Here is a 139,124-nt window from a genome sequence, read left to right on the forward strand (position 1 = left end):
GCTGTAACCTTGAAATCATGTTGGTAAAAACTGTTAGGAATAGAAAAACAGCTCTGTAAGGTTTGACAGACACTTAAACCTCTGTCAATACATTTTCACCCTAACAGGATCACTTTGTGAATGCACAAAATTCTCCAGAGTCATCACTTCATAACTAGCTGACACATCCAATAAGCATGTCCACCAACTTATAACCCTTTGTGCTCCAGCAACTCGGAGGCTGTACCGTTTAATATGAGTGTGGCCAATGAGAGCATCTCACGGGAGTTCATTCTCTTAGGGTTTTCAGATCGGCCATGGCTGGAGCTGCCGCTCTTTGTGGTGTTTCTAGTGTCCTATATTCTGACCATCTTTGGAAATATGATGATCATTCTTGTGTCCCGCCTGGATTCCAAACTCCACACCCCCATGTACTTTTTCCTCACTAACCTGTCCTTGCTGGACCTGTGCTACACCACAAGCACGGTCCCACAGATGCTCATCAACATCTGCAGCACCCGGAAGGTGATCAGCTATGGTGGCTGTGTGGCCCAGCTTTTCATTTTCCTGGCCTTGGGTTCCACAGAATGCTTTCTGCTGGGCGTCATGTCCTTTGACAGGTTTGTAGCCATCTGTCGGCCTCTCCACTACTCAGTCATCATGCACCAGAGGCGCTGCCTCCAGTTGGCGGCTGCATGTTGGATCAGTGGCTTCAGCAACTCAGTATTACAGTCTACGTGGACCCTTCAGATGCCACTGTGTGGACACAAGGAAGTGGACCATTTCTTTTGCGAAGTCCCTGCCCTGCTCAAGTTGTCCTGTGTGGATACGACAGCTAATGAAGCAGAGCTGTTCTTCATCAGTGTGCTGTTTCTTTTAATACCCGTGACCCTCATCCTCATATCATATGCTTTTATTGTCCAGGCAGTGTTGAGAATAAGATCAGCTGAAGGTCGGCGAAAGGCATTTGGGACATGTGGCTCCCACCTCATCGTGGTGGTCCTTTTCTATGGCACTGCCATCTACATGTATCTGCAGCCACCATCCCCTACTTCCAAGGACCGGGGGAAAATGGTGTCTCTCTTTTATGGGATCATCACACCCATGCTGAACCCCCTCATCTACACACTCAGGAACAAAGAGGTAAAGGGAGCGTTCAAGAGGTTGGTGACAAGGATCATCCTGAGTAGAAAATAAGGGATGCCTGAGTAATAGCCCTATTAGCATAAGTTTTTACAGCCTGATACATTATATCGTTTCCTTCTATACTGAATTATTGTGATGCTTTCCATCAAATAAAGTCTTGTTGATAGAGGACTATATAGTGTTGTCCTGCCTGGACATATTCATTTGCAAGCCCTGAGAAGTGACTCTATGATTTTCCCAGTCTGCTATCCCTACAAGCTGCATATTTTCAAGTTTTATACCATTTGTGTGCTTAGTGAGGATTCCTAGACATCTCCAGGTCTAAAGTAAAAATCTGAGAATCCTTTCTACAAAAACACTGCATTTAATATACATGCAGATACACTGTCATGTACATAAACATGCATCCTGCCCTTTAAACATGCCCAGAAGCTCTAACAGAGGTCTGTAGTGCTAGCTCTAGACTCATCTTCTTGAGCCCTGGGTGAAAATTTAGCATTATCTCCACACCAACACAATTTAAAATCCACAGAGAACTGACCTCAATAGTTTATTTTAAAATTTCCATAATTTTCTTTCTATAGTCTCTACCTCTATTAAATTGAGGATACATCCCATTTTAATAAAGCAATACTTTAACCTTGAGTCAAAGCTCTTCTTGACATTTTAAATGATATCTCCTATATACATACCATCTCTTCTTGTTAGCCTCTAAATAATCCATAGTTTGATTCACTTTAAAAAGCAGTCCACCATGATGTCCACTCCTGTTCACTGTACTTTTCTTCTTTAAAATTTTTTATTTCATGTGTATTGCATGTGTCTCTGTGTGAAGGTGTTGGATCCCCTGGAACTGGAATTAGAGACAGTTGTGAGAGGCCATGTGGGTACTGAGAACTGAACTGAGGTCCTCTCAAAGAACAGTGTGTGCTCTTAACCACAGAGCATCTCTCCAGCCCCACCGTACTTTTCGTATGCAAGAACATTGTTTTCTATCCGTTGATTGCCTTGAGTCAGCAAGTCTGGAACGAACACTTCTCTCATATTGCTTTCACAATTCAACAGTGCTGAAGAAAACAGTTGCACACTAAAGGCCATAACTGATCATGTATATCATATGTTAAACTGTCATTAATTGCTTCGATTCCTTTTCAACCAAACTTATCTTAAAACCAAAAAATGCAGGAAACATTTACACTGTGTCCTACAATGCTCAGTGTTTCTAGCACGGTAGGTCTGATGTGGGGCTGAGAATTTGTCTTTTTACAAATCCGAAGAAAAGTGTTGATGTTCCCTCGCTGGGATCAGACATTAAGAACTGTTCTACTAACAGTTAAAGAAAATAGCAGTTATACTGAGCATCTATTCTTTATTTCTATTAATGGGAATTAAAAAGAAAAATGGGAGAGAACATTGAAAGTGTATTTTGAAAAATGAGAGGACATTTTCTAAGGAAAGCGCATTCTTATTTTAAAGTCCAAGCAAAGGAAAGATCAAGTTTCCAGAGACAATTTTTTTTTGTATCATTTCCATGTCAGTATCAGTGCCTTTTAGAGATCTGTGAGGAGCTGGGTGTTGTGGCTTTCACGGGCAGGATGCCAAGGAGAAAGCCACTGAACACCACGCTCCATCCTGGCCTTTGGAGCTATTACTGGTGTTTCCTAGGGATCATCTGGGTTCAGATTCAGCTTTCAGAACTAGGGTGAGGCCAGTAGAGGCTGGATACTGGCATCTTGATCAAAGCTGGGGGTGGCATTGGAGGGATTAGCAGAAGGGAGAAAAAAAATGAGTAATTTAATTGATTCAGCACACTGTACACTGGTAAATTTTTAAAGGGATTTTTATTTAAATTCTATAAATATTTTCCTATTAGTTAATGTGTATATATATGTACATATGATAAGTGTTTCATGATCTCTGCTGGCCCCTCTCATTAAACTTTTGTACAATGTGGAGCAACAGTGACTGAGGGGGTAGAATAATTCTATGTGCTCCTAACTGTGTTAAATCACCCCGCCCCGATAAAAACTGACTAGTAAAATGCTACTACTTTAGAAAGAATTCACTATTGCTATAGGATTTAAATGTTTCGCTATACTAATTGACAATTGTCAATCAAAAGCCTGTCTGAATTAAAAAAAAATGAAAGGAGTGATAACTTTAAGAGGATGGGTGAGGTAGGAAAACTAGTTCTGAAGATGTGAGAAATATGATTTAAGATAAAATCAACAAATAAGTGGCAGGTATTTAACATAATTCAGTATATATATGTCAACTTCATTTTCTACTACATTTCTAAAAGTTTTAAAAATATGATTGGCAATACATTCCATATAATCCTTACCTGGGAGAATGTACTAATAAGCTATTGGTTGTAGCTCTGGGACTTGCACTTTAATCAATCTATTTTGCAACTAAAATGCCTTCATAGAATAGGGAGTAAGTGAAGAATTGAGTAATCAGAATACAAAACCTCTTGAAGACTTTTTATGGAAAGCATGAATTCGTTCAGCATTGAGTAGGACGCACTTTGTCCTGATGTCATTGACATCGGTACTGGAAAAGTGCTCAGGAAATGTAGTTTCTTTCATAAAGAGCAGAATTCCTATCACTGGATAAAAATTGAGACGTTGATTTTAATACAATGAAAGAACTCATAAGAATATCAGCACTCTACAATGCTGATAGAGTTGACCGTTTGACAATCTTGAAAAATAGAAATTTATGAAGCAAGGTAAATTAAAAATCTTCTCTCACTTCTGGCTCCTTTCACATTTCTTTCTCTACATTGTGAACCTCAGTAGAATCTCACTCAACCTGTCTCATAAATATTCATGATGTGATTTGGGTGTCATTTAAATAATCTAGAGTAAGTACCTCCACTTAAGATTCGCAATCACATATTTTGCTAGTGAAGGTAATAAAAGGGATGAGGAGCGCCTGGTTACCCACTTGGTTGGCAAAGGGAGACCATCACTAAAATGCTGAGTCATCTATACTGTTCTGGATCATGTAGCCCATTGTCTCCTAAAGAAAGAAAGTTAAGTTGTTATTTTCTGGAGTCTTGATCAAATTGACAAGAATCTACTTCGATTTATTTATTTATTTATTTATTTATTTATTTATTTATTTATTTATTTTTGAGACCGTTTCTCTGTGTAACCCTTGCTGTCCTGGAACTTGCTCTGTAGTCCAGAGTTGCCTCAGACTCAGAGATCTTTTATTAACCAATCAGAGGTAACTGTTGAGCATCTTTTACACCACATTGATACAGGAGAGCCTTGAATATTTATGACAATGCCCATGTCTGGACAGTAACTAGATCTCAGGGGAACAGAAATCACATTGGAATGCACAGTACACAAGACCATGTACACATAATATAAAGTTGTGTACAAAACTCATACAAATAACACAACTTCAGGATACAGGAGGAACATCTGGGAAATAAAAGGAAAAGCTGCCATTTTTGTGTTTAATGACAGCAGAATATTTTGGCAGATACAGGAGTAGCTCTAGATGCTGCTTTTTTTGTTAGGAACTGACATTGTCAACAGAAATTTCCACTAGCAACCGCACCTCCATCAGAAACTTTCATCATCCAAGACACTGAGTGTGTGTAGCTCAGGATGCTGTGGTAGCTTCTGTCATCCAGTTACCACCAGACAGAATGGCAGTCATGGAAGCCAGGAGAAGAGACTCCAGGAATTATAAAGAGTTATATACTCCAGGAATATTATGTCAGACTTCTCCTTCTATTCTGTGTAGCAGCTGGCTACACAGAAGAAATGTTGTGACCTCCCTAACCTGATGGGGCATTCCAGGGGGTCTTATCCTAGAGCACTGAGGGGCTAATGCTGCATGGAGAGGCCAACACTTAACTGGGGTTGGCTTACAGGTTCAGAGGTTCAGTCCATTATCATCAAGGCAGGAACGTGGCAGCATCCAGGCAGGCATGGTGCAGAAGGAGCTGAGAGTTCTACATCTTCATCTGAAGGCTGCTAGCAGAATTCTGACTTCCAGGCAGCTGAGGGTCTTAAAGCCCATGCCCACAGTGACACACCTATTCTAACAAGGCCACACCTCCTAATAGTGTCACTTCCTAGCCAAGCATATTCAAATCATGTCATGGGGCCATCTTATGGCTCCCATTCAGCCTATTTCTGTTTGTGCAAGCACATTTTTACTGTCCATTGCTGCCTATACTTCAGTAAATATAATCCTAAAGAGAGGGTTCTCCCTGGGTCTTTAAATGGTCTACCTCTAAGTTCCCACAACATGTCGAAATTAGATCAAATCTATTTGTTATGGTTTTTGCTTAGTAACCTCTTTCCTTGATAGCGGTGTTATCTCCGTGCCTTAGGATCGACGGAAGAGGAATCACCTCCTTCGATGGGATTACATCAGAAAGAGCCAGCTGTGAGGACTTTAGATTAAAGGGTAGCACAATCATATCATACAGTGCTTCACTCAGGGTAGCTCATCTTGTTGCCTGGCTCATGCTTAAAGGGACTGAAGGTTAGTTAGTGAGCACTTTGTCCTGACCGATGACGAGGATAAGCAATTTAGCTCATCACATGTAAGACAAATAATGAGAATCTAGCTTTGTTGAACAAGAGGGGCACATGGCTGGAGAGATGGCACTCAAGAGATGAGTACATCCTTGATCATCTGAGTTCAGTCCTAAGATCCCAGGGGAGAAGGCAAGAATCAGCTTCCAACGGTTGTCCTATGATGTCCTATGGTGCAGGCCATGCCACATGCAGGCCATGGTACGCATGCACACACCACCACCACCACCACCACCACCACCACCAAATAGTGTAAATCTGCCAAAAAGAAAAGTAACATGTGCGTCCTAAATCCTCTGGTGGGGCAATGAGGAGACAGAAATGTTGCTTCTGAGGCCTCCACTTGGGGGTTTCTTTACCTGAGCCTCTAACTCCTTTTTACATGAGGGAAATTCCTTCTGCACAGATCTTATGATCGCAGTACTGTATGGCAGAAAACTCTTTCCTCTTTTGCAGGAGTCCTTTTTGTTCTTTGCAATAGCGATTTTGCATTAAAGTTTTTCCTAAATGTGGAGAGACCTTTTTGGACATCTTAAACATCTGGAAACCCTAAGAAACCTTCTGGGCAAAGATATCGTAACGCCATGGTCTCTCTTCCCAGCAATGTTTCCAGAGTCTCTCCTTCCTCAGTGTCTGTGGGTTTTGATTGATTAACAACATATAAATAAGAAACCCTTCATCAGGTATGCTGTGCATATTTTCTGCCTCTCTGTGGCTTGTTTTTAAATGTCTTAACAGAGCCTTTTGCTGAACAGGTTTTGCATTTTGATTCAATGCTGAATGCTCTTTCTCCTCTATGCTGAGATATCCCGATACATCAAAGACAGCAAACGATCTCCATTACTATTGTTACATTATTCCCAGAGGGCACGCTGAGATTTTCTTTGTCCACATCCAAGTCTTTCGAAGTTTGTTCTGACAACTCTTACCTCTTCTGTTAATCATCTTTGGTAACGCTCCAAGCCAAGTTTCCTGGGTCAAGCCTGGGTATGTTTATCTCCGGGTGCATTACTTAATTTAGGATTTTGAGCTTACATAGCTAAGAGGTTAGTTTGTTGGGGTTATTTTGATTGTGTGTTTTTATTTGTTTTTGTTTTTAATTTTCTTTCTCTTCCCTCTTCTCTCTATTCCTCCTTACTCACCACTGAGCTTCTCCGTCAGCTTCTGTCCCAACATATATGTGGAATCCTAAAGGTTTTTGGAAAGCATTTCGACACCCTTTCTACTTTTCCAGAAGTTTCTGTAGGGCTGCATATTTATATTCTCACCTGGGAAGGCCTGAAAGGAGGCCCCGGGCAAAACCAGATTTAGTATGCTCAAAAGAAATACCAGGTATGGCTTTTCTCACAATTTTATTTCGACATTTTATTTTTTAGATTTTCTGTTGATTAGGTTACAGCAGTCACATCTTGAATTTATTATACAAAATCATTTAACCCGAGTTCATTTTTATGTTTTTATGGAAGTCATGACTGTGCCTTTGGGGAAAAGTTATCCTTTATTGGCATTGCTAGACTCGATTTTCCTAAAGAACATTACAGAGTTACTTCTGAAAATGCAACCTTGACCTCCTAAGGCCGAATCCTCATTTCTAGCATCCGCCCCTCCGGTCTTCCGACTTCCGACCAGTAGGGAGCAGCACTGATCCGACATACCAGCGCGCGCATTGGGGTTCCTCTCTTCCCTTTCGTCTGCTCTTTTGCACCTTTCCGTTGGACTCTCTTCTCATTCCCTTAACTTTTCTTCATTGTCCTGCTCACGTTCCTTCAGGGTCCACCCAGATTCCTAAGCGATTTCTGAGAAACGCCTCCACTGAGGTGATATTCACATAATCCGTAGTGCCCTCCCCGGGTCTCAATACCCTTGATCCCCGGTACCACCCAAGTCTGTCAATCTTTCCACCTCCGAATGGAGACTTACGGTCTACTAGCTGGTGGCTTGCAAGTGCTTGGGACGCCCAGTGTTGCCGTAAATAAGGAAGAAACATTATTAATAGTTAACATTAAAAGTGTAAGATGATATTAATAACTATTTTAAAAAAGGTGATATTTTGAAATGGAATTTTCTCGTATGGGTAGTATAATTACTTGTACGATTAAAGTACAAACTACCGGAGCATTGGTGGTTCAGTGGTAGAATTCTCGCCTGCCACGCGGGAGGCCCGGGTTCGATTCCCGGCCAATGCAGGTCTCGTTTTCCTTTTTTCTAAATCATGTATTCGAAATACAATCTGTCTTAGAATCATTCGTTTTTCCTACTTAAATTTCAATTACTCGTACATAGTAATCATATTTTAAATAAAATCGTTCTTTCAAATGAAAGGGACTAGTAGGTTAGTGACAAACTATTTTCTTAAAGAAACATTGAATTTCATTTATCTATTTAAAATAAAATCCTTCGGAGCTCATTTTGCTATATGTAAATCACCAATTAAATCAGCTAATCACTACACATTGGAAAAAGCTGTCAGAAGACAGTGTTCACATCGAACTATACAAGTGTGATTTCAAAGAACACCTAGGCAGCTCTAGCAGAGTGGCGCAGCGGAAGCGTGCTGGGCCCATAACCCAGAGGTCGATGGATCGAAACCATCCTCTGCTAAGGTGCAGCTTTTTTTTTTCCTCGTCACACAAAACCAAAGTTTTATTCACTTTCTATTTGCTTGCAGAAACCGAAAGTAATAACTAATTAAAGCATGCTGCGCACAATATTTCTTCGAGATGAAGATGAAAACATCTCGAAGCGCGCTTTCAATTAGCTGAGGGATGGTAAACAGACTCGGAGGTGGTAAACCCAGGTGCAGAAGTAGCATGTCTGTGCGCCTCTAAACTGCATACTACGAATGTCCCGTTCAAAGAGACTACTTATAGCCAGCTCGGTTTAAGAGTGTCTGTGAAAGTTACATGGAGTAGCCTTTTCCACCTGCTCCGTTTTCCTCCTTGGCGCGTATCACCACCAGCTCAGTATGGTGTGTTTTATTCCTTGATTTCTTTAGAGCTCTGGAGATTTCCCAACTTGAGAATTTTTTCTATACAGGAGTATAAAGTCTGTGTGGAACAATAGTCGCTTGGTGGAGAATTGAGTGTCGTCCCTGGTGAGGTCTTGAGAAGGAAAGGCCACACGCCAGCCCTACTTCCTTTCCACAGTCAATATCTGGAAAAAAAACTGACATCTTATCCGTTATAGTCAATCTCTATCGAGCTGAGATATCCCGATACATCAAAGACAGCAAACGATCCCCATTACTATTGTTACATTATTCCCAGAGGGCACGCTGAGATTTTCTTTGTCCACATTCAAGTCTTTCGAAGTTTGTTCTGACAACTCTTACCTCTTCTGTTAATCATCTTTGGTAATGCTCCAAGCCAAGTTTCCTGGCTCAAGCCTGGGTGCATTTATCTCCCAATATCAGGCCTTGAAAGTACCAGCCCCCTGCTAAGTCCTGCAGGCAGAGATGTGGTGCATAATCAAATGAACCTACTGACACTTCTGATAAAGTATTTTACAGAGCAAAGTTCAGAGATTATAACACAACAGTAACAGTTAAAATTTTAAAGTTTTGCTTTTATATAATTCCAGTTGCTCACCAGATGGAGGGTGACTTGAACCAATAAATTGCTGGGCAACGTATAGAGACCTTCTTTCAGGGGAAAAATATAAATAAAATAAAATTTAAGCCTGGTACTGATATTTTTCCTCTTAAAATATGTGCTTCCTTCTGGAATTCAAACTGGCACACATTTCTCTTTTCTTTCTTTTCTCTTTTCTTCTTCTTCTTCTTCTTCTTCTTCTTCTTCTTCTTCTTCTTCTTCTTCTTCTTCTTCTTCTTCTTCTTCTTCATTTTCTACTTAAAAATCTTAATTGTTGAGATGTTAAAGTCAGAAGGAAACAGTGCTCTCTAATGCTCAATCATGAGTGGAGAGATAAAGAAGAGGGGCCATTGATTCGTTAGACAACCATTTTAAATGGAATTTGAGATCCTTGCTTCATCTAAAATTGACTGGAGGAGAGAGAAAGAGAAAGGAGAGGAGGGGAGATACAGAGCATAGTAGGCAGTTCATTCACCCAGGGATTTGTAGTAGGGAGGGAGGAGTCTTCAGGCTGATTGTTGTTACCTTACCCTCTTCCCTTTTATGTCTTGTAAGACAGAAGAGAAGGGAAAACCACTAAAGAAAAGGGAGGGAATTTTAGAGACAGGACTGAGAAAAACAGGTAGAAGAGATTTGTATCACAAGGCACAGGTAAACAGGTGACGCTCCCTCTATTTAATCCTCAGCCTTCTATACAGATATCAAAATATCATGCTGGACCCAACTAATGTATAAACTTCCCCTTGCCAGTTAAAAATAATGTCATTAAAAAACAAAAGAAAGGTAATCTAAGTAGAAAAGATTGCTTGTTTTGCATTTTAAACTTAGATAACTATTCAATCAACAATAAACAACGTTTGAGAGGTTAGGAAATACCAGAGGTAGTGTTTCAGAGGTAGTGTTTGCTTAGCAAATACAATGACTGACCTGAGTTCGGTTTTCAAGACTAAAACACACAAACCCAAAATAACAACAATAAACAAGGCTAAACATTTCTTACCCTTCACCCTCACCTCGCTGTTGTTAGGAGGTCAAGGCTGTTCTTTACGGCTTACTTTTTTTTGTCTTAACTAGCTTTCAAATGTCTGTTATGTGAGACCCTATACTCTGCCTAGAGGGGCCAAGCAAGGAATGTCTTCTTAGTGGAGAATCAACTGGGAAACTCTGGGCATTTGAGTCAGGCCTCGGTGGCAGGACACTTCATGAGTTTGTTGGGGTCCAGAAATTTTTGTTCATATCCAGTTTTTCAACTTTGAGATTAAAAAACAATAGCAACGTTTGTTTGTTTAGTCTGGGTCATATTCTAAATGTTTGCTAGATAACATACAAAAGATTTAGGCTATTTCATATTTAAACACATACCTTCTTCAAAACTGGAAGCCCCAGCCAGTGAAACTGTGTTGTCCAGGAACACAGTGGGCACTGCCGCTCCCCAGCTCCTGCCAGTTCCTACCGGCTTTATGGGTACCCACACTCTGATTGTTCTTATCACAGAGCTAAGAAACTATTAAAACATGTTCTGCTCCTTATTGAAAGAGGAATGCTAAGACAATGGACCTAAAAAATTAAGATTTCCTCTAGGAGGGCTGGAGAGATGGCTCGGCCATTAAACGGCTAGGCTCATAACTAAAAATATAAGATTTCCTCCAGGAATCCCAAGAAGGGGAAGGGGAAGGGGAAGGCTGACATCCTGACTCCAGCAGTTCTCACAGCAGGGCAGCCTAACTCACCTAGAACCCAATGCTTCTTTTTATGGTGTCTATAAAACTGTAACACTGCTACAGGAAAAGTAGAGAGTGCATGGGACCTCGTCTAACTGAATGAATCTACTTTACTCAGTTCTGCTTCCTAATTTCTTTCAAAATTTGGGGAAACTAGAGTGGCAGGATTAGGGGCCTAAGTGTCTCATACACTATCAAATTAAAAACAAAACAAAACAAAACAAAAAATACAAGCCAACAATGTCAGGAGGCATGGATGTCAAGAAAATTTTTAGAAATGAAAGGTGGTTTCAAATGTCCAATGACTATTGGACCCCGTGAGTAACTCACATAAACTCCGTTTTAGAAAATCTTCAGTTGTTGATTTAGCTATAATGTTAACTAAATGCAGACTTTTAAAATGAAAGAAAATGTGGAATAATAGCAGGTTGAAATAAAATATAGTGTTAAGTGTGGTGATAGATTAAATGCCCATGGTCAGCTCTTGTCCTTGGTATGACTGTATTTGGAGACAGGATCTTCACAGGCGGGAGCTGCAGGTAAGTGGCTGACCACCTTCCTAGTGACTTGCCTTCAGTCCATTTCCATTAAGAATGGTCCTAAGAGTGGGGTGCTTACCAGAGAGACACCAGACTGAAAAGGTCAAGGGCACGGACATGAAGGTAGACACCTGCCAAATCCCAGAGAGAGCCCTCAGGAGAAGCCATATCTGCTCATGCCTTGATCTTGAACTTTAAGAAAATATCTGTCTCTGTTTCATATGCAACCTTGTCATTCTAATAATATTTTAATAATATCTTTGGTTATAAATAAGCACTGGAAAATGCCAAAAAATAGGGGACAGAAATCTAAAACTAAAAAACATGTCTTTAATGTTTTCAGGTATTTTAGAATGATTTAATTTGATTTTGTGTAGTTTTTGTTTCTGACAGCTCTGACCAGACTCTCCCTCTATGTGCTCCAGTCTCGTCTGTCTTGCCTCCTCTCCTTCAGTCACACACGAATGACTCTTGAGAAGTTAATATAACTCTTTCAACGTTACTAGGAAAAAAAAATAGTAACATTACAGTAACTCACTGGTCACAGCATTTTCAGTCTGGATGAAAAACACCCAAGGCTTATGATTCTGTTTGTGGCCACAAGATGGCAGAAAAGAGCAGCACATTTCACAACACTGCAAAACTAGATTATTCTTTAGCCCTCCACCTGTCCTGCTTTAACTGCACACTGAAGTGGTTTTCATACAGAGGGACTGCGATGGTGACCTACAAAATATGATTTACAGAAGAGAGGTCACGAGGTAACGGAGAACGCTAATATCATGAAACATCAAAAATGATTTTTGAACTATCGGAATTATGGAGAGTTGCAGAACCTGGATGGTGCATGGAAGTCCCACTAATATTGGGGGGCTACCCCACGCTTTTAATTCACCTCCAACTCAGCGGTCATGCTGGGGCCCACTGGCTTTAAATGCAGTTTTGACGCTTGCAGCTGGACTTAGGACCATGGACATTCAAATCAGTCTTGAAGATGGCTTCTCTGAAGCATACTTTCTCGTGAATTTACACTCAGGTTCCATTTTCGCTTGTACGATAAATACCCACAACCACGCAGGACAACTGGCCTGTGCTTACGCAGCATACTTTTCAGTTAGGAGGAATGAAAGGTTGGTTGGTTGGGGTGTGAATACCAGTTAATGCTTAATTTAAAGCTTCAGGATACAGTGCACACTCGTAAATAAAAACTACAGGCTGCTGCGAATTATATTTCAACTGACCGGAGAGGCAAAGCCTGACTGTCCATTAACCCTTAACTTCCAAACGCAAACTGCTTACTGCATCTTTTGGCATTTTACCTTATGCCTTGTTAGGTCCAAGGCAAGAGAAGCGTCATCAATAACCACGCATGTGCAACAGCTTTTCCAGAGGAAAGTGTGGGTGGCTCTTAAAAGAGCCTTTGAGTTAGGAGTGTGAGTTAAACGAGCTCACTTGGAGCTGGTGTACTTGGTGACTGCCTTGGTGCCCTCCGACACCGCGTGCTTGGCCAGCTCCCCGGGCAGCAGCAGGCGCACGGCCGTCTGGATCTCCCGGGACGTGATGGTCGAGCGCTTGTTGTAATGCGCCAGGCGGGAAGCCTCGCTCGCGATGCGCTCGAAGATGTCGTTCACGAACGAGTTCATGATGCCCATGGCCTTGGAGGAGATGCCGGTGTCGGGGTGCACTTGCTTCAGCACCTTGTACACGTACACCGAGTAGCTCTCCTTGCGGCTGCGCTTGCGCTTCTTGCCGTCCTTCTTCTGGGCCTTGGTGACGGCCTTCTTGGAGCCCTTCTTCGGGGCGGGAGCGGACTTGGCGGGCTCAGGCATACTGAGAGGATGAAGTGAACTAAGTTGAAAAAGGATAACTAAAAGTTAATGACTGTTCTGGCTGCATTTTAAACAAACTTACGGCTATGCCGAACCTGAATCACCATACGTCATGTACTAACAGTCCAATCAAAACAAGGGATTTTCAAAACCAGGGCGCCATTGGTAACCAATGTGTAACCAATGAAATCTCTCCGTTTTCGCGTCCAGCCTTGACTATATATACTATGCGTATACCGTTTTTGCTTCTTACTGCGGTGGTTATCTACAGCTGAGTTATGTCTGGACGCGGCAAGCAGGGCGGCAAGGCTCGCGCCAAGGCCAAGACTCGCTCCTCCCGGGCCGGCCTGCAGTTCCCCGTGGGCCGCGTGCACCGGCTGCTCCGCAAGGGCAACTACTCGGAGCGCGTGGGCGCCGGCGCCCCGGTGTACCTGGCGGCCGTGCTGGAGTACCTGACGGCCGAGATCCTGGAGCTGGCGGGCAACGCGGCCCGCGACAACAAGAAGACGCGCATCATCCCGCGCCACCTGCAGCTGGCCATCCGCAACGACGAGGAGCTCAACAAGCTGCTGGGCCGCGTGACCATCGCGCAGGGCGGCGTCCTGCCCAACATCCAGGCCGTGCTGCTGCCCAAGAAGACCGAGAGCCACCACAAGGCCAAGGGGAAGTGAAACCAAACATTACGAATCACCAAAGGCTCTTTTCAGAGCCACTCACTTTCTCCAAAGAGACCTAAACACTACTGGGATAGTGCATTGTGGGAAATACGTGTATTACCTCTCCTAGTTTTCCCTGGCTTGTGGTTAGTTCAACCCCCTAACCTTAGCTAAGAGTATATTGGTTTTTGGAAGGCAGGCACCCAACCTCGGACCTAGTACATAAAACAGACACATCTTGAACTCCAGGCCAGCCTACTCTGCAGGACGAGTTCCAGGACAGACCGGACTGCACAAAGAATTGTCTTGAAATGTTCCTTTATCAGCACATATGCTGATAAACAACTAATCACTGTACAATCAATCCTCACTTGAATCCTGTTTATGTGCATGATTGACAAGTCCTGCCATTTGGCAAAGTCAAAATCAGCAAAGGATGTTAAAGCATTTGGTGGTATCACAGCTAAAAACATTTCCCCTAGACACCCTCCCCCCTACACACACACCTCGTTCGGCAAATTGAATTCCAGGGGGTCAATGTTCTTAGAGCCTCTTTTTAAAGTCACTACCTACCTTTTACACATCTTTTCATTTAATCTGAAGTAGGAAAAAGAAAGTAAGAAAAGTGCTTTTAATAAAAATTACATTGATTTAAACGAACCTGCGGCGGGATTTTCTTTTCAATGAGGAAATTGCACACTTGGTTAAACCATGTTCAGACTGCGAAAACAAAAGGACTCACCAGCCAATTAAGTTGATCTGGCAGCCATTTTGACCAATCAGAACTCGGCCGTCTGTATAAATTTTGGTGGTTGAAGCTTTCCCTCCATCACTTTGCTTTGGAAGCTCGGGTGTTACCATGGCTCGTACTAAGCAGACCGCTCGCAAGTCCACCGGCGGCAAGGCCCCGCGCAAGCAGCTGGCCACCAAGGCCGCCCGCAAGAGCGCCCCGGCCACCGGCGGCGTGAAGAAGCCTCACCGCTACCGTCCCGGCACCGTGGCGCTGCGCGAGATCCGGCGCTACCAGAAGTCGACCGAGCTGCTGATCCGCAAGCTGCCGTTCCAGCGCCTGGTGCGCGAGATCGCGCAGGACTTCAAGACCGACCTGCGCTTCCAGAGCTCGGCCGTCATGGCTCTGCAGGAGGCCTGTGAGGCCTACCTCGTGGGTCTGTTTGAGGACACCAACCTGTGCGCCATCCACGCCAAGCGTGTCACCATCATGCCCAAGGACATCCAGCTGGCCCGCCGCATCCGCGGGGAGAGGGCTTAAAGTTCGTCTTTCTGTGTTTTTCAAAGGCTCTTTTCAGAGCCACCCAAACCTACACAAAGGTGCTGTTGACTTATAGGCCAATTGGAGTTTTTTCTTGGAACGGTAGCCAGGTTCTAACAGTTTTTCTTAGCTGAGGGATGCTCTTTAGAGTGTCTTAAGTTGGTGAGTATTCTGCAAAATCCAATATACTTAAACTGAACATTACCTCTAATTTCCCCAAATGCACTTACTGTTCGGTTTCTTGAAGGATTTTTAATTATTTTGCCAGCAATATAAGGCCGGCGGAGTCAATTATAGGCACTTAAATTCATGGTTTCCTATGTCTTATACATGGAATTGCTGGAAGCATTTTAACTGCTCAGCTATCCAGTCCCAAGAGAACCTGAGTTAGTTTTGTATACCAGAAGTCCCCTGGTTAAATGGTTGGATGGGTGGAGAAACATGAAGAAAACCATAGGGAAGACGTATAGCCCAGAACAACCCAAAGTGCTACAACCAGCTTCTTGGCCTATGAGGGCTGCCTATAATTCTAACATTTCCTTTTCACCAAAGTGTTCAGCTTTTTATGGCCCAGTGACCTATGCACCATTCCTGTCACTTTGCAAGAGAAGGTCTACTCCCTAGCAATCATGTGTCTTCCTGTAACACCAACACAACAGAGGCCTAAATAGATACCAAAGACTAGTTAGCTAACTTATCCCTTGGCTCAGGTTTGGAATCGAAGACTTCAAAAGTGATGAGGCCTATGTGGACCTCTACCCACACTGCGCAACCTATATCACATTACTACACCCACGGCACAAAAAGGCAAAATAAGTTTTAGGTAGAATATCATAGTGCTTTCTATTGGAATTAGTCCCTGAAACAAAATAAAGCCCTCTTGGGAGGTGACCTTCTGAAAAGGAAGGTAGGTGAGTTGGAAAGCAAGGCCCATGTGTCTACTGCAGATGCAGAGCCTGTCTTTGCATCCAGGCTGTTGACAGTGCATCCTATTGTTCCACAGAGAAACACTAAGGTATATAGCACTAACTCCTGAAGGGCTTACACAGATTTTGTTTTGTTTTGCTTTTGTTTTTCAGGTTTGCACTGACCAATCCTCAGATTCTGTCTCACAGTTTTAGACTTTCATTTAGAATTACATGAAAACATGAAACACTTTTCCAGTCAGTAGGCAGGCATGGCTACATGTGCATGAATATTCTGTTTCTGACAACACTCCATGTGATGGGAGTGTCACAATAGTGTGGTTATCTTCTAAATACACTTTAAAAGCACACCTTATCTCCTATATAAGAACTTACCTTTATTTTAGTAACGACATATAAAAATTGCTACTTCAATGACAGATGCCACCCTCTTGGACTATCCTAGTGGGTAGGTAGTAATGCTATTTATTAAGACAAGAATCAGTAAAAAGTTGAATTGCTTAGTGATGGATTTAGAATATATACTTAGACTTTTCTTTGTTTTTACACGAAATCTGGCAGTTAAAAGAACAGTCACATAAAGGGCTAAGTCTCAGACAAGCAAAGATCTGAAATTCGGTATTATATCAAAAATATTTCAAACTAAGGGAAGGGGCTATCTCTTGTAACTTTTACCTTATTGTCAATATCAAACTTCCTACTTTGCTTTGTTCATCTTAGTTATGAATCTATACTTATAGGCATTCTGTGCTGATCCCCATACTATTCTTTAATAATTATTCCCTTTAAACTCCCAGAGCAGAAGTCTCTTTCATAGATTTTATGCTCTTAAACCACCATGCTCCCTGAAATCCATACACTTCTTCATCCTTCCTATGTTATTTGCCCACTTCTTTGTTCTCCTCACTGGATTGTTTCTTTAGCTTAGACACTATACTTATGGTGACTAAATGTGGAATTGGTTGTTTCTGAAAGAATAACTAGAATTTAAGGGGTAAAACAACAGACCTTGTGCTTGAATTTCCTGAGATAGCAAAACTGTTAGGTGCTATGAATTCCTTTCCAAAATCCAGATTTCATGAGCAACATCAAGGGGATGTTACCTTACTGTTCTCCAACGAATGGCTTTTCAGAAGAAAGTGGACTGTTTCAGACCATGGATTGTCTGCTTATTAGTATTCTTGTGATTAGGATGACAACATTCAATATCGTCATTATTACTGCGGTCTCATCTAGGGCACATCTTTGTATACATAGCCTCTTGGGGTTCTCACTGTATAGAACTGCTGGCCTGGAATTCAGAGATTTGCCTGATTCTGTGTCCTGAGCACTAGAATTAGAGATGTGGGGCACACATGCAAAATGTTAACAGCTTATGAGTCGCTAACATAACAGCAAGGTACAACAGCTAACTACAAAGATTGATAACAGGAAAATAAAGCTAACAACAATGTTTTCTAAATTTTTATTTAAGTATATACCCACATGAAACAGCAACCTATCATGGACTTTGGATTTCTCAAACTCAGCATTTCCCACAGCCTCAAACAGCAGCGATGGTATTTACAGGTATAAATTACTCTATACCTGTCTTGTGAAATTTCATTTCCGTGCTATCTACAGCCGCCCTATCATATATATGAATACTGGGTCACTACAGAAAATAGAAGTTCTGTTTCTCAGGGTTAGGGTAGCTCATCACCCTTTCCCTACTTTTTAATTCCAGCTTCACTTTATTCCCATGCTGAGTAAGAAACAGAGACAGAGTTAAGTTAAAAGTTAGGTTAAGTCAAAAACACAACTAGGCTAATATTGCTTTTAAAAAAAAATCTATTATTAGCTACATCTATTGTAAGGGTAGGGTATGCATATGAAAGTCAGAGAACAATTTGTGGGAACCAAAAATTTTCCTTTCATGGGTTCAGGCTTGAATTCACTTGTTCAGTAAACCTGTTTTAATGCCTCCGGGCTCTAAGCTAGGTCACTAGCTGAATTTTAATAAAACACCTATTGAAGACTGCAGAAAAGTTTCTTTCTTTCTTTCTTTTTTTTTCCTACAATGCTCCACAAACAAACAAACAGCAAAGTACAAAATAGTACTGAGGTCGCCTTCTGCAAGACTCAACCTTGCAGAAACTCTGGACTGGCACCACACAGAGGACTTGCAAGGCATTTATCCGTGTTCCGTTTGGCATAGCTTGTGGCCCAAGGAAAGAAAGCACTTGTCATGCAAACCTATAACCTCAGGTTGATCACTGGGCCTGGGGTGGAGCCATGAACTCCGCTTCTGACTTTAGACAAGTTCGGTAATTCTATATAAGAAAATGGAACGGCTGTATTCCTGGATGACTCACAAACCCAAGTGTCAATTCTTTTCGAGTACAAAAAGTGTCTCTAAAGAGTTATGTTTCCTAAGAACTTTCCGAAACTATGCTGTTCACTTGGCCTAGTGGTGGCTCTCGGTCTTCTTGGGCAGCAGCACGGCCTGGATGTTGGGCAGGACGCCGCCCTGCGCGATGGTCACGCGGCCCAGCAGCTTGTTGAGCTCCTCGTCGTTGCGGATGGCCAGCTGCAGGTGGCGCGGGATGATGCGCGTCTTCTTGTTGTCGCGGGCCGCGTTGCCCGCCAGCTCCAGGATCTCGGCCGTCAGGTACTCCAGCACGGCCGCCAGGTACACCGGGGCGCCGGCGCCCACGCGCTCCGAGTAGTTGCCCTTGCGGAGCAGCCGGTGCACGCGGCCCACGGGGAACTGCAGGCCGGCCCGGGAGGAGCGAGTCTTGGCCTTGGCGCGAACCTTGCCACTGCGACTGGACAAAACAAAATGCTGTGTACAATAAAAGTGCTGAGGCGGAAGAGTAGCTCACTCTTTGTTATTGACTGAATGGCGCTAAAAATGAAGACGTAGCATTGGCTAAGGGTCTAATATTTTAACCAGTAGAAACACAAATTTGAACAATATGCATTCTCATTGGATAGGTGTAATTTTAAACTAACCAATAAACATGCGACTATCTCTCGTCTCTATTTGCATAACAGCGTGTATATAGGGCGTTCACTTCGCCTCCTCTATACAGACAAATTGCAGTTTATCTGTGTTGTAACATGCCTGAGCCAACGAAGTCCGCTCCCGCCCCGAAGAAGGGCTCCAAGAAGGCCGTCACCAAGGCCCAGAAGAAGGATGGCAAGAAGCGCAAGCGCAGCCGCAAGGAGAGCTACTCGGTGTACGTGTACAAGGTGCTAAAGCAAGTGCACCCCGACACCGGCATCTCCTCCAAGGCCATGGGCATCATGAACTCGTTCGTGAACGACATCTTCGAGCGCATCGCAGGCGAGGCTTCCCGCCTGGCGCATTACAACAAGCGCTCGACCATCACGTCCCGGGAGATCCAGACGGCCGTGCGCCTGCTGCTGCCCGGGGAGCTGGCCAAGCACGCGGTGTCGGAGGGCACCAAGGCGGTCACCAAGTACACCAGCTCCAAGTGAGTTCGTCTGACTCACTCCAAACACAAAGGCTCTTTTCAGAGCCACTAAGCAGTTCTTTGAAAAGGGCTAGCACAGCACAAATCCAAGGGTTTTGTCTAGAGTACATTCCTCACTTTAAGAAAACACTAATGCAGACCATTTAATATTTATAAATCTGCCCTTCTGTTAATCTGGTTTTGATACTTGATTCCTATTTTAATCTCAAACTGGAAGGTTGCCATCACTTCAGTTAACTTTGTAAAAGTGCAGCTGAGTTTGTCCTTATGCCACATGGCACCATTCCTTTTCTGGGTCATTCTTGACTTTTTCTTGGCACCAGGTCTCTTGCAGACCAATATGGAATTACCATAACCACCCAGCCTGGCCTCAAACTGTATCTTCCTTAATTTCGGTGTCTGGGATTCCAGGCCTTTACAACCAGGTTTGACTTTCCAAGCCCCTGGTTTTTCCAACAGACTTGCCAGGTAATTCTAAATTATTTGTTGATTTTTAAAAATTGTCTTGTGTTGTACTGTTATTTGGTGTGACCTACTTTTTAACTGCACTTAATTAAGATTTTATTGGTATGGTGTTTCAAAATGGACTATAAAGGAGAAACAGCCTCAAAAAGCTTTAATGTTATTGCCCTTTTTATTATAGGTTTGGGATTCTACCTTCAAGCAGTGCCCCCCCCTCCCTCCCCCCCCTCCCTTGGGGGTTGAGGGGTAGGGGGCTCAAGACAGGGTTTCTCTGTGTAGCCCTGGCTATCCTGGAACTCACTTTGTAGACCAGGCTGGCCTCGAACTTAGAAATCTACCTGCCTCTGTCTCCAGGGTGCTGGGATTAAAGGCGTGTGCCACCATGCCCAGCTTGTTTTGTTTCTTAATCATCCTAGGTAAAGGTTCACTCAAGCATAATAGAAATGTCAAGAAAATGAAAATTATTTCTAAATCCCATCAGTAGGCTAGTACATTTACTAGATATGATAGAGTAGTAAATAGTCACATAAAGGTAGATAATTTTATTGTCCTATTTTGCGTTGTATTGCTGTTGTAAACACTATGACCATAAGCAACTTCGGGAAAGGGATCATTTGGCTTACAAGGCCTTTCTGATCCTTGAAGAAAGGGCAGGAACTCAAGCAGGAGCAGAGGCAGAAAGCAAACATCTGCTTTTCTTCCACCTGCCAGGACCACTCTACCCAGGGGTGGCAGCACTGATCCATGTAACCTTGTCTCAACCACATCGATCATTAATTAAAAAAAAAAAAAAAAAAAAAAAAAAGCCCCCACAGAATTATCCACAGGTCAATCTAATAAATGTATTTTCTCAGTTGAGGGTCCCTCTTCCACCTGATGAGTTTAGGTGTGTCAAATAAACACTAACCAGCACAAATATAAATGAAATTTTAGTACACAGATTTCAAAATGAATTTAAGCTGTTATAGAGTAAGATCTTAATATGACTTTCTAACCATTTTCTTTAATTATTATCTCTGATCTTTATAGTATCCTGTGGAACAAATTCTATTGTTTTCCCGGTTTTAAAGTGGAGGAAATTAAATAAGAATGGACTGCACTGAAGTCATAACTTATATGTCCTGTCTTGTATGAATGTAGAGACTCAGCTATGAACTATTTTCCAAAATAATTATACAAACCTTGAAAAGAAAATATGTAATACATTATAAAATGAAACATCTAAAACTCTGTCAATAAATTTGTTTTATTATTTTTACTTTCTTTTTTAAGAGTGAGAGAGTGCTTTGTACCCTGACTTGCTTGGAACTTACAAGAGTCGTCCTTCCTCAGCCTGCTGCATGCTGTCCTTGTAGGTACTCCCCACTACAGTTTTGAATGAGTCAGTTTATTAAGTATATAGGAAATCAAAAGCAAAAAGAAAACAGCAATTGAAGAAGCAGACAGACAGTAAAACTTCATCACGTAGGATCTCAGAATATCCAGCAGAGAGCAATTGAGGAAGCATCATTGAGGCAGTCAGCTGGATTTTATGGAGTCACTGGCAGAACAGTGTCTCTTCCTGGAAGACTTTAAAGTAAAAAAGACAAATAGCAACTGTGCAGGTGACACCATCAAATCAGTTGCTTACAACATGAAGCAGGAACCACCTGGGGAAGGGATAGTTAGCTGAGTTCCCTGTTGAGTTTTCCTCCGTGGCTGAGTTTCCTATAACTGGAGGACTAACATTTTTTTTCCTTTTTAAATCATGCGATAAACGAATGTCATATCTTAAAAATCATTCACCTTCTTTTTTTGTTTGCTTGGTTTTTCTTTTTTAAGATTTTAATTTATTTTATATATATGAGTACACTGTAGCTATCTTCAGACACACCAGAAGAGGGCATCAGATCCCATTACAAATGGTTGTGAGCACCATGTGGTTCCTCGGATTTGAACTCAGGACCTCTGGAAGAGCAATCAATGCTCTTAACCACTGAGCCATCTCCCTAGCACATGGTTTACCTTCTAAGGCACAATGTTTTATGCTTGGGCGATATTCTGTTCCATTCCTTCCATGCAACAGTAGGAGCGCCAGCTAATCCTTAGGGCGGGGGGGCTTGTAAGAGACTGATTCTTTGGGGGGGTATGGGGCAGGAGGTTGGGGGTGGAGGTTGGAAGGTGGAGGGTGTTCAAGACAGGGTTTCTCTGTGTAGCCCTGGTTGCCCTGGAACTCACTCCATAGACCAGGCTGGCCTGGAATTCAGAGAGTTGCCTGTCTCTGCCTCTCTAATGGTGGGATTAAAGGAGTGTGTTGCCACCAACCATCTGTAAGAGACTTTGAGACTAGCATACTTGAGACAGAACTGGTTGGGGAGTAGTGCAACCAACACTCCTGACTCTCAGAGAGAACTTTTTGGTGAACTCAGACAGCATACCTATATAGTGCACATGATCTCATTGTTCAATGATTATATCAACGACATAAGCCAACGGTAGATTAACAGGAGAAAAGCTTTATTACGTGAAGGAAAAATAAAAGTCCCAAACTTGAGAGAGATCTGGAAAGTTATGCTCGTTCTCAGTGGAGGAGGGAGGCAGGCACATTAGTGGAGGGTAAGTTAGATGCTTGCGGTGATCTCTGAGGATGCTCATGATGACACAGTTGCTTCTGGGTAGTTTGTCTTTGGTAATTGAGAAATTCAAATCAAGCACCTCCATGAATTTGTTGTTTCTGAAACACCCTCAGTTTTCAGATATTAAATATATAAAAAAGATGAGTATTTCCACTGGTGTGGGAGCAACAGTAGCACATTGATGTTATAAAGGATTTACCAATAAACTTCCTTAGGAAACACTAAGCTACCCTCTATCATGCCTCACAAGGAAGCTCTTTGGTGTAGGGAGCAAAGGAAAACCGGCAATGAGTGCAGCAAAACCTGCTCTTCTGGTCCATGTGCGGATGTTGATAGTGTGTGCTGAAAATGTCCATGCATTATTTGGCCCAGGAACATAAAAGACAGGTTAAAAAAGTTGATTATATAAGAAATTCAAGATGAGTTTGAATGGTACATTGCTCTTTTTAAATGCAGGTTAGATAAACAGGCGAGGTTAACAGTCTTAAAAGGGACCTCGAAGCGTATTGTTAACTATGGCTGTGATTTCCAACAAAAGTTCCAGTGTCTTAGGATGTAAGAGGTAGTTTCAGGATATTATGTGATCACAGAATAGAAGAGGTGGTTATTTTGTGGTTCTTTCAACAATGCAAACTCTCTGTTTGACTGCCTTTTCTAGTCTGCAACTCCCACCTGAGTCATCCTTTGCAATTTCATTGAAAATTTAGATGGGACAGAATGGGCTCGTGAAAAATAGGTAGCTTTGCTATTTAACAAAACTGAAAAATATATTAGGGTGTATTATAAAGAATTTATATGCTAAATATAGTTAAGAGTAGGAAGGGGTGGGAAATGTGATAGGGCAAAGAATGTGAATTATTGATACCATACAAATTCTGGTGTCTGCAGTCCAAAGGATTCGAAGAATTGAGGTGTGGAGTAACTAAGAAAGAAAAGGTGTTGTTAACAGGAGGTCAAAGTGTCAGGCTATGGCCTTTTAAAAATTACCTCGTATATTGTTTTTTGTTTTGTTTTGTTTTGTTTTGTTTTTTGGCTACATGTATGTCTATACACCACATGTATGCCTTTTGCCCAGATAGGCCAGAAAATAGCATCAAGTCCTTTGTGACTGCAGCTACCAACACTTGTGAACTGCCATGGGTGCTGCATGTAATAAAAACAAAGCAGGTAGGCAGAGAGACTATCCCAACAGGATGAGACTGCTTTATTGGAACAGTGATATATATATATATATGTGGGTGTTTTAGAGAACTGTGATTAATGCACATGTCTGGCTGATTACAGTTCGGATCAATCTATAGAAGAGACAGTTCGGTGGGCGGCAGCTAATCCTGAAGGAATAGGATGGGCAGTAAGAGTTTGTTCTCAGTGTGGAGAAGAGGTGCTGCTCGCTCACATTTCCGTTCTCACCTGTCAACGAAGGGAACAGATCTTTCTCACTGAATAGAAGAGATGCTTTATTCTTAGCCGAATAACTCGGCTTTTTTAGGGATTTTCTTCAAATTTAGCTAACTGTGGCACTTTCGCTTTCTGAGAACAGGAAGGAAATGGAGTTTTGGAAGCAGTCAATTAATTGCTAACCTCCTGTCCCCATCCCTGCTCCTGCACCCAGGGACTTCTGATCTATCCCAGGCCATACAAGTGAGAACACCTGATTTATGACAGAAAAAGTGTGTCGCTCTACCACACAGTCTTGAAGAGAGAATTACTGCTCTAACATCCCAGTCCCTTCTGGGAAATAAGAGGCTAGAAATACCTGTTTGTCTGATAAGAGATCATAAGACCCTGATTCGGGAGAAGCCCTGTCTTATGCCTGGAAAAAGGAAACTATACTGAGAAGCAGAAAGGAATATGTACTGAAAGTCCTGGATGGCTTTTCCCATTAGTCCACACCCATACCTTTTGTGTCTACCTCCATTACTACACAGTTGCCCATTACACAAAGTCAGAAAAGAAAAGAAAAGAAAAGAAAAGAAAAGAAAAGAAAAGAAAAGAAAAGAAAATGTTTTGCCTTAGTCTTTTGCTATGGAAGGCTGTATGTCACATAAATGTTTCATCCCAAGTCTGTTTTAAAATTGTTTTATTAATGAGATCAAGAAACTTGATCAGAAATCTTAGCTTCCCACTAACAAGCCCAGGAAAGCCAGGGCTAAGCATATTAGAAAGAAGGCCCACGTTAAACAGTGCCCTGAACATGGCAGGGCCATTGAGCAAACGAACTTTCTGTCTGCTCTGATCTATACTAAACTTGGAGTTGTGCTGTTTCAGTAGTAATGTGCTTTCCTATGAAAAGGCTGATGGGAGGTATATAAAGCAATGATTCTGTGAAAATTATTTTAAGTACACCACTGTTGATCCCTCGCCCCCACCCCTCAACAATTGTTACCTAGGGTCATCTTGCCCACAGAATTATGCTTTTTTGTGGCAGGCCAGGACTTAAAAGAGGTTGTGATTCTGCCAGGCCCCTTGAGCTGTCTCTTCGAGGCCTGTTCTTTGTTATGGAAATTACCTAATGGCTGTTGTAAATCATGGTTGTCTCTGTTGTCATGGAAGCAGCCTAAGGGACTGTCAATCCTGGTTAACAATTACCTCTTAGCATCCTAAATTTGCTTATCTCTATGTGGCCTCGGTAGTACAATACATTTCCTTGCGGTATTTGGGAGGCAAAGTTCCCTTATCTAAATTCTACGTTGGGTGACTTAACGTCTCTTAAACAAATCTATTATTAACAGATCCTTTCTAACACCACTTCTATAGCTTTGAATCTCTTCTACATCAGTATGGCAACTACAGGATCAAAAGCTCAAAGCTCCTCTCTGAGAGCCAGCGCTTAGGATGTGCATGCAGAAGAATCAGCACATGGCTACCTCAAGGACTGCTGGTGAAAGACCCACAACATGAGGACTCCCCCACGTTCTGACTCAGGAGAGGCGACACCCCAAAATCACCCACAAGAAACGGGTCTTGCTGCAAATTGCAAGAGGATTTTTATTCAAGAGCGCTCTCGGGCCCATGGTCATACACCATGCAGGGGTAGAGGACCATGGCGCCCCGAGTAGCTGGGTAAGGGGGTATTTAAAGGAAGAAACCAAAACTCAAGGAAGTGGGGAGGGCGTTGTTGGAAGATACCAAAGATACCAGTTAAGAGTCACAAGGAATACCTGGTAATTGTTAACTCTCAAGACAGCTTCTAAGAGCCCCTAACAATAGCACATTTGCATTGCAGGTTCTGGGTGACTTTCTTTAAAAGAGCACTCTTTGAACCCAGGAAGCAGGTGGATGGAGGAATGTCGCTATTTGTTTTATGATTAGCATACCTTTACAAAGGCCACATTCCCAAGCCTGGGCCTAAAGGCCTAGAATTCTGTTTTTACGTTGCTATACTTTCACTGGCAAGGTTTTTGATATTGATGATGACAATTTGTTTTGACAAACAATAAATAAGGGTATAGCCATTTTGTCTAGTAAATCCTTTCTAACATCAATTCTATTATTTCAAGCTTCTGCCTGAGCACCATCTCCACTTCTGCAGGAACTGTTAAGGGAACAATCATCAGTATTGGTCATGACCTTGAAGATGAGGGAAGATACCAACCACTACTTTCCCTCTCCATAATATAAATCTTCTCTGATTAAGTAACAAAATAATACAATACGAGTTTTAAAATGTTTAAATGATTTTAGATTTTTGAAAAAACTTAGCAGAAATCACAATGCTTAAAACATGTTTTTTTTGATGGAGTTGAAGGATGATTCTGTAAGACCCCCAACCCTCGGTCAGTGGTACTTACTTCGAGATGCCCTCTGTGAGATACCATGATGCAGATTGATGCAAAAGCAAGAGGGTTATTTTCCGTTGAGTGGGGTCAACTCTAAATTAGTCCCTCAAGGTAAGTGACTAGAAGGTGACCCTGAATGGCTATTACAAGCAGTTTTTATACTTTTTAGGGGCACAGGTTACATCAGTAAGGTTACATGTCAAACTTATTGGCTAAGCATATTGGCTAGCAAGCATGACACACATTTGAACTCTACCTGGGATGTTCCAGAGGACCAGGTGACTATCAGTCAGTAAATTGTGTTTTTTCTGAGAATTTTTTTTTTTTTAAACTCAAGAATGTTCCTGTGGGTGAAGAATGGAACTTGGCCTATCCTTGACCCCAGGCAGGAGGGAAGGAAGCCGTAGGAGGATGTGGGACTGGAAAAAGCCCTTAGGGTCCTTCAATTCAGCAAGTTAAAACACTTGTCCTTTCAGAGGACCAGGCTCAGTTCCCAGCAACCATATGTGGCCCTTACTCCAGTGTCAGGGAATCTAACACCCTCTTCTGACCTGTTTGAAATGTATAATAGATACTCAAGGTACCAAGGGAACCTGGGGCAGCATGAGCTTTAATATGCAGTCATAGGTAGCCACAGTTCCCTTCTGCCAAAGGTAAGGAAAATTACTCCTTTTGGAGCAGTGTGACAAGTTCCTGAGGAATGCTGGGTTTTTATCTAACCAATTAAAATTCTCTTATAGTTCAGGTTGAGCTCATTATTAGATATATGAACTGGCTTTTGAAACTTTAAGTAATGGATATTGTTTTTTTAAAATATACACACCAATGTATTTTTAAATGCCTTGGGTTATAATTTTCTTAGTTCTGCTACTATAAAAAAGTTCAAGAAATAACTACTTCATTGAATGTGGAATTTGGAGCAACAAAAGCTACGTTCTGGGGGCCACAGCCACTCATATGTGGCTCCATAACAAAGAATCTCTTACCGCTGTGGTAAAAAGTTGCTATTTTGGTCAACAATACCAGTTCTCACAGGTAAAGTATTTAGATTTTGGAGTATGTCAGAAAAACATACTTAATAATAGGAAAAGATTCCACTAGCATGTTTTGGTTAAATATATGAGCTTTCTTAAACTATATGCTTAAATAGTTATGATAGAATATTAAGTGTACATAATCACTTTTGATTTTTTTCTCCACACCAGTTTAAACTGTTTCACTGTAAGGTCCCTCTGCCAATAAATATCGATTAAATTAAAGAATAAAATTTTACACAATGTTACTGGTAATACTTAGCCTAGGTCTGTCAAGAAACTAAATATACATTTTAAAATCTAAGTTATAGCCGGGCGTGGTGGCGCACGCCTTTAATCCCAGCACTCGGGAGGCAGAGGCAGGCAGATTTCTGAGTTCGAGGCCAGCCTGGTCTACAGAGTGAGTTCCAGGACAGCCAGGGCTACACAGAGAAACCCTGTCTCGAAAAACCAAAAACAAAAAACAAACAAAAAAATAAATAAAATCTAAGTTATGAATAATAGGTTTTCTGCCAATGAAATATGGGCCAGATTAGATAGAATTAAAAATAAAGACAGGTTTATTAGACACTGCCCCCAAGCAGGTTCACAGAACCCAAAGAACAGGGCCAGGGAAATCATGTTCCCAGGCCAAGGCAAGGGGGTTTTATAGGTCTTAGGCGAGGGATGATGACTGACTGTCAGTTAGGGGCTGGGATTGTGCTCATATATGGTCAAAAGCTGAGCCCCTAAACAGGCACACTTGAGTAGAAAATGACATGTTAGCTATACGCTTTCTTTTTTTTGCAGGCAGGGTTGATGGAAAGAAAGCAGATGGGGTTTCCCAGCTTGTGCAGGGAACAGAAGCAGGTTTTCCAACCAAACATCCCAACCTCTTTGGTTATAGGGGCACTGATTCAGATCTGGCTACTTCCTGCAGAAGAGGGACAGCATGGGGTAGTTAGTGCTAGGAGAAAAACTAGACAGAAGATGACCCCCCGCCATGAGTGGGGCTAGCCACATGAAGAGTAAAGACTGCCAGAAAGAGTGGAACAGGGATGTGCACTGACTGCATTTCCCTCAGACAATTTGTGGAGTGACGTGATATTAGTTTCTAACAGATCATATTCATTGATAGAGTACCAGCAATCATCTCCCAAGAACATGCAGGTGCTCCACTGTCGGGAAGAGGTCTAACGCTGTCCCATTCTACATGGGCACCTGGGCCATCAAAGTGATCTAACACTGGAGGGAGACTGATGACATCATTGAGTTGCCGATGGCCCTTGGGAGACACCCCTTTGATCCCAACCACCGAATATCCCATGGTGCACACTTCTGAGAAAGAATAAGGCAGTCATTTAAGATATTTATGAAAGCCATCCATCTTTTGCCTATGTGGCCCCTTTGTCAAGGAATTTGTTTCTTTCCTCCATCTGGTAGTGAGGTTTGTAGGAGGATGTAAGGAAGAGGATGTGGCCCTTGATCTGGAGGAGCTGGAAGCCAAACCCCAGGTACCTGAGTTAGACCTGTAATTACCCAGAGCCACAGGGACTGTGGAAGTGCCCCTGGCAGTGAATTATTATGGCCACCTCTACCAGGAGTTGGAGGGCCTCTAAGAGTCGGGCTATACTGACACCAAGGCACAACAGGGGCTCCCTTGGGAGTCAGCAACCCCCTTTCCTTCCATAGGATAGAGTGGCTATGAGCTATTAGGAGGATGTACTTCAAATCAGTGTAGATGTTAGCATGTTGTCCTTTGGCAATACGGAGTGAGCTGGTTAGAGCCTATTGTGAAAACGTTCCCACTGGGAGGTAGTTTGTCGAAACCAGTTCAGCTGAGGTGACAACCACAAAAGCTGGCTGTGGGGTTGCTGAGTTATCTAAAAGGGAACTTCCATCCACAAAAAAATAGATGTGGGAAGTGGTACTGGAAGAGAATGGAACAGGCAGTATGACCAGGTTTAGAGTAGGTCTAGGGGCCAGAGTGGCTTGGCAGTTTTCCAGGAATAACAGATGAAAGGCCTGGACCCATGAGGGTCCCAGGAGAGAGAGAAGAGGGCCTCAAGGGATGGATAGGTGTTGTTGGAGTATAAAGTAACAGGCTGGAGCATGGAGACTTTGAGAGCCTCTTGGGAGAGTTCAGCACCACTGCTAGAGCCCGCAGAAATGGCTGCCACCCGCACACAGTAGGGTCCATTTGTCTACACAGAAAAGCGACAGGTGGGAGGGCATAACAGGTTGGGCCAGGACACCTGTTGCTGCCCCCAGCCTCTCATCAATAAAGAGGTAGTAGGGCCAAGAAGACTCTGAAAGAGCTATATAGCCACGTGAGTGAGAGTCCCATTGGGGGTTTCCTTGGCCACTTGGTATAGTGGCTTAGCCATAATAGTAACACTGGGGATTCAATGTCTGAAGAACCAGGTCACAAAAATGAAAGAATCTGATCACAACCATTGGGGGCTGTAGGTCCCTCAGAGGCCACACACAGTTGCAGATAAGGGTCTTAGAGCCCTGGCTAAGTTGAATCCCCAAGTATATTATGGCAGAAGAGCACAGTTGACTTTAGACACGAGATGCTGCGGTGTCTTAGGGTTTCTGCTGCTGTGACCAAAACACAAGTTGGGGGGAAGGGTGTTTATTTGGCTTACACACCCAGATCACAGTCCATCATTGGAGGAAGTCAGGACAGGAACTCAAGCAGGGCTGAGGGCAGGAGCTAATGAAGAAGCCATGGAGGGGTGCTGCTTACTGGCTTGCTTCTCATGGATTGCTAAGCCTGCCTTCTTATAGAACCCAGGACTACCAGCCCAGGGATGACACCACACAGAATGGTCTGGGCCCTCCCCAACCTATCACTAATTGAGAAAATGCCTTACAGCTCTATCCTATGGAGGCATTTTCTCAACTGAAGCCACTTCCTTTCTGATGACTCTAGCTTGTGTCAAGCTGACACACAAAAGCAACACAATTGCTCCTTGTCAACTTGACTCACAAGCACAGCACTATCAATCGTCCACTAGATGGGTCTGGTCTGCTTGCTGGCTGGCACACATTCACACTGTGTGAGAGTGAGAGTGGAGGCCTGGATGATATAAAGGTCGTGCCTCATGTTAATGACTGGCGAAGGGACCGGAACGCCTTAACACTGGCAGACCGGTTGACAGAGAAGGATCCTAGCAGTTTTTCAATCTGGGGAGGTCTTGAGGAGGAAAAGGAACATGAACTCAACAACACCCTCAACTCCAACTGCTTCCTGGAGAGGGCAGAAGGGAGCACAGGTTTGGTGGGACCCTGTATAAGAGGCTACAGGGGAGATTCCAGGGGTAGTAGGCCAGTGTGGATGGGGCCAGGGTGTGGGTGTCAGCAACGAAGTAGAGGCAGGAAGCAGAGTAGGCAGGGAGGGTGGAAGTGGATAAAGGGGAGAGGGTTAACCTATAAGTGGAACCTGTAAAGAAGAAGGAGGAGCAGGGAGGAGGGGAAGAAGGTGGGTAAGGGGAAGAGGCTAATTGTGCATGGCCTTTAGCTCAGAGGGGAAGACAGAAGGCATTGGTATAGGCAAGAAGACTTCAGTAAGCAGAGTATGTGATTTTTGGGGGGGGGGGGTGGGGGAGGTGGGGTGGGATTGGGAAAGGATTAGGTGGAATAGGAGAAAGGCCTGGGTGCAGAGAAGAAGGCTGTCCACTAGACAAAGCACTTAGTGTGTAGGAGGGGGAGAGAAGAAGAGAAGGGGTGGAGACCCAGTGATTCAGATGACGGTTGCTCGAGGTCTGAGTCCCTGTATGTCTGAAAATGCTGCAACCTTGGCCTAAGCCATCGAGCACTACAGACGGAGGGACAAGAATTCAGTTCCCCCAAAACGTGAACAAAGGGAGTCCAGACCATTCTTAAACCAGCAGAAAATTTCAAGATCACGAAGGATGTTATAGTCAAGAGTGCCCTCTAGTGGCCATCCAGACGGGTCAGCGTGTACTGAGGGCAGACCAAAGAACAAAGGAAAGTCAGGCATTTTGGATTCCAGCCCACTTTGGATAAATTTTGAAGTAGGCACCCCAAGGGCGACTGAGATAGTGTTTAGACCCTGTCTTGCCCTTTTCCAAGCCAGGGTTGGTTGCCAGAAACTCTTAGGTGAGGGTGATGACATGTTAGCCTGAAGTTTTCTCCAAGCATATGGGGTTGAGGGAAGGACAGCAGACAGGGTTTCCCAGATTGTGTGGTGTGAGCAGGGGTCCAAGCAAACTGTGAACTGAAATCGGCTTAAAGGTTTCTATAAATTCTTATAAACATATTAAAATGGCCTTTTGGAAGTTTGAACTAAAAAAAAAAATTGAAATGCGGTTACAATAGAGAAGGAACACAAGGTAATTCAGAGCACGGTTTGCACGGTGGAAAGTGTGTACTGAGCACCAAAGCGCCTTAGCAGCCGCCTGCAGTGTCCTCTCTGGACGGGGTTACCGGTTGTTAAGGGGCCGCTTGGCTTTCTGTATTTTGTGCAATCAGTGTACTGATTGTGCGCTCGATTCTCCAAACTCTTAAAAGGGCGTGAGGAGCTAGTTCCCTCAGAAAGCACAGACAGGGAAACAAAAGGCGCCCTTTTTCTTTTTGGTAAGTCTTCCCCTCCCCCACGGCCGCGGGCGCAACTTCCCGCCTCCTCCCTGCAGGTTCTCATTTCGGTCCGCCCGCTACAGTATAAAAAGACGGCGCTCAGGCTCCCGGTCAGCATCTCTGTTCTGAGCTGTCCTGAGTGCAGTCATGTCTGGCAGAGGTAAGGGCGGGAAAGGGCTCGGTAAAGGTGGCGCTAAGCGCCACCGCAAAGTGCTGCGCGACAACATCCAGGGCATCACGAAGCCCGCCATCCGCCGCCTGGCCCGGCGCGGGGGAGTGAAGCGCATCTCCGGCCTCATCTACGAGGAGACCCGCGGTGTGCTGAAGGTGTTCCTGGAGAACGTGATCCGCGACGCCGTCACCTACACGGAGCACGCCAAGCGCAAGACCGTCACCGCCATGGACGTGGTCTACGCGCTCAAGCGCCAGGGCCGCACCCTCTACGGGTTCGGCGGCTAAGCTGCTCGCTTACACTATATTTCCCTAAAGGTCCTTTTCAGGACCACCACATCTTTTACAGAAGAGCTGACGCTTGTTAACTGAGAACTGGAGTGAAAACGGCTCGTAACAGGTTGTCCAATCAGAACGAACATGTATGTGCTTAATTTGCATGCGGAACAATGCTAGGAAAGCTGAATAGTCCTGTCAAGTGGTGAGTTCACTAGGTGTTCACATGGTTTCACTCTTTTTATTTGTTCTAGGCAGTTTTATTATACTTGCCCATTTTTCTGCTTCCACCTCTTAAGGATGCTTCCCTACTTAAGTCATTTCATACCTTGCGACAGACCACTTAAGTTCAGGATTTGTACATTCAGTTGTGTAGAATGAGGTTGATCTGGCTTTATAAACTATGCTGTCTCGGATGCAATAAAATTCTGAATAAAACTGCCAATATGGGGGAGGTGTGAATTTCTGAATTGAGTTTTTATAAGCCATAAAACTTTAATTAATAAATCATAAAACGGCCAAGAGTCAACAGTTAATGAAGGTACACTGTTACTACGTTTACACTTCCACATAAATGTCAATAGAAACAATTTAAGTTGTCCAATGCTTGCGTTTAGTCTGTTCCACATGGGAGAGAGCATGTGGTTTTGCTTAATACACATTCTAATTCCATGTATTTTCCTGCATGTTTTATGACTTCATTTTTCTTTAGAGATGAGTAATATTTATGTATGTTTGCTTGATTAACAAATTTTTCATTATCCATTTCTCTGTAGATGGGCAACTAGGTTGATTCCAATTCTTTGTTATTGTGAATAAAGCAGTAATTAACATTGAGGTAAAAAAATATCTCTATGATTCTCTATATTCTTTGAATATATGCTCAGGTTTAAAATAACTTTGTCATATTGGAGTTCTATTTTTAATTTTTTGAGAATATCCGAACTGATTTCCACAGTGGCTGTATTGATTTGTACCCCACCCCGCACCCCAATACCAGTAAATCAGAGTTCCCTCCACATCCTTGCCAACATTTGTTGATGGCTTTCATCCTAACTGAAGTGGTATCTCAAACCACTTCACACATTAAATAGTTTTAATTTGCATATCCCTGATGTCTTGGATTATTGTTGAGCACTTAACAATAGTCACTGACCACTTACCTTTGTTTTGAAAACTATTGATTCAAGTTATGTGCTGATCAGCAGCTTCATTTTTCTAGCATTCACTTCCTGAGTTCTTTGTAAATCCTGGACATAATCTCCAGTCTTATACAGAGCTAGCCTAGATTTGATCCCATTTTGTAGGTTGTCCATTTGCTGTTCTGATTGTTTGCTTTGCAGTAGAGAAACTTTTCATGTTATACCATCTGTTGAAACTTGACCTTAGATCCTGTGCTGTTTTTATTCTATTTAAAAATTTTTCCCTACCACAGTATCTTCAGGGGCATTCCCTTTGTGTTCTTCTAAAAGTTTAAATGTTTCAGGGCTTTGACCCATTTTGAACTGAGTTTTTCACAAGATGAAAGATACAAATTCATTTCCAGTCTTCCACAGTCAGAAATCCAGTTCTACCAGCAATGTTGGCCAGGCTTTCCCCAAAGCATGTTTTTCCCACTTTAGGACAAAAATTAGGTGGGTATAGCTTTGCCTTTTTATTTCTAGGTCCTCTATTCTATTCCACTGGATTTTCTGCTTTTTGTTGTTGTTGTTGTTGTTGTTGTTGTTGTTTTTAATTCCAGCACCAGGCTGTCTCTATCACTATAGCTCTATGTACAACTTGAGGTAAGGTGATGACATTAGCGTTCTTCTTACTCATTACAATTGCTTTGGCTCTTTTTTGTTTCTATTGGATTTTTGCATTATTTTTTCTAAGCTTGTAAAATGTGACATGGACAGTTTCATAGGTATTGCATTAATTCTGTATATTAATTGTAGATATTTTATAGTATTATTTCTGTATAAAAATTTTTTTTCACTTTCTACTATTTTCTGTTATATTTTAAGTGAGAAAGTTACAAACCATCATAATTATACATATAAGGCCAAATTAAAGGTTTATTTTTTGGACAGCAACCAAGAAAGTCTCCTGGTGTTGGAAACTCAGAGAACTATGTACTTAGAAGCAAAAGACCACAATTATATCACTCTTATGTGAGGGTCGGAGTAGGCTTCCAGCTGTTCAGGAAGAACAAACATGACCATTTTGACTTATCTCTTTAACAGTTGTTTGAGTTTATGTTTTGCTTGTACAAACATTAACTACTTTGGTTAATACATCTGGACAGTGGTCAGGATCATTGTCAATGCAAATGTGTTCCCAAGGTAGACAAAGCCACTGTAGAAGCAGAGAAGTGTCTACACAGACAGAAAATAGAGTCAGGACCAACACAGCACTACCCTACTCATTTCACTATGCTTTCCTTTTTCACTATTTTAAAGCTTTTGTTGCAGAGGTCTTGGATTTTTGTTGCTGCTGCTGCTGCTGCTGTTGGTGTATTTCTGAATACTTAATTGGGAGTATTTCGAAGGAAATGTATTTTTCTAATTACTTTCTGGGAGAGTGTAATGGCTATTCTCGATTGTCAGTTTGTCAGATTGACTATATCTGGAATGAACTACAATCCAGAAATGGAGGGCAGACCTGTGACCTGTAGCCTTTGCTCCAGATATGGAGGCTGGGAGACACAAGTGTTTGATCCAGGTCTTGATGTGGGATGACACACAGTCTTAATCTGTATCAACACACACCTTTAATCCAGATCTTGAAGCACTCTTTAACTAGACCATACCATCTGCTGAAAGCCTACATAAGGACAATAGAAAAAGGAAGGGTTTATTTTTTTCTTCTATGCCTGTTTATAAGCATATCTGTTGGAGCATACTTCATCTGGATTCCAGCTTATATAGGAGACCAGCTGAAACACCCAGCCTTGTGGGACTGAGCAACTACTAGATTCCTGTAATATTTATTCACAGCTGGCCATTGTTAGATCAGTTGGATTGAACCCTGTAAGTTATTTAAAAAAAAAAAAAAAGAAAGAAAGAAAAAAAACCTATAAATAGGGAGAGACATTCTATAAGCTCTGTGACTCTAGAGAACCCTGGTAGCAGGAGAAGTGGTACCAGAACTAGTTATAGAGGAGTAGAAGTATAAGGATGAATCTTTTAAGTGTTTGGAATAGGCTTTTAATTTGCCAGCACCGTCAGCTACTGAAGAAACCTATCACTCAGTCTCTCTCTCCTGGGAGCTCAGAGCGTATTGAAAGCCTATGGTGGAAACTATAATTCAAACTTAAAGAGGTAAATGCCTTTGATTATCTTGATCATCGGTTGTGTGTGGTAATAGATTTGGTGACCAGATATATGAAACTTTCTACGGTTTGGGTTGAGGGGGGGAGGGGAGGGGGGAGGAAAATGCTTTTGCTGTTTAGTTGCTCTTAGCATTTCTGGATAAACTGATAAAGGGTCGGACTGATCTCCATGAGCTCCAGATGCAAATCAAACAATGTAAAGGTTTTTAAGTAAAGAGAATCTTCTCTCCAACAGCCATAGAGCTTGAGTCGCAGAACATCAAACCAAAGCTCTCATTGTAAGGTTGCCTGGATTACAGCAGAAATCCAAGCCTCAGTCTCAGAGGGGCCAGCAGGTAAAGTAAGGGCATTTGTTGGCAAAGGATGGGATCCTATGACATGGGGTGGGGATGTGTGGGAGGACCCTGTTGAAGCTGAGAACTTTGAGTCCTCAGATTCTCAAGAGTTTACCTCAGCTGAGGTCAGCCCCACTGCTTGAAATATTGCCTTTTACAACTAAGAAAATTAATCCTTTATTGTCTGATTTTTCTCTGAAGGAAATATCAGGCAAGACAAATCTGATGTCAGTCAAGGCTCCCCTCTAGACCTAAACCAAACTCAAGGCAAAGCAAGCCCCTAGACAGGGTGAATAAGAAAGGAAGGGTTATAGCTTAGTGGTGATGTGTTTGTATGTCGAGTTGACAAAACAATTGGCTTGTTTTGTGTGTCAGCTTGACAACAAGCAAGAGTCCTCACAAAGGAAGGAACCTCAGATGGAAAAATATATATATATATATATATGCCTCCATGAGATCCAGCTGTAAGGCATTTTCTCAATTAACAATCAATGCGGGCAGGTTCAGCCTTTGTGGGCGGTGCCATCCCTGGGTTACTAATCCTGGTTTCTGTAGGAAAGCATTTCTCCATGGCTTCTGCAGCAGCCTCCATTTCCAGGATCCTGCCCTGTATGACTTCCTGTCCTGACTTCCTTTGGTGATGAACAGCAATGTAGAAGTGTAAGCCAAATAAATTCTTTCTCCCCCCAACTTGCTTTTTAGTCGTGATATTTCAGTGCAGCAAGAGAAGCCCTAAGACTCTCAAGTTAGCATAGGTGAAAGGCTAGTAGGTAAAATTCCTAAAGGTGGCCCACAGGGGTTTACATGGTGAGCTCTACTAGACAAGGTACAAAGGAGACTTTATCTCAGGATTAATTCTTACCATGGATATTGTCCCGTCCAGCAGGACTTAGTTATTCCGTGGGTCAAGGAGGACGGAGTCCTGCAAGAGCAACGGGTGGAGAAAGGGAAGCGAGATCAAGCAAAGAGTTGTCAAGGTCTGTTTAATGGAGGCTAAGAGCCTGGTTATAAGCACACCATGAGAGAAAATAGGGAGAAGTCGAGGGAGTATAATAAAATACAGAGAAAAGGGATGGACATCTGGGGCAGATGCTGATTGCAGGCTTCTTGCAGCTTATCTTGGAATGTCGGCCCTAAAACAGTCCCGGGCGGCCTTCAAACATTCTGCAGTTTATCTTGGAGTGCCATAAACAGTCCCAGGCACCAAACGGAGACATGGAGGAGGAGGTGAAGCTGGCTTTATCCAAGCAGTTCTAGGTGCCAAGTGAAGGAGGGAGTGAAGCTGGCAGTCCCAGGTGCCAGGTGGAGACAATGAAGGAGGGGGTGACATAATTCCCATCAAAGGGTCAGCCGGATCTTCAGGGTGAGAGTTACTGTGGGTCTAGTTTCTCACGGTTTGGTCTCTCACAGTAGGTGCAAGAACAGAATATAGAAACATTGACCAGATTTATCTATACAAAAGTTAAACACAAATGAGACATCGGGCATATGATTTTCCCCTTAGCAAAGCGGTGCAAATTTACACATAAGGATTTTCCTAGGGCCATACAGGAGGAAGGACAAGTGGCTTTAGAATTCATGCAATGCTGCCCACAGGTCACCACAGTCACATGAGTGAGCCACGGTGTGGCACAACCCTGAGAACTGTGTCCTGAGGACTCCATGCTGTTATAGAGTTCTCCTCTGCCTGCTGCCCTCATGCCCTTAATCCAAGAATTGTATGGAAACTCTAAGGGGCTTTCAGTCCCTCACGCCTCTGACACTCACGATACTTGATCTCTGGCAGGCATTGCTGCTGGAGCAGATTAATGATTCAATCACTACTCACCCTAAGAAAGAACTTAGATTGTCAGCAGTGTCCACCCCCACCCTTAAGAAATTTGGAAAAATAAAATTGTTAGTGAAGCTAGGTTTAGATGTTTTTACTACTGGCTCTGATGTAGAAAATCTTAGGAAAGAATTTGAAGTTCAGGAAGGCACATTCATACGAGCTAAGCTAGAGACCTTTTATGGTCAGGAACGGAGAACAATGGCAGTACTGGCTGTGATTCTCACTGAGGTTGGACTGGTGATAATTGATTCCTTATACCCATTTGTATCCTCAGCTTCCTGATATGATTGATTGATCTATCTATCTATCCATGTATCTATCTATCTATCTATCTATCTATCTATCTTTAGGTGTGGTTTTTTTTTTTAAGATTTGTTTATTTTATGTATATGAGTACACTGTAGCTATCTTCAGACACACCAGAAGAGGGCATCAGATCTCATTACAGATGGTTGTGAGCCACCATGTGGTTGCTGGGAATTGAACTCAGGACCTTTGGAAGAGCAATCAGTGCCCTTAACTACTGAGCCATCTCTCCAACCCCTGATATGATTTATTAAGATTGGCTGATGAGTAGACATGCATTCTACAGATTTAAGGTAGATATGGCTGATTTTTTTAATATAAAAGTTTATAGACTTGTGATTCTTTGAAGATTCTTAAAAGATTACCTTAAAAGATAAGTAGAATTATCACTCCTTTCTTTGTCAGTGGAAATTGCTGCCTTCCAATAAAAGAAACTAGCTGAGGAAACTACTTTGCTTGCTTACACTTTGTTAATTTATAACAAGTTCCCTTAGTTACAAATGTGCATGGATTATGGGGATATCACTAGAAGAAAATTAAAATGTAATCACATTGAAGTTATATACTGCTGAGAGATTTTCCTGGGATACATAAGTTATGGAAGAAAGAATGAATTATGAGGATTGCCGTCAACTCTGTCCATGTAAGGTTTGTGTGTGTAGTGGGTCGGAGCATTGTTCCTTCCATCCATCAACTACGAATATAAAGTTTGTGTGAATGATCTGGACTACTGTTCCCTCCACTCACCAACTATCTGTGTGTGTGTGTGTGAGTGTGTGTGTGAGTGTGTGGGGGGGTGGAGTTTACTCCATCCAATTGTGTGTACTTATGTATGTATATGGATGTGTGAAATGCTTGGAGCCTGCTTGCTGGAGCTTTGTTCTAACCATTCTATATGTGAATGTGTATATGTCTGTCTGTAAGTCTGCATGTATGTATGTATGTGTATATATATATATATATATATACACATATGTCTGTGTGTGTGTGTGTATGCATGGAGGAATATTATTTATGTATATGAAGTTATTGGGCTCTGCCTTTTGTTTCATCCACTCAGAGAGGGAGAGAGGGGGAGAGAGAGAGAGAGAGAGAGAGAGAGAGAGAGAGAGAGAGAGAGAATGTTTTCATTCTTTTCTTCTCTTTCTTGCTAGCCCCAAGGAGTTAAAAGAGTCCATAGTTTTTTTGCTGGTCACAGAAAGTGACAGCCTCATTGATTTTAGCTTTGTTCCCCCAGAGAAAAGTCTGCTGAGTAATTTCTCTAATCCCTGGTTGTTTTTGCCAGCGGCCCCTCTGGGTAACTGGATCCACCCCCATCAGTGGCTCTAATAATAATAACTAACCTCCAAATAATAACGGCCTACCTCAATTTACCCAACATGTAGATGACCAAAATTGGTCATTGGAAAGGATTATTGCTTAAACTCTTAATGAACCTATGTAGCTAGTGGCAGATAATGAGTGTTTAGTTGGATAACTAGACTTAATGGAAACACATGTAAACAGCTCTGTTTAACTCGTTATGCAATTTATGATTTGAATTTATGTTTGAACTTATTGTGAACTTTTGAGAAAAAGATTCTTGGAATACCATGTGACCATGTATCCTAAAAAAGCACAAGAGTTAGGAACTCTGACAGCAAGAGCAGAGCATGAGAGCAGAGAGAGCAGGCAGGGTTCTTCATACTATGAGACTACTCCTATGTACTTAGGAGCCATTTCTTTATGAGCTTTTTTACTAAAAGAAATAAAAAGGTAGAAGTTTTTTCCTTCTCTAAGCCATAAAGGTTGGAGCTTATTTTTCATCCAGGATGAGTGAGTTCTTTCTGCACTGGTGCTTGCTCAATGACACCTGTTCAGGGGGGGGTTTGTTCCATCCAATATATGTGTGTGTGTGTGTGTGTGTGTGTGTGTGTGTGTGTGTGTGTGTGTGTGTAAATATGTAAGTTGATGAGACAGATAGATGGTTGGGCCCAACAAAAAGGTGAATGTGTGTATGAATGCCTGTGTGTGTACATACTTGCTTGTATAAAAGTTTTTTTTCTGTGAGAGTGACAGGCTCAATAACAGTTCATTCCTTAAGGCCTCCCTCTCACTGGGCTAGCAAGAGGTAAGGCTCCTGGCAAGATAGAAAGGAGCCTAGCAATGAATCCTTAACTAACCCTTCCCTTCCCCCTCTTAAGCAACAGGAGTTAATAGTCAGAAGCATCAGTTTCTGGTCCCAGAATAACAAATAATCAAGGAGAGTAAATATTAGTAATACATAGCAACTTTTACTTTCGCAAAATCAAGTTTTGCCCCCAATGATGTTCCACCTTCTCAGCTGTTTTCCAGAGAGAACTAATGTGTTGGGGTCCAGCCTCCACATAGGATCTAGGAATCATTATGTCAAGGAACATCTAGCTTCACAGAATTCACCAGAGTAGAAAGAGAAGGAAATAGGAAAGCTAGATATAATGGAATAATTATGTACACCAAGGCCAACAGAAAGCAGTTATGTACAAATGAAATCTATACAGCCATTATCCAGGGCTAAGGTTAGGAAAAATGGGAACAACCTTTTTTTTTTTTTTTTTTTTTTAATTTTATAAAGAGCTGTTGCAGGCTACTGAGATGTCTTTGTCCTGGCCTACTGAAGGCAGCCCCTTATTTCAGATGGCAGGTCCCCTGGAGGGATGTGTCTCCTGCTTCTCAGGATCCCAAAAGCCATTCTCTTTCACAAGGAGCTGCCATAGGCTTCTGAGATGTTTCCATCCTGGCCTGCTGTGGGCAGTTCCTGTCATGGTATGCTATCCCTAGCACTAGTGTAGCAGGCTCCCAGCATAAGACAGAGAGTCAACTATTAGTAACATGAAGACTACTATTTTGTTTCTTTATGAGGTTTCTGGTAGACTCCAGATGGTCTTTTAAGTAAAGAATCTTATCTTTAGATAGGAGGTGTTACACTTCTTTGCTTTGTAGTATTATGTCTTATATGGACTTTCTGGTAGACTCCAGATAGTCTTTTAAGAACCATATCTTTAGATAGGAAGAGTTACATAGTCTTTGCTTTGTAGTATTATGTCTTACATGTCTTTCTCTTGTGTGGTTGCTATAGGTAATACATTCACCACTATATTGAATAAGAGGGGAGAATTGCCATTCTGACTTTAGAGGAAATACTCCAAGCTTGTCTTCATTTAATACAATGTTGGCTATAGGTTTGTTGTATTTAGCCTTTATTATTTCTAGTTATGTTCCATCTATTCCTAAAGTCTCCAACACTTTTATCACGAGGGCATGTTGAACTTTAACAAAGGGTTTTATAGAGTCAATTGAAATAATTATATGTTTTCTGTCCTTGAGTTTATTTCCATCTCTTTCTTAATATATCCTCAATATCCCATAAAGATTTATTATACAGTTGTGATGACTTTCCATTGAATTATTGAATAATTTTTATTTTGGATATCTAAATAAAAAAGCCAAGTTTACTATGTAAAATTTAATTTAAATATCGTTTGATAGCTATAGTTTTGATATCAGGAACTGACATAGGACAAGCTAATAACTACCAGGTGATCTCCCTGAGATGGTCTGCCTTGGATTATTAATCCATGACTGATTTGCTGATAGACAAGGCCCATTAGAAATTCATTTTACTAAAGGTTACTGCTACTAATATGCTTTTCCTGTTATTATTAAATATATGTAACAATCTCACTAGGTTTTAGTCCACCCTTTTGAGCAGATCTCTGTAGAACTATGAAGATGGACTATCATGTAGCGATTCTGTATAGACAAATAGATGACTTCTTAGTTCTTATGTTTTTGGTTGTGAGCCATCTCTCCAGTCCAACTTCTTAAATTTTAATGATGATGCTATAAGAATTCCTAAAGCTATGTCAGTATTTATTAAGCTCTTTTTATAGTGGAAACTGATAATCAAAACTGCAATCTGTCAGTCTTCCATGTGTCACCAGTTAATTGCTTCTGAGATATTACTCAGAGCACATTCCAAAAGATTGAAAAAACTATTAACCAAAGGTCTTAAAAGGGGAACTAATGATTTATAATAGGTGCTGGGACAGAAGATAAAATATTGACTGGGCTTATCTATACAAAACATCACTAATAACTTAGTTATGTTTTTTAACTCTCGATGAACCTGTGGAGCTGTGACAAGTGATGACAGTTTAGCCAGATAATTACTCCTAATGGATATTCATGTAAACATTCTCTGTTGCAAACTTCTTTCTCAATTTATGATTGAAATTTATGCATAAACTTGTGATGAACTTTTTACCATCTGATCATGCATTCTGAAAGATATATAAATGCTGAAGACAAAGGGAAGAGACAAAACTGAGCTGAGGAGAAGAACTTTTTAGACAGAATGCTTTTTAGACAGATCTGAACAGCATTTTCTAGAACAGAACAGGATAATTTTTTAGTCAGGACACGAGAGCTTTTAGACAGAACTAAACTCAAGAAGAACTTAGAAGTAAAGGCGCAGCATTGGGAGAAAAGGCATTGCGAGTAAGCACATTATTGTGACCTCAGAGCAGGAGGGGAGAGCAAGATTAGAAGGGGAATGCAGAACAGAACCTTAGGAACTATCAGGTAGCAGAAGAAACTAAAAGAGCAATATGCGGAATTCAGAGGGAAAAAGTAAAAGAGAAGAAAGTGCAGAGAAAGCAGGAGAAGGCAGGCTTCTCCTTATCATGGGAGAGACCAGCCCTTTCTTTTCTTAACAACAAGGCAGACGTAGACTTACTAAAGAGAACAATGCTGTCTTCTTACAGACCTGAGCTTAGTTCATTTAGCAATAAAAGGGAAGAAGCTTTTTCTTTCTCTATGCAATAAAGACTGAAGCTCATTTTCCATCCAGAAAGAGTGAATCTTTTCTGCACTGGCACTTGGTCTTTTGCTCCAAATGGATATAAGTATGGATGCGTGTGTGTGTGTGTGTGTGTGTGTGTGTGTGTGTGTGTGTGTGTGTATGTGTGTGTGTGTGTGGTGTGGTGTGTGGTGTGTGTGTGTGGTGTGGTGTGTGTGTGTGTGTGTGTGTGTCTGTTTGTGTGTGTGTGTGGTGTGTGTGTGTGTGTGTGTGTGTGTGTGTGTGTGTGTGTATAAGTATATAAGTATGAGAATGTGTACAAGCTGGGCCTAACTGGTTTAAATGGCAATATATAAATATGCATGTGTTAATCTGTATATGAATTTATGTGAGTTTATACATATTTGCTCATGTAAAAGTTTTTCCTTCTGTGAGCCTGATTCTCTTCTCCTGGTTCAGAAGATTATTCCTCCAAACGTCCCTCTAGCCTGACAAGCAAGAGGCATCTGTTCAAAAGGGAACAGGCTCTAGCAAGTAATCCTTTTCTTAATACATTGCTGTTTTAAAGTAAGGTGCTACATCCCAGAGACTGAAGTTGCTGGTCTCAAAGGGACTCGGGCAGGTCTGGTACAGTAGCAAAGTGACTTAGACTTAGATAAGTAAATATTGTTATTATTATACAGCAACCCTAAGTATCTCATAAGACCAGTTCTTAACCCAATATCTTGTAAAAGTAAATTCAACCCCTGCCAACACTCTTCCCCCTCCACTGCCTCAAGAAGAAACACAAGAAAGAAGATCCTCCAGGGCTGGCCCCCACTGTTACTTAGGGATACATGACTAAACTCTTTATTGTTAATATTTTTCCAGTTAAAGGATACATTTTGAGAAAGAAAGCATTAAAGTGTTGGTTATAATGGATCTTTTTGAAGTTTACCAAGTTAAGCACAGGCCACATATTGTTTCCTTAGTTTATAGAAAACAATTTGGGAATAGTCATATACAATTGTGAAAACTACTATTATACATTGTTTATAGAAAATTGAGAAAACTGTACACCCCTTGTTAACAAATAGAATTTCATCAATATGAAGGTTTACCAACTATTTCAAAATATGTTTTAAGATAAAACATTTTATATTCCTTATTACAAAAGTGAAACACAAAAATGCCAACAGACTGGTTTTGTCCTTATGTATGTTATGATTATTTGACTGCAGTCATAGCCAACTCGTCTGGGGATGTACTAGAAGCCTCTTTGATTTTAACACTATCCATAATTTTGATCCTGTAATATCTAGTACACAACATTACCCTTCCTCATATTGATGTAATTTCTTGCAAGGCATATTCTATTTTGTCAAAAACAAACAGTTCTTCCTTTCCATACACTTGTCAAAGAACCATGACACAAAGTTCAGACTGACAACCAGTTTTTCCAGAGGCATCAGAACTTGAATGCAGCAGCATGACGATGCGGCCAAAGACTTCAGACAGTAGGTAGGTTACAGGGTAGGAGAGGTACAGATGCTGAGGGTAGGCCCAGGTTTTGGAAGAGTTCCAATGAGCTGTCTGTCTCTGAAGGTCATGCACAACAAAGATCTGCAATGCCAGAGACCTGGGACTGAAACAAACAGGCTGAGGGTCTGATACTCGAAACACTCGAGTTCATCCTGAGGGAGGCAATGCCTAAGAAAGACACTTGCCACACAGCCCCTGGACTGGTTTTAGATTTTCTATGCCGTAACCAAAGCCCAGTTTTTCATTCAAGATAACACAGCAACAATTATTTTGGACTGAATGTGCCAAATCCACTGTGCTCTTCTATCCACAGATGTGTTGTTATCTGGCACACTCTGTTGCTTTTGCAAACTATCTTCTGAAACTTTACAAAAATATTCGATTACACATCTAACAATATTAGCACAAATACTTAAGTATAATAGCTTTGTAGAAAATGGGATTCATATTTTCATCCCTGTTCATAAAACAACACAAAAGAGTGAGCAGATTTTCTACAAAATATTCTATTAAGTTCCATTTCACAAGTATAAAGTTATTTTAAAATTTTTTATTTTTTTATATTTTAAAAAAAGTATGTTCTTTTATGTTCTTTAACTTTAACTTTTGATAACTTTATCATTGAAATACAGCAGAAGTAAACATTAGATTTTTTATACCATATCATTAAGCATCTTTTCCAGAGGTGAACCATACTTAGAGAAATTCATGGTCTTGTTATCCTTGCATTATAAATGTAACTTTCTGGTATATTTGAAATTACAGACATGATAGGTAAAACAAGATCCTAAAGTGTGTTTGATATAGATATGGAGCAAACTGTGCTGTTGTGTTAATGCACATAAAGGGATAAAGATCCAAGAGACTGATGGTATATGTGATGTACTATTTAAACATAAAATACCTGAATGCTAAAATTCATGATATCCTAAATATATTTCGTATATGAAATGCCTAAGTCCAGCCATTTAATGGTGCTATTCATTCTAGAACTAGGCGCATTTAGTTGCAAAACTACCAATAAAACGTCAGAGTATTCAAGGAGTTTAGGTTGAGCCACGACAGTCCAGGCCAATTTTTCTGCTTACTGGAGTCATTGGTCCAGCTACTTTCCACTTTGTCCAAACTGGGACACTTGTCTTCATAACCAATGAAGAAGCCTGATGCAGCAGTAAGAAAAATAAGCCAGAGATGTTATATGTTGTAATTCTGGCACTCCAAAGATTAAATCAGAAAACTAAGTCAGGAATTCAAGGCCAGCTGGGGGTATCTCAAAAAGATAAAGAAAACAAAAACAAAAAACAAAACAAAAAATTAATAAATAAAATCTTGCTCCACTTCTTTTTCTTTGCAGTAGGATTTGCATTTAAATTGATTCAAATTTTGTATTATTTATTTAAGAAAAAGAGTGATGTGGACATCGATGATGTAGAAGTCAGATGAGGGAATCAGATATTCTTTAGTTGGAGTTAGTGAGTTATGAGTTGCTCATAGTGGGTACCAGGAAGTGAACTCTTATCCTAAAGAATATCAATTGCTCTTAACCTTTGAGCCACTACTCCAGCCATAATAAATTTAATAAACTATATTTGCATATAAATTTTATCCAAGTTGCTGTACACCATTGAAGTGCTTGCTTTGTGGTGCATTTGGGTGGTTATATATTGTTATGGAGAATAAGATATCCCTCAGTGGTTGAGCTGTTTTGTTGGTGCTTAATTGTGCTTTCATTTTCATGTAAAAGAGAAAGGATACTGGTTGCAGTGTCCTGTTAGGACACTGTGTTGTATTTATTAGCCTTAGGCTACTAAACATTCAGAAGCTAAATAAGAAAACTTAAGCTACAAATATAAAATTAGAAGTCATTAAGGAACAGATACTATTTAATGACCCAGTGGATGGGATCTCCAAAGGAGTGTGGAAAGAAATAGTTTGTGACTTAAAAGTTCTACAGGCAAATGATGTGTTAGAACTCACCAAATGCGGACAATGAAAAGACATTGTCAAACATTGGGGTTTCAATGTTGCCTGAAAGACCAGCAACCCACAGGAAGTTCTAATAAGTCATAGTTTGGGCAAAACCACTCAGCGACTCTGAAATCAGAGTTGCTGGGAGGGAAAAACAATCAGCTCTGAAGCATGATCTGGGAGCAATACTGGCTACTTCTGAGGCAGAGGCAGAAAGATCACAGGTTTGAGGCCAGCAATGGCAAACAGAAGGTTATGGGATGCTGGTAATGTTGTATCTACAGAATGAATTCAATCTCCAGCACTACTCCTAAAACTCAAAAGCCCCCCCCCCCCCTCTATGGCATATCTGTACTAGAGAGCTAGAGAACCAGCTGGTGTGTGTGTGTGTGTGTGTGTGTGTGATGTAATACTGTCAATTATACCGATAAGTGAGATCACAGAAAAGATCATGTCTTAAGCACAAAGCCAGGAAAATGGCATTTACTAATTGACGTGTTAAAACTCTCTGATACACCAATTAGTTCACTTTACACAAAAATGTGAAAGCTGACCATTACAAAGTAGGTCACCCATGTCAGAGACATTACTTGTATTCTTGGTCATGAGGACTTTCTAACCCTTCTGACATGAGTACAGCGCTTCAAAGAATTAAGTGGGTGGCCCTGAAAAGGGCCTTTTGTAGCAGAAATAAAAGACAAAGACTTAGCCTCCGAATCCGTAGAGGGTGCGGCCCTGGCGCTTGAGCGCGTAGACCACGTCCATGGCGGTGACGGTCTTGCGCTTGGCGTGCTCCGTGTAGGTGACGGCGTCGCGGATCACGTTCTCCAGGAACACCTTCAGCACACCGCGGGTCTCCTCGTAGATGAGGCCGGAGATGCGCTTCACTCCCCCGCGCCGGGCCAGGCGGCGGATGGCGGGCTTGGTGATGCCCTGGATGTTATCGCGCAGCACTTTGCGGTGGCGCTTGGCGCCACCTTTACCGAGCCCTTTCCCGCCCTTACCTCTGCCAGACATGACTGCACTCAGGACAGCTCAGAACAGAGATGCTGACAGGGAGCCTGAGCGCCGCCTTTTTATACTGCGGCGGGCGGACCGAAATGAGAACCTGCAGGGAAGAGGCGGGAAGTTGCGCCCGCAGCTGTGGGGGAGGGGAAGACTTACCAAAAAGAAAAAGGGCGCCTTTTGTTTCCCTGTCCGAGCTTTCTGAGGGAACTAGCTCCTCACGCCCTTTTAAGAGTTTGGAGAATCGAGCGCACAATCAGTACACTGACTGTACAAAATACAGAAAGCCAAGCGGCCCCTTAACAACCCGTAACCCCGTCCAGAGAGGACACTGCAGGCGGCTGCTAAGGCGCTTTGGTGCTCAGTACACACTTTCCAACGTGCAAACCGTGCTCTGAATTACCTTGTGTTCCTTCTCTATTGTAACCACATTTCAAATGTTTTTTGTTTTTGGTTTTTTGGGTTTTTTTAGTTCAAACTTACAAAAAGCCTCATAATACCTGTATTATTCTCTTGAGAACTTTTCATAAAAGCACCAATCGGTATTACTCATCTGCATCGCTTGGTGAATCATTTTAAGTTTAAAGTCATTTTTCACCGTTAAGTGAATTTTTCATCACTATACTTACGGTCACTTCTGATATTTCTATTGTGACCATATTAAATTTAAGCTTATCTATATTGACATTTCATCGCTCTTATTGCCAACCTCATTTCTCAAAGATTTTTTTTATTTAATTGACTTTCACTAATATTTTCAAGAAAATATCCAAGTGGGTTTGTGAAGTCTGAACAAAATATTTGAAGACAGGGGTTCATCTGTGACTACTATGCTCTGTACTAATACTCTCTGTACAGTACAAGTATAATGAAAAACACTTTTTTTTAATCTCCTGAAACTTTTCCCCCACATCTACTAAATTAGGATCTGTCAAGAAAATTGATGGAAAAACTATATTTACAAAAACTGGTTGATTGACAGGAACTACATATATGAGAGGTATGAAAACAGTGAAATTGGAGTGTCACAGGTTCTAATGCTGGTTGTCTTCTTGGTCACACTTTATGCTCTGAATGTGGTCCTCTATGTCTAACAGTTTGTGACTAATAGATAAAAACCTCATTTGTAACCTCAACATAGCAGATCAGTAGTTTCCACCAATCCAAAAGGCAAGAAAGTCATCAGATAGTATCTGGGATCTGTAGAAAAGTTTCTCCCACATTGCTGCACATCTCTCCAATATGTTTAAACCTATCTTTACTTTGTTTTATAACTTCATAAGACTCCTTCCATGTTGGAACATGAAATTTGGAGAAACCTCTAGTATACACTGTTTCTTATTCCCTTTCAGGTGAGAGGTGAGTGGATTTTTTGGTTTTGTTTTTCTATCTGTCTCTGTGTGTGTGTGTGTGTGTGTGTGTGTGTGTGTGTGTGTGTGTGTGTGTGTGTGTTTCAACTATGCAGGGATGATGACGCAAGTCAAAGTCAGAAAGGTGGGAAAGGATAAACCATGAAGAGTATTAGGGCTGTACCAGAGAGCTGTGAAGAGGCACAGTTAAGAGCCTGTCATCTCCGCTCAGTAGAGAAAACAAGGACTACACTGAAGACTGGCTTCAGTGCCTGTGAATCCTGAAAGAAAGCCAATGGCTATTTTAGGAACCCAGATAAAATGATGAGTTTGGCTTGAACCCGTATGCTGGGACTTTTCTCCAGGTGTTCTGGAGGTGCTCCCATGTCTCTGCTTTCTATGAGGAAGTCTCATGAGAAAAAGACAATTAACAATAAAAAGTGACAAAGGAAGGGTTTCTTATTCCTCTGTTTCAAATTTGTCATTTGAATACTGTGGAACTTGAAGATTTGACTATAGGACACCAAGCAGGCTGGGAGGTCCAACAGGATGTATAAGGTTTTTGATTGTTGGTGGATCCTGGCTTCCATCAAGCTCCACATGTCCAAGAATGATGTGTGTTTGGTTCAGTCCGTGTGTGTAAGTGGAGTTTGGCACAGGATATAACAGGCAGTGGGTACTCGACCTGTGAGATGACAGGGAGACTGAGACCTGCAATTCTAGCTTCTCTCTGCCGCAACCCTAAACCTGATGTTAGCTAGGAATTAAACTAGAGAACTCTTACAGGATCAGCAATCATCCTTGACCACTTGGCCACTCCTCCAGCCCCCTAAATGACTTTTTCATGGTAACTGCTGTCCATATATACTCCAAATTGTTTTCAGATAACATAACTCTAGTAATAGATTTACTACATCAATCTTCAACCTTCCTTTCTAGAGTTCCTTTTCTGCTAATTTCTTCTACTGACTCAGAATAAATAGAAATATACTGAATTGTATATCTTCGGCATTTCTTCGGCAAGTCTGTTGGCAGCAGAGGGTTTTTTTGTTTGTTTGTTTTTAACATTTTCTTTAACCTCAGCCTCCTTAAAAGTTTGTGCAACCACGGTAACCTTTATCTTGCATGTAAGTTATAAGGTGTTTACAAAAAAAAAAAATCTTCTGCAATGTAACAGAAAAGGTTGAAAGGGGGTATAAAGCTGAACAGATTCCCAAATTTTATAAAAACGACAGACGTCATCCTGTAAATGCTGAGGGAACTAAGTAGTCCCTAAGCTGTAACTTGCTCTTCCTCCTAGAATGCACTACAGGAAGATACAAGCAAACTTCGTGGCCTGAAACATTAAAACGTAGTAATAGCTACTAGTATTTATAGGTCAGTAAATTAAATTTCACACTGGCTTGTATAAATAGGTTGGATGCAACAATTCTAAAGGCATTAATAAAACTAGGGTTAGGTTCACATTATCTCAGTGTTGCACTCATTAGCCCAATAATGATCCAAAGTAGCACAACTCCTCCAAGTGTTTTTGTAGGTGGCTCTGAAAAGAGCCTTTGGTGGTTGGAAAGGGTTGCTTTCTATCAAGGGCCTCACTTCCCCTTGGCCTTGTGGTGGGTCTCGGTCTTCTTGGGCAGCAGCACGGCCTGGATGTTGGGCAGGACGCCGCCCTGCGCGATGGTCACGCGGCCCAGCAGCTTGTTGAGCTCCTCGTCGTTGCGGATGGCCAGCTGCAGGTGGCGCGGGATAATGCGCGTCTTCTTGTTGTCGCGGGCCGCGTTGCCCGCCAGCTCCAGGATCTCGGCCGTCAGGTACTCTAGCACGGCTGCCAGGTACACCGGGGCGCCGGCGCCCACGCGCTCCGAGTAGTTGCCTTTGCGGAGCAGCCGGTGCACGCGGCCCACGGGGAACTGCAGGCCGGCCCGGGAGGAGCGGGTCTTGGCCTTGGCGCGAGCCTTGCCACCCTGCTTGCCTCTTCCTGACATGGTAGAACCTAGAATATAAGCCTGCTCAGTAAGTGGTTTGAAGGCAAAGCTGACAGTATTTATAGTCAATGCAGGGCATGAAAAAGTAGGAATTTCATTGGTTACATAGAAGCATTGCACCTAGACCAATAACAGAGTTGCATTGAAAAGCCCTTGCTATGATTGGGTATTTGGTGGATGACGACTGCTAATTCGCGATAGCTATAGCCACAAGTTTGTTTAAAAGGCAGCCTGTGCAGACACACTTTACATTTCTTTTCTTTCTGTATCTTTAGGCTTTTGGTCAGTTCCTACCATGCCTGAACCCGCTAAGTCCGCTCCCGCCCCGAAGAAGGGGTCCAAGAAGGCCGTCACCAAGGCCCAGAAGAAGGACGGCAAGAAGCGCAAGCGCAGCCGCAAGGAGAGCTACTCGGTGTACGTGTACAAGGTGCTGAAGCAAGTGCACCCCGACACCGGCATCTCCTCCAAGGCCATGGGCATCATGAACTCGTTCGTGAACGACATCTTCGAGCGCATCGCGAGCGAGGCGTCCCGCCTGGCGCATTACAACAAGCGCTCGACCATCACATCCCGGGAGATCCAGACGGCCGTGCGCCTGCTGCTGCCCGGGGAGCTGGCCAAGCACGCCGTGTCGGAGGGCACCAAGGCTGTCACCAAGTACACCAGCTCCAAGTGAGTTCCTTTAACTCACACTCCTAACCCAAAGGCTCTTTTCAGAGCCACCCACACTTTCAACTAAAAAAGGCTGTTGCCCTGTATTCACTTTGGGGTTCCTCTAACTCACTCCTGAAACAAAGGCTCTTTTTAGAGCCACTCACTTTATTGGAAGGATGTGCACTTTGTGAGATAATTGCTTAGAAATCTAAAGACTTATGGAAGGTGTCAATTCCAGAGGTTCATGACTAGAAAGTTCCCTTCCACACTATAAACTTAACTGGTCTTAACCTATACATATAGCACCTATTCCTACCCTCTTGAATACAGTGTTGTAAGCCGTCTTTCTTTTTTCCCTCCTCTTTGCATTAATTTAACAGAAGTAAAACATACACTCATCTTGTCCTTATCAGTTAGTGGCTTCATTAGCCAATTACTGTGCTGCGCGGGCAATTTCAAATTTAAGCGCCAGAGATAGTGGCGTTTGTTTCTCCACCATTCTTGGGGTGCTTCCCTTATCCACTGTTTCTGATGCTTGGAACAAATTTAAAAGGAAAAGTCAGGCCTTTGCCTGCTGTTTCCTTATTCTCACCTTAATGGGATTTTCAGTTTAAATATTGCAATAGATTAGTTGAAACATTTTTAAATCTTTCTGGAATCTACACGAAATCGCTCCAGTTCTTTTGGTGGTACATTTTTATATGATTAGTGTATTCTAGTGACTCCCAGCTCATAAGCAACAGTTTTGAATTTTTTGTTTGTTTGTTTAGGGGACATGGCATTCTTTCAGACAAACTAGTAGAAATAGATACATGTTTCTTCATTTTTTTAAATGAATTAATCGAGATAAATTAACAATACATGTCATATACAGAAGAAAACAGCTGAAATAAATTTCAGGCATGTTTTAGGAGGTTCACATACAATAGCACTTCATAAAATCAAAACCAAATTAGTTTTGAAGTTCATATAAAAGTGTGTGATTACCAACTAATAATATTGATAAGTGAAAATAAAAAATATTACACAGAGACTATTTGAGCGATAAAGGTCGGCTCAGATGTCTGGGAAGCACAGAGCCTCTGAAAACTTTTTGGGAACAGAAATTTGCTCTTGCATGTTTGACATAATTTGCTTTACATTTCGGTGTGTGTTTCCTATGTCATCTTGGTTGTCACATACTATATATATGATAGTATAGATACAATAGAGAGGGAAAGAACCTGTGTAAAAATTCTAAACTTCATTACATTTTTCATAAAGAAAAATTTATGAAAACCTTGTTTCTCTAAGTATTTGTATTTTCTTTTACTATGAAGAGGGATAGAGGCCAATAACAAGGCTCATGGGTTTAGATTTGGGCTAAAATTATGTGTGAAAGATCAGGGCTAAGAAGAGGAAAGGACTCATCTTATGTGGGAAGCAGAGTACAAAGGCTTTATTCTTAACCATAAACTGTTACAGCTCTGGTTACAAACTAAACAGTGTATAATGCACCAAACTATAATGTTTGGATTTTTTTTTCGTACTATACAAAGAATACTTTTTTTTTGTCAAGGAAATACTTACTGGAGTGTGAAGGCAGTAGGCTGCCATAATTATGCAAACATCCTCTTGTTTTCAAGGGATGGCTAGCAAGTGTATTGTCTTGGCCTGACATCTTTCACCAAATTTTCATTTCCCCTTTTCTGTTTAACCATATTTTGTAATATAATATTGAATATGGATGATCAATATTGAATTACTGTTTTGATGGTAAGAGAGGTTTGTTTTGTTTTGTTTTGTTTTGTCAGACTAAGAAGCAAATAATCGGTACAAACACCCCAGGATAGGAAGAGCTTACAATCTTAAATTGATGAAATGGGTTTAATTGACCCAAGGCACCAATAATTTATTAGGTGGGTATTTATACCTACCAATGATTTATCACCAGATAGTTCATACAATGGTTGTACAAATATGTAATATGATACTATAATTTAATATTTCCTATTTCAGACTATAAAATGTTAAACGTTTTCTAACCTTATCTCAAGGGAATACGGTCTCATTCCAATGGACAGGAGAAACAGATTTGAGCCACAGTCCAATCACATCTTAATGACAATTGCCTTTGTAAACTAAAAATTTGGTCACCTAACATTATCACAGCTAACTCTAAGTCAGTGATTTCATTGTACATATACTATCTCTATGTCTTTGCATGTTTCAGAAGTTTTCTGAGTCAGAATGAAGTCTTAGAATATAGTGTACTTTTTGAATGCTTTGATGTAGGGCTATGACAGCAGGGGCAGCAGTGGTGGTGATGGCAGTTATTCCTGACACGATGACAATCATCAGCCCTTTTCTTCATTTGATCCAATATATGATAAAGCGCAGGCATGAAAGGAGATCCATCTGTACATGCATCCAAGCACCAACCGAAGCTCAAAGTACATAAATTCTCTGGGAGCTCAAATTAAAAGTAGTTCTAGCATTTAAACAAGTTTATAAAGAACAACTGAAACAAGACATATTTTTCAAACTGATTTCATGTAGATCTCGAGTCATGAACAAACAAGGAAGAGAAACACATGCCATGGTAAGATATATTCTTTTAAAAAAAGAAAACATAGTCTCATGGTTAATAGTATTCTTCCACATATTTATTTCTAGGCCCAAAAGTTGTACAATGCCAATAATAATTTCTAAAGATATTCTTGAGTAGCTCCTCCCTCCATATGAGCAGAGGGAGAGGACATCCCACCCACATGTCATGTTAACCCCTCAAACCCATTACTATGGATGGATGGTGTTGCTGTTATTATTATAGAGCTATCTTAATTCTTTGCCTTCCTGTTTGGTGTTAGCAAAACCTACAGGGCTACAGTCTATGATACTGCCATAAGAACTTGCACCTCTAGTCCTCTACTTTGTTACCAATGTATCCATTCCGGTAACTCTGAGACAGACAACAGGAGTGTGGCAAGAAGAAACAGGTGGAATAAAAGGTAGTAATGGTTCCTTTAAACCCTTCAGCAACTAAAATGAACAGCTTCTTCCTTTCAGGTTTTGTTCCTTTTCAAATAATAAGTAACATTTTCTAGATATCTTTTTCTTTTTCTTTTTTTTTTTTTTCTTTTCTTTTCTTTTTTGAGACAGTGTTTCTCTGTATAGCCCTGGCTGTCCTGGAACTCACTCTGTAGACCTTGTCTGGCCTTGAACTCAGAAATTTGTCTGCCTCCAAAGTGCTGGGATCAAAGGTGTGCGCCACCACTGCCCAGTTTAGATATATTTTTCAAACAAGGAACCTCATGTCCAGTACAAATATAAACTATTTCCAGCCCTATTTCATATGATGAATTCAAATGTAAATCCTCTTCACTTGGGAAATAAGGAACCTCTCCTGTCAGGGTCCTAGAATCCAAAAGAGGCGTTAGCTTGGGTGGCCTTCCTGGAGGCCTTGCCCAGCACGGAGAGGGGAGCTTTATTTCATTCAAGATTATAAACCATCTTTTCTCCTGCACTGGCTAATTTTTTCAACTGCCCCCAGGTAGGGAACATACTATCCACAATGGAAGGTAATGGGATTAGCCATGTGTTGAGAAGGCAAGTCAGGGACAAACCGGTCACATGTGGATTTCTCAGTGTCATCTGCTTTTCTGGAAAACAATGATCACCTGAATCTGTAGAAACATACACATACCCTTCCCCATTTTTATAACAATTATTTTTTTTTCCATTCTAAGAGTCTTCCTCATTATACCAAGGAGGTTGTAATATATTCCCCTCAACACTTTCTCCAGTGACAGCCAAGTTTAGTGAGCATAAGGTCATCATTTTTACAATTCAAAAGTTTTAAAATAAATACTGAATCTAATATGATGTTTCTAGCATTCAGGGCCATCCTTTGTCTTCTGTTTAACATCTCCTTTAATATTCTGTAGGTGTTTCAATGCTGGCCTGTTCTTGAGAATCCTAAGGAATACTCATAATATGCTTAATATTCCAATGTTGTAAAAATTCTTTAAGGTTCTGTGAAATATAAACTCGTAACATTCACATTCACCATTTTATTTTGTTAAGGAATACTCACAACATTAACAGCTTCTTTTAAGTGTAATATAACTGATAAAGCCTGTTCATTACTTAGCGCAGTGGTCCATTGAAATGCGGAAAATGTATCTATAGAATTATGTAAATACTGCAACTTCAAAAAATTTAATGTAGATTACGTCCAGTTGCTATATCTCATTTGCTATATTACCTCTGGGACTTTTACCAGAAGGCAATCAAGGCCTATGGAATGTTTGACAAGTTTCCCAATTTAAAGTTAATACTTTTACCATTCCTTGAGTTTCAGGAAAATTTCTTTGTAAAGCTCCCCAGTTAGCATGTGCAGGTTCTTGAAACTTAGTGGCTTCAAGAAGAAAAGTACAAGAATATAATTGATATATATTGATTAAATAATCTGAGAATTGATTAGCATTGACCAAAGAGCCAAGGAGATTGTTGTATGCTCTGATATGCATAATAAACTATGGGTTAGTGTGACACATTACTAGTTGTTATAACTGTGAAAATAAATGTTTCTATTTCATCATGGTAAAGAAAAGGAGTGCAACATGTTGGACAATGTATGCTGCATACTGTGAGGCTGTAATAATGTTTAAGGATAGGGAAACAATCTGACAAGACTATAATAATAGCAGGAAACTTGGCCTATTGCACAAATAAGTATGGGCTTTGTTATACTTTAGAAATATCTTTTTTATAAGAATATACAGCTGGGCAGTGTTGTCACACGCCTTTAATCCCAGCACTTGGGAGACAGAGGCAGGTGGATTTCTGAGTTTGAGGCCAGCCTGGTCTACAGAGTGAGTTCCAGGATAGCCAGGGCTACACAGAGAAACCCTGTCTCGAAAAACAAAACAAAACAAAGAATATCCCATAATTCTAAATTATTAGCATCAGTATATACAGTATTTAAAGTATATACAGTGCTCAATCAAAAGGTTCGTGCTTAAAGATAGGACCAAAAATAACATATGTTAATTTTAAAAGCTAAATACACTTGTGTTTGAATATTGATTATTCCTGGATCTGGCATGGTCTTGGTGGGGACAGAATGACACAGTTCCTGCCCCAGGACAGGATCAGCAGGCATGGTCCTCCAAGAGTGTCTGTGGAAAGCCTTTTGGGCTGCCACTTGGCAGGAGTCTGACATTGGCCAAAGACAAGGAAATCGGCTTCCAGCAAGAATCTGGCCACAATAAGGAAATAAGCTCTGATAGGAACCTGACAAGCACAAGGAAGTAAGAATCTGTTTTTAGGGTAGAACAAAAAAGTAGGCTCAGATATCTGGAACATCTTTATAACAGCTATCAACAGAGTGATCGTGGGCTTTGTGTTTACTGTCTAACTTGTTCCTTAGCTATTGTCCTTGTTAGTTCCTTATTGTATTGCTCACCCTAAATACTTGCATGTAATTAAAATGGTATTAAAAAGCAGATTGGGAAAATTAAATTTGCCTTCAGTCTCAGAATTGACTGGAGTCATGCTTCTACAATGTTGTCTTTTTTCTTTTTAATCCACACTCACAGCGCTGGAGAACCTGTTGACTGACTGAGCTGGCTTGGTCAAGTGTAGATGGCTGGCTGTCTTGGACTTAAAACTCGTTCGTACAATAATTGTACATTATTATACACATATTTCCACATTCCTCCAAGCAAAGACCTCTCTGTTAACATTAATGAGTCCAGTAGGCAAAGTTGTGGCTAATGTCACAACTTACTTAGCAAAATGGTAAACACTGGGACCTTCAGGACAGCCCTGAAGGCTGTGGAAAAGAACTCTTAAAACATGAATTCAAAAACATAATTTCTCAACTATACAAAAATATAAGCATGCAATGTGGATTGTATGAGGAGCTTCACAGATCTAAAGGAACAAAGGCCACTTACTCTATGAGCCAGCTTATCAGGAAGATACAAAGGCAGACAGATTCCTAAATTCAAGGTCAGCCTAGGACACAACAAGGTTATGCCCAGGTGTGGTAGAAATGGTAATTTCAGGAAGAGGTCCCACCCATCTAGTTTAGCATCAGCGTTTAACAGAGGATTACAGATCCCTGAATTCTTTGGCAATATTACAAGAAAATGTGTGTTTGCTGTCTCCTAAGAGGCTGGGGTTGTGGGAGGTCAATTCTTAGGATAATCAAAAGGAAACCTGGAGTAAATGACTGCATTGAAATACTGGACTTGTGACCTGCAGGAGATGAACTATCCAAAGAAAGTTTTTAGAATAGCAAGAGAGAAAAGCACTTGTTCAACTGTGTCCAGTAGAATAAAAAGAAAGGACTGACTGGAGGTCTCCAGAGAGAAAGCTGATCAGAGAGAAAGAAAATAGAACAGAGAGGAATCAGGCTGGAAAGCTGTCTCCAGCAGAACATAGGTCGCTAGCTTGGACCAGTGACTTGACTTGGAGTCTCTTGTTTCGCTGCTCCCAAACACCGTCTCTCAGAACCCCTCTCCAAGCCAAGGTTGGTCCTTGTCAAATTATTAACATTTTATATAATTACTTAAAGCTATCTGCCAATTTTCAAAAGATCCTTTTGTTACCCTCATAGTCTAAAGAAGAGATGCAATAAAAATCAGAAGGTTTAATCGGCTTAATAAGTTAACTCTTTGTTATTAATTTTACAGACTTTTTTGTTTTGTTTTGGTTTGGGGTCTTTTGATTTTTTTCAAGACAGGGTTTCTTTGTATAGCCCTGGCTGTCCTAGAACTCACTTTGCAGATCAGACTGGCCTCGAACTCAGAAATCCACTTGTCTCGGCCTCCCAAGTGCTGGGATTAAAGGCGTGTGCCACTGAAAGACCCACAACGTGAGGACTCCCCCACGTTCTGACTCAGGAGAGGTGACACCCCAAAATCACCAACAAGAAACGGTCTTGCTGCAAACTGCAAGAGGATTTTTATTCAAGAGCGCTCTCGGGCCCATGGTCACACACCACGCAGGGGTAGAGGACCTTGGCGCCCCGAGTAGCTGGATAAGGGGGTATTTAAAGGAAGAAACCACAACTCAAGGAGGTGGGAAGGGCGTTGTTGGAAAATACCAAAAATACCAGTTAAGAGTCACAAGGAAGTGCAAAGTTACAAGAGTCACGAGGAATACCTGATAATTGTGAGGGTTATTTCTCAAGACAGTTTCTAAGAGCCCCTAACAATAGCACCTTTGCGTAGCGGGTTCCAGCAATGGTCAGGGTGGGTCAGGGTGACTTTCTTTGAATGAATACTCCTTGAACCCAGGAAAACTGGACTTCTGCAGAATAAAACACAAAAACACTCGTTGTGTTTACATACTATTTAAGCAAGGGGTATCATTCTTCAGTGAACCATGGACTCTTACACAACCATTCTTTAAATGGAGACCCCAGACCAAGCCACAAAGGCCTTCTTATAGGGAACTGGGGAACTCTCTAGAAGGATGAGGTAATCTAAAATTTCATTGATGGGTGCTAGGGGTCACAGGTGATCTGTGGTCTACTTTCCTATGTCATGAACATTCAACCAAGCTTAAAAAAAAAAAAATAGGGCTACCCAGCTCAGAAGTCCTATCCTAAGATAAGATATTCTCCACGCACCCCCACCACCTCACCCCCACTCAGTTCTGTGCTTGTCCCCAGGCTGTTCTTTGGGAGAGGGTTTTATGACCTTGTTCTAGATTTTATGGTTTGTTCCTGAAGCTGGTGCCTTACTACCGCTTTGAAATCAGTCCTGGTCCTCAAAATGGAGACAAATGGGGTTTGAGAATTATCTACCATTTGGTTTGGTGTGGTTTGGTTTTGGTTTTTGAAACAGGATTTCTGCCGGGCGTGGTGGCGCATGCCTTTAATCCCAGCATTCGGGAGGCAGAGGCAGGCAGATTTCTGAGTTCAAGGCCACCCTGGTCTACAAAGTGAGTTCGAAGACAGCCAGGGCTATAAAGAGAAACACTGTCAAAAAAAAAAAAAAAAAAAAAAAAAAAGAAAAGAAAAAGAAACAAGGTTTCCCTGTGTAGCTGTCCTGGAACTCAGTCTGGAGATTAGGCTAGCCTGGAACTCAGAGATCCATCTGCCTCTGACTCCCAAATGCTAAAGCACATAGTGGGTTTTCTTGGGCTGTTCTGATGTTTTGTTTTGTCGTGGCCTTTTGACCCAGGACAAAGATTTGAGGAAGCTTTTTAAACAAGCAAGCTTAAATCTGGAGAGAGTGGGCCACAACCCAACTCCAGAGACACCTTTTTAATAAAGTAGAGCAGCATAAAACAATATTATCCATACCCAAAATACACTGAAAGACCCTCGAGGGGAGACCCTCACTCAGACACTCAAGTCCCGGGACAGCCGCGTACCCAAGAAGACACTGAGACCATACATAAAATGTAGAAGGCAAGATTTAATAAAGCAGCGACATGAAAGCACACAGACCAGAGCTCTGGGGTCGAAATAAAGCAGCAACATGAAAGCACACAGAGCTCTGGGGTCGAAACTCATACACCTTTGCACAGGGTAGAGGAGTCTCGACGGTCAGCAAAAATTTTTTACAGGCTTATATAGTAAAACTCAAAGGGGGAGAACTGGGCAGGGAAAGTACAAGTTTACATCACTAGGGAGTTCTGCCAAAGGAATCTACGTAACTAAGGAGTCATGTCCTATCAAGGAACCTACGTAACTAAGGAGTACCTGGTTCATTTTGAGGTTGTTCTAGGAGGCCTTTATCTCAAAAATGTTCTTGGAACAGTTTTTAGTTGGGAGGGTTTGAACTTTAGGGTGAGGAGTTTTGGGGTGAAAAGTTTAGGAGTGTTCTGGGAACAATCTCTAGATGGGAGGGGGTGGGCTCCGAGGTAAAAAATTCATGTTTTCACAAGAGGCCAGTAATTTTCTATTCTTCATTCCCCACTTCTTCTTGTAAGTAATTCTAATCTTAGAATTTCAGAAGTCTATATCTCTATGTGGAGAATACTGCATTTACTCTATCTTTAACATGGGAACAGAAACAGAATAAGGCAGATTAGTAAACAGAACTAGGCAGGGACCCTTTTAGTGAGGCTTGAGGGTCTCAGCATGACGCAGGTGTACGCAGATCAGATCTCTGGCTGGAACTGGTAAGATGTCCTTGGGGTACCCAGCTCGTTCACTGTAGCCAGTTGTGACCAGACTTCTTTCTGCACCACCTGCAAGCCTTTTAACTTAACATATAGATCATTATTATAAACACATCATTTAAGACAGTGATGGGCACAGGAGCCCCATAAAGGATCTCAAAAAGAGTAAAACAAAACTGAATCAAGAGGGAGTATTCTCAGTTTTAAATAGGGCAAGGGGAAGGGGCACCAAGTAAGTCTGTGCCAGTCTCTAGGATTAATTTTGTCAAGGTCTGTTTAGAGTTTTATTTATTCTTTTTTATCTTTCCTGAGCTCTGAGGTCTGTACACACAATGGAATTTTCATTTGACCTCTAAATACTTGGCCACACCCTGACTTACCTGGGCAACAAAGGCAGGACCATTATCTGACACTATTGCTTTTGGCACTCCGAACCTTGGAAAATTTTTAATAATCTTCTTGATGACTATCTGAGTAGTCTCAGTTTTATAAGGAAAAGCTTTTATCTATCTTGAGAACGTTCACAAAAACCAGAAGGTATTCATACACATATTTTTTCAGTAAAGTCTATTTTTCAGTAGATGTCTTCTCATGAGAGGACTAGTTTTCTTTCTTCAGTTTTTACTATTTTATACAGGGTTTCTTTTACCAGTCTTAATTTGTCTATAACTTGATAGTCTTCAGACTGTCAGGATCATTGCTCTTTAGGATGCCTGGGCGGTTAGATTTGCCATCTGATTTCTTTTAGCCACAGCATCTTAGGTCTTTCTCTGCAGATGTCAACAGCTCTCTTTGTCTGTATATATAGAGCTTGTATTAAAGCCACAAGTTTAGCTTTCTGGGCTGAAGTCCCTTTAGGGAGGCTGCTGGCCTAGATCACTTGCTTTCTGTCCACCACTGCACTGCTGTCCCCGCCTTCCGCTTACCCTTAACCTCGAGGCTACTGCCATCCGTGTACCAGCTCAAACTCTCAGGCCAAGGCTGATCTGATCCTTCAGATCATTTCGAGTATGAGTTCCTTCTGCCAGAATGTCAGCACAATGATGAGTAGGTGAAGTCTCAGGCAGTAGTGAGATCGAGGATAGCAGGGGGAGCGAAGGTCACTCGTTCAGTCAAAGCTCTGACAATGTGTCCATCGGTCAGGGGAACAGTTGGATAATGCTTTTAAGAGCGTTAGTCAGCCATCGGTCATGGGGGCTGAACCACACTTTCTAGGACATGTGCCAAGTTTTGTCTCAGAGTCAATTTATCTGCGTCCTTGACCAGAAGCCACTATGTGCAGACAAGCAGGCCATCTTACAGCCACCAGGTCTAATTTCTTACAAGTATGCCACAGGTCTTTTTCAGGGTCCCAATCTCTGAGTAAGAACTTCTTTGGCAATACCTTTGTTCTCAGTCACATCTAGGAGTCCCATAGCTGGGGATAACATTAGGGCAGTCTCAAGAGCATCTAAGGCCATCTAAGATTGTTCCTTTTTTTTTTTCTTTATACGAAGGGCTGTTTATCTCTTTAACTCAGCAAAACTGGAATCCACAATCTGCAAAAGCCCGCAGTGCCCAGGAACTTTTTAGCTTGTTTTGCACTGGTCGGTGGAGGAGTATGAAACACAGTCTCTTTTTTAGCTGCTTTAACAGGTAGGCCACCGGACTCTTTTAAGGACTCAGCTTCTGTGTTAGCACCCCTTTTGTTATCTCTTTACTTTTAGCCACAAACAGGTGAAGGGTTTGGTCATGAGGGGGGCTCCTCTTCTTTTTGTTGGGGCAGTCTCTCACCCAGTGCTCATTTTCTTTACAGTATACACGTTGATCTTTAGCCAAAAGCTTTTTTTTGTTGCCAGGTACTATCTAAGTTTTCTAGTTTTCCTGACTTTTGTGGCCAACATTTCATTTTTCTTATTTTTTTGTCTCACAGCACAGCTCTGATTCTGACTCTGGTCTCTGTCTTTGTCAGCCTCATGTTTCTTTAACTCTTTTTCTTGTCTGACTCTTATTACCTTGGTCAGATTGTTGGGACTTTCTAGTCCCACAGAGACGAGACCCCCATCAGAGCCTGGCAGTTAGACTCACAGGTGCTCCTTACCTTGGACAGAAGCCCCAAGTGGGTGGATGCCTCCCTCACTGGAACTTGGAACAGACTCACTGCCAGCAACTCAGGGTGGTGCCACCTTCTGAGAAGAGGGAACTTTAGAGCAGAGACGGGAGTGCAGCTCTCACAGCTGGCTGCAACCGGCACTTATCTTAAAGTGAAAGCAGTTTTTCTGTTAACAAGAGACGGGATGGGAGGGACAGGGGAATGAGAAGCTGCCTGGGAACCTGCGGCGCTCTTGGCCGGCTACTCGAACAGCCTCCTCTTCTTTTTTTCTTCAGCAGCCACAACATCCAGGGCCACTGACTTCTCAGGGACCACTCCTCATTTGCTCCGGATTTCCGAGCTCATTTTTCCCTAGGCTCCAGGTCCATGGGCGGGACCACTGTGACCCGCTGGCTGCTCTCTGGAGTTGGAGTGGGAGGCAGGGCAGCTGTTGATCTGAAAGGAAGTGGTCAGCATAGGGATCTGACAGGATTTTTAGGCTTATTTCAGAAGGCATAACTTAAAAACAGTCGTCAGTCATCAGTCCAAGTCCGAACACAAAGAGACAAAAAAGACACACACAGAAACCGTTTTTCAGGCAACCACTATAGAATCACAGTACCACAGAAATGACAAACACAAGCAAGACCAATACAGGGCATCTTACATGCGATTTCCAGAGAAGCTTACTGTCACTATGACCAACCCAAATGGACCTGTCTCCATGGGAAGGCCCCAGAACCTGAGACCGGCCTAAAACCAAACCAAGATAATCAGTTAACTCCTTGGGACCAAAACCAGACCTGAAACCAGACAAATCAAAAACAAAACAGAATCAGAAGGTGGTCCAATGGAGGACACACAAGTGAACAAGACACACAGACACACAGACATACAGACAGGGAGGGATCTCACTTTACCTCTGACGTACAGTGTCTGTGTCTCATGACAAAAACCACAAACAAAAACAAGATAGCAACAGAGAAAAAGAAGACACCAGTATCTCTAAGCACACTCGTCCACGCCTGGACTTGTACAACCAGCCAAGCCAAACGCTATTTCCTGACGGGGGCAGATTCCACATCGACTCCCTTCCTCCTGAAAAACAATTTGCCTGACGGCGGCGATTAGTGACAAGTCAAAAGCACCCTTAGGTGGCCAGCCTACTCCAAACGTTGGCCACTCGGAGGCGCAAAAGGTCTGCCACTGACCCTTTCTGACCTCCACCGACTGGTTGTGGGCTCTGACCCGCACCTCCTTCCAATGCTCCAGAGTCAGAGAAAGGGGAGTGAACACAGATTGTCCCATTTTTAGAAAAACAGTAGTCACAACAAGAGCGGACACGAGACTAAGACAAAAAAGAAACCAGAAGAATCAGATGGCCTCTCCAAGGCCGGCCGATTGAGACCCTCTGCACGAGGTGGGACTCGAACCCACGATCCCGTGACCAGACGCGAGGTGGGACTCGAACCCACGGTCTCGCAACAAGGTGCGAGGTGGGACTCAAACCCACGATCTCGCAACAAAACACGAGGTGGGACTCGAACCCACGATCTCGCAACTGGGCACGAGGTGGGACTCTAACCCACGATCTCGCAACCCCAAATGGTCTCTTGGCCTTCAAAGGGGTCCACCAGGCGTCCCTGATCCTCCCCTGTTCCTCCTGGGACGTCTCCCAGGGTGAACGGACGGTGGACACCTGGACACGTCTATCCTTATCCACCCCGCACTCCCTCTCGGAGCGCGGTCTCACTGAGCGTCCGCAAAACTGAAACTGCGATCGCACCAGACTTAGAAACAGAACACAGACATCAGAACACAGACATCAGACCAAAACAGAACAAAGAATCTTACCTCTAAGTGGGTCTAGGACCTCTGGGTGGTCGCGCTGTTTCCCGGCCAATGCACCAAATGAAAGACCCTCGAGGGGAGACCCTCACTCAGACACTCAAGTCCCGGGACAGCCGCGTACCCAAGAAGACACTGAGACCATACATAAAATGTAGAAGGCAAGATTTAATAAAGCAGCGACATGAAAGCACACAGACCAGAGCTCTGGGGTCGAAATAAAGCAGCAACATGAAAGCACACAGAGCTCTGGGGTCGAAACTCATACACCTTTGCACAGGGTAGAGGAGTCTCGACGGTCAGCAAAAATTTTTTACAGGCTTATATAGTAAAACTCAAAGGGGGAGAACTGGGCAGGGAAAGTACAAGTTTACATCACTAGGGAGTTCTGCCAAAGGAATCTACGTAACTAAGGAGTCATGTCCTATCAAGGAACCTACGTAACTAAGGAGTACCTGGTTCATTTTGAGGTTGTTCTAGGAGGCCTTTATCTCAAAAATGTTCTTGGAACAGTTTTTAGTTGGGAGGGTTTGAACTTTAGGGTGAGGAGTTTTGGGGTGAAAAGTTTAGGAGTGTTCTGGGAACAATCTCTAGATGGGAGGGGGTGGGCTCCGAGGTAAAAAATTCATGTTTTCACAAGAGGCCAGTAATTTTCTATTCTTCAACACCTGAATCCCTGCAAAACTGAATCAAGTGTCCAGAGAGAGGAATGAGTACAAAGAGAGAACAAAGAGGGCTCAGAGATGAGACTTTGTGGGACTTAAACATTTAGACTTGATTGTGCAAGCCAACTAGAGGGACTGAGCCTGATCATGCTTCATGAGGGAACTGGGAGACGGAACTACAACAATTATCCATACAGACAAATACAGGACAACACAACTACATGTTAACAAATACACCTTAACAAATACAAACAGTAATAATAGGACAAACAATGGCAGGGCCTTCACCCAGTGCAGAACACTGACAACCAAGTACATCAGGGATTTGAAGTTCCCTACCCAAAAGTCAACAGGGTGTTCCTGATTTAATCTACAGTGGTAGTAACATTATTTTCTTGACTTTTCTCCAGCTAAAATACTAGCTTTTGCTACCATGTTTAGAATTGTAAATAGTTCTGGCTTCTAGAAAGGCTCTCATTAACGCCTCCCTGTCACGTGGGGTTAAGCAGTAATTAGAGGTGAGTCCTTGTAAAATTTCACGTAAATAGTCTGACTGTACTCCATGAGTAACTACTGCCTGTTTAGAATCTGTAAAAGTTTCATAAGTTAAAAGAGTATGACTATGTCCTTGAAAATACTGAAAGAGTTTGGGATAATTTGAGTCATAGTTACAGAAAATGCTTTCATAACTTCCGGGAAGAGGGGAGTTTCTTTTTTGTTGACTTTTTTCGTAAGGATTATAAGCACAAGGTCTTATATTACATTCCTTATTTTTCGCTGAAATGTGCAAATTATGAGCTGATTATTCAATTTTCATGATTCTTTATGTTGACTTTCAGATGCTACTATTTCACCATCTGATTCAGAGCTTATAGATTCATTATCGATTTCTGCATCAAGTAAAGCTTGGCTATTTGACTAGCTCACGATTGTGGCCCTATCATTGAACTGATGCCATACTTATTTTCTTGTGTTCAGAAGAGGCTCTGGGAGTCTTTGGAAGAGAAGATAAAGGTTGAAAAGTAAGACGTCAGCGACAGACACATAACAGTCATTATTGCCTCTTTCTCTTCTAACCATTTAAGTATTTGTTTGATTATTTCTATTATCCCTTTCTTAATTACTTAATTTGTAATGCGTTTAAAGCCTGGGATATAAGTGGGCATAGAGGCCATACAGGTATGTAAATGCAGTCTTTTTAGAGACTGTTTAAAGGCTTTCAAAACCTAGTTTCATGTTTTATAATTAAGGACCACCCTTCCACTCAGGTGGAACCAGTAGCAATGTTTATGTATTTGCTGAAATAATTCTTTAGATGTAGAGTGTTTTACCTTAACACCTAATCCTTTAAATGAGTCTTGTTTGTTTGTTTGTTTGTTTGTTTGTTTGTTTGTTTGTTGAGACAGGGTTTTTCTGTGTAGCCCTGGCTGTCCTTGAACTCACCCTGTAGACCAGGCTGGCCTCAAACTTAAAAATCCGCCTGCCTCTGCCTCCCAAGTGCTGGGATTAAAGGTGTGTGCCACCACTGCCTGGTCTAAATGGGTCTTTTAATAAATCTATACACTAGTTTTCAATAGAAGAAGAATTCCCCATAATTACCTGCCTTTTAAAAAATTTTAGAACCTGTTTCCATATTTTATAATTAAGACCTGGTCTTCCATTCCGATGGAGCCAGTAGCAATGTTTCTTGACTGTTTAAAAAATGTAGAAACGTTTCATTTTTTTTTTTTACAAATCCTCCATGTCTGTTAAGTAAGGCTTTGAGCAATTGTACATATTGATCTTCAACTTATAGAGAATTTCACATTTCTTTTACTTTTGATCCTGAAAATTGTGCTTACTATATAGACAGAGTGGAGTATTTACCTTTGCTTTCTGGTGTTTTTCTTTCAGGTGGCAATCTTGGAGGTATTCCTATTTCCTTTTAGAAGGATGAAGAGAAGTAAAATTCTGACAGGCCAGTAACAAGACTCATAGGCTCCGATTTGGGCTAAAATTAGGAGTTAATGGCAATTTTAAAATATCCTCCATAGTCTACAGACTCTTAAGATGCCCCAGGAAGTGCTTGGATTATCCAAACACAGTTTAATTTCCATTGGTTTCTTCACGGTATTTGATGTGTGGAATTTGCGTGGAGGGTATTGAGATGTCTGCTGCTTTAGAGAATTCTAACACAGCTTCTATAGGTGTACCTGCTCCTGCCCTTGTCCTGCAGGCGTCTTTATCCTTTACAGCTCTGTGAAACCTTACAAAACCTTCCAATACAATCATCTTCTGTTCCTGTCTGTACTGGTTGACTTTGTGTGTCAACTTGACACAGGCTGGAGTTATCACAGAGAAAGGAGCCTCCCTTGAGGAAATGCCTCTATGAGATCCAGCTGTAAGGTATTTTATCAATTAGTGCTCAAGTGGGAGGACACGGGCCATTGTGGGTGGTGTTATCCCTGGACTGGTAGTCCTGGGTTCTATTAGAAAGCAGAGTGAGCAAGCCAGGGGAAGAAAGCCCGTAAGCAGCACCCCTTCTTTGTCTCTGCATCAGCTCCTGGCTCCACGTTCCTGCCCTGTTTGAGATCCTACCCAGACTTCCTTTGGTAATGAACAGCAAGATGGAAGTGTAAGCTGAATAAACCCTTTCCTCCCCACCATCATAATAGTAAAAGTGCCTGTGTCCTCTGGCATGACCTAAAAGAGACGTTCCTAGTAAACTAGTGGAACCTCCGAAAGGTCCCAAAACAGGGTGTCCTCTGCTATACCACCACTACTACCCACCTCCCCACCCCCCATCTTTATGTCAGTCCCCTCAGGTGCTGGCAGCCTAGCACACCCCCATAGTGCCAGTGGGATGATTGGCTACTCCAGAGCTCATGTTCATTCCCCAGTTGTCCAAAGGCTGTATAAAAACAAAAACAAAAACAAACAAATAAACAAACCTTGCTGCTGCACAATGAAGTAGATCTGTGCCTCGATGCTAGGCTCCAGAGTCTGCCTCCTGGACTTGTGACGCTCCCTCCCTCACCCCCTCCTGGATCCCAGTTCCCACAATGAAGTAACTGTCAGATTTTGTCCATGCCAGAAGCAGAAAGATGCACGATGGTATTCACCTTGTTTTCTTGTTTTTATTTTTATTCAGTCTAAGACTCAGACCAAGCTTGGGTTGGTACAACCCACATTCCAGATGTGACTTTCCTCCTAGGTCAGATGCTAGAAACCCAATCTCAGATAAACATGGGGCAGGCCTCCAAGGCGATTCCAAATGGAGTCCTTCTGAACATTGTTGGGAGCTATTAAGACAACTCTTGATCTCTAAATTGGGCCTCTCCCCCCACCCCCAGAAGAAAAGAGGGTCAAAAGCGGGCCACCGACACATGGATTCTGAGAACCACGGGATATTCCAGCCCTAAGTCATCGACGATGTCCTGACCACACCCTGATACCACCAAGTTCCTGCTTCCCCGTGTAGCTGCCAAAAGAAAGAATTTCTATTGCCCCCCCCCCCCATAAGTACTTCTCCTTTTGCTTGTGCATTTAAACCTCGGGCCTGACTAATACATTTGGGGCTTTGATGCATTCCAGAACGGTTTCCGTGTCTTTATTCGCACAAGGCCCTAGTCTCTCTCTACCCCCGACTTGGTTCTTAGGAGGAGGTCTCCTCGAGACCCTCGAATAACTGGACCTGCTGGATGGGTCAGAACATAAACAGGAGCCACAAGAATGGCATAGAAGGTCCTTGACGTCCTTTAAACACAGTGCTACACAGCTCTGCTGGAAGGCACTGAACAGAAAGGGGTTAGATGAGAAAGCAGCTGTCATTTGTCACTATTCTACTGCTGTGGGGAGACACCACAATCAAGACAAACACTTACCAAAGAAAGTATTTACTTGGAGGCTTGCTTCTAATTTCAGAGGATGAGTCCATGACCAGAATAGTGGGGAGCACAGCATTGAGCAGATAAGTATGGCCCCGGAGGAGACGCTGAGAGCTACTCACATCTAATCAACAAGGGGAGAGAGAGACAGAGAGACAGAGACACACATACACACAGAGAGACAGAGAGAGAGGAGAGAGAATGTGATTCCTCAAAGCCCACCCCCAGTGACACCACCCCACTCTAAGCCCACATCTCCAAATCCTTCCCAAAACAGGTCCATCAAATAACTACCAAACACTCGAATATATGAGCCTATGGGAGCCATGCTCCTTCCAACCACCATAAAGAGGAAATTTAATTATCAGGTGGTGTTTAGACCAGAATACTATACAATCAAAATAATGTAAACTCAACATAATTTTAACTAAAAATATTGACACAGAATATGGTCAAGATATGGGGAAGGACTGTATTAGTGAAATTTTTCTTCATTGTAAATTAGTGTACAGCAAATGATTAAATAAGTCACTAGTAATGGAACTGGGGCATGGTGTCACACACCTTGACTCCCAGCATTCAGGAGACTGAGACGAGTGTTGTGTTGGCAGGCCTGCTACTCTCAAATACCAAACAATGGGGGCTGGAGAGAGCAGTCGATGGCTGACTAAGCATATAATGTTCTTGTAGAGGACCTAATTTCAGTTGCCAGAACCTGGGGATAAGACCCCATTTTTTCCACTTGCAAGCTCATGAACACACACACACACAGACACAAAATGTAATATATTAGTTACTTTCCTTTGCTGTGATAAAATACCAAGATGAACTCAACTTATAGAAGAAAGGTTACTTTGGCTTACCATTTCAGACGGCTAGAGCCCATAATGGCAGGGATCATGCGTTTCACTTGGAACTGAAAGCTCGAAGTTGTGACCTCATATATCAACTACAAGAATGAAGCTGAGAGCAAACTCTAAGCAGGGCAGTGACAACGTTCCCAGCAAGGCCTCACCTTCTAAAGCTCTCCAGAGAGCATCAGCAACAGAGAACACAGGTATACCAGTGACAATGGGGAACAGCTTTCATTTAAAACCGTTATAAGTGGTAAGCTCTTTTTTCCTTTGTATCTCTATGTCCCATCATTTCTAACTTTTCTATTTCCCATTTCAACACTTATTGAGCATGTCCTTAGAGTCATGCTCGAAAGTCAGCAGTGGGATCACATAGTCACATCCTCCTGCAGCTCACAGACAGTCTGAAGACTAAGGTGGATGCTGCAAGACACGAGCAGAAAGTGAGAATGGCTGAGACAGAAATAAGCAGGTGCAAGGGAAGGTCTTCTTAGGGCCCCTACATGGTGGCACAGGTTTTGTGAACTCAAGAATGTAAGGTTTGAGGCAAGTCCTGAAGAGAAAAGAGAACTAGAAAGCAAGAAATAGAAGGTCTAACAAGAAGGCTCTCCTTTGTGAACTTGGTCACTTGGCTGTTTGTCTTAGTTAGGGTTTTACTGCTGTGAACAGACACCATGACCAAGGCAAGTTTTATAAAAGGCAACATTTAATTGGGGCTGGCTTACAGGTGAAGAGGTTCAGTTTATTCTCATCAAGGCAGGAACATAGCAGCATCCACAGTACAGGAGGAGTTACGAGTTCTAAGTCTTCATCTGAAGACTGCTAATGGAAGACTCCCTTCCAGACAACTAGGAGTAGGGTCTTAAAGCCTACACCGACAGTGACCTACCTATTCCAACAAGCCACACCTGCTTCAACAAGGCCAAACCTCCAAATAGTACCACTCCTTGGACCAAGCATACAAACTACCACATTCAACTCCCCATAGGCTTGTTCAAACACATGAGACTTTGGGGGCCATACCTAATCATAGCATAATAAAATAGTACAAGTACCCCAGCTTCCAAAGTCCCCATAGTCTATAGCAGTATCAACAAAGTTAAAAGTCCAAAGTTCAAAGTCTCTTCTGAGATCCATCCAATCACTTAACTGTAATCCCAAAATCAAGACAGGAAACCAACTGGGCAAACTCCAAACTCTGCATCTCCATGTCTGATGTCAAAGCAGTTTTCAGATCTCCAGCTCCTTTTTCATCTTTGTTGACTGTAACAAACATATTTCTCCTGGACTGGTTCCACTCTCTGTTAGCAGCTTTCCTCAGCAGATAGGCCATGGCTCTGGCATCTTTAACATCTTGGCGTCTCCAAGGCAACTTCAGTGTTACATCTTCATGTTCCAATGTCTGGGATCCACACATGATCTTCTCGGCTCCTCTAAATGGCTGGCGTCACTTCTCCAGCTCTGCCCTCTGTAGCACTCTAAGCTCAGGTTGATCCACTCCACTGCAGCTGCTGTTTTTGGTGATCATCCCATGTTACTGGCATCTCCAATACACTGGTGTAGCTGTCCAGCAGTCATGGATGAACTGAAAGGGAGGCTGGGAATGAAAAAGGAACTGGAGGCAGGAGGGGTGGGAGGGCGAGAGAAGAATGAAGCCAAGACAGTTTCTTATCAAGGCTCAAAGTTTAATTTTCAGCACTTGCAGTTTATATAAGGAAACCCGACAGACCCCAACCTTTGTTTCAGCAGGATTGAGTTGCAAAGCAAGCTCATCAGGCTGTCTACTCCTCAAAGCTCCTGTGGGAAATTGCAAATGCAGTGAGGCCAGGCGACTCCAAATAGGTTGTAAAACCTTCCTGGGTTTGTTCAGCCTACTCAAGGATGGGGAAAGGGCACACATTGGGGACTTCCACTGCAACTAGGCTTCACCAATAGCCTCTCATATGTTCTCTTCATGGTGCCAAACCTCAACTTCTTTGCATGACACCTTCAGTCCTGGGCCATCAACTGCAACTGAGGCTGCACTTTCACCAATGGCCTTCCCCGGCCTCTCACAGTGCTGAGCCTCACCTGCTCTTCATGACCCCTTCATGCCTTCAAAACCAGTACCACCTGGGTAACTCTTACATATTTTCAATTACAGGGCTGCAGGAGGTACAATCTTGGCCATCTCTGAAACACAGCTTCTTTGTGCTCTCAGAAAACACTTCTCAGAGTTCACCTCAGTCAGGGGGGTCTCTTCTTAATCACCACTAATTTCTTAGCTCCAGCTAAACAGTATCAATTGTCCCAGTAGTCCCTTCTATTCTGGACTCTAAAGCCAGAGACACAATTCCAAAGCTGCCAAGTTCTGCTGCTTGCTGGGGCTGGAACATGGCCCCCTTGTTCTCTTACATAATCACCAGCTTTCTGTTTTCCAACTCCTTCACTGCCTAAGCTTGGTTGTCCAGGAACTTGCTCCGTAGACTGACTGACTTGGAACTCAGAAATGTGCATGCTTGTCTCCTAAGCACTGGGATTAAAGATGTGGTCCACCAAACCAGGATTTTTTTTTTTTTTCTTCACCTAGAACTTGCTTTGTTCTAGGCTGACCTTGAACTCAGAGATCTGCTTGTCTTTGTCTCTAGGAATTAAAGGCTTCTACAACAGTGCCTGGATCTAAATTTAGCTGGGTAGAACTTTGCCCCAAGGTCACTACTCCCTTAATTCAATTTAATATCCTTGAACACAAGACTCAGCTCTATTTCACTTCCTGGTGTCCCTTTAATATTCAAACTATACATTTTTTATTTTTCCTTCCTCAGCTTGCTATGTTTGTTAAAATGCTCTTCATAAGACCTAACCAAAAAACAAATCTCCGGTGGGTATTACTGAGACTTCCTTTGTCAGTGCAATTAATCTGAGTCTCTTTACCTTAGCCTCAGGCAGACTCCTTTAGACAGGGCAAAAAGTAGCCATGTTCTTCACAAAAACAGTCTCTCAGCCACATATTACAGTTCTTTTCCATTGAAACATCTTAGGCCAGCACGCCTAAACAGTTCAAATGACCCTTAGCACCACTGTCTTCCGTATTCCTAGTAGGTTGGCCAATTAAGCCCCACTTAAAGCATTCCAAGGATTTCCAAATCCAAAGTCCCAAAATCCACATTCTTCCAAACATAAACATAGTTAGGCCTATCACAGTAATACCCTACTCTCAGTACTAACTTAAATCCAATGGAGATTTGTGTGTGGGGGTTCGTATGCCACTCCTGGTACCAACTTCTGTCTTAGTTAGGGTTTTACTGCTGTGAACAGATACCATGACCAAGGCAGGTTTTATAAAAGGCAACATTTAATTTGGGGCTGGCTTACTGGTTCAGAGGTTCAGTCCATTGTCATCAAGACCAGGAACATAGTAGCATCCAGACAGGCATGGTACAGGAATAGCTGAGAGTTCTAAGACGTCATGTAAAGTCTGCTAGACTCCCTTCCAGAGAGCTAGGAGTAGGGTTTTAAAGCCCATGCCCACAGTGACACATCTACTCCAACAAGGCCACATCTGCTTCAACAAGGCCTCCAAATAGTGCCACTCCCTGGACCTAGCATACACAAACCATCACACTATTCTTAGTGCTTCCATACACAGCATTCTGCAACACAACAACTTAGCACTCTAAAATAATAAATTTAACTCAGTCCCGGAAGAACTCTAAGCTCTGTGTCTCCCATGCTGCAACACAGAAGGTACTTGTCTGGAAGTGTCACCTGTGAACACACTTCATGTAGATCATGCCACACCCTAGCAAAGCACCCTCCACCCCCAATGGCAGACATACAAGGGAGGAGGGTAGACAAGGTAACTGAGCATGACAGATGAGATCATCTAGCCGCTCACCACTGTAGGTGTTCCTCTTTGTCCCTCTGAACCCATAGGGTCATCACTAGAGAAGCCAGGATTTAACTTTTGTGTGTCCTAGTTGGACGGATGAGAGTTTAAGAGCACCCAGGTCTTTGTGCCTTAGGCTCAATGGTGTTCACTTGCCGAAGGGGCCCTGTAAACCTATCTTAGTTCCCTACAGTCCACCCTTATCTCATTATCTCCTATAAAACATTAGAGTGCCACAGTCACATTGGCAAAGAAATTGGTTCTTTTCCAGATTTGGGTCAAACTATAAATGAATCATTTCTTTTAACCAATTTCTCTTTCACAATTTCTTTTGGAATACAGCAAAACTAAGGCAGTGGTGGAGGGGTGGGGTGCTAAATGCCACATAACAGTTGTGGCAAGGAACAGAAAATGCCAGCGTTGGGAGAGGCAGTAGCAGGGATGCAGGTAAGAATGGATGTTAAGAGGGAAGGCTGCTTAGACAGGCCACCCCTGGCACTTGTGTCATCACCTTAGTGTTCCTGGTCCAGAACACAGGGCACACTGATAGCAGCATCAAAAAACAGCACCTAAATTAGTGTTTCCTTTCCTCTCTTGCTGGGCTTGCCCTTCTTACTCTGCCTGTAAACACACACACACACACACACACACACACACACACACACACACACACACACACACAGGGTTGGGGGCAGATTCCCAGAGGCAGCTATTTAACCTCACTGGTTTTCATTTCTTCAAATGTAAGTAAATACAATTATTAACAGAACAGGCCGAGATTATCATCATTAGTGTATTCTATACTCTGCTCTAGGTCTCTGTGCTGTGTCATAGACCAAGTGTATTCAAAACACTCGGGAGCCTCCTGTGTTGCCCATCACCATTACTAGAGGGTCACTGCCCAGATCCAAAGGTGGAAGACAGCTCCCTGCAAAGTATGCTTGAATTCTGCACATAGAAATTTACATAAGTTTAAAAATTAAAATAATGAAAGTGATAATGAAGTCAAAGCCCTAAAATATTTACAAATATAATCACAAAACTTTCCAGAATTCTTTTAAATTATATATAAATAAATAGGATAGCATTCCTATGAAGATATATCAATACAAAAAAGAATTCAGAGGCAACATACATTTGCCTATATCCTGTCTCTCTAGCAAATTTAAGGAATACCATTGTGACTCAAGAAAAGAATACTATTCTACCAATTACCTACTTGATATCTAATTTTCTATTTGTTTAAAATACATATGAAAATCTATACAAATAACCTAAGGTGTTTCATTTGCAAAATACTCAAGTTGGTCATTTAAACTCTTAGGAATGAGGCCTTGAGATGGGGTAAAAGGCATTTTACATCTTTGCTGAAGGCAACTCATTCAGAAATGTATCGAAATGAGACATAGAGCCAATTCTAAGGGAATGATCTGCATTGTAGATGAAGAAAATTCTAATCCCGTGGAATTAATGACAACCAGGCAAGATGGTGCCTGCATTCTAACATATAATCCCAGAACTGAGGCTCAGCAAGAATTGCTGTCAGTTGGAGGTCTATGCTGGTCTGTGACACTATCTGAAAATAATTACAAGTATTAATTTTTTTAAGGGCAAAACATTAAGAGACAAATAAAACTCACGGGGGCAAAATGAAGCTGCCATTTTCATTGTAGAAAAATCATAGAAACGTATGGCTATGGGAATAAATACGGCTATTTTGCCCTATCCAGACCAGATATACAGACTGACGGAAAAGGAAAAGAATAAAAGGAAAAAATAAAATAAAAATAGAGCTACCAGCAAAGTGTATACACAAGGAGCCAATTCTGCCTTAAGCCAGTAAGCCTGCCATGATGTGAGCAAGAAACCACATTCCCAATCCTTAATAATGGAAAAGAAAAAAAGAAAGAAAAAGGGGAGAGAGAGAGAGAGAGAGAGAGAGAGAGAGAGAGAGAGAGAGAGAAGTGACTTGAAACTTCCCTTTAAAACTATTTATTCCGATCATTCCTACCTGTATCACTAGGAAGCCTGAAATGGCCGTGAGAACGAATTACCAATTAGTAGTACTGGCGACAATCAAACTTTAAAAGTGAAATCGCTACGTTGTCTTTAAAACTTAAAACTGACCTAATGTTAAACTAATGTTAAATACAATAAAAGTCCTACGTAGGGGAGTCACACATTAACAAACCTTTAAAACGAAAGGACCGTTCTTCATGGGACTTGAATGTCTGTGTGGAAGAACTGAGTGAAGAACTGAGAACAATGGGAGAACTGAGTGAAAAAGCTCCATAAAAACTGTAAATGACTTGGGAGAGTGGAAATTTGTGCACAGCCTTTGTGCACTCGGACACGTGAGTGGCCCAGGGCTTTGGAAAAGATGCCAGTGTCCAGGGTCTGCTTCAGGACCTTCAGCATCTACAGCTAGCTTACGGCTGCGCTTCCACTCCTTGCTGTTCAGTATACGAGGTGGTCGCCTTCTAAGAGCCCTTCCAGTAGGGCCCGGACTTTCACCAGCTATTAAGATGAAAAGTAAACTTTTAAAGTGTGTGTGTGTGGGGGGGGGGGGGGGTGCGTAGGACGGTATCCGCACTGGTTGCGTTTTAGACAAACTAAGGCGATGAATATCGCGTTATCTGTAAACGTCATAAAATGACTGTCCAATCAAGTTTAAAGTTAGTAATAAAACACCGTACCATTGGTTTAGGTGATACTTTAGCATACAGCCAATGAATTCGATCTTTTTCGCGCCCTGCGTTGGCTACTGTGTGGAAGCCTCACTTCACCCTAACAAAGTTAATGTTACCAGTGCTTCCATACTCACGCAGGCTCAACCAGCTAGCACATGGAGGTAGGGAAATGAATGTGTGCAGTTATGGCTCACGTACAAAGGTCACCAGGTGACCATAGTACCTAACAGCCATCGTAACGGAGTCTTACCTTGTAGATTGTGAGCACAGGAATCGTGGCAGATAAGGGTTCCAGTTAACTGTCCCAATCGAGACAGACCATGGAAAGCATAAGTGTGTACAGCTACATTCACAGAGCTCTCTAGGTGGCTCTGAAAAGAGCCTTTGGGGCTTTGTTGCTGTCGCAAGCAAACCTACTTCTTTTTGGAAACAGCCTTCTTGGCCTTGGCAGCCTTAGGCTTAGCGGTCTTAGGCTTGGTAACCTTAGGTTTGGATGCCTTAGACTTCACCGCCTTGGGCTTGGCCGGGCTCTTTGCTGCTTTTTTAGGCTTGGCAGCAGCCTTGGCCTTCTTAGGACTCTTGGCAACTTTCTTCACTCCAGCCGCCGCAGGCTTCTTCGCTTTCTTTGGAGTTTTCTTCACGGTCTTCTTTGCCCCCGCAGTCTTCTTAGGCTTTTTAGGGGTAGCACCTGCAGGCTTCTTGGCCTTGGCAGCCCCGGTCTTCTTAGCCTTGGGCTTGGCCTCGCCAGAAGCCGCCTTCTTGTTAAGCTTGAAGGAACCAGAGGCGCCGGTGCCCTTGGTCTGCACCAGGGTACCCTTGCTCACCAGACTCTTGAGCCCAAGCTTGATGCGGCTGTTGTTCTTCTCCACATCGTAGCCACCAGCAGCCAGTGCCTTCTTAAGGGCAGGCAGGGACACGCCGCCGCGCTCCTTAGAGGCAGAAACAGCCTTAGTGATGAGCTCGGACACCGGGGGGCCAGTGGCCTTGCGCTTCGCCGCGCCAGCTTTTTTCGTTGTCTTCTTCTTGGCGGGAGACTTCTCTACAGGAGCCGGAGCCGCGGTCTCAGCGGGAGCAGTCTCAGACATGGCGAGAACAAAAAGCTTGCTAGTTGCGAGAAAACTAAAAGAAATCTAACGCGAAGAGCAAATTTTGCGATGCTCCTTTGCTCAGGCTCCTGGTTTATATAAGCCGGTGCTGGGCTGTGATTGGTGGAGCGGCCAATCCACCGCCCTCTGCCCGCGGCGACTCAAGGTTACAATCCCAAATTGTGTTTGTTAGTCCCCAAATTTTTACTTACTGCCGAAAATAATAACACAGAAATTGGCAGTTTGGAGTTCCAAGGGAGAACAGCCTTCGGTTTCACGTACCTGTGTGTGCTTTTTTGAATCACGCGCAACTGACTAAAAATATTTTTAAAAATCCTTCCAGTGTTTACAAAAAAATCCACCAAGCAGAGCGCATCGTGAGAGTTACTTGCATATTTCTGTTAACTTTTACGAAGTATGCAAGGAACATTACTTAAGAGAATTTGTACAAAGATGCCGCCTTTAATTTGTGCAAGAGTAGAACTAATAGTTCTTTTGGTTTGTGCAAAAACGTTGTTTGTGTCTGTAGCAAATAACACAGGCTAGAGTGCCTGGTTGGCTCCAGACTAAAATTAACCACTTTAGATATTTCTCTTTAAAAATGGTTCAAGCTCCTAGTACTTCGCATGCATTGATATCTTTAATGGAGAACGCAATATTTCCAGTGTGATAGCGACTTCTTTGAAGTAAGGAGATTAGAAATCATTATATTTAGGAGCTGCTGGTGTAGCAGTTACCACTTGCTGCTCTTGGGGTTTGGGTTTAGTTCCCAGCACCCACAGGACAGTTTGCAACTGTCTATACCTCCTGTTCCAGGGGATCTCGGACCTTCTGCAAGACTGGCCCAGTACCAAGCATACAAGTGATGCACATACATACAGGTAGGCAAACCCTCATTCACAGAAAGGTTTAAAACATATACTTAAAAAGGAATTGCTAAATTCAGATGACAATGGCCTTATTTCTAAGTAAAAATAAATTAGATATGGTTCTGAGAAACGGGCTTTCACCATTTCCTAGGGATATTTGTAGACAGAAAATACATTAAAAAATATTTTACATTAGAAAAATTCTAAAACTTTCAAAAAATTTTCAGGGAGATCCCACTGCTCTCAAATGAGATGGCCAGTGAGATTTTGAAAGTATTTAGCAAACAGCACAGCCACACTCTTAAGTAAATAGCCAATAACAATATTGATATTTTTGCGTGTTTAGATGGCAAGCAGGCCAATATTCTAGAATACTATTGGGTGACCTATACTTATACAAATTCAAAGATTTGGAGAAGCTGGCACACATCTTTAATCCAGGAATTTGGGAGGCAGAGGCAGGTGGAACTCTGAGCTCAAGACCAGTCTGAAGTCTATAAATCTAGTTCCAGGACACCTAGGCTTACACAGAGAAACCTTGTCTTCAAAAACCAAAAAAGGAAATAAAGGAAGAAAGAAAGAAAAAAGAAAAATTAAAGTTTACTATAGTAGAAATAGAAGTCAGTTTTGCTTTGGGTGAGGAAAGATGTACAAGATTTGTACTAGTTTAATAAAGGGCATTAATAAATCACAAATAATTTTATTACTTTGTTTTCCAAAGAAACACAGTCTGGGGTTTTGCTTTGTTTTGTTTTGGACAATAGCAATCTTTCTTAAGCATAATTTATTGGGGCACACCTATAATCCTATCGATTATAACTGAAGCAAGATTAGGATTACAAGGTTTTCCGTGCTACATATTCAAGCAAGTCCAACGTTGAGCACTGGGCTACTTTTGAGTCCTTATCTATAAATAAATAAAATAAAGGAGGCTGTCTTAACAGTACAGAGGCTGGCAAGGCTGCTAAAGAATCCAACATATTTGTTACACATACTCTGGGAATGGTGTACAAAACCGGCAAGCCATATATGGTTAAAAGAAAACCACGTACGTCAGACATATTGACTCAAACTTGTCACAGCATGAAGCTAATTACAAAGGGCCAATGTTAGCACTTAAAAGGGTTCAAGATTGCCAAATTCCAAACCTTGCCCCCCCCCCCAAATAAACACACTAATCAAGTAATGTTCCTTATGAAAGCAATTTGCAGACTTAGGGAACACGCCTGGGGATTTTGCATTAACCAGTAGCACTATATAGTATCCAGAAAGCATGAATCTACAGATTTGCTGTAGGAGCTAACTTCCACACATTTTAGTTGACTGCCACCTTGAAGTCAGGTTGTTTCAAAGGCACATGCCTCTAGATTGTAAACTAACCTCACCTATATTTGAACACCTTAGGAGGATGTAGCACATATGCTCAGATACTGGAAAACATGATAGATGTTGGACCTGAGGTAGGTAAACAGCCGCTTTTTGGTGACAAAGGAGGGGGCTCTGAAAAGAGCCTTTTGTTATTAACAGGTAGGGGAATTACGCCCTCTCCCCGCGAATGCGACGGGCCAGCTGGATGTCCTTGGGCATGATGGTGACACGCTTGGCGTGGATGGCGCACAGGTTGGTGTCCTCAAACAGACCCACGAGGTAGGCCTCACAGGCCTCCTGCAGAGCCATGACAGCCGAGCTCTGGAAGCGCAGGTCGGTCTTGAAGTCCTGCGCGATCTCGCGCACCAGGCGCTGGAACGGCAGCTTGCGGATCAGCAGCTCGGTCGACTTCTGGTAGCGCCGGATCTCGCGCAGCGCCACGGTGCCGGGACGGTAGCGGTGAGGCTTCTTCACGCCGCCGGTGGCCGGGGCGCTCTTGCGGGCGGCCTTGGTGGCCAGCTGCTTGCGCGGGGCCTTGCCGCCGGTGGACTTGCGAGCGGTCTGCTTAGTACGAGCCATCTCAGTACACTAGAAAGTGAATAAAGTGGTGTTGAGATGGAAAAGCCCAAGTATATATATAACAAGCCACCCTTTTGGATTGGACAGTAAACTGCTGACATCATAGTTCCAGACAGGGGATTGGTCCGCGTTTAAACCGAGTAAGGAAAGGAAAAACGTTGCCTACATTTTATATTTAACGTACAAATTTCATCTTTTTACATAACAATTACTCTAGCAACTCCCAGAATTTATCATCTCGAGATAATGTTGGCTTTGGAGGTCAAAAGACCTCTTCGCTATTTATTTAAACAAGAGCACCGTTATTTGGGGGCAGAAATTTAATGGAAAGAAATCTGAAAGGAAAATTAACAAAAAAAAAAAAAAAAAAAAAGTTATTCCTGGAGTCATGAGCACTTCTTACACTTGATTTCGCTCAAAAACTGCTTGCAACACTTTTATGACCGGAAACTTTTAGAAGTTGCAATTGATACTGCCTTTCAGCGGTTGCGATTTTGGCGCGAAAAAAATTCAAAATCAGTGTATCTGCAACTTACTAGGGCTTTGAGATCCAGAAGGCTTTGAGATTCTGTTACTCTTCTACAGCAACACTGTAGGGGACAGGGGCATTCCCAGGTTGGCATTCATTATTTACAAGTTACAAAGTTACACCATTCAAGGTTAAAAGCGAACGCTGGGAATTCACAGATAGCAGCCCCACCCCACCGCCCAACACACACACACTATGTATACAGCTCTAGGAGACTAAGGCAGCCTTTGGAGTAACTCAGCAAGGGGTGATCTGATGATCCTGCTGAGCCAGGAAGACGATGGCAGGCTTGGTGATATTCAGCACATGACTTTTCGGGAGTGCTTGGTGCCGTTTTTTTTACCCAGGCCCTTTCCCCCACTTAATGTGGTCAAATTTGCCAGAAACAAAAGCAATAAGATCAGACAGTAAGCATGTTGTTTTATGAACAGGCTTTTTGCCTAATTGGGAATATCAGGCACAAGCAATATTTACTTGCTGTTTACCAGAGAACCTTACCAAGATTATCAGGAAAAAAGAACTGCTGAAGACGCTCATTTGAAAATAGCTCTATCCACCCCACATTCGGAGCTACCCACAGGTCATCCTTTACGAGTCAGGCGCCTAACCTGCCTTCACTCACAGCGTAGTCTTTGTGCTTGGTTGATGTACTCAGAGCCTAAGAGGGCTGAAGACAAATGTTTCTGACAATGTCAGATGTGCAAAGTGCTTTCTTTATAACAAAAGCTAAACAGCCTGCGAATTAGAATGGTAAAGGTGTATCAGTGTAGTTGAAGCTTAGATGTGCCCCTGAGCTCCCACACTTTGCCAAAATGGGTTGGTTTTTTTTTTCCATATGTAATTATTTGGGAAGGAGAGATTCAAACTCCATCTTTGTGCTGCTTCCCCCTGTGCTTTTCTCAGACTTGCCACATATCTGCTGAAAAGTGATTCCTGTTTTCTTCATTCCAAAATCATTCAAGAATCAGAGTTGTTGCTCCATTATTATTATTATTATTATTATTATTATTATTATTATTTGCAGAGGGAGGAGATAAAAAAAAAACTGGCTCCTGTCCTCTTTCTCTACCCATGGAAAACAACTGCACCCAGACATTCTCTCCATTACATTTACAAAAAAGAGGCACAATGCAGAGGCCAAAGATGACTTTATTGCTAGAAAACCCATTTTAAAGGCAACGGTGTTGCTTGGTTCTTGAGATTCTAGCTGTTTGGAAAGAATTACCAAACACCTTATACTATCTTCTAGAGCAAATGAGTTTTCTCCCATTCTTCTCTTGCAATGTCAGTGATATTTACCTTTAAAATGTGTCAACATTTTTGTTACTCTTGGAAGTAATGCCACCTTTAATTTTAATAGTTTTTGTAAGTATATTGTGAAGTGTCCAAGCTGTCTGTTAATGACTCCATTCTCCGGGGCTTGTAGGTTGTGAGTGGTCTTGGCATCCTGCAGAAAAGCCTCAAGAATCTGCTTTCCTTGCAACAATTACTTTAAAACCAAAAAGCATTCTACTTATGGGAAAAGCACAGGCTCTGTGCACATTATTTGAAATTTTATAACACAAAACACTTGAGTCCTATTCTCTTTTTAATGAAAAGAGATAAAAACAGGAAGAAAAAAGAAGAAAAGAAAAGAAAGAAAAGAAAAGAAACTTCATCTAACTTTAAGCTTGGTACCTGGGACCTGCAAATTGACTTGACAAATGGCATCTTAGCAGGGAGAATGATTTATAAAATATATACAGAGAAAGCTTTGCAGCAAGCAAGCTCAAGAAAACGTAAAAATGAAGTTTACTGGCTCTTTTAAGGATCTGGAGAATAAATACATGGGAAGGTAAATACACAAACTAGTAACAGGAGAGGCTAACCAGCAAAAATCCTCAATGATGGGCATTATTTTTGGTAGGTCAGAGCACAATAATGGAAATTTTTCTTCATGGCATTGTAAAGGGAGACTTCTGTCAAGTGTTTCACCATCCCTGTGTTCAGTGTCATCTTCAATTAATCCTTATACCCAAGTGATATACTTGGGGTTAAACATTAAGTCCCCTATATAAAGTAGTTTGAAACTTGGCCGGTTTGGTTGCCTTGAGCATGTTTAATCCTGCTAATATTCTTCTTGGTGAGACTGAGTTAAATACTGAAAGAGATTGGGCCTGTGAAAGAAATCCCTGGCATTCTACTCTCCTGGATTCTCCTTTGCTTCCAAACATAGGTACTAAAGCCAGAATTCTTCAGTAAAGGGAAAAGTAGAAACTAGGGCTCCACTCTAAAAAAGCAGTAATGTGGGGACATTCATTCTTTATCCTTTCAAGAGCCTCATTCGGTACTGATGAGGAAAGACAGTTGCTGCACACGGGTCAAGAACCTGGACAGACCAGGCTTGCTGGAGTTTGCCTTTGTGCTAGACCAAATAGGTCAAATCCTGGATACCTTCCAAACGGCTTACATTCACTTTGCCATTAAGAGGTGGACTCTTTTCATGTTGCCAGTTTGCACATGTTTATCTTATAAGACTGCTCCTGTAAACTAGTTATGTATTCCAATATGGTTGAAAATCAATACAGGATGCTGTCATATGGTGACCTTAAGTACAAATTGCTGTTACTAGCTAACATTGAACTTTAGCTTTTGTAAATCAAAGACTGGCAGATAATAGCCTTTAAATATAATGGTTTTAAATTTGTAACCTATTTGCAACTCTGTAGCCACTTAGGGGAAAAGGTGGTGTTTTTATCTCTTTTCATTAAAAAAAGAATTGGACATGTTACCAAAATCACCTTGATAACTGAGGATCGGAGAAACAGATTCCTTCTATAGAAAGTAACAAAAAGTAGCAACCAATAAAGCTTAAGCTCCTTAAAAAGACAAATGTGTTAGCTCTGAAAAGAGCCTTTGTTTTTTAAATGATCAGGAAACAATTGTCTTATTTTCCCTTGGCCTTGTGGTGGCTCTCGGTCTTCTTCGGCAGCAGTACGGCCTGGATGTTGGGCAGGACGCCGCCCTGCGCGATGGTCACGCGGCCCAGCAGCTTGTTGAGCTCCTCGTCGTTGCGGATGGCCAGCTGCAGGTGGCGCGGGATGATGCGCGTCTTCTTGTTGTCGCGGGCCGCGTTGCCCGCCAGCTCCAGGATCTCGGCCGTCAGGTACTCCAGCACGGCCGCCAGGTACACCGGGGCGCCGGCGCCCACGCGCTCCGAGTAGTTGCCCTTGCGGAGCAGCCGGTGCACGCGGCCCACGGGGAACTGCAGGCCGGCCCGGGAGGAGCGGGTCTTGGCCTTGGCGCGAGCCTTGCCGCCCTGTTTGCCGCGTCCAGACATTCTAAACAAAAAGAAAGAACTGACAACTGCAAAGGCCAAAAGTGGAGGAGCTTGGCCTTTATAGGATTCTCCAAGCGCGAAAAAGAGCCTACGCGATTGGCTGGCTTCTTCTTTTCGTCTAGACCAATGGGAGGCGTTTATGCCGAAGCGTAGTTCCATTGGGCGCTACGCCATGAAAATTTGAAAATTTTAACCAATCAGAAATGTGTATCTCTAAGCCTCATTTGAATAACGCCTTATTAAAAAGCGAAGGGCTCACGGCGCAAGTTGTAGCGTGGTAGAGTTCCTGACCTAACATGCCTGAGCCTGTTAAGTCCGTTCCCGCCCCGAAGAAGGGCTCCAAGAAGGCCGTCACCAAGGCCCAAAAGAAGGATGGCAAGAAGCGCAAGCGCAGCCGCAAGGAGAGCTACTCGGTGTACGTGTACAAGGTGCTGAAGCAAGTGCACCCCGACACCGGCATCTCCTCCAAGGCCATGGGCATCATGAACTCGTTCGTGAACGACATCTTCGAGCGCATCGCGAGCGAGGCGTCCCGCCTGGCGCATTACAACAAGCGCTCGACCATCACGTCCCGGGAGATCCAGACGGCCGTGCGCCTGCTGCTGCCCGGGGAGCTGGCCAAGCACGCGGTGTCGGAGGGCACCAAGGCTGTCACCAAGTACACCAGCTCCAAGTGAGTTCGTCTGACTCACTCCAAACACAAAGGCTCTTTTCAGAGCCACCCACATTCTCAAAACAGAGATGGATTGCTTGTTAAGTGATTCTACCTTACTCGGACATATTAGTTACTATTTTTTAGGGTTAAGTAAGGGTTTTTGTCTTGAGGTTTTGTTTTGCATTTTTATTTTAATCCTAATATTGTTTTTCTGCCCCCAGCTCTCCTAGAATTCTCTGAAGTCAGGTTAACCTCTGAGATCGAGGGCTGATCTCTCTGTCCTGAGTACTTAGGTTAAGTTCCTGCACCCACACTGTCATTAACAATTGTTTCTAATTAGTATCCCAGAATCTATGAGGATTTCTTAGTTTAAATTTAGCCTGTCTTGTTAAGTGCTACCACCTAATGTCTCAAATCTGCTTTTGAACTCCTGCTGAGACGTCACAATAGATTCTGTTCAATAAGATACCTCATTGGAGCCCCGAGGTCTACATGATTCTCGCTGAAAACTTGAGATGTAGTCAGGCGCAGCTTAATTTGATTGGGTCCTGTTTTCTTGGTCGTTTGGTTTGAAGTTTTGTTTTCAGAATGAATTTCACTGGTTAGCAGTATATTCTCAAACTAATTCTAGCCAGGCTAACCTCCAGATTGGACATTCGGCCTCAGTTTCATAAATCGCTGGAATTACAGGCCTATACAACCAGACTTGTTCTTGCAAGGCCCCAGCTAAGCACCAAGGAAACAAAACTTTCCTCCGTTTTCCTAAGTGTATTCAACTTTTGTAAATTTCTTCTGTTCCACCTTCATTGTCTGCTGGTGTGGTGATGATTGGAATTAGATTGTGGGAGGAAAAAAACCTCAAAAGGATATTGATTGTTTGGGATTGTCCTGGAATTTTTCAGAGGATAAAATACTAAGTAAAGATTAAATCAAACCACTTTAAAGACGAAAAAGCCCTTTTTCTGTAAGTCCTCTAGGACAGTAAATGCAAATGGTGATGACTTAGGTGCGAATATGAACAGCTCAAAGTAGTTAAATATCAATGAGATTTTAGTGTGCCACTGCTAAAAGAAACATTAGCTGTGTATGACTTGTAAGGTCTTAATAAAGCCTAACCATTTTCCTTAATCATCTCCATTAATCTCTATAGAATCCTGTGGAACAAATTCTATTATCTTCCTTCCTTTTAAAGTTGAGGAAATTAAAATGATTGTACGGAAGCTGCAACATAAATAGAGGCTTGTCTGAGTGGAGACCGAAGTGTGAACTACCCTCCACAATATGATCCTGAAAAAGAAGTATTTAATACATTATAAAAATAAAGGTTTCAATCTATCCCATTATGTAATACAGTCTCTTCCATCCCTCCCCTTCCCCCGCCCCCGCCATATGAGTTTGGGGTTTGGGTTTTCCACGGAAGATTGGTACCTTTGGATCTTTGATTTTGTGTGTGCTCTGTAACAAGGCTTCACTAGAAAACCTCCTTCCTCAGCCTCACACTGCGCTTACAGGCTTGTTTTAGAGTTAGATGAAATTCAGACTGAATTCTTGTGAGGGAAAGTGAAGTTTTCTTGTCTCCTTTCACTGTGCCATGATTAACAATGTGGTGGTAAATAGATTAGCCAGAGAAGTTGTGAGACCAAAACAGGAAATACATTGTTATTAACTCTCTATACCTCAGAAGAGTAAGTTTGTTTCCCACACCTAATGTATCCTGCAAAGCAGGTCTTTCAATGTACTCATCTTGTGGCTCCATGATGTATGATGCTCACCCCTTTGCCTTGCTAAACTCCTGAACCTGTGATATATGATTGCCTTTAGCCTTACTAAAATGTTTCTTACCAGATACCTTGATGACTACCCTTCCACGTGATGTATTTTTATAACTTATCTACCTCACAGGCAGCCTTGAGCCCCCGACTCTTCTGTCTTGATGTTAACAACACAACTTTTCTATCAGTCCTAATGTCCTCATAAAAGGTACCTCAAAAGCCAGTGAGGGGGCTGTTCTCTGAAATCTTAACCTTGGGAGAGGCAGCAGGCTTCCCAGTTCTAAATATAAAGCTTACTTTAATCAAGAGAGCTGTGGCTTTTGTGAGGTCTAACAAAGTGTGTAGGTATATTACATGAAAGAAAACCTAATACCCTGATCAGAGATGTCTTGAAGTTTATATTCCTTCTTAGTGCAGGACAGAAGATATACAGTCAAACAAGTGGAAAGGAAGTGAGCTAGGGGACAGGCTTGCAATAAACCATTTGTGGCAAGACTGTATGCACGAGGAGTTGACCTTGAAGATCTCTGCAGATGCAATCTCTCCTTCAAACGGTTGTCGGAAGAAAGTCTCCGTATTTCAGCAGCTTCTGGAAATTTGTCTTCAGACAATTAGTCTTTTAAGAGAACGTCAAGGGCTGGTGAGATGGCTCAGTGGGTAAGAGCACCCGACTGCTCTTCCGAAGGTCCGAAGTTCAAATCCCAGCAACCACATGGTGGCTCACAACCACCCGTAATGAGATCTGATGCCCTCTTCTGGTGTGTCTGAAGACAGCTACAGTGTACTTACATATAATAAATAAATAAATAAATCTTTAAAAAAAAAAAAAAAAAAAAAAGAGAACGTCAAAACAAGTCCCTCTCTGAGTTTGCTGTGCCTCGAATGCCTTCATCTGCAGTGCAAGAGGCATAATGTTCTATGTGCATATGAAAAGATGACTACTTCTATTAGGACACATGCTGTTAGTCTCCCGCAGCGAGGAAAGACTCTCCCGCACTGCTGCCTGCGGCAATAAGGAGATCCCGCAATCTTTTGGAGGGCCTACCTCATTTGCTATCAGTTCCTGGCTTTCACGCAGAAAGGAATCTCAAGGTCACACAGAGGACTTGAAGGGAAGCCAAAGACAAAACATTTCTTTAAGGCAGTTTCTTTTGTGCAAAACAGTGCACCAGGCTTGATCCTACCAGCTTCAATCCGAGCACTTGGGAGGCGGGCAGACCTCTGAGTGTGAAACTGGCTCAAGAAGGAGCTCCACGGCAGCAGGAGTTCCATTAGGATCTTCCGTCCCAAAAGGGGGGGGCGGGGGGGGAGGAGTGGACAGCGCCGGACAGAGAAGAAAGAGCTCCTGCCAGAACGTAAACTGTGCTAGCTAGTAGAGAAAATTCACTCGGTTTTCCTGTAAGGAAGTGTTTGTGTCTTTTCCCCTTCGGCTGGACTCTGACCAGTCTCCTGAATGGCTTGTTTAAATGGAGCTGATTGATGTAAAGGAAGAGAAGGGGACATCTGCCTCTCTCCAGGTGATCGTCCTGTTCTGGGAATGTATTGAAGGTCGGGGGATGTGACTTCTCTGTGGAAACAAACTTTGTTCCTGGTGAAGTAAGAGATTTGCATACAAGTTATGCAAGGTCTGAGCATTAAAGGTATAATGTATTTATGGAATAGTGGGACTTGAAAAGCCAGCTAGTTTGGATTTAAAAAAAATCACAATTATGAGCCACCATTAAAAAGTTGCTCAATATTTATTTATTTATTTATTTTGTACTAGTAGGGTTAAGAGAAGGAAACCTGGGTAAATTTTTAATATACTCAGTATAAAAATGTATGGATAGACTTTTGACTTGAGAACAGTGTTCCTTGTTATGTTTGTCCTTGTAGCTATTTGTTATGACTTCACAAGGTATAGTAGGGTTTTTTATTTGGTTTATTTAGTTTCTTTTATGGGTGTGGAAGAAGTGGGGGAGTTGGTTTTGAAATTTGGTGTGTGTGTGTGTGTTCTAATATATTTCTTTGTTTTTTGTTTGTTTGTTTGTTTTGTTTGTTTTGATTGCTTGGTTTGTTTGTTTGTTTGAGACAAGATTTCTTTCTCTGTGTATCCCTCCCTGTATGTTCTAGAACAAACTCCCAAGACCAGGCTGCACTCAAATTCAGAGATCCTCCTATGTCTCCAAACTACTGGGATTAAAGGCATGGGCTACCACCACCTGACTGTATAGTTCAGTTTTACTTTGAGGCATTAAATCATTCAGTCCTTAAACTATATCTGTATAGCTAAATACTAATGCCCAAATAGTGGAAAGAATATAAATGAAAATAATATAATTTTTTCCTGTGTACATTCTGTAATAAATGTTGTTTTATAAGGCTGTCAGTCATGGTCTTGTGCATTCACACAGCAGGGAAGCATTTGAGAGTGGGCTGGTGAGTTGGCAACATGGTCCTGGTTGGTTCTTGGTCAAGTTGAGAGGAACTGTAACCACTTGGGAAAAAAGGGAACCTTCCAGTGAGGAATTGTCTCCACCACATGTGTCTGAGGGGGCATCAGATTGATGACTGATCTGAAGCTCACTGTGGACAGTCCCACTTTGCCCAGGTGGCCCTAGGTGGCCTGTACAATCTGGATAAGTATGAAGAATTGACGAAAGCCAGAAAGCAGGATGCCTCTTCAGGCTTTGCTTTAGTTTCTGCAAGCAAGTTCCTATTTAGAATTCAAAATCCAACTTCCCCCAAGCATGACCTATAACCTATAGGATGGGAACAAGACCTTTCCTTGCCAAGTTGCTTCGGTCATGGTGTTTTATCACAGCAACAAAATCATTCTTAAGTCTCAGGATAAATATCACTGGGATGGGGAATTAGCAAATAGGCCTATAAAGCCAGATTTTAAGATCCAGATAGGACGAGTGCTGTGAGTTTAAGGGAAGCCTGGGCTAATGGAGAGACCCCAAGAGCTCAGCTGGTACAGTGTATGCTTAATATGCACGAAGTTGGATACCTAGCTAGGGTTTTACCACATAAAACCCTGAACCATGGCTCGGGCCTGTAACCCAGGACATAGGAATGAAGACAGAAAAGTGGAAGTTCAAGGTCGCCCAAGCTACCCGAGGTCCTCTCTCAAAAAGCAAACAGAAAAGCAAGCCCAAAGGCATGGACATCTTTTTACCAGGAGGGATGACCTTCACAGGACACCTGCTTCACAGACAAACCCACAGACTGTACAGGAATACACTGGGTACAGTTGTTCTTTGACAGCACTCAGTGGGAGGTCAGTAAGGAAACTTTCCAAGCAAGAATAAGACATTTCTCCTCCCCGCACCCAAGTTTCTCCTTGACTTGGATGCAGCTATAGTCTTGAGAGTGATTGTCCTAGAGTGCTCTTGCCTAGCATTGCTGGGGCCCTGCATTTATTGGAGGTGGGGGTGAGCCAGGTGTCAGGATACTTGCCTGTAATTGCAGCACACAGAAAGCCTATGCAGGAGGATGGCTGAGAGTTAGAGGCCAGCTGGGGCTACATAATAAGACCATACTTCAAAACAAAATGAAGCCCGCCCCCCCCCCCGCCCCAATAAAAACAAACAGAAAACACTCCACTGATGAATTTACAAACATATTACACTTGCTGAACTAATGGAAAACAGGAACAAAATTCCATTGCTTTCTTACTTGTCTGTGTTAGTAAAATTGTTTTGTTTTGTTTTGAGGGGGAGGCAGAGTTTTGCTGTGTAACCTTGACCGCCTACCTCAGTCTCCAAAATGCTGACATGAGCCACCGCATCTGCTGTTTCTTTTTTTTAAATATCCTTTTCACTTATTTTTATTTCTGTATATGTTTGTGTGCCTTAGTGTATGTATGTCTATCATGTGCTTCGGGGACTCAAATGGCTCAAAAGAGTGCCTCTGGTCTCAGAGACTGGAGTGACAAGCAGTTGTGTGTCACAATGTGGGTTCTGAGAACTAAACGTGAGTCAAGGAGCAGTAAGCATTCCTGACACTGAGCCATTTCTCCAACCTTCTTCTTATTTTGAAATCTTGTTTTCTCTTTCAGCAAAGTGTTGTACCTTTAAGACCACATGTCTTCTTGACAGGGCAATGAGAGGTCCACATAGTTGGTCAAACATCACCATGGGCTTCCCTGTGCAGCTTTTGTGTCCTTCCTTAGATGAGACTAACATTTACCCAGGGAAAGAAGATGGTCTTCCTGTGTGGAAGAGGGCCTCGTCCTTCTGACTGCAGAGGCAAATAGGTCAGAAACAGATCCTCCACAGCGAGGTGGCCTGGTCTCCTCTGCCACTGACTGCTTTTAGCATGAGACACTGTTTTCCCATATTTAAGCTCAAACTGAAATATTTTCAGCTCTTTCTAGGGCTTGAGCTGGAGCCTTTGAACTGAAAATCTACCATTGACTCCAGCTTGCTAACTGCAGGTGTTGTGAGTTGTCAGTCACGTATGTAGATACATGCATGTATTCACTTGATATTGGTTTTGTTTCTGACCAACGAAGTGGTAAAGACAAACTGGTTAGGGTGAGGTGGAAGGGCTGTAAATACCTTTATAATTTCTACACAAAGAAGGCCCTAATTTAAGTTTTAATTTTTCCCGCTCCATAAATATTTTCTCTTTGAAAAGATGACCCATCTCTGGAGTCCCTTCTCTGTACCTGAAAGTCTGGGAGGACAGGGACTCATTTTTCCCACTACTGTTGCATGCCTAGTCCTCAGATGTATGTACCTGCTGGCACCCAAACCTAGGCTTCTCTGCTTACCAGACAGATACTGTATTAGTCAGGGTTCTCTAGAGTCACAGAACTTATGGATAGTCTCTATCTAGTAAAGGAATTTATTGATGATGTCTGCAGTCCAATTCCCAAAAATGGTTCAGTAATAGCTAGCTATGAATGGAAGTCCAAAGATCTAGCAGTTACTCAGTCCCACACGGCAAGCAGGTGAAGGAGCGAGAGCAAGAGCTAGACTCCCTTCTTCCAATGTCCTTATATTGTCTGCAACAGAGGTGTAGCCCAGATTAAAGGTGTGTGCCAGCACACCTTTAATCCCAGATGACCTTGACTCTGTCTTCAAGATCTTCATACCAAGATTCAGGTCAGAAACTTCTATCTCCCAGCCTCCAGATTAGGGCCACTGGTGATCCTTCCAATTCTGGATTGTAGTTCATTCCAAATGTAGTTAAGTTGACAACCAGGAATAGCCACTACAGGTACTTTAACCAACTTAAACCACAAGTCCTCACAAGTCATGGTCTTAGATGATCTGCTATGTTATAAAATTCCTTCCCTCAAACTCCATCTTTATTCTGTGTCCCCTTAGTGAAGCATGGGAGAATGCCCGGATTTGATGTGCACCAGGCCATCTCTTCAGGGTTTTGCTGTTCTCACAGCAAAATTCTCTCATCTTCCTTAACTCGGATTTGGTGTTGGGATGACATTCTTTAAACCAGATTTAGAGGTGGGCTTCCTTGACATTTCCTAGGAAATGTCAAATACTATTCTTCTAAATCTGAATATGCAGCTATTTAAGATGAAAGTACATGTTCCCAACAAAAGCAGATGAACCATAAGAAATAAAACAGAATAAAGCAAAACAAACAAACAAAAACTGTTCATAATGGTACATCTGTAATTCCAACACCTGGAGACAGTAAAAAAAATTCAATTTTGAGGTGACCTACCACAGTCCTTGCCTAGCTTGCCCAAAGCCCTGGGTTTGATCACGGCCTGCTGGCACACTCCTCCTGTGCCAACAAAAGAGGAGCAAAAGCAGGGGGACCTCTAAGCTTGAGGTCAACCTGGTCCTGGTGTACATGTAGCATGTGGTGGGACCTTCCTGTAATCTCAGTACTGTGGAGCAGGAGGCTTTCCAAAACCCCCATGTAACTACACCGTGTCCCCCCCCCACCCCCACCCCCGCCTACCCACCCCCCCCACACACACACACACACAGGTGGCTTTCCTTTGCATATCAAGGAAAAGCAAAGATTTATTTGTAACATTGGAGGTAATCATGAAAAACGATTTCTTAAAATGTAGAAAAAGCTTTCAGTATTATAATCGCCATAGGCCAAGGAATCTTTAACGAGTCAGCATAGGTTTATGCTCTTGAATAGAGAATGATCCGAAATGATCCTTAGGGATCTGCTATCAGTACTGGGATGGCTGAGTGGTTAAGGCCTTGGACTTTAGATCCAATGGGCGGATGCCTGCGTGGGTTCAAACCCCACTCCCAGTATTAGTGACCGTACTGCTTGACTGTCTGCTGTGGTGCTTTTGGAGTTTATCCACCCCATGAAGGAGTATTATTTTTGCATTTATTTACTTACTTTTATAATACATCCTGGTAGCACGGGCTGGCTTCCCTATTTCCCTAGATCTCCCAAGCATAGGGCAATAGTGGCTCCATCTTCACAGGCAGTGGTTTGCCAGTGGGTTTCAACAACAGTCTTCTCAGGTTTCCAACATGAGGAAAACTAATCCACCAGTATTGGTTTTTCTGAGCTTTTAACATTCCAAGAGGATTGGCCAAACCCTTGCACATGTTGTCTGTATGGAAATGTACTCCGGTTCTCTGAACTTTGCTGACCCAGAATTCCCTGAATGAAGAAAAGGCCAGGACCCTTGATGGGACCTTGCTAAATTAAAATATTTAATAAAAGTTTTACTGTTAGCCTTTGCCCCATTGTTCCTCAGAGGGAACCTATATCCCTATATTAGGGTAACTGTATATTGAGGGAAAGAAGCAATTGAACTTTCTAGGGGCTATTTAATACTGGTTCTGAATTGACATTGACGCATGTCCCCCTTCAGTTAGAGTAGGGACTTAGGCCGAGTGATTAATGGAGCTTTGGCTGAAGTCTAACTTACGGTGGGTCCAGTGTTCCTTGACCCCTACTGTAATCATTTCTCCAGTCCAAGAATTAACAAATGAGATAGACATACTTAGAATTTGGCAGAATCCTGATATTGGTTCCATGACCTTTAGAGTGAAGGCTCTTCTGGTTGTAAAGGTTAAGCGGAAGCCATTGGGGTTGCCTGTGCCAAAAAAAACCTAGTGACTAAAAACCAGTATTGCAGACCTGGAAGGATTTAAGAAGTTAGTGCCTACATCAAGAACTTGAAAGATACAGGGGTGGTGGTTTCCAGCACATCTCCCTTTAAATCTATCTGGCCTGTGCAGAAGACAAGTGAAGTGGATCCTGAAGAAATGACAGTTCACTGATCACACACTTAATCAGATAGTGACTCCGATGGCAGCAGCAAATCAAGATGTTGTATCCTTACTTCCACAGACCAACGCATCTCCTGGTAAATGATGTGTAGCCATTGATCTAGAAAATTCCCTTTTCTCAGTGCCTGTCCACAAGGACCACCACAAGCAGTTTGCTTCCCATTGGCAAGGCCAGCAGTTTCCCCCCAAGGATGTATTAACTTTCCAGCCTGTGTCATCATTTAGTTAGAGAGGATCTTGCTTATCTGTCTCGTACACAGAACATCACAGTGGTAGATGACTTCCTGCTGACTGGACTAAGTGCACAGGAGGCTCTGTTGGAAATACATACATGCACATGAAAGGATGAGAAATAAAACCCAAAATTCACAGGCCTTCTACATCTTGTTCCAGCATCCTCAGGCAGGTAGGAGAAAGCTCTCAGAGTCAGGCCCCCACAGTGACACACTTCCTCCAGTAAGGCCACACCCACTACAACAAAGTTACTCCCAACCACAGCAGTTGCTGATACAGCACTGTTGCCTAGGGTGACCATTCAGAGAGCTGGGGGCAGGTTAACTGCATTGTACCACTTCCTTAGGGGAAAGGACACCACTTTGTTCCTACTGGAGTAGGTATTTATTCTGTTATGGAATTGCCTTTCCTTCCTGTAAGGCATTTGCCCAAACCATCATCCACTGACCTGCAGAATGTCTCACACACTATCATGGGGGTCTATACAGCATTGTTTCTGACCAAGAAGCATGGCTGGGGAAGCGAGACCGTAGGTCCACACTCATGGAATCCACTGATTTGATCAAGTTTCCCACCACCCTAAAGGAGCTGGCTTGGAGTGGCCTTTTGAAGACACAATTACAGCATCAGTTAGGGGGCAATAACCTAGAAGGTTGTGTCAGGGTACTCCTAAAAGCAGTTTGAGTCAGGCAGGGTCAGACATGTGGTATGGTCTCTCCCATAGCCAGGATCAACAGGTACAGGAAATAAGGGGTGGATCTGAGAATGGCTCCACTCACAATCACTCCTCAAGTCTGGACATTTTGGCTTTTTGTTCCCATGCCTTAAGTTCTGCTGGCCCAGAAGTTATGGTTCCAGAACCATGCATGCTCCTGCTAGGTGACACAGCAGATAACCCACTGAGCTAGAAGCTCTGATTTCTTCCTGGCCACCTGGGGCCAGCATGACTCTATCAAACCTCAATGGCAAAATATCAGTGAGCCCACGAGGTATCTGAGAATGGCATTCTGCTACTAAAAAAAAGGGCTTGGAGTGTTGTGAAAGACATTTCCTTTGGTCAAGGGAATGGGTTGAACCGCATGCTTTCTCCCTGAGGTAAGCTTCTCTTCTAAACTTTTCTTGATTCTAAGGAAGTCCCTACAGACTCTGTTCAACCTGTCTTGGAAGAAATGTCGCTATTTAGACGTTTGGGAAGTTGTTGATGGTGGGAGGAAGGGCTGGGTTATGTGAGAGTCTTTTTGTTTGTGTGGATAGGGGTCAGTTTTCAAGACCGCTTCTAACTATGAAGCCCTGGCTGTCCTGGAACTATGTAGACGAGGCTGCCTTTAAACCAGAGGTCTTTCTGCATCTGCCTGGCATTCAAGGCATGAACCCGTCCAGATTTTGAGATTCCATCTTAGAAGGGAAACAAAGTGAAGGGAAGAGAGAAACAAACCTCAGGGGGAGAAGGAATAAAAGAGAAATAAAAACCAAGAAGAGAAAAAACAAGACGAACAAACACAAACAACTGAGAACAACCAAGTTCGCTCGGCCTTAGGGGACGATTGATTATTTGGGTGGCTTTTTTTTGTTCCAAATCTTTCCCAAAGTGTCTCAGCAGAAACAAACAGGGCCCATAATCTAAAGGTCAAAGCCTTCCTATGGAGGTGGGTTTTGTTTTGTTTGGTTTTTGTTTTGCTTTTATAATTTCCTTGCTTTTTTTTTTTTTGAAGTGCTTGCAAAACTCCTGTTCACTTATTTCAAACACAGGCAAATATTACTTGGGAAGAGAATAAATGCTGCATTTATTTCAACAAATTAATCCTGTATCTTTGGAAGACTAAAATAGACACTAAAGTCCAATATGACCTTGTTTCTTTTACTCATAGTTGGAATAAGAGCGTCACTGACTTCTGCCGTGTTGTAAATCTGTGCCACATAAACTTTTGCTTCTTGCTCATTAGTTCCTATCAGGTCAGTTCAAGGCAGTGGTCACATGCTGTGATTTCTTCTTTAAAATAGTCCATATTATTATAACTCAGACCATCCATTTTATACACCCTCCTTTTCGAATCCAAATTAGATTCCTGGAAATGCTCTGAGAAGCAGCAGCAAGTGATAGGACAGGAGAGGACAGTGAAGCAGAAGCTCGGGGGCCAGAACTCCACAGACACCACCCATGTGGGGAGAGCGCATTGACATTGTTGACAAAATAAAACAACAATCCCCAACAGCAGCAATCTCCAACAACAACAACAGCAACAACCAACCCCAAACATGATAGGAAACAGCTAATAAAAACATCCCTCTATAGCCAGTACAAAGGCATATGTAAAATTAATTTGAACTCTGCTATCAATAATGAATTTTATTGTTCCATTTTCTTGTCATTCCTTTAAAATTGGAGACATTTTCTTGTCAACTACTTTCTGTTATCAGTCAGAGTCACACAGGTTGTTCAGCCTCTATTTGGTGACCATGTATTTGGAACATTTGTAGTGAATGTGATAGTGGTTGTTTTATTTATTTGGTTGTTTTTGACACAGTGTTTTGATGTGTCACATCTGTCGTCCTCAAATCATAGATTCTTCTGCTTCAGACCTCACAATTCTAGGGACACGGGATTTGGCTACCTTGCCTGGCAGATAGTTGCATATTGATTGTTCAGGCATAGGTGTGGGGCCACCCACCTGAGCACCTGCATAGTCTTGAAGGAGAGCCCCCCCTCCCCTCCGCACATACCGTTTGTTCTTATACACACTTTCACGCACATATTCGCTCCTATGCACATATACATACATAACACTCTCATACATTGTCAGCCTCACATTTTCTACCCTCACTTTCCTCTCCTTTCTGATTTTGCTCCCTCTGGAGTCTGGATATTCTCTAGCGTGATAGACTCCATACACCTCACGCTGGCTTTTGGCCAGCAGAAAGCCAGAAGATAGCATAAGATGGAGAGTGAACCTTCCAGCATCTTCCTCAGCTTTTGACCAGCTTGGCTCCGAGAAGCGGAGATGAGGTCCATGACTGTCTAGCAATGGTGGTTTGAGCAGACATTGAATTTTTTGGATTAGGAGATGGTTGGCCTCCCAGGTCACCAAGGCAAACTCCAGGCTCCTCCCAAACCTCTGGTGGATAAATTGCTCCCTCGACCGCCAGCCACCTCAGCCACCTAAGCCACCAAATAAAACTTCAATCAATGCCCAACTCGTAGCACTCTGTTGGATTTACTTCATGCCAACTGTTTTTGCAAGTGGCTTTTCCCCAGTTGTAGCAAAGTCTGATTGCGAATTCTCAGGACAATTCCATCCTTCCGTCTGTCTGTCTGTCTGTCTGTGACATGTGACATATATCATATTTATATATATATATATATATACACACACACACATATACATATACATATATATACATATATATGCCACAAAAGATATATATCTATATGTATATGTACATACATTACTGTGCGTAAACATATAGCTTAGATACATTACACAGATACATATAAATATATACATACATACATTTATGTACATATACAGATTAAGCAGGAGGGAAAATTACAAGCTGCTAAATTCTGATGGAGACAAAGGAAACGGTTCTTAGATGCGGTGGATTTCAGACTCACATGGGGAAAACTCTGTAGCCTCCCATCGACATAAGCAGCCAAATGTGAAAACACTAGTTCATCCATTTTCCAAAACCGATCAACACGGATGCTGTTGGGTAGACGGCCAAAATTGTACCACTGGTAGAACTGGGGGCTGGGCCCTCAGCAGAGGCTCTGAGGCCGCAGAGATTGTTCTCCTGCTGTCTCTAGGACCACGCTCAGACTCCTGCTGAGAGCACACTGTAAAAAGTCCTGACCTGGAAGAAGAAGAGGGAATCCAGAGGCTTTGTCTTCTTGCTGCTTATGGAAGGAGACAGGAACCTTCAGCTACACCCTTGCTGGCTGTGTCCAGGGATAAAACAAAACAAAACAAACGAACAAACAAACAAACAACCCACTTCCCTTTAACCACATATGGTTAGCGTCATCCAGAGGTTTGACTTCTTCCAGGGTAGAGGTAGAGCCTTCTACAGCCGAGAGAGAGAGAGAGAGAGAGAGAGAGAGAGAGGGAGAGAGAGAGAGAGAGAGAGAGAGAGAGAGAGAGAGAGAGGGAGAGAGAGGGAGAGAGAGAGAGAGAGGGAGGGAGGGAGGGACGGAGGGAGAAACTTCCAGGATGGCTTCCCAAGAGTGGGGGTTGTGGTGGGGGTCAGGCTGGGTGGCTTAGAGGAGCCTTTCTTCCCCCAGGTGAGGTTTTAACCAAAATAATGAAAATACAGGTGCTCAATACCACTTTTGAGACATAGGTATTGTTCACTTCTAGGGAGACTCTCCTAGCTTTGGGGCAAGAAGTGTTCCGTGAGTGGATGCACATTTGGGAATGAGAGGACTGAGTCAGTCAGAGCCAGGCTGACAGGCTACAAACGGGCAGATTGGAAGTCTAGGCCTAAGTTTTTGTTTCCTAGAAACGAGAACCTGGATCCTGGAACCTGTGGTCAGCCAGCCACAGCCTCGGGTAGCCAATCCGAGGGCACCACGTCCTCTGGCCTGGAGCAAAGATAGGTAGCTAGAATGAGGAATCAACCATCCTGGGAAGACTCCAGAGTCCTAACCAATTTTAAGATCAGTCAGACCCCTAGGGACAGAGCTAACTAATCAAGGTAAAAGTTCACACCCTGTCCCTGGAATTCCCCTAATTTACAAGAAAAGCTGGGCCTTAGAGTCCATTCCCAGAATGGGAGACCCCTGCATTCAGGAAAGTCAGCTGAAAAAGCACTCTTTGCTGGTGCATACTACTTGAGTAGGGTACTATTCTTCGTCGATTCTCAAACCCTGACATGAAGAGATGAAGGCATAGTGTAAAATGAAATTGGGAAGAAAGCAGAATGACTTTAAATCAAACTCAACAGAAGCTATCCTAAGCTCTGGGACGATCAAAAGCAGAAAGTTTATACACCTGGGGAGATTTTGAACTCCTACTGTGAGTCACTCCTGGAAAGACTGGAGCTAAAACCAAAACAGTCCTGGCCTTCCTTAGGACATGATGTGTGGACTAGAGAGGCGAGTTTATGAAGCAAGAGGTGGACTTTGAGGAGCTGTGAGAAGGGGAAACACAGATGGGGTACCCAAGCCCCCTAAAGGGAAGCTCGTGCAGAAATGAGGGAGAACGTCTGGAAGGTCAGAGTTAATATTTGAGGTGTGAATGGAGATCTTGAGGAGAACAATGATTGAAACTCGAAAGGGGAAAGACCTGTTAGCTTTGGTCTAACCTTTGACCCAGTCTCAGGAGGCTGTCGTCTACAGAGTTGTCACTAGAGAAATAAGCAATTGTGCAATTTGTTTAGAAAAAAAAAAAAAGAATAAAAACAAACAAAAAGACAAACATCGCCCCAAACAAAACCAAAAGGACTCCAAACAACTCGTGTTTTAAGGATGTCTATGGTTTTGTGCTGTGGCTCGTTCACTGTGACTTTCAGCTGCAGAGGCTTTCCCTAACCGGAACCAGAGCCACAGCCCAAGAAACCAGCAGCTGTGACTGGACACAGTGGCCTGAGCAAGAGTGGCTGAACCGCTGGGCTCCTTGCTGTGTGGAGACTGGGAGAAGAGCACAAGTTTATTGCCTTCACGTTAGGTACTTCTCACTTCTCAGGTACAAACGTTCTTTCTGATAGGGGAAAAAAATAGGCATTTATTTAGAGCGCACACACGTGTGTATTCTTTTCCGGGAATAAGAAGATGCCTGAAACGTAACCTTTCTCACTCACACCAGAATGTGGGTTCCAGAAATTGGGCAGGCTCCCTGCAGTGTTGATTTCTGACCATGGGTCTCCTTAGACATTTCTGAGGGCTGATAAAACTAGTGTTGGTTGTGAACACGTGTGGTGCGCAGTTTTAGGGGTTAATACTGGGACATGTGTAAGTTTCAAGGAATGGAATGACTTGATAATGAAAACCGTGAGATGCTCCAGTAGGATTTGAGCTTGGATCCCTGGGTTCAAAGTTCAGAGCACTAAACCTCACACTGTGGGATCAGCAAGTATGTTGTCCCCAAGAGATTTCCCTGCAGGAGCTAGCTCACCCCTGACACACCTCTGACTGCAAAGTTTAGTTATTTAAAGTGGAACTCGACCGCCCTCCTGTGGCATATGCTGACAACACATGGAGGGTTTTCCTTGTTTAGAGCATTAAATTGACTTCGCATTTTGCAGGGCAAGCAGAGTCAAAGAGGCTAAACTTCTGTGGAGCTGAAGACAGTATAATGAGTATAATCTAAGAAAATATCTCAACATATATTCTGTAGGATTCTTTTGAAAAATCTGGTAAAGCCATTATTATTAATATTAGTTTTATTATTTGAAAATTTCATATAATATGTTTTGATCGTAGTCACTCCTTGCTCCTCCCCCAACTCCTTATAAATCCACTTCCACATTTATACTCCTGAAATTTTGCCTCCCCCCATAAAAACTAACTTGAGAGGTTCCCTAAGATATAAATCCTTGGGAATAAAATTTTTGAATTCTCCGAGAAGCACACTGGAGTGCTCAGGGGGAGCCAGTGACGCTGGATCTTTAGTCCACAGTGACCCTGAACTGGGGAGGATGGCTCCAGAGCTGAGTCAGCTCCTGGGACACCTGGCCAGAGGACATGACAAGGCCAGAAGAGCTGTTTTCTGAAATTCCCCAAGGTCTCACTAAATATAGAGAAATTAACATCATAGCCAATCAGAATTGTACTAATGTCACTGCTTTGTCCCTACCATTCATAAAAGAGGTTACCTAATATTTCTGGAAAATTCCCCTAGCCCTGCCTAAAAAGGGACTTACAAGCTCATTGGGTGGTTGCCATTTGCTGAATGGTTCACCTGTGAATGCTGGGTAATTTCTGTAGAACAAGGCCTCTTTGCTTTGCACACTTTTTGAGTCTGGGATCTTCCCTCAGTGATTCTTGGACCCCAACAAACCTATCCGATCTGTACTTCCCATGGGCTCCTAGAGGTGGGACCCTCCTTGGAGTGGGGTCCCCCTACAACCCCCCCTTAAAGAAAGGTATCTCTTTCCCAGGAGCTATCAACTGTTCATGCCTCCTTAGGGGTGAAGGCTCACGCATCACTTTCCACTCGGTTAGATCTTGTTGTGCAGTCAACCACAGCTGCTGGGATTTCGTGCAGCTATTGGTCCTATCATATCCAGGAGACACTGGTTCACTGTACTCCTCCCTAACTTTTGGCTTTTACAATCTTTCTGCCCTCTCTTCCGTGACTATTTCTGAGCCCCAGTGATGTGTGTATATGAGGGAGATGTCCCATCTGTGACTGAACACTTTACTGACACAAAACTCTTTGTACTGGGGCAACTTTTTCAGTTTCAGTGTTAACCAGCATCCACTGCTGCAACCTTGGTCTTCTCTTCCTGGCCTCTTTGCTCGCAGCACAACGACTCTGAGAATTAATTAATTAGGAATAAATGCCTAGGCCACGAGCTTTGTCTCGTTCCCCAGCTAGCTTGTAACTTAAACAACCCATCTATTCTAGACTATGTCTGCCATGTGGTTGGTTATCTCTCCTCAGATGTAAAGAGAGTCTCTTATATACTGTGTAGAAATATCACTTACCGATAAAAAGTTGATGGTCTATCAGCTGAAGCAGGAAATAGAAGGTAGGAGTTCTGGTAGAGAGAAATTGGAACTCCAGGAGTTAGATAGAGGTGAGAGATTCACCCTGAATTAAGAGGAAGTCAGATGCATGAAACTGAGAGGTAGGTACCCACATGGCAGACATAGACTAGAATAAATGGGTTGTATAAGTTACAAGCCAGTCGGGGAAGGAGCTGAAGCTTATGGTCTAGACATTTACTCATAAAGAATTAGGTCTCAGAGTTGTTATTCTGGGAAAGAGAGAGGCCGGTACAAAGACCATGATTACACACTGCACAAAGAAACTTCTCTAATGACATCGGGGGAAGCACCAGTCTATGGGTAGGAAGGTATGAGTTTAGAGGGCAGCTTGGTTATTTCCGTTTAACAGAAAAATAGTATAGTGTTGAGCATGCGGTGTGTTTCTTCTTGTGGAGACAGCCTTATATCTAATCAGAAAATGGGTGATTCTCTCCGTAATATTTATGTATGATTACACCCATGGGTGAATCTTGCTATACAAGTCATTATTATAGTTCACAGAGTTAACAGCTAAGTAACTTGTTGATTATACCAGCACCCTCCCAAGCCAGCTAATAGGGAGGAAGAGTTCTGGTCACTACCATCTTGATTTCTCCACGTCCCATGTCCAAAATGTGCTGTGTCTTCAGCTTTGGGGTCTTCCCATCAAGTGGTGGTGGGTAACCAAAACCAATAGCAATGGCTATTATTTTTGAGGGGTACCTTTAGTACACCTCTGACCAACAACTCAAGTGGAGGTATCCCTTGTACTCAAGTGGAGTACATCTGGTACTGGGTTTTTAATTTTTAATTACCTATGGCTTCTGGGAGGAACATAACCCCTGTGTTCTTTTCCTATAATATTCATTTCTCCTTTATCCATAAAACGTACTCACTCTCCCATTGTAGAGATTGTCTTACTTGAGACATAAAGCTTTCTGAAAGCAGGATGGGTTTCCACTCCTAGGCTGCAGATAAAGTAGCGAGGTCAGTTGACTCATTGTCCATGATCACCTAGCAGTCAAAGTGCCTTCTGCATGAGTACTTGTGCGACTACCCTCTGTGACTTCGTGTCCTCAGATGTCTGCTTTTTGTCACCAAGGGTCTAAACGTTCTAACTTCTGCTTCGATTAATAGAGCGGCCCAAGAAGAAATGAGGGCCCAAATTTGGAAGATTGGATTCCTCTGCTTAGTCATGCCTGTGGGTGTCTTGTCTTTCCCCTTGCTTCGTGTACCAGGTCCTACATGTATGAAAATATTCTTCTAAAATTGTTAAGGCCACATTCTTCTGTCCGTACAGACACTGAGATTCCAGGTCAGTATAGACTTCAGGGTCTGAACTGTGCTAACATTTCCAGGTTCTGAGTGAGTTATAGGGACTACTACTCAGGAATGCAATGTTGTGGCCTCAAATGTTGTCTTGGTTTTTAAGTTAAGTCTTTTTCCTCCTTCAGATGTGAAGAAAGGGCAAAGAGATAGAATTTGGTTATACTTGTGGGAACTACACCTATACGTGTACACACACACACACACACACACACACACACACACACACAATTTCAACACTTTTAGCCTGTTTTCAGATATTTAAAAAAAAATCAGGATTCCAAAAGTAAAAGTATATAGACTATCCAATTTTAATGACAGATACACACACATGACTGTAGTTGGCATACTTACCATCTCAAAGGTTTATGAAGAGATAGAAAACTGTAGTGTATTATGGTGAGCTGGCTATTGCTGAGACAAGTTATAATCACCTCACAGAATCATAAAAATGTTCTTTAGTACAGAGCCTTTTGTATTACCATCTCTTTTAGGTTTTAGACTTTTCCTTATGGTCCTCAGATCCAAGCATCCCAGTAAAACCTACATGGTCTGTTTGGTAGTTGGGTCTTTCATTTTATTTACATATGCCTTTTTGCCTGTGTGACAAGTACGCCACGTGTTTGGGTACTGGTCACACAGTACACCTAGATCAGAGGTGGGTGTTGGATGCGCTGGAGTCAGAGTTACAGCTGATTGTGTCACACCTGCCAGGGGTGCTGGGAACCGAACTCAGGTTCTTGTGAAAAGTAGTAAGGGCTCTGAATTGCTGACCAGTCTACCGCTCCAGCTTCTTCATTACTATTTCTTGTGTGTTTCCGTATCATCGATATATTTCTCATAGGCAAGCATCTTACTAGAGTCGGCCCGCTGTATCTGATCATTACATGCAGTTTGTGAAAAACAAAACAAAACAAAACAAAACAAAACAAAACAAAACAACCAAACTCTGAAGGAAACACTGCTGAGGAAGGTACCCTAGTGGATAAGGTTAGATTTCAGGGCCTTGTTTCTGAGCTATACTGATTTCTCCACAAATAACATGTACAGTGAACATAATCCCATGGGAGCAGTGTAGGAGGTGAGGCCTTTTGCACACTTCTAGTTTCTGTGGATAAACACATAACAAGACACTGTGTCAAAAGTGGGGTAGGAGGCAGGAGAAGAAACAAATTTATTTAATATTCTTCTGTCATTAGGGAACTCACGGTCCCTGCGCAGGTTCTTGATTTCATCTATAAAAGTATTTTAAAGTTGACTCAGAAGGGAACTCTATGAAATTTGATTGACTTTTGAGACAGGAAACACCAGGTTTGGCAGCTATAGGGAAGGGAGACAAGATAAGTAAAAAACAAAACAAAACAACCAACCAAACAAACCAACCCCAGACACCTTTAAAGGCTCACCAGTGGAAGTCTGTCTGGGTGAGCTGGAGGGTTTCATTAAGGGGACAGAAGGCCCTTTAATGGGTCAGGCCAAGGGGGTTGGGATTTTGATTCCTGACAGGAAAAGGACGACTTACCAGCGAGTGTAAGCCATTTTGTTGAGGGAGGGGCTTTTCCTGGTACCTATCTCCTAAAGGGGTTACTTTCGAATTCACGAAAACATACACAGGTACACGGTGCTACTACTTGTAACTACTTGTCACTGTCTGTGTCTTGAAGACACTCATCACAGATCAACCTTTAGACAGGCGGTGATGACACTCGGTGGCGACGAGCAAGCGTTCTGAAAGTTCTTAAGCCAGTTTCCACTCATTAGCCGTGCAAACTCAAGCAATTTCTTAACTGTCACTGAACACGTGCCTTGCGACCTGTAGTATAGGCACAAGTGTTAATTTACCTTAAAAGGATGCAAGGAAAAGAAAATGACTCAAACTGGGGGTAGTGGCACTCACCTTTAATCCCAGCACTCAGGTGGATCTCTGAGTTCAAGGGCAGTCTGATCTACAGAGTGAGTTCCAGGAGAGCCAGGGCTACACAGAGAAATTTTGTCTTGAAAAACTAAAACAAAACAAAAAAGAAAAAGAAATGACTTAATTACTATAAAGGACTTTAAAAAGCATCATATAGCATAAGAATGAATAACTAGCTGAGCGGTGGTGGTGCACGCCTTTAATCCCAGCACTTGGGAGGCAGAGGCAGGCGGATTTCTGAGTTCGAGGCCAGCCTGGTCTACAGAGTGAGTTCCAGGACAAAAAGGGCTATACAGAGAAACCCTGTCTCGAAAAAAAAAAAAAAAAAAAAAAAAAAAAAAAAAAAAAAAACCAAAACCAAAACCAACCAACCAAACAAAAAACGAACAAAAATAAATACATAAATAAATAAACAAATAAAAATAAAACATAAGAAATAAAAAATTAAAAAAAAAGGTTCAGGTGACAAATATTAAAAAAAAAGAATAAATAACTATTGTGAAAAGTTACCTTGGTGTGTGTTTTTCCACCAAACACAAGGCTGTATTATTGTAATTTGCTATCCAACAGATTACTTCTGGTCTTTTGAATCACAAACTATGCTGGGGAAAGAACCAAAACAGGTAACTAAGTGTGGGGCGGAGCCTGGAAGGAAGGCTAACAGCACTGGGTGCACATTTTACACATTTTGCAGAACCAGTAAATTTCCACCTGTAGAAATTCAGGCTGTAAAAGATATTTCCATATTTAACCACAAACGGATATTACTCAATTTTCCTTCAAAGTTTTGCCAATTTACAGGGTATGACTTTGCATTCTTATCCTAAGCTTACTAGGGAAATAATAGATATTGAAAGCAATGTTAAGTTTAGGAAAACACAGGCGGCTTTGGTGAGAAAAAAATTAAATCTCTTGCTTTAGTATCGTGAGGAATCATGAGTTGGAAAAGTGAGATGATAAGTTATTGGTCCTTTTGAAATGAAACCTGTGATGTCACTTGGTGTGTGATGTGCAGCACATTCGTTCTACAGATGCATATCCAGTCGATACTAAAGCTGGGGCCTAAGGTTAGTCTTTCCATTCCTAAGCCAACCTAAGTTGCAAACGGAATCTCTTCAGTTTTCACAGATGCAACTTGCTAGGTAGCAATCGGAAAAAGCATCTTGATGGATCTTTTCTTGCCTAAAACACTGACATCCCTGAGCATGTTCTTACCCTAGGAATAGACATCCAACGGGCCAACTCGTTCATTCCCTGGTCGAGCCTAGAGCAAATAGGGCAGGAATACACGGACAGGATATCCCTGTATGCTCAAGAAGTCAGACAAAAGTATTGATCCTTCAGGACAGTTCCGATGCCTTTCGCTGGGCATGCCCGATAAGGAGAATGACCACAATCGCCTTCTTTGACTTACCCTTTTGTTTAGATGAGGCTTGCTAATTGGTTTTTAATTACGTCTACCAGCTAAACCTGAAGACCAGGAACTTACCACATACTTCCTCCCCATTCTTTGTTCTCCTTCGCCTCTTTGGACAGGTAAACAAGGCGGAAGAGGCTCTCGGCAAAACACTAGGAGCTGCTTCTAAGGTGCCTGCGAACCGGGACAGGGCACCCGCACCCACACAAGAAACACATCTCCCACGTCCACTACCCCAAAGTGAAAGGAACCTGCATGTGTAACAGCTTTTTACGCTGAAAGTGTAGGTGGCTCTGAAAAGAGCCTTTGGGTTAGGAGTGTGAGTTAAAGGAACTCACTTGGAGCTGGTGTACTTGGTGACGGCCTTGGTGCCCTCCGACACCGCGTGCTTGGCCAGCTCCCCGGGCAGCAGCAGGCGCACGGCCGTCTGGATCTCCCGGGACGTGATGGTCGAGCGCTTGTTGTAATGCGCCAGGCGGGACGCCTCGCTCGCGATGCGCTCGAAGATGTCGTTCACGAACGAGTTCATGATGCCCATGGCCTTGGAGGAGATGCCGGTGTCGGGGTGCACTTGCTTCAGCACCTTGTACACGTACACCGAGTAGCTCTCCTTGCGGCTGCGCTTGCGCTTCTTGCCGTCCTTCTTCTGGGCCTTGGTGACGGCCTTCTTGGAGCCCTTCTTCGGGGCGGGAGCGGACTTCGCAGGCTCAGGCATGATGAGACTGGAACTCTGGAACTCTAGCACGGAAGCGACTTGGTCCTGTCTATTTGATGAGGTCTTATTCAAATGAGGCATGGGATCGGGCGCCTATGATTGGTTCATGATATACATGGCGACATCCGAAGTCTTGTCCAATTGACGTGCGCCCGCGAATGCTTCCCATTCGTCTAGAAGAAAAGAAGAAGTCAGCCAATCGCATAGGCCCTTTTTTGCGCCCAGAGAAAACTATAAGGGCCAAGCTCTTGCTCTTTGCAAGCGTACGGTTTTCAGAAGCTGTCTACTTTCTACCATGTCTGGACGCGGCAAGCAGGGTGGCAAGGCTCGCGCCAAGGCCAAGACCCGCTCCTCCCGGGCCGGCCTGCAGTTCCCCGTGGGCCGCGTGCACCGGCTGCTCCGCAAGGGCAACTACTCGGAGCGCGTGGGCGCCGGCGCCCCGGTCTACCTGGCGGCCGTGCTGGAGTACCTGACGGCCGAGATCCTGGAGCTGGCGGGCAACGCGGCCCGCGACAACAAGAAGACGCGCATCATCCCGCGCCACCTGCAGCTGGCCATCCGCAACGACGAGGAGCTCAACAAGCTGCTGGGCCGCGTGACCATCGCGCAGGGCGGCGTCCTGCCCAACATCCAGGCCGTGCTGCTGCCCAAGAAGACCGAGAGCCACCACAAGGCCAAGGGAAAATAAGACCAGCCGTTCACTCACCCGAAAAGAAAAAAAAAAAAGGCTCTTTTCAGAGCCATCCACAGTGTCTTTTAAAGAACTGAATACTTACGTAAATCGATGTCATTTTGTATGCGGTTTAGAGGTGAGGGTTTTAGAACCAGAATTGAAGACAAACGTTGTGGTTTCTGCCCAAGAGAGACTGGCATACATGAACCCAATATAAATGAACTAATTTCCCTTTGAACTACGGTGTTAAGTACTGAAAACTGGCCACTTTTCATGCTTAGGGATCTTTGTAAGCATGAAAAGTAGCTCCGTGTCTTGTTTTCCTTTCGTGTTTCCAGATGGGGATTGAGTCTCCCTAGATGTCCTAGAACTCCAGGCCAGTCCAGCCTTCAACTCCTATTAGCCTGCCCCTGCCCCTGCCCCTGCCTCCCTAGTGTAGAGTTTAAAGGCATGTGCCATCACCGCCATTTGCCATGTGGTTGGGAGCGAGGGGGCATACATTATTCAGACCTAGAACCTCGTCTTTAGAGTTGGTGTACTTACTCCTACATAGTGTTACTGTAAAAGCGACATGTTTTTCCTTTGTATACTATAACTTTTGTTCCATAAGGACGTAGTGATCACATTTAATGAACAAGGTAAAGGCGTGCACGTATGAGTGCGCACCTGCATCTTGCGTTGTTTGATGCACGTAAGTTTAAAAAAAAAAAAAGAAAAAAACTGCTAACGAAAACCTGTAGTGCAGGGAGTTGATGAAATTAGCTTCCTTTCCATATAAAAACCTATTGTGTTAAATTTGCTCTAAGCCCTTCCCCCGGCCACACCCACTTACACTGAGCTCCTGTTTTCACTCCGGTCCGCAAGTTCCCTATAAGAGGGGCCGGCCTTCTCCAGAAGGCCGTCTGCTTCGTCTTAGAGCAGTACAGTTTTGTCTTCGTCATGTCTGGTCGTGGCAAAGGAGGAAAAGGCCTGGGCAAAGGCGGCGCCAAGCGCCACCGCAAAGTGCTGCGCGATAACATCCAGGGCATCACGAAGCCCGCCATCCGCCGCCTGGCCCGGCGCGGAGGAGTGAAGCGCATCTCCGGCCTCATCTACGAGGAGACCCGCGGTGTGCTGAAGGTGTTCCTGGAGAACGTGATCCGCGACGCCGTCACCTACACGGAGCACGCCAAGCGCAAGACTGTCACCGCCATGGACGTGGTCTACGCGCTCAAGCGCCAGGGCCGCACCCTCTACGGATTCGGCGGCTAATTATGCTCACCTAGAGCTTCTTTCTCAACTAAAGGCCCTTTTCAGGGCCATCCAATTAATCCTCCAAAGGGTTGCAACATTGCAGTACGGGCGGGCAAGTTTTCCTAATGAGGCTCTTTCCAGCTACTTCTCGGGGGACGGGGGGGAAGGCGACGAGGGCAGTCTTTTTCAGGGTGAGCCCTCCGTCGTGTCACGTGTGTCCTGGAATTTGGACGGCTCCTTTGAGAGGAGGCAGAGCTCAGGCGCTGAGCAGTAGGAACTCCCATGCCCCGTCCCACCCCTGCCTCCTACGTAGAGGTTTGCTTCAGGACTACTGAAAGACCCCACCATAAGGCTTAGCAAGCTAGCTGCAGTAACGCCATTTTGCAAGGCATGAAAAAGTACCAGAGCTGGGTTCTCAAAAGTTACAAGGAAGTTCAGTTATAGATTAACAGTTAAAGATCAAGGCTGAATAGCACTGGGACAGGGGCCGAACAGGATATCGGTGGTCAAGCACCTGGGCCCCGGCTCAGGGCCAAGAACAGATGGTTCTCAGATAAAGCGGAACCAGCAACAGACACAGAAGCCCCGATAGACGTCAGTGTTAGCAGAACTAGCTTCACTGATTTAGAAAAATAGAGGTGCACAGTGCTCTGGTCACTCCTTGAACCTGTGTGTCTGCCAACGTTCTGACCAGATATGTGCCCATTGCTGAACCTTCATTAGACTCTTTCCTTGTACCCCTCCCCTACCCATTTCTTGAAAATAGACATTGTTTAGATCTAAAAAGTCCCACCTCAGTTTCCCCAAATGACCGGGAAGTACCCCAAACCTTATTCGAACTAACCAACCAGCTCGCTTCTCGCTTCTGTAACCGCGCTTTTTGCTCCCCAGCCCTAGCCCTATAAAAAGGGTACAAACTCCACACTCGGCGCGCCAGTCCTCCGATAGACTGAGTCGCCCGGGTACCCGTGTTCCCAATAAAGCCTCTTGCTGTTTACATCCGAATCGTGGACTCGCTGATCCTTGGGAGGGTCTCCTCAGATTGATTGACTGCCCACCTGGGGGGTCTTTCATTTGGAGGTTCCACCGAGATCAGGAGACCCCTGCCCAGGGACCACCGACCCCCGCCGGGAGGTAAGCTGGCCAGCGGTCGTTTCGTGTCTGTCTCTGTCTCCGTGCGTGTTTGTGCCGGCATCTAATGTTTGCGCCTGCGTCTGTACTAGTTGGCTAACTAGATCTGTATCTGGCGGTTCCGCGGAAGAACTGACGAGTTCGTATTCCCGGCCGCAGCCCCTGGGAGACGTCCCAGCGGCTTCGGGGGCCCGTTTTGTGGCCCATTCTGTATCAGTTAACCTACCCGAGTCGGACTTTTTGGAGCTCCGCCACTGTACGTGGCTTTGTTGGGGGACGAGAGACAGAGACACTTCCCGCCCCCGTCTGGATTTTTGCTTTCGGTTTTACGCCGAAACCGCGCTGCGCGTCTGATTTGTTTTATTGCTCTTTTGTTCTTCGTTAGTTTTTTCTGTCTTTAAGTGTTTTCAAGATCATGGGACAGACCGTAACTACCCCTCTGAGTCTAACCTTGCAGCACTGGGGAGATGTCCAGCGCATTGCATCCAACCAGTCTGTGGATGTCAGGAAGAGGCGCTGGATTACCTTCTGTTCCGCCGAATGGCCAACTTTCAATGTAGGATGGCCTCAGGATGGTACTTTCAATTTAAGTATTATCTCTCAGGTTAAGTCTAGAGTGTTTTGTCCTGGTCCCCACGGACACCCGGATCAGGTCCCATATATCGTTACCTGGGAGGCACTTGCCTATGACCCCCCTCCGTGGGTCAAACCGTTTGTTTCTCCTAAACCTCCTCCCTTGCCGACAGCTCCCGTCCTCCCGCCCGGTCCTTCTGCGCAACCTCCGTCCCGATCTGCCCTTTACCCTGCCCTTACCCCCTCTATAAAGTCCAAACCTCCTAAGCCCCAGGTTCTCCCTGATAGCGGCGGACCTCTCATTGACCTTCTCACAGAGGACCCCCCCGCCGTACGGAGCACAACCTTCCTCCTCTGCCAGAGAGAACGAAGAAGAAGAGGCGGCCACCACCTCCGAGGTTTCCCCCCCTTCTCCCATGGCGTCTCGACTGCGGGGAAGGAGAGACCCTCCCGCAGCGGACTCCACCTCCTCCCAGGCATTCCCACTCCGTATGGGGGAGATGGCCAGCTTCAGTACTGGCCGTTTTCCTCCTCTGACTTATATAATTGGAAAAATAATAACCCTTCCTTTTCTGAAGATCCAGGTAAATTGACGGCCTTGATTGAGTCCGTCCTCATCACCCACCAGCCCACCTGGGACGACTGTCAGCAGTTGTTGGGGACCCTGCTGACCGGAGAAGAAAAGCAGCGGGTGCTCCTAGAGGCTAGAAAGGCAGTCCGGGGCAATGATGGACGCCCCACTCAGTTGCCTAATGAAATCAATGCTGCCTTTCCCCTTGAGCGCCCTGATTGGGATTACACCACTACAGAAGGTAGGAACCACCTAGTCCTCTATCGCCAGTTGCTCTTAGCGGGTCTCCAAAACGCGGGCAGAAGCCCCACCAATTTGGCCAAGGTAAAAGGGATAACCCAGGGACCTAATGAGTCTCCCTCAGCCTTTTTAGAGAGACTCAAGGAGGCCTATCGCAGGTACACTCCTTATGACCCTGAGGACCCAGGGCAAGAAACCAATGTGTCTATGTCATTCATCTGGCAGTCTGCCCCGGATATCGGGCGAAAGTTAGAGCGGTTAGAAGATTTAAAGAGCAAGACCTTAGGAGACTTAGTGAGGGAAGCTGAAAAGATCTTTAATAAACGAGAAACCCCGGAAGAAAGAGAGGAACGTATCAGGAGAGAAACAGAGGAAAAAGAAGAACGCCGTAGGGCAGAGGATGAGCAGAAAGAGAAAGAAAGGGACCGCAGAAGACATAGAGAGATGAGCAAGCTCTTGGCCACTGTAGTTATTGGTCAGAGACAGGATAGACAGGGGGGAGAGCGGAAGAGGCCCCAACTTGATAAGGATCAATGCGCCTACTGCAAAGAAAAGGGACACTGGGCTAAAGACTGCCCAAAGAAGCCACGAGGGCCCCGAGGACCGAGGCCCCAGACCTCCCTCCTGACCTTAGGTGACTAGGGAGGTCAGGGTCAGGAGCCCCCCCCTGAACCCAGGATAACCCTCAAAGTCGGGGGGCAACCCGTCACCTTCCTGGTAGATACTGGGGCCCAACACTCCGTGCTGACCCAAAATCCTGGACCCCTAAGTGACAAGTCTGCCTGGGTCCAAGGGGCTACTGGAGGAAAGCGGTATCGCTGGACCACGGATCGCAAAGTGCATCTAGCTACCGGTAAGGTCACCCACTCTTTCCTCCATGTACCAGACTGCCCCTATCCTCTGCTAGGAAGAGATTTGCTGACTAAACTAAAAGCCCAAATCCACTTTGAGGGATCAGGAGCTCAGGTTGTGGGACCAATGGGACAGCCCCTGCAAGTGCTGACCCTAAACATAGAAGATGAGTATCGGCTACATGAGACCTCAAAAGAGCCGGATGTTTCTCTAGGGTCCACATGGCTTTCTGATTTTCCCCAGGCCTGGGCGGAAACCGGGGGCATGGGACTGGCAGTTCGCCAAGCTCCTCTGATCATACCTCTGAAGGCAACCTCTACCCCCGTGTCCATAAAACAATACCCCATGTCACAAGAAGCCAGACTGGGGATCAAGCCCCACATACAGAGACTGTTGGACCAGGGAATACTGGTACCCTGCCAGTCCCCCTGGAACACGCCCCTGCTACCCGTTAAGAAACCAGGGACTAATGATTACAGGCCTGTCCAAGATCTGAGAGAAGTCAACAAGCGGGTGGAAGACATCCACCCCACCGTGCCCAACCCTTACAACCTCTTGAGCGGGCTCCCACCGTCCCACCAGTGGTACACTGTGCTTGACTTAAAGGATGCCTTTTTCTGCCTGAGACTCCACCCCACCAGTCAGCCTCTCTTCGCCTTTGAGTGGAGAGACCCAGAGATGGGAATCTCAGGACAATTAACCTGGACCAGACTCCCACAGGGTTTCAAAAACAGTCCCACCCTGTTTGATGAGGCACTGCACAGAGACCTAGCAGGCTTCCGGATCCAGCACCCAGACTTGATCCTGCTACAGTACGTGGATGACTTACTGCTGGCCGCCACTTCTGAGCTCGACTGCCAACAAGGTACTCGGGCCCTGTTACAAACCCTAGGGGACCTCGGGTATCGGGCCTCGGCCAAGAAAGCCCAAATTTGCCAGAAACAGGTCAAGTATCTGGGGTATCTTCTAAAAGAGGGTCAGAGATGGCTGACTGAGGCCAGAAAAGAGACTGTGATGGGGCAGCCTATTCCGAAGACCCCTCGACAACTAAGGGAGTTCCTAGGGACGGCAGGCTTCTGTCGCCTCTGGATCCCTGGGTTTGCAGAAATGGCAGCCCCCTTGTACCCTCTCACCAAAACGGGGACTCTGTTTAATTGGGGCCCAGACCAGCAAAAGGCCTATCAAGAAATCAAACAGGCTCTTCTAACTGCCCCAGCCCTGGGGTTGCCAGATTTGACTAAGCCCTTTGAACTCTTTGTCGACGAGAAGCAGGGCTACGCCAAAGGCGTCCTAACGCAAAAACTGGGACCTTGGCGTCGGCCGGTGGCCTACCTGTCCAAAAAGCTAGACCCAGTGGCAGCTGGGTGGCCCCCTTGCCTACGGATGGTAGCAGCCATTGCCGTTCTGACAAAGGATGCAGGCAAGCTAACTATGGGACAGCCGCTAGTCATTCTGGCCCCCCATGCGGTAGAAGCACTGGTCAAACAACCCCCTGACCGCTGGCTATCCAATGCTCGCATGACCCACTATCAGGCAATGCTCCTAGATACGGACCGAGTTCAGTTCGGACCGGTGGTAGCCTTAAACCCGGCCACGTTGCTCCCCTTGCCGGGAAAAGAGACCCCCCACGACTGCCTCGAGATCTTGGCTGAGACACACGGCACCAGACCGGACCTCACGGACCAGCCCCTCCCAAATGCCGACCACACCTGGTATACAGATGGAAGCAGCTTCCTGCAGGAGGGGCAACGTAAGGCTGGAGCAGCGGTGACCACCGAGACCGAGGTAATCTGGGCCAAGGCGTTGCCAGCCGGGACATCCGCCCAGCGAGCTGAACTAATAGCACTCACCCAGGCCCTAAAGATGGCAGAAGGTAAGAAGCTAAATGTTTATACTGATAGCCGCTATGCCTTTGCTACCGCCCATGTCCATGGAGAAATATATAGGAGACGTGGGTTGCTCACCTCAGAAGGCAAGGAGATCAAGAACAAGGGCGAAATCTTGGCCTTACTGAAAGCTCTCTTTCTGCCCAAAAGACTCAGTATAATTCACTGCCCAGGACATCAGAAAGGCAATAGTGCTGAAGCTAAAGGCAACCGAATGGCGGACCAGGCAGCCCGGGAAGCAGCCATGGGGACTGACACAAAGGCCTCCTCACTTCTCATAGAGACCTCAACCCCGTACACTCCAGACTTCTTCCATTATACTGAAACAGATATAAAGAACCTACGAGAGTTGGGAGCCACATATGATAGAGAGAAAAAATATTGGGTCCTGCAAGGTAAACCTGTGATGCCTGACCAGTTCACCTTTGAATTATTAGACTTCCTTCACCAGCTCACCCACCTTAGCTATCAGAAGATGAGGGCACTTCTAGACAGAAAAGAAAGCCCCTATTACATGCTAAATAAAGATAAGATCCTCCACGAGGTGGCGGAATCATGCCAAGCCTGTGTCCAAGTAAATGCCAGTAAAGCTAAGGTCGGTCCCGGGGTGCGAGTAAGAGGACATCGACCAGGCACCCATTGGGAAATTGACTTTACTGAAGTAAGGCCCGGACTGTATGGGCATAAGTATCTTCTGGTGTTTGTGGACACGTTCTCTGGCTGGGTGGAAGCCTTCCCAACCAAGCATGAGACTGCCAAAGTTGTGACCAAAAAGCTTCTAGAAGAAATATTTCCAAGGTTTGGAATGCCCCAAGTATTGGGGACTGATAATGGGCCTGCCTTCGTCTCCCAGGTAAGTCAGTCGGTGGCCAAGCTACTGGGGATTGATTGGAAACTACATTGTGCTTACAGACCCCAGAGTTCAGGTCAGGTAGAAAGAATGAATAGGACAATCAAGGAGACTTTGACCAAATTAACGCTTGCAACTGGCACTAGAGACTGGGTACTCCTACTTCCCTTGGCCCTCTACCGAGCCCGCAACACTCCGGGCCCCCATGGACTCACTCCGTATGAAATCCTGTATGGGGCGCCCCCGCCCCTTGTTAATTTCCATGATCCTGAAATGTCAAAGTTTACTAATAGCCCCTCTCTCCAAGCTCACTTACAGGCCCTCCAAGCAGTACAACGAGAGGTCTGGAAGCCTCTGGCCGCTGCCTATCAGGACCAACAAGACCAGCCTGTGATACCACACCCCTTCCGTGTCGGCGACACCGTGTGGGTACGCCGGCACCAGACTAAGAACTTGGAACCTCGCTGGAAAGGACCCTACACCGTCCTGCTGACCACCCCCACCGCTCTCAAAGTAGACGGCATCGCTGCGTGGATCCACGCCGCTCACGTAAAAGCGGCGACAACCCCTCCGGCCGGAACAGCATCAGGACCGACATGGAAGGTCCAGCGTTCTCAAAACCCCTTAAAGATAAGATTAACCCGTGGGCCCCCCTGATAGTCCTGGGGATCTTAATAAGGGCAGGAGTATCAGTACCACATGACAGCCCTCATCAGGTCTTCAATGTTACTTGGAGAGTTACCAACTTAATGACAGGACAAACAGCTAATGCTACCTCCCTCCTGGGGACAATGACCGATGCCTTTCCCAAACTGTACTTTGACTTGTGCGATTTAATAGGGGACGACTGGGATGAGACTGGACTCGGGTGTCGCACTCCCGGGGGAAGAAAAAGGGCAAGAACATTTGACTTCTATGTTTGCCCCGGGCATACTGTACCAACAGGGTGTGGAGGCCCGAGAGAGGGCTACTGTGGCAAATGGGGCTGTGAGACCACTGGACAGGCATACTGGAAGCCATCATCATCATGGGACCTTATTTCCCTTAAGCGAGGAAACACCCCTCGGAATCAGGGCCCCTTGATAATACTCTTATTAATCCTACTCTTCGGACCCTGTATTCTCAACCGCTTGGTCCAGTTTGTAAAAGACAGAATTTCGGTGGTGCAGGCCCTGGTTCTGACCCAACAGTATCACCAACTCAAATCAATAGGTCCAGAAGAAGTGGAATCACGTGAATAAAAGATTTTATTCAGTTTCCAGAAAGAGGGGGGAATGAAAGACCCCACCATAAGGCTTAGCAAGCTAGCTGCAGTAACGCCATTTTGCAAGGCATGAAAAAGTACCAGAGCTGGGTTCTCAAAAGTTACAAGGAAGTTCAGTTATAGATTAACAGTTAAAGATCAAGGCTGAATAGCACTGGGACAGGGGCCGAACAGGATATCGGTGGTCAAGCACCTGGGCCCCGGCTCAGGGCCAAGAACAGATGGTTCTCAGATAAAGCGGAACCAGCAACAGACACAGAAGCCCCGATAGACGTCAGTGTTAGCAGAACTAGCTTCACTGATTTAGAAAAATAGAGGTGCACAGTGCTCTGGTCACTCCTTGAACCTGTGTGTCTGCCAACGTTCTGACCAGATATGTGCCCATTGCTGAACCTTCATTAGACTCTTTCCTTGTACCCCTCCCCTACCCATTTCTTGAAAATAGACATTGTTTAGATCTAAAAAGTCCCACCTCAGTTTCCCCAAATGACCGGGAAGTACCCCAAACCTTATTCGAACTAACCAACCAGCTCGCTTCTCGCTTCTGTAACCGCGCTTTTTGCTCCCCAGCCCTAGCCCTATAAAAAGGGTACAAACTCCACACTCGGCGCGCCAGTCCTCCGATAGACTGAGTCGCCCGGGTACCCGTGTTCCCAATAAAGCCTCTTGCTGTTTACATCCGAATCGTGGACTCGCTGATCCTTGGGAGGGTCTCCTCAGATTGATTGACTGCCCACCTGGGGGGTCTTTCACTACCACGTTCCAAAAGACTTAACTTTCTGTGGCCTCGATGTACCTTGCTCTCTAGCTTATGTGGCTGTGATGGTAAATACAGCCAGAGCTATGAAGCAGGAAGGCACAGTCTGTGGGGTTTTTTTTTTTTTTTTTTTGGTTTTTCGAGACAGGGTTTCTCTGTGTAGTCCTGGCTGTCCTGGAACTCACTTTGTAGATCAGGCTGACTTCAAACTCAGAAGTCCGCCTGCCTCTGCCTCTGCCTCTCTCTCTGCCTCTGTGCCTCTCTGCGCCTCTGCCTCTGCCGGGTAAGGCCAGTCTTAAGCCAAAATAAAGAAAAGAACCCAGAGATTCCTGTTTCTTACATTCTGATGTAGTGAAACATCATTAAATCGATGTAGCAAAGGAAAATTTAAAGTTTGTTTTTATTTACTACTTGCTGGGCATGGTGGTAAACCCAGCATTTGGGAGGCAGAGCAGGAAGATCTCCGAGTTTGAGGTCTATGAAGCGAGTATCAGGACAGTCGAGCAAAGAGACCCTGTCTCAAAACAATTTTTTTTTTTTTTTTTTTGGTCTGTGTTTCTGTAGGCAGGTGTCCATAGAGACAAGAACGGGGTGACAGATCCCTTAGAGCTTAAGTGACAGAAGGCTATGACAGAAGGCTTCCTGACAGGGAACAGATCTCAGGTAGCAGTAGTGCTGTTACTTAAGCCAGCTCTCCAGCCTCTTAGGAACTTTTATGTGGGGGGAGGGGAGTGAGAGGTGGAGGTGGGCTTTTTCTAATTCAACGACCACATTTTGAAATAATGGAGCAATAAAAGTACGTTGTATCTCACTCATTTTTGGACTTCCCAAATGACCGTAGACAGGCCTTGTATTAGATTGCTTGCTCATTTTTACAGAAGACATTTGTAAATACTTATGTACAGTTGTGAAAACTGCTGTTACATGTGTATAGGAAGGGGCAGACAAACAAAACCAATCAACCAAACAAAATCCCAGGAAATGTAGGAAAATTCATCAGTATAAGCTCATCAATAAGAATGTAAACCCCCCCACGCCTCCCACCCCACCCCCCCAAAAAAGAAGAAAAGAATGTTTACCCATTTTTACAGTGGATAACAAAGTACTCATTCCTTCACTTATTAAAAACATGTCAAGCTAGCCTGGAATCTATAAGTAGCCAATGCTCACCTTGAAGTTTTTTTTGGTTTTCGAGACAGGGTTTCTCTGTATAGTCTTGGCACAGGGAGGGGGTGGAGGTAGATAACTAATGATCTGTAATAATAGCTACAAGAAAGCACATGAATACACTGCATGCTGAGTAGGGGTGCTCAGTTTGGGGGAGGGGGAGCTCTTGGTATCTATTGTTCAGTGAGGTGATGTAAGCGACACCTTAAACCTGAGCATTGTATAGACCTTACTTTTATTCACACACATACATGCCAAATGTGGGGAGGTGTTAAGACATAATATTAACATAAATCACTGAAGAGTGCACAGCCAGGCTGATATAACCTAGGTCTTGACTAGGTTTGCTTTTCTGTCAATGAATAAAGAATTAAAATACAGGGGGAAAAAGTCCTTAAGTATCAGGGGAAAACCCCCATATATTGAGAGCAACAGAATCCAAGTTAAGACAGGCACTTACTTCGGTAGAGGAAAAACACTTTCAACTGATCCAGGAAAAAAAAAAAGGAGGGGGGGTAGGGGTTAGACACTGGGAAGCCTAATAATGTGCCTTCCCTCAGCCTTGAGTAGGCTAAACAGACCTGAATTGTTTGCCACAGTTGGTCTTCCACTGACCTAACCAACCTAGGGTGGAGTCCTCCCCCTTGCCTCACCTTCACTTTCCACAGGAGCAGACTGCCTGCTGAGCTTGCCTAACACATAATCCAAATCTATCTAAAATAAAGGATGGGTCTGTGGGCTTTCCCTATATAAACGCAGAGCTTAGAATTAAACTTTGAGCCTTGATCAGAAACCTTTGTCTTGGCTTCATCCTTCTCTCGCTTGCCCGTTCTTTTTTATTTCTGGCCTCCCTTTCAGAGTTCTCCATGGCTGCTGGACAGCTACAGGTGGCGTCCAAATGAGAGGATTGAAGATGGGGGAATTGACTGAGAAACGCTGTCTTGATGGAGCTCCATAGAAAACTGAAGAAGTTACACTATCCTGCTCGGTGGTAAGCAGCAAACAGCATTAATGCTAGAGCTAGCCATAGATTTTATCTTTTGGAAGCTGTTGTTGTAGGAGGTGCAAAGAGGACACAGGCTAGGCTGGGTCTGTGTCAACCCAACGCTGAATTCACCTAGGGGTGACAGCTCATTGAGACGGGAGAATTCTATATAGGCTTTGTCTGCAGCCAAGAGCTGAATCAGAGAGAGAGAGAAACCAAACAACAACAACAAAAACAAAATACAAAAACATGTTAAGAAAATATCTTAGCTCAAGTAAATTTATGCTGTGCATGGTTCCTAGGAGTAGGAATGGTAACTATACAAATGACATGAGAAAGAGAGAGAAAATAGGTTTCAGGAAAGCAGTTCCCCTATCTGGGCTGTGTTAGCAAAAGAGAAGAAAAATGGCTTTCAGAGCTCTCCTATGGACAGGAGGAGATCAGGAGAAGTCCTGCTTCCTCTCTGGCCCCTACTGGAGATATCCCTAGTTCTGGTCACATCAAGTTCTCTTCCCTCTCTGTCTGTTGTCTGTCTTTGGTGTACCAATCTGTTCTCGTGTCAATTTATGTGTGTTTTGTTTCGATGTTTGAATAACTGTTGTTCTGTGTTTCATGTTCAAAAGAAAAAAATGGTTAAAACTTTATCTGCTAGATTTAGCTTAACTTGTTTAGAAGGCAGTCTTAATTTGCACAGCAGAAACTGATAAGTTACCCTGCACTGTAGCTGGGAGTCAAGCACAGCTGAAGAAAAGTTTCTCTTAAAGGGGCCAGCAGCTTCTCACATTTTATGGTAAATAAGCTGATGGGTGTTTTCTTCTAGAAATTTCTCTAGAAATTGTGTTTATTGGGTTCAGCAAGTGACAAGGTGCTTTTTCTCTTGAAATTACAGCTAGAAAAAGCAAGAAAATTTTGTTTGGTCTAAATATATAAGATGTGTGTAGCCACTTCATTTTTGTTTTTGACTGGTTTTAAAGGTATAAGTAAGTTATGCATGTCTTGGTTATAGAGTATTGGTTTATATGTTATTGGTAATGATTAAAAAATTGTAACACTGGTAACAAGAAAGTTAGGTTAAAACTGGTAATTCAGGGTTAGAGTCATTTTAAACAACATGTGGCATGAGCCAACCAAGGAAATCAGGTCTCTAAAGATACTACTAAATTGGGATAATATTTTCTGTAATTCTTATCCTAGAAACTAGAATTATAAGACAGGATTTAAAACAATGTCTCTTTAATGAAGTATTAAAAGTTGCACTGTCGTGCATTCATATACGAGAACTGGCAGCCAAACTTTGTAATTTGAAAGTAATACTCATTGATTCTAAAGAGAATAGATGTCTACACTGTAAAGATTGAATTTTGCTTTTCAAATTTATGGTTTTGCTCTAATATTGCAAAAGAAACTTAAAAATTATTGTTAAACTGCCAGTGTTCCATTGGCTGCAGTTTGATCACAGGCTCAGGAATTTTAGCTCACCCATATCTGTGATTAAGAAAAAAATCAAGCAAGTGAATGTCTGGGTCCAGCCTCGACACAGGGTCAGAGTTCTCAACTGGAAGCAGGGATATCTGCAAGGGGCATAATAAATATACACAGACTGCTTTTTTGGGTACAAGCTGACAGGCAAGTTTTCAAGGCTTAAAGTTTCTCTTCTCTTTCACTCTCTGCTCTCTTTCTCTCTCGCTCATTCACAGCTTGAGGCTGCACACACTCTCTCTGCATTCTCTTGTGCTCTCTGCTTTTCTCCTCTGTGCTTTTATTTTCTTGAACTCTCACGCCCACACACACCTCTGTGCGTTCTCCTTTCACTCTTTCACACACACTTCATACACATAACACACACATACCACATGCACTCTTCTTTCACTCAAATTGAAACAACTTGTCTTTTGGATAATGGTTGTCAATTTTGCTTTTTGTATTTCCTGTAAATTTATCCCATAAAGAATGCATCTACTACTATATTAATAGACAGCTCATCTATGGGAGAGAAACATGTGATTGCATCACATGTTTATTCTCTTGAGTTTCCCTCCACTTCAGCACAAATAATTGAAATACATGCTGTAGGCACTGTTTTTAAAATGTTGAAAAACCAAGCTTTTAATTTGCATACTGGTAGCCAATATATAGATCATGGTTTGCAATTGCTTGAAATTGTTCCTTTTTTAGATACTGCTAGTTCTCAAATTTTACAATTGTTTATGCAAATACAGCTCAAGTTCAGGAAAAGTACTGATCCTTTAAAGGACTGCCTTTGGACATTTAAGAGCTCATACTAGATTGCCTGGACAGACCCTTTAGGGCAACGCCACAGCAGATTTGTATACCGTGCCAGTTATAGGCCTTACACTGGAACAATTGGCCATACAATCTCATGTTTCCATCATCAAAATAGTAATAGCTTGAGACAGCAATTTGGTATTTCTAGAGAATGTGCAAGTCAAATTGTAAAGACTTGTTCTCAGTGTCCTCAATTTCTACCTGTACCACATAATTTTTGTTAATCCTCAAGGTCTTACACCTAATCAATTATTGCAAATGGATGTTACTCATATTTCTGATTTTTGAAAAGTAAAATATACACATGCGACTATTTATACCTTTTCAGGCTTTCTAATTGCAACTGTTTTAACAGGAGAAGCAACTAAAAATGTAATTAGTCATTGCCTGCATTATTTTTCTAAGCTTTGTGTTCCAAATCAAATTTAAAACAGACAATGGAGGGGGCTGGAGAGATGGCTCAGTGGTTAAGAGCACTGACTGCTCTTCCAGAGGTCCTGAGTTTAAATCCCAGCAACCTCATGGTGGCTCACAACCATCTGTAATGAGATCTGATACCCTCTTCTGGTGTGTCTGAGGACAGCTAAGGTGTACTCATATATAATAAATAAATAAATCTTTAAAAAAAATAAAACAGATAATGGAACTGGCTATTACAGTCAAGCATATGAGATGTTTTGTAGACAATTTAATATTACCCATATTACTGTGATTCTTTATAATTGTCAAATACAAGGTATTGTGGAACTTTAAAACAATATCATCTTTAAGAAAATAATAGGGGGAATTATATCCCTGTACACCACATTATTTAAAAATGCTCTTTTTGTTTTAAAATTTTTAAAAATTTTGATGCCAAAGACCTCTCTGCTGAGTGTCTATGGCACCCTACAACTAGGCTTGGTCACACCTAGGTGAAATGGAAGGATCCTCTTACTGGCACATGGCATGATTGAAATACTGTACATAATATGGGGGCAAGGTTCTGTTGATGTTTTTTCACAAAAAGAAAATGGATCCCAATGGCTCCTGAAAGATTTGTTTATCAAGTGGATACAGATCACAAGCCTTCTAATGATTATTGATACCAACGATGAAGATGGCTCAAAATCCTTATCAGCCAGCTGAGTTAACCTGGACTGTAGTCTCCACGATTACTGGAGAGAGAGTGTTTTCTATCAATTCTCAAAGCCACCCCCTATAAACCTGGTGGCCAGACTTTGTGTTTGATCTTTGCCAATTAGCACCTGAATTGAATACCTGGGATACTCCCACAGACAACTTTAATCTTGTTGCTTTTAACGTTTGGACTTTGTATCTTAACCAGATTGGTTGCATTCACACAGGATCACTTTCAGCAAGCTCAGCTGTTCACCGTGGCAGTTATCACTATGAAGACATGCATTGAGTCCATGTTCATATGTCCTTCGTGGCTTTTGTCTGAATGGGAAAGAAAGTACTTTTGAAGGCCTGTTCTTGAGCCCCTTTCGACCTAAGATAGAGACAAACACCAAAAAGCCATGTTTGTCCTCTACAACAGGTAAGAAGGAGACAAGGACATAAGACAGACATGGCCGCCTAGCCACTCTATACCCTAGAGGGGATCATGGACAACAAGTAAATCCCAAGTCCAGCTCACCTTAAAACAAAAACAAAAACAGGGGAATTGTGCCTTTCCCCAGCCTTGAGTAGGCTAAACAGACCTGAATTGTTTGCCACAGTTGGTCTTCCATTGACCTAACCGACCTAGGGTGGAGTCCTTGCCCTTGCCTCACCTGCACTTTCCACAGGAGCAGACTGCCTGCTGAGCTTGCCTAACACATAATCCAAATCTATCTAAAATAAAGGATGGGTTTGTGGGTTTTTCCTATATAAACACAGAGCTTAGAATTAAACTTTGAGCCTTGATCAGAAACCTTTGTCTTGGCTTCATCCTTCTCTTGCCCGCCCGTCATTTTTCATTTCCAGCCTCCCTTTCAGGTACCCAGTTCTCCATGGCAGCTAGACAGCTATATAATAATCTTTCTCAGGGTTGATTTTCCTCTCCCAATTTACAGCTTATGACTTTTATTATCAGGTGATTGATTGACACACAACTGTTGTGTAATGTACTCGGGTGGGGCCTGTTTATTTGTGGCCCAAGTTGCACTAGAGGACTGCAGTCATGCTGTAAATTCACCTTCTTAAAGTAACAGTGGATAGGCAGGGGCTTCACTAATTACATCTGAGAGCTCCAGACTGAGCACAAAGTACTCATGGGTAAGAAAAACACAGGATGGAGTGACTTACAGTACTGAGGCAAGAGAAGACTATAAATGAGTATATCACAGACTGCTAACAGGACAAAGCACATTATTAGGCTTCCCAGTGTCTAACCCCCAGCTACCCCCCCCCTTTTTTTTTTTTCATGGATCAGTTGAAAGTGTTTTTCCCCTTCCAAAGTAAGTGCCTGTCTTAACTTGATTCTGTTACTCTCAATATTTGGGGTTTCCCCCTGCTACTTGAGGACTTTTTTCCCCCTATATTTTAATTCTTATGCATTGACAGACAAACCAAACACAGCCAAGACCTAGGTTGTATCAGCCAGGCTGTGCACTCTTCAGTGATTCATGTTAATATTATTTTGGCATGTATGTGTGGGAGATAAAAGTGTGGTCTGTACAATGCTCAGGTTTAAGGTATCGCTTACTTCACCTCACTGAACAATAGACACCAAGAGCATTGCCTTTGCCACCCCCCTCCCATGGAGCACCCCTACTCAGCATGCAGTGTATTCATGTGCTTTCTTGTAGCTATTATTTCAGGTAACATATTACAGATCATTAGTTATCTGCCTCTACCCCCACCCTGTGCCTGGTTTACTTGGTATTTTATTTTGGTTCATTATGGTTATAGTAAAGTCTGATTTCCTTCTTAGGTGGAAGGGTAATCTTGTAAAATATATAATTAACACTTTTTTTTAAAAAAATTCAAATTTATTCTGGTAATAGGTTGGCTTCACAGGAGCTATTAATCTTAAATTACTATGTAAAATTAGGAGTAAATACTTAACTAAATTCCTTACTGGTTGTCTTAGTCAGGGTTTCTATTCCTGCACAAACATCATGACCAAGAAGCAGTTGGGGAGGAAAGAGTTTATTCAGCTTACATTTCCACATTGCTGTTCATCACTGAAAGAAGTCAGGACTGAAACTCAAGCAGGTCAGGAAGCAGGAGCTGATGCAGCGGCCATGGAGGGATGTTCTTTACTGGCTTGCCTCCCCTGACTTGCTCAGCCTGCTCTCTTATAGAACCCAAGACTACCAGTCCAGAGATGGTCCCACCCACAAGGGGCCTTTCTCCCTTGCTCACTAATTGACAAAATGCCTTACAGTTGGATCTCATGGAGGGACTTGCTCAACTGAAGCTCCTTTCTCTGTGATAACCCCAGCCTTATGTTTCAAGTTGCCACATAAAACCAGCCAGTACACTGGTTATGAATGCCTGCCTTTGGTGCCTTCTCAAAAGAGGAGTAATTTACTATAACATGGATAAAGTACAGCTAAAGGAAAAATCTTGTAGTCCAAGTATGGGGTGCAGATGTGCCTTATTTGGACTGAAAATCTGACGTTTAGCTAGTTTGCTTGGTTAAAAATCAAAACCTAAATATCTGCCTCTGCCCCTGCCCTTGCCCCTGCCTCTGCATATTTAACATCGAGGAATTTCATGTATGAAGTGTCTTATGAATAGTAATTTTGTTTTTTTTTACATGTGTAAACACACAAGTACAACTTACGCCTTATCTGTACTGTTTTAGAATATTGTCTTATCTATCATGAGATTTGTTCTACTCTATTTTAATGGTACGGCTATCAAGTGATTAAACGACTTGCTTGTCTTAAAACATTTCATTAATGTGTGTGGTGAGCTCATGGACGAGGCAACCTTAAGGACTCATTTCTTCCCCTCCACCTTTCCGTGGGTTTCAGGAACGGAGCACACATCATCTTGCTTGTGTAGTAAGCACAATACACAAGGTCTCATTACATAGCTCTGGCTACCATGGACCTCACAATGCAAATCAGGCTGGCCTCTGACTTCCAATAGCTGAGATTAAAGGTGTTTGCCATTGTTGACAAAGGTGTGGCTTGTTTTCAGAATGAGTCACTCATTGTAATCCACAGGAAGAAATTCATCCCTGTGAAAAGTAAGGGGGTTTAACAAAACCTTTTGGGTAAAATACACTTACACTGCTCTCTGTTTTTGTGTGGACTGGGCCAATGGGTATTTCCTGTGACTGTTGGTGTGTCTGCCATATGTGTGCGAATGTGCCCGCTGTTGGGGAGAAGCGGGCAGTGGATGTTCTGACTAGACTTACAGAAGGTTGTGAGCTGTGGTGTGGGTCACTGACTACTGAACTTGGGATTCTCCAGAGGAACAAAAAATGTTCTTAAACCACTGAGCTGTATTTCCAGCCCCTATATTATACATTTTCTAGAAAATTATTATTCTTTCTTTCTCTTATTTCTTTCTCTTCCTTTTGTAACAGGGCTTCATACCTTAGTAGGCCCAGAGAACCTAATGTAACGGATTCCATGGTGGAAGTGCCATTCAGGCTGTAAAACTGAGCACATAGACAATATCACCTGCTGAAGCTAAAACACAGGCCTAATTCATCAAAGTCCATAGTTCTGGGAAAGTCTCTAGATGTAGTAACCTTGCCTTTTGGCTTCTATAGTTCTGATTCTGCCTAACTGTTTTTGTTAACAGAAGTATAACAACTCAGGACATGTTTTTGGTGTTTAAAGCTCACTTGAGAAAGTGTTGGCACTGCATTGTTATACCAAACACCCAGTGTGGTAGCCAGCTGCCTAATAAAGATTTTCTACTGGCTAAACCCATGTCTGATTAGTCTTCTCTGGTGAAACCCCAAATGAGTTTCTTACTATGAGGCCTTGGCTGGCCCTGATCGTACTATATTTTAATATCAGGGTAGCCTCAAACTCAGAAGTTTGCCTGCCTTTGCCTCCCAGGGGCCGGGATTAGGGTATATAACCATCCCTCCCAGCCAAAGTCATTGCTCTAAAGTCCCTGACATATTGGACAAAGTTTCACAGGGTGTTTTTCTAAAGTTTGAGAGGACAGGCTGAAAGTGAAAGCAACTGAAAGTGTGTTGGATGAGAAGGCCTGGCTACTAAGGTGAGCTCAGGTGTGGAAGAACCTGCTCCTTCCTAAAGAAATAAAGTGATTTGGGCTGAAGCCGTCTCTCTTATGACCTACAAAACCTAAGACTATTTCAAAGACTGAGTTTGATGAATTTCTCTCAGAGTCTTACTTTGATGCCTCGGGAAAACTCAGTGTCGGGTCAGTGTTTTGTGGTACGGACCCTTTGATAAGTCCATGGACATGAAGAATCCTTTCTTGACAACAGCAGGATCTGTCTTGTTAATTTACTGAATAAAGTGTATTATCGTAGTGAAGTAGAGTCGTGTTCTCCAGTTAGGTAATACAGGACGAGCAGCGCAGACAGACATCGACTGACTTCCCAGGGTTTCTGGTTGTCCCCCAAATGTATTGCAACCAAGGCAATGAACAACAATAACAAAGCCCAAACCACGAGAGCAAATTTAATCTGCTTGCATTTTTTATATTGCTCTTTACTATGAGTATGTATGTGTCACCAGGCTCAAGTGGCAGTGTCTGCCTACCTAGCATACATGAAGGTCTGAGTTGGATATTCAGAGCTGCATAGGCCATGTACGCTGGGTACGCCGGCTCACGGTGGTAATCCTAGCACTCTGAAGGAAGAAGCAGGAGGGTCAAGATTCTAAGGTTGTGGCCTGTAGTAGTTAAGAACTTGCATTGTTCTCTGCGATGACCCAAGTTAAATCCCCAGCACCTTTGGAGAGGAAGGGGGTCTCACAACTGCCTGTATCTCTAATTCCAGGAGCTCCAGTGGCTCTAGTAACCATGGGCTTAACCACATAAAAATAAAAATGCTTAAAACTTCAAGGTGGGTCCGGGCGGTGGTGGCGCTCGCCTTTAATCCCAGCACTTGGGAAGCAGAGACAGGCAGATTTCTGATTACGAGGCCAGCCTGGTCTACAAAGTGAGTTCCAGGACAGCCAGGACTACACAGAGAAACCCTGTCTCAAAAAACCAAAAAAACTTCAAGGTGAGCATTGGCTACTTATAGATTCCAGGCTAGCTTGACATGGTTTTAATAAGTGAAGGAATGAGTACTTTGTTATCCACTGTAAAAATGGGTCAGGTAGCCTTCTGTCATAGCCTTCTGTCACTTAAGCTCTAAGGGATCTGTCACCCCGTTCTTGTCTCTATGGACACCTGCCTACAGAAACACAGACCAAAAAAAAAAAAAAAAAAATTGTTTTGAGACAGGGTCTCTTTGCTCGACTGTCCTGATACTCGCTTCATAGACCTCAAACTCGGAGATCTTCCTGCTCTGCCTCCCAAATGCTGGGTTTACCACCATGCCCAGCAAGTAGTAAATAAAAACAAACTTTAAATTTTCCTTTGCTACATCGATTTAATGATGTTTCACTACATCAGAATGTAAGAAACAGGAATCTCTGGGTTCTTTTCTTTATTTTGGCTTAAGACTGGCCTTACCCGGCAGAGGCAGAGGCGCAGAGAGGCACAGAGGCAGAGAGAGAGGCAGAGGCAGAGGCAGGCGGACTTCTGAGTTTGAAGTCAGCCTGATCTACAAAGTGAGTTCCAGGACAGCCAGGACTACACAGAGAAACCCTGTCTCGAAAAACCAAAAAAAAAAAAAAAAAACCCCACAGACTGTGCCTTCCTGCTTCATAGCTCTGGCTGTATTTACCATCACAGCCACATAAGCTAGAGAGCAAGGTACATCGAGGCCACAGAAAGTTAAGTCTTTTGGAACGTGGTAGTCCTGAAGCAAACCTCTACGTAGGAGGCAGGGGTGGGACGGGGCATGGGAGTTCCTACTGCTCAGCGCCTGAGCTCTGCCTCCTCTCAAAGGAGCCGTCCAAATTCCAGGACACACGTGACACGACGGAGGGCTCACCCTGAAAAAGACTGCCCTCGTCGCCTTCCCCCCCCGTCCCCCGAGAAGTAGCTGGAAAGAGCCTCATTAGGAAAACTTGCCCGCCCGTACTGCAATGTTGCAACCCTTTGGAGGATTAATTGGATGGCCCTGAAAAGGGCCTTTAGTTGAGAAAGAAGCTCTAGGTGAGCATAATTAGCCGCCGAATCCGTAGAGGGTGCGGCCCTGGCGCTTGAGCGCGTAGACCACGTCCATGGCGGTGACAGTCTTGCGCTTGGCGTGCTCCGTGTAGGTGACGGCGTCGCGGATCACGTTCTCCAGGAACACCTTCAGCACACCGCGGGTCTCCTCGTAGATGAGGCCGGAGATGCGCTTCACTCCTCCGCGCCGGGCCAGGCGGCGGATGGCGGGCTTCGTGATGCCCTGGATGTTATCGCGCAGCACTTTGCGGTGGCGCTTGGCGCCGCCTTTGCCCAGGCCTTTTCCTCCTTTGCCACGACCAGACATGATGAAGACAAAACTGTACTGCTCTAAGACGAAGCAGACGGCCTTCTGGAGAAGGCCGGCCCCTCTTATAGGGAACTTGCGGACCGGAGTGAAAACAGGAGCTCAGTGTAAGTGGGTGTGGCCGGGGGAAGGGCTTAGAGCAAATTTAACACAATAGGTTTTTATATGGAAAGGAAGCTAATTTCATCAACTCCCTGCACTACAGGTTTTCGTTAGCAGTTTTTTTCTTTTTTTTTTTTTAAACTTACGTGCATCAAACAACGCAAGATGCAGGTGCGCACTCATACGTGCACGCCTTTACCTTGTTCATTAAATGTGATCACTACGTCCTTATGGAACAAAAGTTATAGTATACAAAGGAAAAACATGTCGCTTTTACAGTAACACTATGTAGGAGTAAGTACACCAACTCTAAAGACGAGGTTCTAGGTCTGAATAATGTATGCCCCCTCGCTCCCAACCACATGGCAAATGGCGGTGATGGCACATGCCTTTAAACTCTACACTAGGGAGGCAGGGGCAGGGGCAGGGGCAGGCTAATAGGAGTTGAAGGCTGGACTGGCCTGGAGTTCTAGGACATCTAGGGAGACTCAATCCCCATCTGGAAACACGAAAGGAAAACAAGACACGGAGCTACTTTTCATGCTTACAAAGATCCCTAAGCATGAAAAGTGGCCAGTTTTCAGTACTTAACACCGTAGTTCAAAGGGAAATTAGTTCATTTATATTGGGTTCATGTATGCCAGTCTCTCTTGGGCAGAAACCACAACGTTTGTCTTCAATTCTGGTTCTAAAACCCTCACCTCTAAACCGCATACAAAATGACATCGATTTACGTAAGTATTCAGTTCTTTAAAAGACACTGTGGATGGCTCTGAAAAGAGCCTTTTTTTTTTTTCTTTTCGGGTGAGTGAACGGCTGGTCTTATTTTCCCTTGGCCTTGTGGTGGCTCTCGGTCTTCTTGGGCAGCAGCACGGCCTGGATGTTGGGCAGGACGCCGCCCTGCGCGATGGTCACGCGGCCCAGCAGCTTGTTGAGCTCCTCGTCGTTGCGGATGGCCAGCTGCAGGTGGCGCGGGATGATGCGCGTCTTCTTGTTGTCGCGGGCCGCGTTGCCCGCCAGCTCCAGGATCTCGGCCGTCAGGTACTCCAGCACGGCCGCCAGGTAGACCGGGGCGCCGGCGCCCACGCGCTCCGAGTAGTTGCCCTTGCGGAGCAGCCGGTGCACGCGGCCCACGGGGAACTGCAGGCCGGCCCGGGAGGAGCGGGTCTTGGCCTTGGCGCGAGCCTTGCCACCCTGCTTGCCGCGTCCAGACATGGTAGAAAGTAGACAGCTTCTGAAAACCGTACGCTTGCAAAGAGCAAGAGCTTGGCCCTTATAGTTTTCTCTGGGCGCAAAAAAGGGCCTATGCGATTGGCTGACTTCTTCTTTTCTTCTAGACGAATGGGAAGCATTCGCGGGCGCACGTCAATTGGACAAGACTTCGGATGTCGCCATGTATATCATGAACCAATCATAGGCGCCCGATCCCATGCCTCATTTGAATAAGACCTCATCAAATAGACAGGACCAAGTCGCTTCCGTGCTAGAGTTCCAGAGTTCCAGTCTCATCATGCCTGAGCCTGCGAAGTCCGCTCCCGCCCCGAAGAAGGGCTCCAAGAAGGCCGTCACCAAGGCCCAGAAGAAGGACGGCAAGAAGCGCAAGCGCAGCCGCAAGGAGAGCTACTCGGTGTACGTGTACAAGGTGCTGAAGCAAGTGCACCCCGACACCGGCATCTCCTCCAAGGCCATGGGCATCATGAACTCGTTCGTGAACGACATCTTCGAGCGCATCGCGAGCGAGGCGTCCCGCCTGGCGCATTACAACAAGCGCTCGACCATCACGTCCCGGGAGATCCAGACGGCCGTGCGCCTGCTGCTGCCCGGGGAGCTGGCCAAGCACGCGGTGTCGGAGGGCACCAAGGCCGTCACCAAGTACACCAGCTCCAAGTGAGTTCCTTTAACTCACACTCCTAACCCAAAGGCTCTTTTCAGAGCCACCTACACTTTCAGCGTAAAAAGCTGTTACACATGCAGGTTCCTTTCACTTTGGGGTAGTGGACGTGGGAGATGTGTTTCTTGTGTGGGTGCGGGTGCCCTGTCCCGGTTCGCAGGCACCTTAGAAGCAGCTCCTAGTGTTTTGCCGAGAGCCTCTTCCGCCTTGTTTACCTGTCCAAAGAGGCGAAGGAGAACAAAGAATGGGGAGGAAGTATGTGGTAAGTTCCTGGTCTTCAGGTTTAGCTGGTAGACGTAATTAAAAACCAATTAGCAAGCCTCATCTAAACAAAAGGGTAAGTCAAAGAAGGCGATTGTGGTCATTCTCCTTATCGGGCATGCCCAGCGAAAGGCATCGGAACTGTCCTGAAGGATCAATACTTTTGTCTGACTTCTTGAGCATACAGGGATATCCTGTCCGTGTATTCCTGCCCTATTTGCTCTAGGCTCGACCAGGGAATGAACGAGTTGGCCCGTTGGATGTCTATTCCTAGGGTAAGAACATGCTCAGGGATGTCAGTGTTTTAGGCAAGAAAAGATCCATCAAGATGCTTTTTCCGATTGCTACCTAGCAAGTTGCATCTGTGAAAACTGAAGAGATTCCGTTTGCAACTTAGGTTGGCTTAGGAATGGAAAGACTAACCTTAGGCCCCAGCTTTAGTATCGACTGGATATGCATCTGTAGAACGAATGTGCTGCACATCACACACCAAGTGACATCACAGGTTTCATTTCAAAAGGACCAATAACTTATCATCTCACTTTTCCAACTCATGATTCCTCACGATACTAAAGCAAGAGATTTAATTTTTTTCTCACCAAAGCCGCCTGTGTTTTCCTAAACTTAACATTGCTTTCAATATCTATTATTTCCCTAGTAAGCTTAGGATAAGAATGCAAAGTCATACCCTGTAAATTGGCAAAACTTTGAAGGAAAATTGAGTAATATCCGTTTGTGGTTAAATATGGAAATATCTTTTACAGCCTGAATTTCTACAGGTGGAAATTTACTGGTTCTGCAAAATGTGTAAAATGTGCACCCAGTGCTGTTAGCCTTCCTTCCAGGCTCCGCCCCACACTTAGTTACCTGTTTTGGTTCTTTCCCCAGCATAGTTTGTGATTCAAAAGACCAGAAGTAATCTGTTGGATAGCAAATTACAATAATACAGCCTTGTGTTTGGTGGAAAAACACACACCAAGGTAACTTTTCACAATAGTTATTTATTCTTTTTTTTTAATATTTGTCACCTGAACCTTTTTTTTTAATTTTTTATTTCTTATGTTTTATTTTTATTTGTTTATTTATTTATGTATTTATTTTTGTTCGTTTTTTGTTTGGTTGGTTGGTTTTGGTTTTGGTTTTTTTTTTTTTTTTTTTTTTTTTTTTTTTTTTTTTTTTCGAGACAGGGTTTCTCTGTATAGCCCTTTTTGTCCTGGAACTCACTCTGTAGACCAGGCTGGCCTCGAACTCAGAAATCCGCCTGCCTCTGCCTCCCAAGTGCTGGGATTAAAGGCGTGCACCACCACCGCTCAGCTAGTTATTCATTCTTATGCTATATGATGCTTTTTAAAGTCCTTTATAGTAATTAAGTCATTTCTTTTTCTTTTTTGTTTTGTTTTAGTTTTTCAAGACAAAATTTCTCTGTGTAGCCCTGGCTCTCCTGGAACTCACTCTGTAGATCAGACTGCCCTTGAACTCAGAGATCCACCTGAGTGCTGGGATTAAAGGTGAGTGCCACTACCCCCAGTTTGAGTCATTTTCTTTTCCTTGCATCCTTTTAAGGTAAATTAACACTTGTGCCTATACTACAGGTCGCAAGGCACGTGTTCAGTGACAGTTAAGAAATTGCTTGAGTTTGCACGGCTAATGAGTGGAAACTGGCTTAAGAACTTTCAGAACGCTTGCTCGTCGCCACCGAGTGTCATCACCGCCTGTCTAAAGGTTGATCTGTGATGAGTGTCTTCAAGACACAGACAGTGACAAGTAGTTACAAGTAGTAGCACCGTGTACCTGTGTATGTTTTCGTGAATTCGAAAGTAACCCCTTTAGGAGATAGGTACCAGGAAAAGCCCCTCCCTCAACAAAATGGCTTACACTCGCTGGTAAGTCGTCCTTTTCCTGTCAGGAATCAAAATCCCAACCCCCTTGGCCTGACCCATTAAAGGGCCTTCTGTCCCCTTAATGAAACCCTCCAGCTCACCCAGACAGACTTCCACTGGTGAGCCTTTAAAGGTGTCTGGGGTTGGTTTGTTTGGTTGGTTGTTTTGTTTTGTTTTTTACTTATCTTGTCTCCCTTCCCTATAGCTGCCAAACCTGGTGTTTCCTGTCTCAAAAGTCAATCAAATTTCATAGAGTTCCCTTCTGAGTCAACTTTAAAATACTTTTATAGATGAAATCAAGAACCTGCGCAGGGACCGTGAGTTCCCTAATGACAGAAGAATATTAAATAAATTTGTTTCTTCTCCTGCCTCCTACCCCACTTTTGACACAGTGTCTTGTTATGTGTTTATCCACAGAAACTAGAAGTGTGCAAAAGGCCTCACCTCCTACACTGCTCCCATGGGATTATGTTCACTGTACATGTTATTTGTGGAGAAATCAGTATAGCTCAGAAACAAGGCCCTGAAATCTAACCTTATCCACTAGGGTACCTTCCTCAGCAGTGTTTCCTTCAGAGTTTGGTTGTTTTGTTTTGTTTTGTTTTGTTTTGTTTTGTTTTGTTTTTCACAAACTGCATGTAATGATCAGATACAGCGGGCCGACTCTAGTAAGATGCTTGCCTATGAGAAATATATCGATGATACGGAAACACACAAGAAATAGTAATGAAGAAGCTGGAGCGGTAGACTGGTCAGCAATTCAGAGCCCTTACTACTTTTCACAAGAACCTGAGTTCGGTTCCCAGCACCCCTGGCAGGTGTGACACAATCAGCTGTAACTCTGACTCCAGCGCATCCAACACCCACCTCTGATCTAGGTGTACTGTGTGACCAGTACCCAAACACGTGGCGTACTTGTCACACAGGCAAAAAGGCATATGTAAATAAAATGAAAGACCCAACTACCAAACAGACCATGTAGGTTTTACTGGGATGCTTGGATCTGAGGACCATAAGGAAAAGTCTAAAACCTAAAAGAGATGGTAATACAAAAGGCTCTGTACTAAAGAACATTTTTATGATTCTGTGAGGTGATTATAACTTGTCTCAGCAATAGCCAGCTCACCATAATACACTACAGTTTTCTATCTCTTCATAAACCTTTGAGATGGTAAGTATGCCAACTACAGTCATGTGTGTGTATCTGTCATTAAAATTGGATAGTCTATATACTTTTACTTTTGGAATCCTGATTTTTTTTTAAATATCTGAAAACAGGCTAAAAGTGTTGAAATTGTGTGTGTGTGTGTGTGTGTGTGTGTGTGTGTGTGTGTACACGTATAGGTGTAGTTCCCACAAGTATAACCAAATTCTATCTCTTTGCCCTTTCTTCACATCTGAAGGAGGAAAAAGACTTAACTTAAAAACCAAGACAACATTTGAGGCCACAACATTGCATTCCTGAGTAGTAGTCCCTATAACTCACTCAGAACCTGGAAATGTTAGCACAGTTCAGACCCTGAAGTCTATACTGACCTGGAATCTCAGTGTCTGTACGGACAGAAGAATGTGGCCTTAACAATTTTAGAAGAATATTTTCATACATGTAGGACCTGGTACACGAAGCAAGGGGAAAGACAAGACACCCACAGGCATGACTAAGCAGAGGAATCCAATCTTCCAAATTTGGGCCCTCATTTCTTCTTGGGCCGCTCTATTAATCGAAGCAGAAGTTAGAACGTTTAGACCCTTGGTGACAAAAAGCAGACATCTGAGGACACGAAGTCACAGAGGGTAGTCGCACAAGTACTCATGCAGAAGGCACTTTGACTGCTAGGTGATCATGGACAATGAGTCAACTGACCTCGCTACTTTATCTGCAGCCTAGGAGTGGAAACCCATCCTGCTTTCAGAAAGCTTTATGTCTCAAGTAAGACAATCTCTACAATGGGAGAGTGAGTACGTTTTATGGATAAAGGAGAAATGAATATTATAGGAAAAGAACACAGGGGTTATGTTCCTCCCAGAAGCCATAGGTAATTAAAAATTAAAAACCCAGTACCAGATGTACTCCACTTGAGTACAAGGGATACCTCCACTTGAGTTGTTGGTCAGAGGTGTACTAAAGGTACCCCTCAAAAATAATAGCCATTGCTATTGGTTTTGGTTACCCACCACCACTTGATGGGAAGACCCCAAAGCTGAAGACACAGCACATTTTGGACATGGGACGTGGAGAAATCAAGATGGTAGTGACCAGAACTCTTCCTCCCTATTAGCTGGCTTGGGAGGGTGCTGGTATAATCAACAAGTTACTTAGCTGTTAACTCTGTGAACTATAATAATGACTTGTATAGCAAGATTCACCCATGGGTGTAATCATACATAAATATTACGGAGAGAATCACCCATTTTCTGATTAGATATAAGGCTGTCTCCACAAGAAGAAACACACCGCATGCTCAACACTATACTATTTTTCTGTTAAACGGAAATAACCAAGCTGCCCTCTAAACTCATACCTTCCTACCCATAGACTGGTGCTTCCCCCGATGTCATTAGAGAAGTTTCTTTGTGCAGTGTGTAATCATGGTCTTTGTACCGGCCTCTCTCTTTCCCAGAATAACAACTCTGAGACCTAATTCTTTATGAGTAAATGTCTAGACCATAAGCTTCAGCTCCTTCCCCGACTGGCTTGTAACTTATACAACCCATTTATTCTAGTCTATGTCTGCCATGTGGGTACCTACCTCTCAGTTTCATGCATCTGACTTCCTCTTAATTCAGGGTGAATCTCTCACCTCTATCTAACTCCTGGAGTTCCAATTTCTCTCTACCAGAACTCCTACCTTCTATTTCCTGCTTCAGCTGATAGACCATCAACTTTTTATCGGTAAGTGATATTTCTACACAGTATATAAGAGACTCTCTTTACATCTGAGGAGAGATAACCAACCACATGGCAGACATAGTCTAGAATAGATGGGTTGTTTAAGTTACAAGCTAGCTGGGGAACGAGACAAAGCTCGTGGCCTAGGCATTTATTCCTAATTAATTAATTCTCAGAGTCGTTGTGCTGCGAGCAAAGAGGCCAGGAAGAGAAGACCAAGGTTGCAGCAGTGGATGCTGGTTAACACTGAAACTGAAAAAGTTGCCCCAGTACAAAGAGTTTTGTGTCAGTAAAGTGTTCAGTCACAGATGGGACATCTCCCTCATATACACACATCACTGGGGCTCAGAAATAGTCACGGAAGAGAGGGCAGAAAGATTGTAAAAGCCAAAAGTTAGGGAGGAGTACAGTGAACCAGTGTCTCCTGGATATGATAGGACCAATAGCTGCACGAAATCCCAGCAGCTGTGGTTGACTGCACAACAAGATCTAACCGAGTGGAAAGTGATGCGTGAGCCTTCACCCCTAAGGAGGCATGAACAGTTGATAGCTCCTGGGAAAGAGATACCTTTCTTTAAGGGGGGGTTGTAGGGGGACCCCACTCCAAGGAGGGTCCCACCTCTAGGAGCCCATGGGAAGTACAGATCGGATAGGTTTGTTGGGGTCCAAGAATCACTGAGGGAAGATCCCAGACTCAAAAAGTGTGCAAAGCAAAGAGGCCTTGTTCTACAGAAATTACCCAGCATTCACAGGTGAACCATTCAGCAAATGGCAACCACCCAATGAGCTTGTAAGTCCCTTTTTAGGCAGGGCTAGGGGAATTTTCCAGAAATATTAGGTAACCTCTTTTATGAATGGTAGGGACAAAGCAGTGACATTAGTACAATTCTGATTGGCTATGATGTTAATTTCTCTATATTTAGTGAGACCTTGGGGAATTTCAGAAAACAGCTCTTCTGGCCTTGTCATGTCCTCTGGCCAGGTGTCCCAGGAGCTGACTCAGCTCTGGAGCCATCCTCCCCAGTTCAGGGTCACTGTGGACTAAAGATCCAGCGTCACTGGCTCCCCCTGAGCACTCCAGTGTGCTTCTCGGAGAATTCAAAAATTTTATTCCCAAGGATTTATATCTTAGGGAACCTCTCAAGTTAGTTTTTATGGGGGGAGGCAAAATTTCAGGAGTATAAATGTGGAAGTGGATTTATAAGGAGTTGGGGGAGGAGCAAGGAGTGACTACGATCAAAACATATTATATGAAATTTTCAAATAATAAAACTAATATTAATAATAATGGCTTTACCAGATTTTTCAAAAGAATCCTACAGAATATATGTTGAGATATTTTCTTAGATTATACTCATTATACTGTCTTCAGCTCCACAGAAGTTTAGCCTCTTTGACTCTGCTTGCCCTGCAAAATGCGAAGTCAATTTAATGCTCTAAACAAGGAAAACCCTCCATGTGTTGTCAGCATATGCCACAGGAGGGCGGTCGAGTTCCACTTTAAATAACTAAACTTTGCAGTCAGAGGTGTGTCAGGGGTGAGCTAGCTCCTGCAGGGAAATCTCTTGGGGACAACATACTTGCTGATCCCACAGTGTGAGGTTTAGTGCTCTGAACTTTGAACCCAGGGATCCAAGCTCAAATCCTACTGGAGCATCTCACGGTTTTCATTATCAAGTCATTCCATTCCTTGAAACTTACACATGTCCCAGTATTAACCCCTAAAACTGCGCACCACACGTGTTCACAACCAACACTAGTTTTATCAGCCCTCAGAAATGTCTAAGGAGACCCATGGTCAGAAATCAACACTGCAGGGAGCCTGCCCAATTTCTGGAACCCACATTCTGGTGTGAGTGAGAAAGGTTACGTTTCAGGCATCTTCTTATTCCCGGAAAAGAATACACACGTGTGTGCGCTCTAAATAAATGCCTATTTTTTTCCCCTATCAGAAAGAACGTTTGTACCTGAGAAGTGAGAAGTACCTAACGTGAAGGCAATAAACTTGTGCTCTTCTCCCAGTCTCCACACAGCAAGGAGCCCAGCGGTTCAGCCACTCTTGCTCAGGCCACTGTGTCCAGTCACAGCTGCTGGTTTCTTGGGCTGTGGCTCTGGTTCCGGTTAGGGAAAGCCTCTGCAGCTGAAAGTCACAGTGAACGAGCCACAGCACAAAACCATAGACATCCTTAAAACACGAGTTGTTTGGAGTCCTTTTGGTTTTGTTTGGGGCGATGTTTGTCTTTTTGTTTGTTTTTATTCTTTTTTTTTTTTTCTAAACAAATTGCACAATTGCTTATTTCTCTAGTGACAACTCTGTAGACGACAGCCTCCTGAGACTGGGTCAAAGGTTAGACCAAAGCTAACAGGTCTTTCCCCTTTCGAGTTTCAATCATTGTTCTCCTCAAGATCTCCATTCACACCTCAAATATTAACTCTGACCTTCCAGACGTTCTCCCTCATTTCTGCACGAGCTTCCCTTTAGGGGGCTTGGGTACCCCATCTGTGTTTCCCCTTCTCACAGCTCCTCAAAGTCCACCTCTTGCTTCATAAACTCGCCTCTCTAGTCCACACATCATGTCCTAAGGAAGGCCAGGACTGTTTTGGTTTTAGCTCCAGTCTTTCCAGGAGTGACTCACAGTAGGAGTTCAAAATCTCCCCAGGTGTATAAACTTTCTGCTTTTGATCGTCCCAGAGCTTAGGATAGCTTCTG

The 139,124-nt window shown here is 43.4% G+C and overlaps 19 protein-coding genes, 1 long non-coding RNA gene, 2 other non-coding genes and 1 pseudogene across 26 annotated transcripts; 13 read left to right on the plus strand and 10 right to left on the minus strand.

Annotated features, from left to right (window-relative positions):
* Window positions 1-205: 205 nt before the first annotated feature.
* Window positions 206-1,197, plus strand: Olfr1359 (olfactory receptor 1359). Its single transcript, NM_001011820.2, has one exon. It carries the CDS (start codon window positions 235-237, stop codon window positions 1,174-1,176), a length of 942 nt encoding a protein of 313 aa, NP_001011820.1. The 5' UTR covers window positions 206-234; the 3' UTR covers window positions 1,177-1,197.
* Window positions 1,198-7,811: 6,614 nt separating this feature from the next.
* n-TGgcc7 lies at window positions 7,812-7,882 on the plus strand. The gene has a single exon. It is a non-coding gene; the product is annotated as a tRNA-Gly (tRNA).
* Window positions 7,883-8,225: 343 nt separating this feature from the next.
* n-TMcat7 lies at window positions 8,226-8,297 on the plus strand. The gene has a single exon. It is a non-coding gene; the product is annotated as a tRNA-Met (tRNA).
* Window positions 8,298-12,942: 4,645 nt separating this feature from the next.
* H2bc13 (H2B clustered histone 13) lies at window positions 12,943-13,415 on the minus strand. Its single transcript, NM_178199.3, has one exon. It carries the CDS (start codon window positions 13,373-13,375, stop codon window positions 12,995-12,997), a length of 381 nt encoding a protein of 126 aa, NP_835506.1. The 5' UTR covers window positions 13,376-13,415; the 3' UTR covers window positions 12,943-12,994.
* Window positions 13,416-13,643: 228 nt separating this feature from the next.
* H2ac13 (H2A clustered histone 13) lies at window positions 13,644-14,091 on the plus strand. Its single transcript, NM_178182.2, has one exon. It carries the CDS (start codon window positions 13,654-13,656, stop codon window positions 14,044-14,046), a length of 393 nt encoding a protein of 130 aa, NP_835489.1. The 5' UTR covers window positions 13,644-13,653; the 3' UTR covers window positions 14,047-14,091.
* Window positions 14,092-14,859: 768 nt separating this feature from the next.
* On the plus strand, window positions 14,860-15,347 carry H3c10 (H3 clustered histone 10). The gene has a single exon (NM_178206.2). The coding sequence runs from the start codon at window positions 14,891-14,893 to the stop codon at window positions 15,299-15,301; it is 411 nt and encodes a 136-aa protein (NP_835513.1). The 5' UTR covers window positions 14,860-14,890; the 3' UTR covers window positions 15,302-15,347.
* Window positions 18,674-19,033, minus strand: H2ac14 (H2A clustered histone 14; annotated as a pseudogene).
* Window positions 19,276-19,758, plus strand: H2bc14 (H2B clustered histone 14). The gene has a single exon (NM_178200.2). The coding sequence runs from the start codon at window positions 19,330-19,332 to the stop codon at window positions 19,708-19,710; it is 381 nt and encodes a 126-aa protein (NP_835507.1). The 5' UTR covers window positions 19,276-19,329; the 3' UTR covers window positions 19,711-19,758.
* Window positions 19,759-32,265: 12,507 nt separating this feature from the next.
* On the plus strand, window positions 32,266-32,688 carry H4c11 (H4 clustered histone 11). Its single transcript, NM_178210.2, has one exon. It carries the CDS (start codon window positions 32,328-32,330, stop codon window positions 32,637-32,639), a length of 312 nt encoding a protein of 103 aa, NP_835582.1. The 5' UTR covers window positions 32,266-32,327; the 3' UTR covers window positions 32,640-32,688.
* A 14,688-nt stretch (window positions 32,689-47,376) lies between these two features.
* On the minus strand, window positions 47,377-47,785 carry H4c12 (H4 clustered histone 12). The gene has a single exon (NM_178211.2). It carries the CDS (start codon window positions 47,735-47,737, stop codon window positions 47,426-47,428), a length of 312 nt encoding a protein of 103 aa, NP_835583.1. The 5' UTR covers window positions 47,738-47,785; the 3' UTR covers window positions 47,377-47,425.
* A 2,823-nt stretch (window positions 47,786-50,608) lies between these two features.
* On the minus strand, window positions 50,609-51,144 carry H2ac15 (H2A clustered histone 15). The gene has a single exon (NM_178183.2). The coding sequence runs from the start codon at window positions 51,057-51,059 to the stop codon at window positions 50,667-50,669; it is 393 nt and encodes a 130-aa protein (NP_835490.1). The 5' UTR covers window positions 51,060-51,144; the 3' UTR covers window positions 50,609-50,666.
* A 163-nt stretch (window positions 51,145-51,307) lies between these two features.
* Window positions 51,308-51,785, plus strand: H2bc15 (H2B clustered histone 15). Its single transcript, NM_178201.3, has one exon. The coding sequence runs from the start codon at window positions 51,355-51,357 to the stop codon at window positions 51,733-51,735; it is 381 nt and encodes a 126-aa protein (NP_835508.1). The 5' UTR covers window positions 51,308-51,354; the 3' UTR covers window positions 51,736-51,785.
* A 13,575-nt stretch (window positions 51,786-65,360) lies between these two features.
* Gm11274 lies at window positions 65,361-68,365 on the plus strand. The gene is made up of 2 exons (XR_001780872.1): window positions 65,361-66,445; window positions 67,317-68,365. It is a non-coding gene; the product is annotated as a predicted gene 11274 (long non-coding RNA).
* An 8,698-nt stretch (window positions 68,366-77,063) lies between these two features.
* On the minus strand, window positions 77,064-77,857 carry H1f5 (H1.5 linker histone, cluster member). Its single transcript, NM_020034.2, has one exon. The coding sequence runs from the start codon at window positions 77,784-77,786 to the stop codon at window positions 77,115-77,117; it is 672 nt and encodes a 223-aa protein (NP_064418.1). The 5' UTR covers window positions 77,787-77,857; the 3' UTR covers window positions 77,064-77,114.
* Window positions 77,858-80,146: 2,289 nt separating this feature from the next.
* On the minus strand, window positions 80,147-80,629 carry H3c11 (H3 clustered histone 11). The gene has a single exon (NM_178207.2). It carries the CDS (start codon window positions 80,600-80,602, stop codon window positions 80,192-80,194), a length of 411 nt encoding a protein of 136 aa, NP_835514.1. The 5' UTR covers window positions 80,603-80,629; the 3' UTR covers window positions 80,147-80,191.
* Window positions 80,630-84,005: 3,376 nt separating this feature from the next.
* Window positions 84,006-84,480, minus strand: H2ac22 (H2A clustered histone 22). Its single transcript, NM_178184.3, has one exon. It carries the CDS (start codon window positions 84,448-84,450, stop codon window positions 84,058-84,060), a length of 393 nt encoding a protein of 130 aa, NP_835491.1. The 5' UTR covers window positions 84,451-84,480; the 3' UTR covers window positions 84,006-84,057.
* Window positions 84,481-84,714: 234 nt separating this feature from the next.
* Window positions 84,715-98,793, plus strand: H2bc22 (H2B clustered histone 22). Of its 3 annotated transcripts, XM_006516690.3 has the most exons (3): window positions 84,715-85,127; window positions 94,421-94,425; window positions 98,780-98,793. In XM_006516690.3, exon 1 carries the CDS (start codon window positions 84,747-84,749, stop codon window positions 85,125-85,127), a length of 381 nt encoding a protein of 126 aa, XP_006516753.1. In that variant the 5' UTR covers window positions 84,715-84,746; the 3' UTR covers window positions 94,421-94,425; window positions 98,780-98,793. The 3 variants fall into 3 exon arrangements, with proteins under 3 accessions (XP_006516753.1, NP_835509.2, NP_001277395.1); NM_178202.2 differs by lacking the exons at window positions 94,421-94,425; window positions 98,780-98,793 and adding an exon at window positions 86,256-86,445 and having other exon boundaries at window positions 84,720-85,123; NM_001290466.1 differs by lacking the exons at window positions 94,421-94,425; window positions 98,780-98,793 and having other exon boundaries at window positions 84,720-85,175.
* Window positions 98,794-103,643: 4,850 nt separating this feature from the next.
* On the minus strand, window positions 103,644-107,431 carry H2bc23 (H2B clustered histone 23). Of its 2 annotated transcripts, NM_001097979.2 has the most exons (2): window positions 107,027-107,431; window positions 103,644-105,359 (listed from the first exon to the last, which is right to left on the minus strand). In NM_001097979.2, the coding sequence occupies exons 1-2, from the start codon at window positions 107,401-107,403 to the stop codon at window positions 105,332-105,334; spliced, it is 405 nt and encodes a 134-aa protein (NP_001091448.2). In that variant the 5' UTR covers window positions 107,404-107,431; the 3' UTR covers window positions 103,644-105,331. The 2 variants fall into 2 exon arrangements, with proteins under 2 accessions (NP_001091448.2, NP_001300809.1); NM_001313880.1 differs by lacking the exon at window positions 103,644-105,359 and having other exon boundaries at window positions 106,973-107,431.
* A 167-nt stretch (window positions 107,432-107,598) lies between these two features.
* Window positions 107,599-108,150, plus strand: H2ac23 (H2A clustered histone 23). The gene has a single exon (NM_001177544.2). It carries the CDS (start codon window positions 107,699-107,701, stop codon window positions 108,089-108,091), a length of 393 nt encoding a protein of 130 aa, NP_001171015.1. The 5' UTR covers window positions 107,599-107,698; the 3' UTR covers window positions 108,092-108,150.
* An 827-nt stretch (window positions 108,151-108,977) lies between these two features.
* H4c17 (H4 clustered histone 17) lies at window positions 108,978-109,382 on the plus strand. The gene has a single exon (NM_001195421.1). It carries the CDS (start codon window positions 109,016-109,018, stop codon window positions 109,325-109,327), a length of 312 nt encoding a protein of 103 aa, NP_001182350.1. The 5' UTR covers window positions 108,978-109,015; the 3' UTR covers window positions 109,328-109,382.
* A 19,641-nt stretch (window positions 109,383-129,023) lies between these two features.
* H4c18 (H4 clustered histone 18) lies at window positions 129,024-129,429 on the minus strand. Its single transcript, NM_175657.3, has one exon. It carries the CDS (start codon window positions 129,388-129,390, stop codon window positions 129,079-129,081), a length of 312 nt encoding a protein of 103 aa, NP_783588.1. The 5' UTR covers window positions 129,391-129,429; the 3' UTR covers window positions 129,024-129,078.
* Window positions 129,430-130,255: 826 nt separating this feature from the next.
* H2ac24 (H2A clustered histone 24) lies at window positions 130,256-130,707 on the minus strand. Its single transcript, NM_178185.2, has one exon. It carries the CDS (start codon window positions 130,705-130,707, stop codon window positions 130,315-130,317), a length of 393 nt encoding a protein of 130 aa, NP_835492.1. The 3' UTR covers window positions 130,256-130,314.
* A 267-nt stretch (window positions 130,708-130,974) lies between these two features.
* Window positions 130,975-134,762, plus strand: H4bc24 (H2B clustered histone 24). Of its 2 annotated transcripts, NM_001110555.1 has the most exons (2): window positions 130,975-131,379; window positions 133,047-134,762. In NM_001110555.1, exons 1-2 carry the CDS (start codon window positions 131,003-131,005, stop codon window positions 133,072-133,074), a joined length of 405 nt encoding a protein of 134 aa, NP_001104025.1. In that variant the 5' UTR covers window positions 130,975-131,002; the 3' UTR covers window positions 133,075-134,762. The 2 variants fall into 2 exon arrangements, with proteins under 2 accessions (NP_001104025.1, NP_001300807.1); NM_001313878.1 differs by lacking the exon at window positions 133,047-134,762 and having other exon boundaries at window positions 130,975-131,433.
* The last annotated feature ends 4,362 nt before the right edge of the window (window positions 134,763-139,124 follow it).

Source organism: Mus musculus, chromosome 13 (assembly GCF_000001635.26).
Source record: "Mus musculus strain C57BL/6J chromosome 13, GRCm38.p6 C57BL/6J".
NCBI lineage: Eukaryota > Metazoa > Chordata > Mammalia > Rodentia > Muridae > Mus > Mus musculus.

Excerpts from the sequence above, each read along its gene's own strand:
- H4c12 (NM_178211.2), bottom strand. The coding sequence starts at position 47,737 with ATGTCTGGCAGAGGTAAGGGCGGGAAAGGGCTCGGTAAAGGTGGCGCC.
- H3c11 (NM_178207.2), bottom strand. The coding sequence starts at position 80,602 with ATGGCTCGTACTAAGCAGACCGCTCGCAAGTCCACCGGCGGCAAGGCC.
- H4c17 (NM_001195421.1), top strand. The coding sequence starts at position 109,016 with ATGTCTGGTCGTGGCAAAGGAGGAAAAGGCCTGGGCAAAGGCGGCGCC.
- H2bc14 (NM_178200.2), top strand. The coding sequence starts at position 19,330 with ATGCCTGAGCCAACGAAGTCCGCTCCCGCCCCGAAGAAGGGCTCCAAG.
- H2bc15 (NM_178201.3), top strand. The coding sequence starts at position 51,355 with ATGCCTGAACCCGCTAAGTCCGCTCCCGCCCCGAAGAAGGGGTCCAAG.
- H4bc24 (NM_001110555.1), top strand. The coding sequence starts at position 131,003 with ATGCCTGAGCCTGCGAAGTCCGCTCCCGCCCCGAAGAAGGGCTCCAAG. Across the intron at positions 131,380-133,046 it reads ACCAAGTACACCAGCTCCAA|TTTTTCAAGACAAAATTTCT; the intron begins GTGAGTTCCTTT and ends GTTTTGTTTTAG.
- H2ac13 (NM_178182.2), top strand. The coding sequence starts at position 13,654 with ATGTCTGGACGCGGCAAGCAGGGCGGCAAGGCTCGCGCCAAGGCCAAG.
- H1f5 (NM_020034.2), bottom strand. The coding sequence starts at position 77,786 with ATGTCTGAGACTGCTCCCGCTGAGACCGCGGCTCCGGCTCCTGTAGAG.
- H2ac22 (NM_178184.3), bottom strand. The coding sequence starts at position 84,450 with ATGTCTGGACGCGGCAAACAGGGCGGCAAGGCTCGCGCCAAGGCCAAG.
- H2bc22 (NM_178202.2), top strand. The coding sequence starts at position 84,747 with ATGCCTGAGCCTGTTAAGTCCGTTCCCGCCCCGAAGAAGGGCTCCAAG. Across the intron at positions 85,124-86,255 it reads ACCAAGTACACCAGCTCCAA|AATCCTGTGGAACAAATTCT; the intron begins GTGAGTTCGTCT and ends TAATCTCTATAG.
- H4c11 (NM_178210.2), top strand. The coding sequence starts at position 32,328 with ATGTCTGGCAGAGGTAAGGGCGGGAAAGGGCTCGGTAAAGGTGGCGCT.
- H3c10 (NM_178206.2), top strand. The coding sequence starts at position 14,891 with ATGGCTCGTACTAAGCAGACCGCTCGCAAGTCCACCGGCGGCAAGGCC.
- H2ac23 (NM_001177544.2), top strand. The coding sequence starts at position 107,699 with ATGTCTGGACGCGGCAAGCAGGGTGGCAAGGCTCGCGCCAAGGCCAAG.
- H2bc23 (NM_001097979.2), bottom strand. The coding sequence starts at position 107,403 with ATGCCTGAGCCTGCGAAGTCCGCTCCCGCCCCGAAGAAGGGCTCCAAG. Across the intron at positions 105,360-107,026 it reads ACCAAGTACACCAGCTCCAA|TTTTTCAAGACAAAATTTCT; the intron begins GTGAGTTCCTTT and ends GTTTTGTTTTAG.
- H2ac24 (NM_178185.2), bottom strand. The coding sequence starts at position 130,707 with ATGTCTGGACGCGGCAAGCAGGGTGGCAAGGCTCGCGCCAAGGCCAAG.
- Olfr1359 (NM_001011820.2), top strand. The coding sequence starts at position 235 with ATGAGTGTGGCCAATGAGAGCATCTCACGGGAGTTCATTCTCTTAGGG.
- H2bc13 (NM_178199.3), bottom strand. The coding sequence starts at position 13,375 with ATGCCTGAGCCCGCCAAGTCCGCTCCCGCCCCGAAGAAGGGCTCCAAG.
- H4c18 (NM_175657.3), bottom strand. The coding sequence starts at position 129,390 with ATGTCTGGTCGTGGCAAAGGAGGAAAAGGCCTGGGCAAAGGCGGCGCC.
- H2ac15 (NM_178183.2), bottom strand. The coding sequence starts at position 51,059 with ATGTCAGGAAGAGGCAAGCAGGGTGGCAAGGCTCGCGCCAAGGCCAAG.